The sequence below is a fragment of the Podarcis cretensis genome, assembly GCF_951804945.1.
Source record: "Podarcis cretensis genome assembly, chromosome: 7".
NCBI classification, from domain to species: domain Eukaryota; kingdom Metazoa; phylum Chordata; class Lepidosauria; order Squamata; family Lacertidae; genus Podarcis; species Podarcis cretensis.
The window spans coordinates 41,005,249-41,149,427 of record NC_137176.1 but is presented as its reverse complement, the minus strand read 5'-3'; the positions used below and the strand labels follow the sequence as shown (position 1 = coordinate 41,149,427).

Below are 144,179 nucleotides of genomic sequence, written 5' to 3'. Positions count from 1 at the left end.
TCTTCTCTTCTCATGAGGTAGCCAGAGTATTGGAGCCTCAGCTTCAGGATCTGTCCTTCCAGTAAGCACTCAGGGCTGATTTCCTTAATAATGGATAGGTTTGATCTTCTTGCAGTCCATGGGAGTCTCAAGAGTCTCCTCCAACACCATAATTCAAAAGCATCGATTCTTCGGCAATCAGCCTTCTTTATGGTCCAGCTCTCACTTCCATACATCACTACTGGGGAAACCATAGATTTAACTATACGGACCTTTGTTGGCAAGGTGATGTCTCTGCTTTTTAAGATGCTATCTAGGTTTGTCATTGCTTTTCTCCCAAGAAGCAGGTGTCTTTTAATTTTGTGACTGCTGTCACCATCTGCAGTGATCATGGAGCCCAAGAAAATAAAATCTCTCATTGCGTCTATTTCCCCCCCTTCTATTTGCCAGGAGGTGATGGGACCAGTGGCCACGATCTTTGTTTTTTTGATGTTGAGCTTCAGACCATATTTTGCGTTCTCCTCTTTCACCCTCATTAAAAGGTTCTTTAATTCCTCCTCACTTTCTGCCATCAAGGTTGTGTCATCTGCATATCTGAGGTTGTTGATATTTCTTCGGGCAATCTTAATTCCAGTTTTGGATTCATCCAGCCTGGCCTTTCGCATGATGAATTCTGCATATAAATTAAATAAGCAGGGAGACAGTATAGAGCCTTGTTGTACTCCTTTCCCAATTTTGAACCAATCAGTTGTTCTATATCCAGTTCTACCTATAGCTTCTTGTCCCACATAGAGATTTCTCAGGAGACAGATGAGGTGATCAGGCACTCCCATTTCTTTAAGAACTTGCCATAGTTTACAGTGGTTGACAGAGTCAAAAGCTTTTGCATAGTCAATGAAGCAGAAGTAGATGTTTTTCTGGAACTCTCTAGCTTTCTCCATAATCCAGCGCATGTTTGCAATTTGGTCTCTGGTTCCTCTGCCCCTTCATAATCCAGCTTGCACTTCTGGGAGTTCTCGGTCCACATACTGCCTAAGCCTGCCTTGTAGAATTTTAAGCAGAGCCTTGCTAGCGTGTGAAATGAGCACAATTGTGCTGTAGTTGGAGCATTCGTTGGCACTGCCCTTCTTTGGGATTGGGATGTAGACTGATCTTCTCCAATCCTCTGGCAACTGCTGAGTTTTCCAAACTTGCTGGCATATTGAGTGTAGCCCCTTAAGAGCAGCATCTTTTAAAATTTTAAATCAACATTACACCTGTTCAAAGTTGGCCAGTTGATCTGTTTGAGATCCTGCCAGGCCTGGTGAAACATCATCAGGTTGATCCTTCAAAGGACTGTTGTGACCCATTTGCTTTACATTTTGCAGAAAAAAATTGCTTGTCTCTGCTTTGCCTTAGGTGACCTACTTTTGACTGAATCAGAGGTGGAGGCAGCCAAGGTTCTGCTTGGTCATGTTGTTATGGATACTTTTGAGCTTCTGCAGCCTAAGGATGTAAACAAGCAGCTTGGCTGGATGAAGCCAGCCACCTGTGTTCTGCCTCCCTTGGAGGCACAGCTGGTGGGGAGAAAACAGTGGCCATTTTCATTTGCAGCACCCAGACTTTGGACTCCTACTCCAGAAACACTTTGATGGCCCCTTCCCTGATGAACATCAGGCATGCTGTTAAGATTTTTTCCCCAAGACAGTTTGTCTGTACTGATTTTCTCCTCCTGCATGGTTTTAATGTGCTGGCTCCTGTTTTACTGCTTATGTCATTCTTATGCTTTGACTACATTGGCATGCCTTTAATAGGAAGCCTCATTTGTGATGCAATGGTTTCTTGTCATGCTCAACATGGGGTGAGCTTACTTGCTCAGGTTGCATTCCACATCTTAGCTCTGCTTTCCAGGCAACACACAACAGACTGGTATCATAACAGACTCCTTTATTACTGCTGTACATAAGAAGACATTAACTGCTGAGGAGCCACTTGGCCTCAGTTCCAAGGCCTGCTCTAAGACAGGTCTCTGGGAAGAAAAAACTAAAACCTATATGATATTTTAATGCTATATATACACACTCCTAAAAATTAGGGCTGTGGTGTTGTTGTTTTTTTTTTAAAAAAAATCTTATAATGTATTAAGAAGCATCCCTTTGTAATGACAAAAGCTAAAACTGTCAAATGTTGCTGTCAAATTATAACAGTGACACCCACATTTCAACATCAAAATGTTAAAATTTGGAATGAGGATGGCATAGTGAAAGCCTGCATGGTCTTCAGGAGTTGTCTTCCATAATGATTTTCATCTGAACTTCCCTCTTTTCTTTCCCCTACCCTAGGATGTCTGTATTGTGGCTGGCAAGAGGCAAAAAAATATTCTGCCTATGTATCAACTAAAGTCAGCAACTATTTATGCAGAAATAATGGGCAATGCTTTGAACTTTCACCCCTAGGTTAGACTATCACATACTTTGTTTTTTGGGTATTCTGGGAGGGGGGGGGGAAAGGCCTGCACAGACTTCAAACTGGACAAAATGCTGTTGTCAGAATTTTACTCACACTAAGTGGCCTCAGCATGTTGCAAGTATCCTGAGGGAGCTACATTGGCTCTCTGTCAAACATAAAATTGGTTTTCAAATTGCTGTGATGGTTTATAAGGCAGGGCAGTTTGGGCACTGTGAATTTATTTGAGGCACTGCCTCAGCATGTGCTCAGTCTCTCTTTGAGATCATATGAAGCAAGTAAATTGGCCATTCCAAACACGACAGTAAGGTTAAAAATCTAAGGTTCTCACACTGAGCCAGTTTGTAGTATTGCAATACGACTCTAGTATGTGTTCAGTGACCAAGCTTTTCATTGTGTACTTCACTGACCCATCCCTATAGTACTATATAATGAAGTTCAGATACTTGTGGGAAGCAACTGATGGACATATTTTTTTCTAGACCTGTGCAGTCCATGTCTACTTGGAGGTAAGTCCCAAGTTAGTGTGCATTAGACTGAAGACTTATAACATAGAAGGCCATTATTTTTTCTGTATAAAGGTTGTTGTGACACCCATAACTCTTTACTTTCAGAAAAAGGAAGATGCCTCTCCTTTTAGTCATTCCTGTAGTGGGGTTTTCCTAGCACTCAGATTTGAATTTAACACAACTTTGTCTGTAGTTCTGTCTGCTTGCATGCTCTCTGATATCTATGGCAAGCCTGTATGTCTGCAAAGGGATTCCTGCAGGAAAGAGGATACAACCTAAATTTGTCATGAACTAATATGCCCCTCCCTTTATCCCAGATTTCCAGAATTTGTGGTTATAAATGGTGATGTCAGTTATTTCCATTTTGACTATCTGTGAGGATCTAGATGAGTGGTACCACATGATGCAGTTTTGTATCAAATCATGCCTCTCTGTCTTGCTGACATGTCTTCCTAGAATGATGTACCTAATTATGATTTTCCAAAGCCACATTTTGCTGTTGCTTTGGGAGACATTGTTTAAGGCCCTTGCTTTTCTGCACACTTGGATGCAGACATGAGATAATATATGGGATGAACAATATCCTCTGTCCCCATCTCTATCTGCAAGGTAATAACAAATAATTATCTCAGTGTAGATATTGCTCTTTAACACAATGGCTACATTTTGACTCCATCCCTATCAGCCTGAGATCAGCCCTATTTCTTGTAGGTGATCCTCTCAAGGAGCTGAGGCAACTACTGACAGCAACATTAACCTCAAGGTGTTTCATCTTTGAGGGCAATGAAACTTTCTGTGCCCCAGGGAGGTTCCCATTCCACTTCTTTCCCACCACACAGGCTTGAAGGTTGATTCTGGCATCTTCACCAGGAACAGGTCTCACCAACATTATCCTACTTACTATTTTCCTTTCTACCTCAGTCACACTGTACTTATCCAGCGCAGACATTTTATTGACTTCATCTTCAAGATGAAGAAACATTTGTCTTTAAATCCCTTTAAAATTCTCACAAATTCTTTGTTTCAAGAATGGAGAATCTGTGGCCCTAAGTATGTTGTTGGGTTCCACTCCCATAATCCAAAGCTAGCATGATCAGTGGTCAATAATGATGGGAGTTATTGTTCAGTAACCTTTTCCCCACACCACATCTTTTTAATGTACTCCCCCCCCCCTCAAAACATATTTATCCCTCTCTTCTTTAGGCAATTCAGGCCTAGTTTTACTGAAGTGGTAAACTTGGGTTGAAGATGGGAGTCCAAGAATGCTGCTTGAGACAAATATATCCTTCACACGGGGAAGCAAGCAATACTAGGAAGCTAACCAGAATATGTACAGTGGTACCTCGGGTTAAGTACTTAATTCGTTCCGGAGTTACGTACTTAACCTGAAACTGTTCTTAACCTGAAGCACCACTTTAGCTAATGGGGCCTCCTGCTGCTGCTGCTGCGCCGCTGGAGCATGATTTCTGTTCTCATCCTGAAGAAAAGTTCTTAACTTGAAGCACTATTTCTGGGTTAGCGGAGTCTGTAACCTGAAGCGTATGTAACCTGAGGTACCACTGTACTTGTAGAGTCTAGTTTTCTATGTGTGGTAGGTTTTTGAAAAACAAAGAAACCCAGCCACATTAAATCAGCTTCACTCTGAAATGAAACAGTCCAGACACAGGTTTACTACCTTTGTGAGATCAAGGCCTCCAAATACATCTTTAAAGTAATAGTTTTCATATTACCATAGCTCACTCTTGGGAGATTTCAGGTAGGTATTGCAATACTAATTGTGAACAGATTATGATAAATCACAAAAGGCTGCCACAGCATTTCAAAAAAAGGGTGTTTTGTGGGTTTTTTTTTTTTTTTTTTTTGCTTATTCAATTAAGTTCTGATTTTATTGTGCATTTTTACAACAGATATCAACAATCCTGATGACATTTTCAATATGGCTATCAATGTCTCTCATTACAATTACTTCAAGAGCTTTGAACTTTATGCTTTGACAGGGAGGAAGGAAACGCTGATGACATTAGATTTTATGTTTTCTTAACAAGCCTCTGTAGACTATGCTTTAAAAAGTAAAAGTGTTCCAGAACATAAAAATCAATTATAATTATGTGAGAAGAAAAGACGAGAAGTACAATTTCATCAACTTTCTGGAAGTTATCTTGACTGTGTGAAGAAGAGTTAAAATAAAAGTAAAGTACCTTCATGAAATTTGGTATGATCAGACACTTTTCCTGGTGCTATGGCCACTCTATGGACCGCTGCGAATATTATAAATTTTCTACCTTGAAAATGAAAATGAATGTTTTGCATTTAACTTTTTTTTAAAAAAAGAAAACTACACTGTAAGCAGTAAAGCAAGCTTATTTCTGATGAGATACCATATCTTGATGCTACTATAAGAAAAAAAAGGCCTCATCTTTACTGAGCAGGTCCTGGGGAAGATAGCTGTGGAGGTTCATATGAGAGGAGGTGGTTCTTCAGAAACCTTCTTCTAGATAATCAAGAAGAAAACTCATTTCTCAAAATAAATTAAATAACTCCAAGAAAATGTTTAGAGTTAGAAGTGGCATAAATATTTTTGATCTCCTAAAAATAAAATAGTATTTGCTATAGAATGCCCTAGCGAAATGCTAGAACTAAATCTAAGCTAATCTAAATGCAAATTCTTTGCACGTCAAGGCCCCGAGCCCTCCCCCATTCTTGAGAATAAATCACACAGGCACCAGAATTTGGGTTAATGGGCGATGCAGGAGGAGGAAGAGAGAGTTTCCCTGGCCCTGGGGCCATTTAAATTGCCCTAGCCATGCCCTCCTGGATAACTGAATTGGTCAGCCAGGGGCCATGATGCTGCCGGGGACTCCCTGTGATCTGGGGGCATCACCACGCCCCCGCCCCCACTGTACAAAGGGAGAGTGCATGGCTGGACTGCAACCCTGCCCCCCTGGGATGGGGAGCAGATTAGTGTTTTCCTTGTTAGCATGCAAGAGGGGAAGTGGTGACCCCCTCAGTATTTCCCTAGCGGATGGAAAAGATGCTCAACACAAGTTTCGAAACAGTATCCTATATGGTCTAAGGCTGTAAAAGGTAAAGGTAAAGGTACCCCTGCCCGTACGGGCCAGTCTTGACAGACTCTGGGGTTGTGCGCCCATCTCACTTAAGAGGCCAGGGGCCAGCGCTGTCCGGAGACACTTCCGGGTCACGTGGCCAGCGTGACATCGCTGCTCTGGCAAGCCAGAGCCGCACACGGAAACGCCGTTTACCTTCCCGCTGGTAAGCGGTCCTTATTTATCTACTTGCACCCGGAGGTGCTTTCGAACTGCTAGGTTGGCAGGCGCTGGGACCGAGCAGCGGGAGTGCACCCCGCCGCAGGGATTCGAACCGCCGACCTTTCGATCGGCAAGTCCTAGGCGCTGAGGCTTTAACCCACAGCGCCACCTGCGTCCCTGGTCTAAGGCTGTACTTGTAGTAAAATCCCCATGTCCGCTTTGCAGTTGTCATTTTGCAGGATGCCATTTTGAACCAAGATGGTCAGCAGAACCTTTCAAAACTAAAATGATTCGGGGGGGGGGGGGTTCTTAGAATTCCTGAGCAATGCTGGGTGTGAGGCTGCTAGTCCTTTGTAAATAATTAAAATATATATTTAGTGTTTTGAACTGTTATGTAATATCAACAAATCTGTATGTGTTTGGATATTATTGTCAAAGCTGAGCTCATTATAAGCAATCTTTTTAGTAACCTTAACCAAAATATTTTCAAACTTTTAATATTGCAGGTATTTCTTATTATTTTTTAAAGCCTACCTCTCTTTAGTTCGTCTTCTTTTGCAAAAAAAAAGTAATTCTATTTTTTTAAAATACTATGCATATTGAAAATAAAGTTGTTGGTAAATATTTCTAAGTTACATAGGTAAAATATAAAAAGTTTTGTCCCAAATGAAAACAAAATATAATAGAATTTAATATTCAATATTCCTCAGGCATTCTGAATTAATTCAGCACTGAAATATAAAAAAGACCCAAAGAAAAGAACTCATGAATGAAGTCAAATACATTGTTTTAGCATCCATTATTATTTTTCTCGCTGAAACCCAGGAGGAGGGGGAATATTGATTTACTACATTTGTAGCCGTTAGTTATCATTGATTTATTATTTCTCTTTCTGCTATTAATCTACACCATCAGACTAAAAAATAGCTTAACTACACAAATTCTCAATTTGTATTTCCCAAACTAACCCTTCTAAAATATCAGAACAATTGGCCCTTTTGACACAAGCTTGAGACAGCACTATTCAAATATCAAGAGTTTAATAGCGATTTTCAAATGTTTCAGGAACACAATTTGGCAATTAACTATTATCTGAAATAGTCATATATTTATTTCACTTGGCAAATGTTTTAGAACTTGAGCCTTGGTCAATATAACATACTTTTTTTACAGACTGCCTGAAGAAAAATGCTTAAACAAGCTATGCAATCCCATACATGTATAATTTATACTAGAGATTGATGGTTACTTTAAAGGATTTTTATGTAAGCAATGCCCTTAATTTCAGCATCAGAAATAAAGGAAAATAGTTCAGGCAAGGAAGACTGATACAGTCCTGGGAGTAAAGTTAGATAACTGGGAGATGATGGAATGGCATTGGCTGACGTGAATATAGATTTATAAATTGTTCTCTGCCCTGTGGCTACTGCAGGGTGTAAAAATGGTTTCTCACACTGTCAACATGAGATTATATTAGGTTACAAACAGAGTACTTGATTAGCCAGACCAAAGTATTAAAATGGAGGGAAGCTTATTTTGAGGAAAGTGCTGTGTTGATATGTTGTCAGAATAAGGAACATCTATATTTTTCTAATAGAAATAGTTCACCATTATACTAAACATAAGAGATCACACTCAGACAAGATCTATCAGGTCCAGCTTCCTGAGCTCACCGTGGCCAGCCAGATGACCATGGAAAGTCCCCAGTCTCAATAGCACTTTCCCACTTGTTATCACCAGCAACTGGTCTTCAGAAGCTTACTGCCACGACTACTGAAAGTAATATAACTATTGCGACTAGAAGCCATCAATTGCCTTATCTTCCATGAACCAACCCTGATAACCATCTGAGGCCCATCTCATGTGCCTTCTCTGCCAGAGGTCTGGAGGCAACACAAAAACGGGCCTTTTTCCTTGGTGGCTCCTCGCTTGTGGAATGCTCTCCCCAGGGAGGCTCACCTGGCGCCTCCATTACATATCTTTAGGTGCCAGACAAAAACATTCTTCTTATCCCAGGCCTTTAGCTAATTAAACAATCTATGGCCTTTTAAACTGTGTGTGTTGGGTGTGTGTGTGTTTTTGTTTGTTATTAAGATATGTATTATGCCCTGTGATCTTATGACCTTGATGCTTCTATCATTAAACTTTAGATTGTTAAATAAGAATTTATTTAGATTGCATGAAACTGTCATGAAAGAGATGGCATATATTGAACTATGGCTTAATGGTTTATTGGAAAAATTCTTAAATCAGTCTTAAATTTCATCTAATTCTTTCTCTTCTCTACAATAGCCTGAAACAAGTATATGATTGGCTCACTTAGCTAAGTTCATGGTTATATTTATAAATAGTCCTTTCTCCCAGGCAAGCAGAATTAGAGAGACTGGACAGAATCTCATAGGCCTTTATAATTCAGCACCTTGAATTATGGCTAAAACCAATGCACCAGAGATCTTGTAGCACATGAAATAATAAAAGCTGTCTAATGGCACAAAAAAAGCTTTGCATTTTCTTAACGACTTGTTAAATCTATTAATATCTATTAGGGAGTGGGGGGGGGGAATGTAACTCCTTAAAGCATGGTAACTGTTACTTGGAATATGCTCTATAGGTACACCAATTATCCTTACCTATGGAAGGTTATTATTCTTTCCAGTCCAGCTGGACATCATCTGCTCATTAATTCAGATTACCAAAGAGAGGTTCACAGCATTCTAGACAAGGGTGACATATCTAGGACACTGTGGAAACCCACAGCACTACCAATGGGACAGACGTATGTTAAATGTTCTTATTAAGAATACAGAAATTTCCTGAACTGTGACAATAATAGGACTATGGTTCCATGCAGTAATGAAACGGGCCATTTCCTCTTTAAATATACATGGAGTGTTGTTGTTTTTTGCTTCTGATATATTTGTTTGCCCTTGAAAAATGACATTATTTGCCCATGAACTATTCTATGTCCTTGTGTATAGCACACTTTGTCCAGTAGCAGGCTGGATAGCTCAGCTGGTTAGAGTGTGGTGCTCATAATGCCAAGGTTGCAGGTTTGAGCCACTGTATATTTGATAGGATCATAGAGGTGGAAGTGACCCTGAATATCATCTATGTGCAGGAATTATAGGTTTTCGTTTTACAAAAAACAATGAGAGAAGTGAAATAAGCTTTATTTTCTTGGCTAAAACAAGGCAGATAATACACAAATGTGGGAATGCTGGGAAGTATAGCTTGTTCCATCACAACAGGCCAGCTTCACAAGAGCTCCTCTCCTTTGACATTCACCTGGGGCAGCCATTCCATCAGGCTGCCACAGTGGGAGAGATGGGCAGCAGGGCTCATTTCTCCAAATTGGCTGGAAGCCCAACTCCATCAGGGACTTCCTGTCCCTGAACAGTGCCAGCTGGTCATTATAGTAAAAACTGTTGAAAAAAATGTGCCTGAGTTTTGATTTTGATTTTTCTCTTCCCTCCCTGTACCCTTTCCCTGGCATTTATTTATTAAGCTGTCAGATTGTAAGCCTGCGAGTAGGGACTGCTGTCTTATTTTGATTATATCTTAGCCATTGTGGAAGGCTTTTTTTTGCCTGAAGAATGGGGTACAAATGCAGGTATGGTAAGTAAATACAACGCTACCATATTCATAATCTAGTCTTACCCCCAGAAATGCAATTAATTTTGACACATCTATACTTCTTAAAAGTTTAATAAACTGCCTAGGCTCTCCTGCCACCTGCAGCCCCCCACCTGCCTTCAAAATTTTCTCCAGAGGTTTGGGGTACCCTTTGGTGCAGATATAGGGGGCACCCAAGAAGAGGAGAGAAAGAGAAAGCTACATGGTGCAAGCAGAAATCCAATTGCACAGCGCTGATACACCATAACACTCTGCAATGACTGCTTATGCACCTAGGTCAGAATGGGGTAGGGTGGGGGCTAAGGCCAGAGCACTGAGGGACTCCTGTGGGAAAAGGAGACAAGAAAATTTCTCTTGAGGAAACATTGAAACAACAATTAGTCATGCAGGAGGAGAAGTCACTACAGACAACATCACAGAGACTTAGAGTCAAAAGGGAGTCTAACAAGAGATACAAACAACTGTATCAAAGGTAGAAAGTTATATTTCATTAAAACTATCAGGGTTCACAAAGGCTAAATACTGTATTTTTCACGCCATAGGATGCACCGTCCCATAGGACGCACCTAGGTTTTTTTTTTGGGGGGGGGAACTAAAGAAAAAAAATTATCCCCCCCCCAGGCACGGGGCTGGCGCAGGGGAAGCCCGAGCTTCCTCCAACCCCAGCCCCCAGAACAGCCTGCTATCCACAAGCCTAGGGAGCCGCGCCGGTCTCCCCAGGCTTGTGGAGAGCTGCGTGAAGCCCGGGCGCGCTCTTCAGCGCGCCCCAGGCTTTGGAATGCAGGCAGCTCTGCGCAACCTTCAGGAGCCCGGCGTGACTTCGTGCCAGGCTCCCTAGGGTTGCGCAGAGCTGCGCGAAGCCTGGGAATGCAGGCAGCCCTGTGCAACCCTCGGGAGCCCGGCGCGGCTTCACGCTGGGCTCCCTAGGGTTGCGCAGAGCTTCCTGAAGCCTGGAGACTGAGAGGGGTCGGTGTGCACCCTCTCACTCTCCAGGCTTCAGCGAAAGCCTGTATTCGCCCCATAGGACGCACACACATTTCCCCTTCATTTTTGGAGGGGGAAAAGTGCGTCCTATAGGGCGAAAAATACGGTATATCATTTGGCATGCTGGAAATCGTATTTTCAAATGTTCTCACACTTTGTTTAGAAAGATAAATAAATAAATGACAAACACTGTTGATACACCTTTTAAAAACGCGGGGAGAGAAAAGAATTTCACAGCGTACCATGGCTGCTGCGTGTGGAAGGCTAGCCATCGCTGTTTAACTAAGTAATTAAAGCAATCATAAAATTCTACCACATATGCTTGGCTTTCATTAGAATAGTGCTATATAACTGGAAAGGAGTATTCCAAGTAAAAGCAGATGCAGACACTTATAAAATGTCCATAGGTATCTGGCATTCTCATCCACATTTGCCTTACTGTTATTATTCTATCCCATACTAGTTTTCTGACACATACACAAAATCAAGTTGGCATACAGAAGCATTCTTGGATGAAATTTTATAATTGACAGATTGGAGCAGTGGCCAGAGGGGGTGAGAGTTTCTGCATTTCCTGCTTTGAAATGATGCTGGTTTGTCAGCATTGGAAATTAGTGGCAATAATTGTCCCTGTCTAGCAGCTGAAAGAATGAGGTGCCAACTGGTGGCAAAGCTTCAACAAGCCGAGGAATACAGACAAACCAACCCTCCATTTTTTTTAGTGCTCCAAAGTGCTGAGAGGCAACAGTGAATGATTTCATACAACTATTCAGAAAATAAGTAAATGCAGGATTATGGGGATAGCGATCTGCTCTTATTGACTACTTCCAATTGAAGAGACAGGAGTTTGAAAATACTTATTGCTCTTATTGCTCAAACTGTGTTTTCACTGGCTGGATCAGGCCAATGGCCCATCTAGTCCAGGATCCTGTTCTCACAGGAGCCAACCAGATGCTTATCTCCTAATAATTTCTGAGAGCCAGTGTGGTGTAGTGGTTAAGAGCGGTAGACACGTAATCTGGGGAACTGGGTTCGCGTCTCCGCTCCTCCACATGCAGCTGCTGGGTGACCTTGGGCTAGTCACACTTCTCTGAAGTCTCTCAGCCCCACTCACCTCACAGAGTGTTTGTTGTGGGGGAGGAAGGGAAAGGAGAATGTTAGCCGCTTTGAGACTCCTGAAGGGGAGTGAAAGGCGGGATATCAAATCCAAACTCTTCTTCTCTTCTTCTTCTTCTTCTTCTTCTTCTTCTTCTTCTTGACAGCTCTACTGCTCTGACCTTCTGGAGAAGGACAAGTACACACAGAAAGGTTGTCATCTATTATCCTCCATTCCAGAAAAATAGCCAAATGTCCCTCTCTGTTTCATCGCCGCTCCATTCAATAGCTGATAGTTCTAGAAATTCATTTTTATATATATAAAAAATGAGATGGATCTAGGTTTCTTATTCACCTGAAAGTTAACAGTCATGGCAAAGGTCTCCCTGACTGAAATATTTTAAGGTCTTCTTTTCAAGATGAGGGGAGAAACATTAAAGGGTGTGTATTTTCATGTGTTCTAAGAGCAGACAGTACAATGTCTTCCAAGCAAGGCAAGCTAAAGAATTAGAACAGTTAATGTCATTCTTCATAGCAGGAGGTCAATAGAATTGTTATTATTATCAAGAAAAGAGTTATTTTAGGTAATTTACTGCTGTAGCTAACACAAAAGCATGCTGATAGGCATGAAAGGAAGTAGGCTCATTATCAGCCAAGAGTGGACAGGCTGGTAAGTGTTAGGTAATAAGGGTGAGGAAAGATACTGCTATATCAAATCACAGCTCAAAGTTCAGAGCCACATTATTGAATATGGTTGATGCAAGATGTGGCCTTTCATGCCAAGAGTGCAATGTGATGGGAAAGTTTCCTCTGTCTCAGATTCTCAACAGTAAGAAATTAAACACTAAAACTGACCAGACTCTTTCAAACACTGTGATGACGCTCCAGTAAAATGTCAGGCACTTATTTAATTTACAGCGCAGCGCTAAGAACTTCACTAGAAGCAAGCCCCATTGAACATAGTCACTTGCTTCCAAGTAAACTGTATTGTTAGTTAAACTACTTTTGCTAGTCTACCACTTTACACTGTCGTTAGATTATTCTTTTTCTAGTCACACCTACCACCAAAATCATGTCCTTGCAATGTGTTACTGTACCCATGGTGACAAGCTAAAAATAATTTCTCAGCACCTTCTCATAGATAAACTAATATACTTGTAGGTTATACCTGAGGTCTTCCAATAACTAGATTACTAAAATCTCTCTCTCTCTCTCTCTCTCTCTCTCTCTCTCACACACACACACACACAGCATTTCCCTATCTCCTTCTCCTTCTGTACTTTCATATTTATCCCTACCATTTTTAATTAAGATAAGTGTTTTAAACAAAAACATTAACATTATCTCACAAGAAGCTGAAGTACCTTGTATCCATTCTCCTAGCCAAGGATCTCTTCAGGAATTATTGTGGTCCAGTCGTACCTCAGAAGTCGAACGCTTTGCAAGTCAAACATTTAGGCTCCTGAATGTCACAAACCCGGAAGTGATTGTTCTGGTTTGCAAACGTTCTTTGGAACCCAAATGTCCGTTGAGGCTTCCAATTGGCTGCAGGAGCTTTTTGCAGCCAATTGGAAGCTGCACCTTGTTTCCCAAACATTTTAGAAGTCCAATGGACTTCCGGAATGGATTCCTTTTGACTTCCAAAGTACCACTGCATACTGGTCTGTGACATCCCTCTTGCGTTCTCAACACCTTTACCTTATGAGAAAATAATCTGCAAAGAATTTAATCTATTTTGCAGTCCCATTTTTCCTTGCCTTTTGAAGCTGGACAAGCTTTGGAAAGAAGAGAGAGAGATACAAAAATGTCCTCTCTAACCTGCTCCCCTGCTTTTATAATAAAGAGGATGAAGAAGATCCATCAGCCTTGGTGCCTGCCCTTCAAAGCAAGCCCTACCATTGGACATTTCTTCTCATCTGTTTTACCTTTATAGCAAAACTGAGTGATTTCACAATAACAAATGGGAAATAAGGGTGGGGTGAGGGTGGGAAGAGAAGCAACTTGTAATTAAGGCACTCCCCCCCACACACTCCCAGTGACTCTCATTAAAGAACAATTTGGAAGCTAGTCACAGGGCAATTCAAAGGTTATTCACTAGTATTATCACATTATCCTCAACTAGAAGCAATAAAAAGGAGACAAACTGGAGGAACCTTTTAATTAAAGGCTCATTAGACCTGAGAGGTCTCTATATATCTTGGCCAGTCCATACTGGATATTTTGCACTGACACTGCATTGTATTACACACACACACATGCACACAGAGAGAGCGAGAGAGCGCAAAACAGGTTTGAAATTTTTTGAAAAGCAATATAGAGACATCTAGAAAATAATGGGCTAGCAATAATATTGTATGGATCCTAGGTAAAAAGTGAGTGGCAAGTTCCAGACTAACGTTATAGTATGCAAAAGCTACCTACACAGTTCGCCTAGAAGATCTAGCTGCTCCTTTCATTTACCCAGGCAGTTGCATTATGTGATGCATGAGAGCAGCAAATAACCAGACTGTACACTGCTGATGGAATAAATTATTATTATTATTTTTTAAATAATTTTTATTAACAGGCCAATCAAATCACATTAATTCCAAATTACACAGCCAAATTTTAATTTTTTTGTTGGGGGTACCCATACTTCGAGCTCCAAGCGGGATCCAAACATCTCTCTTGCTGCTGCTTCAATATACACAGTTCTATCCAAATAGTATTCACAGTTCTATTCCATCTTCTCTTTGTTGTTTTACTCATCTTCTTGTTTTCTTTATGATCTCTGCCACAAGCAGGTTGAAAACAAACATTGCTATATCCTGTGTGGATTTTACACTCATCCAAGAGCCATATCAAAATAGACAGACATCATTTCATTTTTTTTTTTTTTTTTTTTTATAATGATTTTTATTAATTTTCCACACATAAAATGAAGAACAATGTAACACAGTATTACTTCATAATCATCAATTCATAGTCTTTTTTCTTTGACTTCCCCATACCTCCCTATCCCTGCATCCTTGTTTAAAATTCTTTAGCAACCCTTAAGTCCATTGTCTTAGTTCTTTTTCATAAATATTTCTTAAGTTTTTTTTTTTTGTTTACTGCTGCAATTCTTTACTTCTTACCCCCTGACATCTTAACATTCCTCAATTTTACAATTATTTTTAAGATATATCTTGAAGTTCTTCCAGTCCTCTTCCACTGTCTCTTTCCCCTGGTCCCGGATTCTGCCCGTCATCTCAGCCAGTCCCATAAAGTCAATCACCTTTGTTTGCCATTCTTCCAGAGTAGGTAGTTCTTGCGTCTTCCAATACTTTGCCAGTAGAATTCTTGCTGCTGTAGTGGCATACATAAAGAATGTCCTATCCTTCCTTAACACCACTTGGCCCACCATGCCCAAGAGGAAAGCCTCTGGTTTCTTAGGAAAAGTCCACTTAAGAACCTTCTTAATTTCATTATAGATCATTTCCCAGAAAGCTTTAACCTTTGGGCAGGTCCACCAAAGGTGGTAAAAAGTGCCTTCAGTCTCATTACATTTCCAACACTTATTATTAGGCAAATGATAAATTTTTGCAAGCTTGACTGGGGTCATGTACCACCGGTAGATCATTTTCATAATATTTTCTTTTAAAGCATTACATGCAGTAAATTTAATACCGGTGGTCCATAACTGTTCCCAGTCAGCAAACATAATATCATGACCTATGTCTTGTGCCCATTTAATCATAGCTGATTTCACCGTTTCATCCTGTGTATTCCATTTTAACAGCAAGTTATACATTCTTGATAAATTCTTAGTATTGGGTTCCAACAATTCTGTTTCTAATTTTGACTTCTCTTTCTGAAATCCTATTTTCCTGTCCTGTTTAAACGTCTCATTTATCTGATGGTAATGCAACCAATCTCGAACCTTAGGTTTTAGTTTCTCATAACTCTGAAGTTTCACCCTTTCACCATCGTATTCTATAATCTCATGATATTTTGGCCATTTAGAATCCATATTAAGCTTTTTTACTTCCCTAGCTTCCATTGGTGACACCCACCTAGGGGTTTTACTTTCCAACAAATCTTTGTATCTAATCCAAACGTTATACAATGCTTTCCTTACAATATGGTTTTTAAAACTTTTATACACCTTTACCTTGTCGTACCATAAATATGCATGCCAACCAAAGCTATTGTCATACCCTTCCAGATCCAAAATGTCAGTATTCTCAAGAAGTAGCCAGTGTTTCAACCAGCAGAAAGCTGCTGATTCATAGTAGAGTCTTAAGTCCGGCAGGGCAAACCCCCCTCTATCCTTTGCATCAGTTAAAATCTTAAATTTAATTCTGGGCTTTTTGCCCTGCCAGACAAATTTTGATATATCTTTCTGCCACTTCTTGAAACAATCCATCTTGTCCACAATCTGCAGCGTCTGGAATAAAAACAGCATTCTAGGCAATACATTCATCTTAATGGTAGCAATTCGGCCTAACAAGGAAAGTTTCAGCCTTGACCATATTTCCAAATCCTTTTTAACTTCTGACCAACATTTTTCATAATTATCCTTAAATAAATTCACATTCTTGGATGTTAAGTTTACCCCCAGGTATTTTACCTAGACAGACATCATTTCAGCACCTCCGTACAAAACGTTTCCCACCGTCTGTCCTGGTTTCCACAGGCCTGCCGCTCTCATAAATTTTCTCAGGGGGCCCTGCCAGCCCGATCTCACATTCCGATATAGTAACGGCCATAGTCCTCCTCCCCCTCGGTCCTCCTGTGGGCAGGCCTGCCATAACAGTCTCTTTTTATGACTGCGTCACAGAGAACTTTCTTGATGTTCCCACATGCCATATCTTTGATTAGTAATTAATTTCCACACAGTTCTTACTCATCCTGCTTGTGATCAGTAATCACAATTCTTTCTTAGGGGGAAGGGTTATTGGGTACTCACATAAGACAAAAAAAGTCCCCCCCCTTTTCAGTCTTGCTCTGACATACCAATCCTTTGATGATTCTTCTTCTTGATTTATTGTTGAATCCAGCCCGTCGCTCCACATTCCAGAGATCCCTTTAATTAGCAGTCTTTACTCCTGATCTTCACTTGAAGTATGTGCATTTGCTTCTTTTCTAATTGTTTATTTCGAGCTAATGCAGCCAGCGCGCGATCAGAGACAGTGTCCGGGAGAGCTGGACCCACACAAGGGCTTTGTGCCTAGTGCCCTCACCCCCTTCTTTCGAATCTAGGGGTGATTTATGGCCACAGCAGGCAAGGCAGTGTTCCCCATTCCCTTGGGCAACAAGGGAGGCTGCATACTCCCATATCAGCCTCTTAATTACCTCGTGTGAGCCGGAGAGATGTTATTGTCGGCCATCTTCCAATGTGCCCCTAGTGCCCCCCCCCCCGCTGATGGAATAAATTAGGCCAGATCGTTATTGACAACAACAATCGTGGTAAGGGTTGGCATGGCATTGGGACCAGGACCAGTTCATCATTCCACAACCACATATTGATAGAATGGGTCTGTTGGGTTTGGGCCATCCCAAATCTGTTCCATGGGAGTCGGCCAGTGCTGAACCTTGTTGTGGTGCAAGCCAAACAAGCAAAGGTCTCATTGGGCAATCAGGGTACAGATTCCAACCAGGCAGATACCCCAACCCAAGCTTGTGAAGTGCCATGGTCAACCTTCCCCCTTAGCTCTCCCCACATGCTATGTTGGTCCTGCCCAATGTCATTTCTGCCCTCATACAAACAATGTATTTCTGCTTCACAAAAGTAGGCCATAATTTCACTGAGGGGAAGGTGAGAAAACCCCAGAACCAAGTGCCAATCATACTGAGAGACAACATTACTTTCTGGCTTGTCAACAAGCACCCCAAAAGTGATCAGCGAAGGCTCTAACCTGAGGGTGGGTGGGAAGCACTCAAGGCAAAATACCTCTGAGCTCCTTGCCTAGTATTTTGCTGCAGTCTACGGGCCACAGCGCTTCGTCTTCTCAAAATATCTATAGCATAACAAAATCCCACCTCTTTCTCATTTCTATCAGCCTGAAATAAACATAACCTACTTTTGCACCCACCCACTGTATTTACTTATTTTGTCTTAAACGTGCATCTTGCTTTTTTGCTGGCATCAATTTGCTGCTCTTAATGACATGTATGTGACAGAGATTGGTTTCTGTCAAGAGCTGCATCTATGTCTCCCAAGCAACTTTTCCAGAACTCATTTTGAACAACAGATAATGTGTGACTGTGAATATGCTAGAGTGAATATGCCAGTTGAGCATCTGCTCAGCATTGTATAAACACCTTTTTCTCTGAAATTCCTGATTTGCTATAAAATAAATTGTCTGTTTTTATGTTCAACATCATCCACAAATTTTTGGTTCGCTTCCAACTTTTCCATGTCATCCCCTAAGAAAGCCTGCTTTTTCATTACTGGTAATTCAAAGAGACTTGTAGAAGGTGATCGTGGTAGGAGCAAGGACAAAACTCCTAGCACAGATTTGTGGGTGATGTTGTTCTGGTGTAGTTTTAAGTCAGGCTAACACTCCTTAGTCCATTAAAATTCCAGCACACTGAACAACACTGTATTTTCTCTACTGGAGAAAAATACTTTGCATGTTGGAAAGCATATATTTGATTCTTGATGAAATAAAGAACAGCATGAGAAAAGAAAGATCATTGCAAATATCTTTCCCCATCATCATTATTTTTCTCATAATAGGAGAAAAATGAATTTACCAAGAAAAATTCATTTTTTAAAAAAATTCCTAAGGCAATAATATGGATAATTGCAAATATTATTACTTTAGCTTGAATTATACAGACAAGGTATTTCACCAATTTACAGTACAACCATCTACACAGAAGCAAATCCCAATAATTTCAGTGGGGCTTACTCCTACATAAATAGACATAGGATTTCAAGTTTGGGCTGCAAGCCTAACCCCACTTAGTACTTGGGAGTAAACCCCACTGAATTAAACAGAGCTTACTTCTGAGTAGATCTCTTTAGTACTACATTGTTGCGATTGCCTTCCAGTTCTAGGTGAGAAGACAAAAATGCAATCATCCAGAGAGAGAAACGGCATAGAAAAATTGACAGTTGTGCATTTGATAAAGGAAAAATAAATACACATAAATAAGCAATGACAAAGAAGAGATTGATTATTTGGGGCTTTAATAATAAATGTCTGCAGCACAAGCTGAAAAAGAAAGTATAATAAAGAGAAAGAACATTCAAGATTAATAAGAATTATGATGAGCTGTGATGATTGCAGGATTTTGAAAATAATGGTTTTCCACTACTCTTTTCAGCCATCATTATATGGACATAAACCCTGTAATTTCTTCTTCTACTTTTCATTAGACTGGTTGTAAGCAAGAGTTTTGGCTGTGTTTGGCAGTAGGTTATGAAATGGGGAAAACACCCAACTCAGAATGATTATAGATCAGGATAAAAACTTGAATGATTATACTTCCTAGTTTTGAGGTCACTTGGCTGGGACACACAAATAAAATAGCCACTTTATCAGTGTTTGAAAACAGTTATTACTTTGCCATTCTCAGAAGCCACTGTTATGAAATGCACTTTCCTTTCCAGGGTACAAATTGCCATGAAGCATTGACTAAGAAGGGGGTGGTTTGAGGTTTGGATAGCTTTTTTCACTGCAGCTGAACATGACCTTAAGTTTGAGTCTGTGCAGTTTAAATATGAGTCTGAGCAGTTTACATAAAATAAAATTAGGAAAAAATAAAGTATTATTATTATTAATTACTACTACTACTACTACTATTAATAGCTTCCCATGAGGCATACCAAAGTGATTTAGGATCCAAGATACAAAATGCAACAATGACAACAAAACTTTTAAAAACAGATAAAACCATAGATAAAACTGAGCAGTCTTATTCAGTGTGAGGGGCAGAGGTTTGTTTCTTTATGGTTTTGATATTTTTCTTTTGAAACTTTTGAGAACTCTGTTGCTGACTTCATGGGATCTGGAACTTGATCCTTATTGTATGCCCAAAACTGTATTAGGGAAAGAGCTTGTTACTAGGAAAAGGGCCATAGCCTGTGGTAGAACATCTGCTTTTTTTCTTTTTTCTTTGCATGCAACAAGGTCCCTGGTTCTTTCACCAGTATTTCCAGGTAGGTTTGCTTAAAACCACTGTTTGAAACCCTGGAGAGCGACGGCTAGATGGATCAATGGCCTGATTCAGTAGGCAGTTTCCTATGTTCCTATATCTTTTGGGGACTGCAAATCTAATACAGTGGTACCTCGAGTTACAAATGCCTCAGGTTACAAACGCTTCAGGTTACAAACTCCGCAAACCTGGAAGAGTTACCTCAAGTTGAGAACTTTGCCCCAGGATGAGAATGGAAATCGTGTGCCGGCGGTGCAGCAGCAGCAAGAGGCCCCATTAGCGAAAGCACGCCTCTAGTGAAGAACAGTTTCAGGTTAAGAACGGACCATCAGAACGAATTAAGTTTGTAACTAGAGGTACCACTGTACCACCATACATTTGAACAATGCCACTTGACACAGCCTGAATCAAACAATAAAATAAAGACACAAATCTGACATTATTGGGTCAGTTCTCCTACAATGCCTTATCACCACTTCTGATCCAAGTGACCTGAAGATTAAGCTAAGTTTGAAATTAACCTACATGGTTTTTCTATCGGAGTCCTTTAAACAAAATAAGCTTGTTTCATTCTTCTTGAGCAGACTGGTTTTTATGGTGGCAACTTGGTTCTCCCCTTCCTCATTTAATCCTCACAACAACCTTATGAGGAAGGCTAGGCCGAGAGGCAGCAACTGGCCCAAGGTCATCCAATGAGCTTAATGGCTGACTAGGGATTCTGGTCTCCCAGTCCTACACACTAACCACACTAACCACTATGCCACACTGTCTCTCCGACTTTGTCCAAGGCTTTCAGAGGGATCTGGAGTGTTAAGAGATATATGTATCTCATACTAGGTAGGGGAAATAACAGGTAGCTGAATATTTTGTCCCGGAGTGTTAATATTATCTACACACACACACACACACACACACACACACACACACACACTTCTACTTCCACTCTCTATTTCTTTCCTTCTGAGTCTCACTTCATTCACTTTTTATGTTTTTTATGTCGCAATAAAAATACTATTAATGAACTTTATGCAGGTTTATGGACTTGAAAGCTAAGCAGGATGGCAGAAAATACATTATGGCATGTATACCACCTTTCTTGATCTAGTTACCTTGCTGTTACCATCTTTGTACTACCTTGTTCCCTGCATGACTCTGCATATCTTTGCTGGGATGTCAAATAGGGTCCCAGTATTTTAAGAAATTATTGCAGTTATAACAGAATGAGAGATTATAGATAGTTCTAGTTAGAAAGAATCCATAGCTAATCTACATTAGCTTTCAACATCACGCTTCCTCTCAAAACAGCTACACTACAGCTAGCTCTACAGATAAACATCTCTCTCTCTCTCTCTCTCTCTCACACACACACACACACAGAGAGAGAGAGAGAGAGAGAGAGAGAGAGAGAGAGAGAGAGCGCACAGTACAAAAAGTATTCCTAATTTGCCTAATTTGGGACAGGTTACAATCACAGAAATAAGGTGGGTTCTAAAAATATACAGCTCAGGTGTCAAAAGCCAGGGTAAGCAGGTGAATCTTCACCAAAAGCTGAAACTCCCTTCCAGAGGCTTCTAGGGCTTGAAGTGTAGGGCAAGACAGGTGAAGAAAGCCATCCCCCGATGGCCAATTTAAAGTCTCTCACCCCATCATATTTAGGCAGAAGTACATAAAAAGAAAAGCAATGCCTTTTTAGATCCACTTTGGATATGTTTTGTTGGTTTTTACAGAAGGCTACAACTATGAAACATGCTCGGAAGAGCAAGCAGGTTTGCATGCTCCCCCCCTTGGGAAATGTTAGCAGTGGCCACTGGCCAGTACACAAATAAGATTTGTGTCTTATAAATAGTCTTGTACATGCTAATTACCCTGCTGAAAATGTTCAGCCAAATAAACTGTTGCAGTGGGGGAAATTAGAGGAGAAATGTAGCTGTACGCAACAGATCTAGGTTATTTCAAAGACATACAAGCTGCCATTGTGGGAAATTAAGAATGAATGGGGCCCAACAATGAAACAATGTTCAAGGTTACCCATGTATGCTTACAATTAATTAACAGAAATGAGTGCATTAGTGCTACTTAAAAATATTGAACCCACAGCGCCACCTGCGTCCCATCAATATATATATATATATTTTAAGTAGCACTAATGCACTCAATTAACAGAAATGAGTGCATTAGTGCTACTTAAAAAAAAAAATTGATGGGACGCAGGTGGCGCTGTGGGTTAAAGCCTCAGCGCCTAGGACTTGCCGATCGAAAGGTTGGCGGTTCGAATCCCTGCGGCGGGGTGCGCTCCCGCTGCTCGGGCCCAGCGCCTGCCAACCTAGCAGTTCGAAAGCACCTCCGGGTGCAAGTAGATAAATAGGGACCGCTTACCAGCGGGAAGGTAAACGGCGTTTCCGTGTGCGGCTCTGGCTCGCCAGAGCAGCGATGTCACGCTGGCCACGTGACCCGGAAGTGTCTCCGGACAGCGCTGGCCCCTGGCTTCTTAAGTGAGATGGGCGCACAACCCCAGAGTCTGTCAAGACTGGCCCGTACGGGCAGGGGTACCTTTACCTTTACCTTTAACTTTAAAAATATTGATGCTGTGGCATGATGTAATGGCATGGGGGAAGCAAGAGTCAGCTACCGCTGCAAGTCAAGTAAGTATGAAATATTTGCATTCGATCTCATCTAGTCTCACCGACTCACAGGTTGCTAATACAGTTTAACTTTGAGATTGCTTTCCCACATTGCTTCTCTATATAATACAACTACTAATAATTTATTTTTCTGTGCCACCCATCTGACTGGGTTGTCCCAACCACTCTGAGCAGCAATGCGAGAATTCTAAAGCCATATAGGAAGAGCCCACAACTATGGCTCCTTCCTAATGTCAGATAGTGGGACAATACTGGTATGGGAAGGAGCCAGCAATGATTTGGGAGGTATTGACAGAACGTGTGCCTACAAATGCATGTATTAATTAAAATGAACACACAAATGCATTGTATTGGGGAAAATTGCTCTGCAAAGAAGTCTGTATTAGGCAAAGTTGCATACAAAACTTCTGTTGTCTCTGCTCTGGTAACCTCCATGCTAGATTACTGCAATATGTTATATGTGGGGCTGCCTTTGAAGATGGTGTAGAAACTGAAACTGGTGCAGAATTCAGTGGCCAAATGGCTGACCAGAGTAGGACAGTCTGAAAAATAAAACCGATTCTGGCACAACTGCACTGGCTACCAATTAGTTTCTGGGCTCAACTCAAAGTTCTGGTTTTCAGCTAAAAAGCCTTATGCAGTTCAGGACCCCAGTAGCTCAAGAACCAACTTTCCCCATGTGAACCAACTCAAAGCCTGCTTTCATCATCTGAGGCCCTTCTCTCTGTGTGTCCCCACCCAATAAGATGTGGAAGGAGGCAACACAAGGGCCTTTTCAGTGGTATACTTTCCTGAACTTGCACATGTCAAACTGTGTAAAAAACAGCCTGTCTAATTAGTCTACTTTATTTTGGCTGCCTCTTACATAACATATATAAAGATGAGCGTTGTTCTAATATTCAGCATGATTCAGTCTCATGATTTCCCCCTCCCCAATTTTCTGAGCTTTTCACTTTTAAATAAGAATTACAGTGGTACTTCTAGTTACAAACTTAATTCATTCCGGAGGTCCGTTCTTAACCTGAAACTGTTCTTAACTAGAGGTGTGCTTTTGCCTAATGGGGCCTCTTGCTGCTGCTGTGCCTCCGGCATACGATTTCCGTTGTCATCCTGGGGCAAAGTTCTCAACTCGAGGTAGTTCTTCCAGGTTAGCGGAGTTTGTAACCTGAAGCATTTGTAACTCGAGGTACCACTGTACATCAGTTCAGTCAGAGTTTTGGAGTCATAAAACATTAGAACTTTTGTTTCAATAGCCTTGTAGCACATTCTTAAACCCGGGGGGGGGGGGCGGTACAGGGTTTAGATAGATGAATCAGAAGATAAATCAGAAAAAGATAGATGAATCAGAAGATAAATCAGAAAAAGACTATTTGCTTAGTTAGTAAAGCATTCTTAGTAGGGCTCAGGTCATAAATTAATAAAAATATAAGAAGAAATTATTCTGATCCTAGTCCTCAGTGAGAAATGTATTCTTAATAGATGATACAAGTGTTTATTAAAACTAATGGATGATTAATAATAATAAGGCAGAATACAACATCCCCGGTGCCCCCCCATCTGCACCAGAGGATCCCACAGATCACTCCCCAGAGCAGATGTTGAGGGATGACATGAGGCTTCAGGGGTGGGGGGAAGAAGAAGGTGAAGTCCCATTGCATTAGCACACAGTTTTGGATACAACCCATAATCATTAAAACTGTGTGTGTTTCCTATTTAGAGTTTTAAGGGAACCAGGGGGAAATGATCACTCTGAAAACTCCTGTTTACTTTAGTGGTCCTCATAACATTCATATTGGCTCTAAACTATCTCCTTCATAAGATGTCTGATGTATTTTTGCACTATGAAATCATGGGAACTGGATTCTATTATGTGTAGGCCATTTAAGGTGCATCTAAGCAGTCACCATAACTAATGGATAAAGTCTGCTGAAAGCCAGTTCTCAAGATTTTCATTCTGCACACTTTTTAACCTTGAAAATATGTGGCTTTCTGTTTCTGGGTCCTCAGAACAAATTCTTCTTTGTACCTTATAGGTGGACATATGTGATGGATGATTTCCTTAGCTAGTCTGTGGCCCTGAAAACAGTGCAGCTAAGAAATATTCATGGTAACAGGTCTTAGTGCTATGGGCCCACCTGTGCTAAAGTTGCTTGACTTGGATCTAGTTCTGTTTATAGTATATTGGCTGCAGAACTGCCTAGTTGTAGTGTTTTTGCTGTATGGCTTTGTTTATCTGATCCCTTTGGGAAAAATCTAAAACATTAAAGCCTTGGGTTCTAATAAAATATACATATATGCCTTATATTCTATATAACAGCAGATTTTATTCTGTTTTAGCAACTAACCACCATACAATTTCAATGAAAATGTACACTCACCTTTAGCGTCACTGTGACATTAATCCAGAATCATACAGGCTGAAAGATACAGAACTACAGTGAAGTAAAATGCAAGCCTGGTTCACATTTGTAGCACTTTTATCTGGGGGAGAAGGTGAATCCCTGCTAGACATTTTACAACAGCATCCTTATGTAGATTCATTCAAATCCAAGCACTTTTTCAAAGCTACTGTTATGAATTTTCCTGTCTTTAATGTGCCGTACCTACACAAATCAGATAGTAAATCTTCTAATTTATCCTGGCTTTCTTCTGAATTTCAGAAATGGCAGTTACACATTTCTAGTTTCCCACTCCAGTAAAAGATGCGAAAGAACCTATATTCTACATAGTCTATATACAAGGCACACATATTGCGGAGCCATTGTGGTATACTTAGGGAGCAATCTTATGCACAAGAAGATGGCATAAAGCATACCGCTGTTAAGTTAAGTAGGCGTGAAGTTACACCAGATCCAAACACCACTCAGCAGCACAGCTGCTGCTGTTGCTGTTGCTGCTCTGCCTAAGCCTGGTAGAAGCAGGGGGACAACCTTTTAAAATAGTATTTGATGCTGGGTTGCTAGGTCTTGTGACAGAGCTGAACTCGGTCCTAAATCTCCCCTCTGGACCTGCCTACCCACCCACTTTGGGGGACTGAGCCCCAGCTGAGCCAGGATGAGCAAGTTATGCTAGTTCATCTTCAGCTGAGCAGGGGCTCGGCTTTAACACTGGCCAAGCCCAGCTGATCTTGCCACAATATTGCCTCCCTTAGTGACATATTTGACTAAGTGAAACTAGAATGCCACACCTGATAAAACACTTATTTTAGAAATGTGATTTGCTTACATCATATTTTGATTCCCAAACACCACATTTGCCTTGATCCCTTGGTCTATTGGGGAGGGTGATGAATGCAAGGCTATCAATGAATGCAAGGGTGACCTATCCTTGCACCTTTTGATGTAATGCCTTGAACTGTATGTCTTAAAAAACTTCTCCCATAGGTTGTGTGACACCAAATAGGAAGTAAATGCAGAAACATCCATTAATTTTCAATCTAGTCACTCAGTGGTCTTGGTTAACTCATGTTTGTTTCAAATACCCAAATAATTTAGGAATTATTTAGAAAGAAACACTGATAGCATGACATTTTTGACAGTGCCCTCACAGCTACAGGTTTCCCTCCTCAGGTAAATACCCACATACTGACTTTTAAAAGAATGTTGGCATTGATTTCTAAAAGAGCCATGAACTTTATTTTTTAAAGATCTATGTTTGTTTGATGTGCTCGTTCTTGAATTTTAATTGTTGCTGCTCATATAGGGTTATTTGGAAAGTTTGTTTTATGTGGTTTTATGTTGTTGTTTTTTTTAAAAAAAAAAATCCTTCTGAACTACCTTGGGAGAGCTGTGCTCTGAAAGGGAGGTTAGGAATAAATAAACCACAAATAAATAATACCTACACCATAGTTCGCCAGGGACAGCTACCAGGAAAAGTGGGATTTTTCTTGGGTCATTTGGCTCAGAAATCAGCATATGTAGTACTAGCAGCATCATAATGGTGACTGTGATAGAACTAGTCAGGTGAATAAAATTTAGACCTTAGGCATTTCCCTTCATTATTTTTTTAGACAGAAAAGCTTCAAATTCTTTGGATTTCTGAGAAACCTGAACGCATTATGTGAGAGAAAATCCAGAAATCGCAATCTATTCAGTTGAAGCGCTCCTCTAACAGACATAAGTTTATTAAAGCCCTTTATGAAATACTCTATCTGACTACCACTGAGAAGTTAATCACAATATGAAGCTGTGACTGGATATCAGGATTTCCTCCAATAAGCTCTGTGATCTGCACAGAAGGCTCCACTGTAGCGCTTCTGTGCTTTACATGTTCAGGCTTGGACCCACAAAAACCACTTTAAGCTGAAAAGAAAGGCAAGAAACACAGTAATCAGAATTTAACCTAATGCAGGAGCATGAAAGGATCTATATAATCATGTGCTTAGTGAAAGCTGCTTGTGCGGTAATTCTCACTAAGCACTCGTTCCTAACATCCTTAGTAAAGGCACTGCTTAAAAAGATGGCAAAACTATTCTTGTCAGCAACTAAAATTACTGCAAGGACAGCAATTCTTAAAATACTTTTTGGGGTTTTTAAAAAAAAAAACACATTTCAAAGCTCAGTGCAGTTGCTTTACACTAATCTAGCAGTTTGGAGAAAACTGCTGGAATGACGATAGAGGTATTCCACATTTAATGACATGGCTTATTAACTTCTTTCATCTTTTTCCAGAAACTGTATCTTGTGTTGTGTGGACCATAGGGTAAAATGCATCCTGCTAGATTTAGGCTGCAATTCTGTAGCCACTTTCAGGCTACAGTGGGATTTGTTACTGAGTAGACATGTGCAGGGTTGCATTGTTTGTGACTCATTGCAAGCAGAGAGGGCACATATTTCCAGCTTCAGAGAGGCAGTAGCCATAATCTCTGTGTATGGGAAATGCAGACATTTAGCAGTCTGGCCCCTATAAAACAGAAATACGCTCCTGCAGATTTTAGGGGTGGGCTGAATGAGGTGAAAAGGAACAACATACTGGATCCTTTTGTTTGTGCTCACTTTTGTTAATAAATATTGGTAAAATAGAAAAGAGAATCTACATAATATGAGGCCTAGACAGTGCTCCCCACCCCCTAGAAAAATAGGTCCTGGTACTCACCATGAAGTTGTTACAGCAAGTGCCACACTTTTTAACAACCAAAAAGAGGCATGCATACCATTGAGTAACCCCTGATATAAAAAGCACTGGGCCTGGATGATATTATATGGACCAAATATCCATATTTACCAGGGATTGTCTGGTTTTTCTGGGGCTATGCTGAACATTTCTCCTTTTCCTACTCAGCCATTCCCCTTTCACTTAACAAGATAATAAAATGTATTTGAAAATTATCAAAAGGCAGATATCATAGGTGTTTTGTCACACTTATTTTTATTTTCAAGGTGTCTGTTGGATGTTTTCAAGTGGCCTTCCTTTACTTCAACAAATCACCACTCCAGTGGTCTGCATTCTGTAGCCCTCCCAGGGGTCTTTGTTTCAATCGAAGCCCAAAGAAAGACATCATGAAGTAACTTCCTTCAGGAATTGCTGATAGCCAGGGACACTGCAGACTGCTAAAGGAAATGTTTACTGGCAAGAAAACACTGACACCCACCCACCCACCCACCCACCCACACCCACACACCCCACCCAAGGCCACCTTATAGTGATAAGGCAAAACCCAACACTGCAAGAAATTATCAAGTGCCCTGAGAATGTGAAAAATGGAAGCATGTTTCACAGGGCAAGAACACTTATGAGAAATTGGAGGTTGCATGTTGGTATTGAACTAGAATTTTCTAGTAACTGTCCTGGGAGAATGACTGTCCTTTTGCTTTTGATGCCAGAGATATTCAAGTTTCACTCTCCAGTCTCTAGAGCTTGAAGGGGAGGGAGGAATGAATCCTAACTCCCATGCAAATAGATGCAAATTTCAAAACACTAGTGCACTATTTTCCTACCACCTCCCCATAACTCTCAAACATCCTTATGCATTCCTTCTTTCCACATATACTTTTATTAGTTTAGGATATTGATAAAATACTAATGAAAGGATGGAGCAGCTCTAAAGCCTTACTATGACCTAAAGAGGGCATGGGAACTCCAACTACCTTCTGTCCCAGACATAATGGTCAAAAGTCCAGAATGATGGAAATCGTAGTTCAACATTTGCGCTTCGAGGACCTCAGGTAACCCCCCAGAAATAAATTCACACAGACTCAAATTTTAGTTTAAAATTAATGGGCAAATTTAGGCCACAACTTTATTGATTACACAATGTGAACAGTATTGGCTTAGGCACTGACAAACTAAAACTGACCCAGAACGTGTTAAAGAAGGACCGAACATTTTTTATGTACGCAACAACGGCAGCAAGGATACTTGTAGCGAGGCACTGGAAAACTCAAGATCTACCCACACTGGAAGAATGGCAGATGCAACTGATAGATTATATGGAACTGGCTGAGATGACTGGCAGAATCCGAGACCTGGGAGAAGAGACGGCGGAAGAAGATTGGAAGAAATTCAAGATTTATTTACAAAAATATTGTAAATTGTATGAATGTTAAGAAGGATGCGAGAGTATAAATAACTGGGCACCATTAAGCTAGATGAACTGAAATATGAAGATAAGCTAAATTTAAGAAAGGACAAAAAAAATTTGGAAGTTCTAGGTTATATTTAAATTTTTCATGATTTGAACATAGGATAGTTAAAAATCAGAGATATAACTTTAGAAAATTAGATAATAAGAACAGAAATAAGGGGATAAATTTGCTGGAATAAATTTCATAACAGGAATGCAGGAGCGGGAGATGTGAGGGAGTCCAAAGAAGTGAAGAGAATTATGTTAAGAGATGTTATATTGTATTGTTTATTGGCACTGTAATTTTAAACAAAATTGTTAATAAAAATTATTTAAAAAAAATAAAAATAAAACTGACCCCTTCCAGGAGGTCTGGATGGGTAGACCAAACAAGGGAGCTAAATCGATGCAAATCAGCTGTAGCTCACCCTAGCTTTCCTGTGGTCTTGGCATGCCCCTAGCCCCTCAAGCGGACTTTGGACGAGATCCAGAACCCCCAGATTCCTTTAACGGAATACCCTTTTTTAAGGAGGAGCAGGTGATGGCCACACCTCCCCTCCCCCAACCACACTAAGTCAATGCCTAACTGCCAAACCTTACAAAGTTGTGACGAATGCTGGGAGGTAGGCGAGAACCCAAATGGCCAGTGCCACAAAACAGGTGACCAACTGAAGTTCCAAGCAAGGCCAGAGCACAGAAACCAAAGAGGGCGGGTGGGCAGGTGTTTGGCAGTGTGAAGCAACTGGCTCTGACATGTCACGCTGCCGTTTATAAACCCTCACCCTCCCCAACTTCCAAAACAACCTGATTGGGTGCTGGAAATGGGGTGATCGAGAGACCACCCCAGGAATGCCCGGGCTAAGCCCTGCTTCCGGATGCCATGGGGGGCCCCAAGGTCCGGAGTGCAATTAGGGCCCTCTTTGAAGAGGATCCCATATCCAGGACTGCAACTTCCTTCCTCCAGGCAAGAGGTGGATCTAGCTAGAGCATGGAAGCTTTACCAGCTTGGGTTAGGAGCTGCATTTTTAAAGAGTGGGAAGATTTTTTGGGTGGGGGGCGGGTTGCAGTTTCTTTTTCCCAAAGGGAAAATAATATGAAAAGGATTCCCTGAAGGTATCCTTTTCTGCAGGTTGGTAAATTGACAATAGTGTCTTCAGCAACAAGGAAAAGCTCTGTATCACCCTTCATGTGTTAATAATTAGAGAGACAACAGCGACTCCCTGTGCAAATTGAAGCTTTTTATCTGCAAATATTATGAGATGCAAAAGGAAATGAAATGTATCTACAGAACACACACATCCTATTAGGGGGTGTTTTTAAATGTGTTTGTTTCTTGTCCTGCTTTGACCATTTGCTTTGTGGAGGCGCAATATTCATTCTTTGTCAGTGTTTAATGTTGCAGAAGCCATTTCACTTTGCTTTCCAGAGGCAGAGGTTTCCTATCAAAAGAATGTACCATAAATGATGTTAATGCATAATGATGAACTTTTTTTTCTAGCACACATTCGTTTTTATTGACATAGTTCTCGCTACTTTCCCTTCACATATAAAATGCATTAGAAAGGCTGTATTGCCAATCCAAATAATTAAAAAAACTCAGCCAGCAATGTAAATGAATTTCACAAAACCACTACGCAAAGACACTTGAATAAAGTGTCAGGTAGCCTACATAATATGAAATTCAAATACAGCCTTTCCTCAGGTTGGGATTCCTTTGTCAGGAGAGAGCCGCCGGACTCTTATGGTGTTATATATCATTTTAAAAAACAAAACAAAAAAACCACAAATATATAAGTAGAGTTTAGGTAGAGGAAAAATTAAAACAAAGATAAAGCACTATTTCTTTTTTCTTTGCCTGTTGAATATAGTGTTTTCCAGTTTCCTTCTCACATTTATTATGTATATATGGCAACTTGTATTTCTTCAAGAGAATCCTTCCCTCACCCCAATTCTGTCAATATTTCCAGCCTTATTTCCAGACTATCTTTTTTATTTCATTTTGTAGCTTATCTCGGCTCTCCCTAGTGTTGCAATATATCCCATTTTTATCATTGGCAAATGCCATTAAAATGCTGTTTATCTCCTCTTCCTGATCATTAATGTAGGTGTTATAAACAACGTGGATCCTGTTTTTTGCCCCAGGGAACATTTCCTTCCATTTGATGTGTTGAAGTTTATCATATTCCTTTATTTATGATCCTTCAGTTACTTTCCAATTCTCTTGACAAACTAGGTAGGTATAATTGTCAAGAATATGGAGTATCTGGCTGCTGACTTATTTGCCTTGAGGCTTTGACTGTTTACTTTCTTCTTCTTCTTCTTCTTCTTCTTCTTCTTCTTCTTCTTCTTCTTCTGTGCTAGGCTTTCTTTACGTGTCATATAAATTTGTATATTTGTACAATTTGTATATTTTCAAATACCATCAAAATTATAGGCTCCTCTTTTCTTTAGTGTAGTATTACTCTGGCTGATTCTGTGATGTCTTGAAGCACCTGTTCCTTCAAATATATGAAGCATGACTCAGTTGGTGTCAGGCAAACAATCTAGGAAAAATGAGGGACATCTGCTGCCACCTTATTGAGGATCCACTCTGTATTTATCAAGAGTTGCTTCGTCATATTTATCAAACACCAAGTGCTTACATCTTGTTGGCATGTAGTGAATCATGGGGCAACAGAAGTGTGCATGTCTGGAGCGGGTAGGAGAACAGCAACCGTCAGATGATGGTAATTGTTGTGCTACACACCCTTCAACATTTCTCCAATAAAAATAGGGACATCCAACCATACCCTTCAACATTTCTCAGATGAAAATAGGGGTGTCCTTAGGAAAAGCAGGACATTCCAGAATCAAATAGGAAACCGGGACAGCTTCTGTAAATCCCTGGAAAATAGGGACACTTTGGGGGTCTGGTGCTATACCATGTCAACTAGTGTAAATGAAATTTAGCATGCCATGATGGTATAACAGTCAAATAGCCACAGCTGTATAAGGCAATGGGTGCTGCTGTTTAAAAGGAACGTTAGCAATTGGGACAGTTTGTATCCTTTAAAATAACACAATAAACACCTGTCTGAATGCAGTCTTCATGGCTACATTGAGCTGGACTTCCTTTAAATAACATAACCACTTCAATATTAATGGCAAACAACTGGTTTGTTAATTGTGCATCCAGCACGTGCAGTTCATGAACACAGAAATACTAGAGCTTGTGTTAGAAAAGGAGTGTTTAATAGGACATCTGAAATAGGAATGTTTGTGGAACTGGATTCTTTGTGAATTCTGGTATCAAGGGAGCTGATTCGAGCCACCTGGATTAATGTATAGAATTGAATTACCGGTAGTTATCCACTGGCTTTCGCCCTTCCCGAACATTGCATTTCAATCACAGTTTTTGACACACACGCACACACACACAGTAGATACACATTTTTAAATTAAGTTTTAGATAAAACACATTTAGAAATCTATTTCTTTGAGAAAGCATATCATTGGAATACATGTTTTCATATGGACATTTTCATATGGACTTAAAAAATAATAATAATTACAATTGGCACAGAAAAAGGACTGAAAATGTATTGAAAGCAGATTTATTCATCCATTCCCTAGTCTGAAAGGGGTTAGCTATGCACATAGAGCTGTAATTGTACAGAGGCTACATGTGATCAGGAATTCTGACCGTGCTGGATTTTTTATCAACTGGAGGGCCTCAATATTTAGATTGTATGCATACATGTTGACTGTTTGCACTCAGTCTCAGCTATTTCACTGAATATGTGGAAATCAAGTGGGATGACAGATGGATCTCTTATTGTTATAAGAAATAAGAACAAAGCCTCCTTTACTTAAGAGAGAGGAATGTGGGTGGTTATCATCTGTGCTCACAGGTATCCTTGCGTGTCTCTGCCAATAAGCGCATTGAAGAACTATATTTAGTTTTCATACCCACGTTCACTCCCAGTTATGTATCTCCGAGACAAAGTTTCATTCTTCACTTTTAAGGAGATCTGTAAAATTTCAGGAACTCCTTGGTGCTACACCTCATAAAAGTAATTTAACGAAGTGTAGTGAGGAAACTCTCAAACTGTAGTATCCATTGCTTTTACTTTGACACCTCCACATAAAAGAGGACACATGCCCTGAAAACTCAAAGTACCATGTTATATGGAGTTTTGTGTGCTGTTATTCTATATCCTCCAGCTAAAGGGAGAACAGCATAGCCTGTGCTTTCAAATATCAAATCCACTGAATTTCATATTTCATCAGATCCCTAAAGGCAGAAGGTGTACACATGCTGTTATGTCCTACATTCTGGCTTTCCAAGACAGCCCAGAAAATGTCCTCAAGCCATATATATATATAATTTGTTCTATAGCTTGAGTTTCTTAGGGCCAAAATTTGTTGTTCTGTGACTGGATCTCACCAAGTAATGTTCTAGAACTTTCCTGAAGGCTGTGTAGGGTTTTGTTTTGTTTTCTCTTTCCCCGGGGGTAGAGGAGAATGAATATTCATGTGAAGGTGGAGAGAGAGAGAGAGAGAGAGAGAGAGAGAGAGAGAGAGACCTTTCCGCCCACATAATTTCTTCTCCTGTAAAGCATATGAAGGGAGCAAGAGAAATGAGCTATTATGCATCCCTCTTTTTGACTAACAACGGTGTGAGGAAGTCATTTGGATAAGGAAAGTATTCAACTCTCCTTCCCCATACTGCAGTCCTGACCTAAATCCTTTTCTCAGTAGTTCCTATTTGAATAATAGAACTGCATAGGTACAGTTAGAGGTAAAGGTAAAGGGACCCCTGACCATTAGGTCCAGTCGTGACCGACCCTGGGGTTGCGGCGCTCATCTTCCTTTATTGGCCGAGGGAGCCGGCGTACAGCTTCCGGGTCATGTGGCCAGAGCAACGCAGGGAAATGCCGTTTACCTTCCTGCCAGAGTGGTACCTATTTATCTACTTGCACTTTGATGTGCTTTCGAACTGCTAGGTTGGCAGGAGCAGGGACCAAGCAACGGGAGCTCACCCCGTCGCGGGGTTTCGAACCACCAACCTTCTAATCGGGAAGTCCTAGGCTCTGTGGTTTAACCCACAGCGCCACCCACGTCCCTATAGGTGCAGTACATCTAGTCATATGTCACCTATGTTAGGGGTGAATATCCTCTGACCCTCAGGTATGTCCAACTGATCTGATGAAGAAGAAAAAAGCTCAACAACTTTGGCTCATCCTCCCTAAAAATAGCTCATCAATTTTGATGAAGCCTCCCCCCAAAAAAGCTCAACAACTATGAAGAAGTTCCCCCCCCAAAAAAAAAAAAAAGCTTAGCAACTCTGGTCAATCCAATGGGTAGATCACTGCCAGTGTTTATTTACAGTGGGACTAGATCACAGTCTCTTGGAGGTTGGACGTGGCATAGATGATGTTTGACTACAGCTTCCATGATAACTGACCATCGGTCATGCTGGTTAGGGCTGATGGGAGTTGGAGTACAACAAAATCTGGAGAGCCTCAGTTAGCCACCTCTGCTATCCATAATATCTACTGCAGTCCCCAGACAGGACAGTTCACCAGCAACTTTAGGTCAATTCACCCAGCCTGGAGATACTAACGAGGTAAGTTTAAGTACTGGGTAGCCACAGACTGAATCTTTGCCCCACAATGAAAGTTGCTTAGTTGCTTAAAAGGTTTCAGGGATTTCTTACTCTCTCAACCTAATCTACCTCATTTGGTTGTTATAATAATGAAATGAAATTTTGTATACCGCAGTACCTTAGGTTAATAACTTAATTCGTTCTAGAGGTCCGTTCTTAATCTGAAACTGTTCTTAACCTGAGGCACTACTTTAGCCAATGGGACCTCCCACTGCCCCTGCATGATTTCTGTTCTCATCCTGAAGTAAAGTTCTTAACCTGAGGTACTACTTCTGGTTAGGCAGAGTTTGTAACCTGAAGCGTCTGTAACCTGAAGCATCTGTAACCCGAAGTACCACTGTTGAGCTTTTTTCTTCTTCATCAGATCAGTTGGACATAGTGAAGGTTATTTTGTTTTAAATAAAGAGTGAATTAAATTACCAATATTGTCTCTTACCAATTCTACTACACTATAGTTAAGATGGCAGGCAAATTGTCCCTTTACCAGCAGCTTTCCACTTAGCCTATACTCTTCAGGTTTCTGTTTCTGTCTAACAAGCAAGTATAATAAAACACTGATATTTGCAATTCCGTTTGCTTTTTGCTTCTCCATTTTTGCCTCAATGGTAATTCATTTGAGATTTCCTGTCTGGTGTTTCTTTTGCTTTTGTTCTTAAAAACAAAGTAGCTGATGGACTTGTTTTCCTTATCACAATGCCAGCTTTCGGGTATTGAAATGTTTCAATTGATTACACGACGCGGAGGCCATAAAATAAACACCTAATAGAAACATGGTAAATAAATAAGAGGCAGGGCTCTCTTTGCACCGGATGCCATTTGAATGCATTTGATGGCTTTTAGATCACTACATTTTGTGCTGATCAGCCAGATGGATAAAGTGACAGAGAATAATAGTTCTGAGCCAATTTTATACTGGCTGTAGATTGTGCAAACAAAAATACAGCAGGGGAATTTAATTTGGAAGACTGACTCTATTCCTGAAAGATGAAATGGAATGGGATCATTTTCTGAAGAGCTGGATTAACATTAAAGTGTTTTACTATCTTATTATCTAATGTTATACATAAAGTTTTATGTCCACCAGCTTAGCATTTTAAAGATCTTTAATACTGTGACAATAAAATTGAGTGCTGCAGCTAATTTTATATTCCATAATAAAAAAATAAATAAATCTGTGCTGGGAAATCAGTCATTTTTTAAGCTCTTAATAAAAAGGGAAAATGCCCAGATGTGAATAGTATTTGGTTTTTTGCAACATGCTTGATTACCATGGTTAAGTTGAATATTGATTCACACTTGAACCTGCTATATTTTTACTTTTTCAGGTTCTGCCAGTGAGAAAATTAATTAGGAATTTAACAAGAAGTCACACTTAATTATGAATAGATATCTGCTGTTACAGAGATCTATGTTTTAACGCAGATAAATTAGATTTATTTCAATTTGCTATTTCAAAATAAATACTTTTGCGGAGAGTAAAGTATATGTACAGCCACAACAAAGACAAATCACAAATTATGTGCACCTATTAATTTGTCTGAGGAAATGTAGGTGAAAGTATCAGAGAGAGAAAAATGTGAAAAATAAAATGTCTGTCACAACCAAGTTTCAGATTTCTCTAGATAATTCTAGAATTGGCAGTGAAACACATTGGTTTTTTTCTTTCTCTCCAAGATTTCAGGTGTTTCCGTATTCACTATAAACTGTACAAAATTCCATACTGTATGAAATATATATACATTTTTGATTGTGATTATTAAATTGTAGCCAGCAGAACTTTGTAAATAGCTGAAAAGCTTAAACTGCACAGAATACTGAAAGAAAATTAAGTTTTTCTGTACTTGTAATGTTGAATGTCTTTATCTGAAGAGGAAAAAAATAGCACATACTGATAATCTGAGATGATCATTATAAGCAAGGATGTCTTTTCAAATGCAATATCCCTGTGCACAGAAAATAATGTCTCAACAACAGGTGCACCAACTCACAATTTGCTTATATCAGAATCTTCCATTTTTGAAGGGAAGGTGGGTAGCCTTTATTCTAGCATCATTTCTGCAAGATGCTGCCAGTACACAAATATATTTCTAACAACCATATGCCAAAAATACAATTTAAATAATAAGACTTGTGCTGTATTTCAAAACGGCTTGGCTTTGCCATCTGTGTTGATATTTCCAACTTTCTTTGATACAATAAGAGAGTTGCAGTCTTTTGTAACTATTGCCACAGTCATGTCTGCTGGACTTTCCCATAATGTCACAATTAGCAGTGCCTATGGCTTTGCCCTCTTTGCAGAGCCCCAGGGGCTTCTTACATACTTGAAGCAAGATCCCAGTTCAGGAACATAGTCATAACTTTCATCCTGTTCAGAAGAACTTGATCCCAGGGAGCTAAGCGATCCAGCCACTGACCCAGTACCTTCAAAAGCATATATCTGAAGGGAATCATAAGGGGGAACATCGGGATCAGAGTTGGCTTCTTCTAACTTCATTGTAATGAATTCCCGGAAAACAGCACTCTCGGGGCCAACCTGCAGAGATTGCCTGTAAAGGCTCTGGATCTGTGTTGTGATATTTCTTCGAGGTTTGTGTTCTCTGAGGACAGTTTGGTTCCTCAGGGCTGAAATATCAAAAGCCTCCGTGTCCTGCTCCCCACCTCCTTCGTCGTCATACTTCACAATGTTTTCTCTGAATGCTTCTCCTTTCTTGTGAAATAGAGATTGCTTTGTCTGCTGCTTCAAGGCCACAATTGCTAGAATAAAAACTGCCAAGCAAACAAATAAAAGCATGGTGCTGGTGAAATACTTGAGAAATTCACACACACACAATTTTTACTAATCTTGATGCTACTGCAGTGTGACCAGTTTTATAGTCTCTGGTTTCATGGGTGAGATAGGAAGAGTATGGATCATGAGCATGGTAGTATTATGAGCACATATATGTGTATAGAACTGGGGTAGATAAATGGGGTCTATGAGTTATTGTAAATGGGGTTTTGTGTCTGGTGCTTTTTTAGTTTTTTAAAAAATTGAGGTGTTGGTACTTGAGGTGTTGGTATCTTGATAAAAGTGCTATAAGCACCAGCACAAAATCGTTGTCATCGTAGCAAAGGAAAGTGATGATGGCACCCTGTACCAGTGAGTACTATCACAGATACAAAAGCACAGGTTGCGTCCAGGATATAATCACCATGAAGGTGTTGAAAATTAGGGTAAGGGAAACTCAGGGCTGGGAGTCAAGTGTAGTCCTCCAGGCACGTCTATCTGGACCTTAGAACTCTCCCCAGGCTATGTGTTATCTCATCAGCCCACACCCCTCACTGGTTCTACTTTGTACACCAGCTATCTGGCTATAATGCATTCTTTAACTCTAATCATCTCTCTTCCTTATCTGGACAAGGATAGTGAGGATGTATTTCTGTGCATGTGTGTAGAAACTAGCCTATTATACAATGATAAAAGTTACATTCATTCCTCTGGGCTATTTTTGCCTCTGGCCTTGTCCACCACTGGCATCTTGCTCTAAGGAGATTGCCCAGAAGTGAATACAGTGGTACCTCGGTTTTTTAACGTAATCTGTTCCGGAAGTTTCTGAAATGTTCGAAAACCTAAAACTCAATAGCCAACAGCTAGGCCTCAGGATCTTGCACTCAGAGGAAGCTTCGTGGCACATTCAACTTCTGAGGTGTGTTCAAAAACTGAAGCATTTACTTCTGGGTATATGGCATTCAAAAACTGAAATGTTCATCAATGGAGACATTCAAAACCTGAGGTGCCACTGTATGGTCCTCTGTCTAAAAAAAGGGTGCCATTGACTCATATATGAGTTCTGTCAGGTTTTAATTTGGGTAATACAGACCATGTTCTGGGCAACAAATCCATGGAACCAAGAAGACATAATATGAAATGGAGAAAGGATTGTTTTTCTTACCTAATATTATTAGTAGGCAAGCTACAACAGCAACTAAAGCTTGTACACTGATGCCCATTGAGAAGAGCATTGCTCCATATCTGCATGACTGGAGACTAGGTTCGTGGTCACAATCGCACACAGTGACGGTCAAAGTGTTTGTGCCGGTGAGGGGTGGACTTCCATTGTCAGCAATTAGGATTGGTAAGGTAAAAATAAACTGTTCTCGACGATGAAATCCCCTTCGCATGGTGATAATTCTAGCTGTATTATCTTTAAAAAATAATAACAAAAAAGATTATTTTGTTTCATGACATTGCTTATGGGTTTCCAAGTCCAACAATTCACGTTCAGTTAGAATATCTTATTTATGAGAAACACTGTGCCATATTTTGTGCAGATAAAGAGGTGTGGGGGAAGAAAGTTGGAAATCATGATGCTAAGGGGACAACTTAGTCCCACTCAGATCAGTGAAGCTTGCCTCCTCATAAGTGTGTTTAGGATTATGCTGCACATTGGCTAAAATCTGAATAGTTCAGATGCACCGCTATCATCATCCCCCCTACATAATCTCAGCAACCCTGCAGTACTAACTCAATAAGGTAGACTCGTATTATGTGCACCTGGGTGGTGGGAGGCTGAGAGGCAGTGGTTAGTCTAAGGCCACATATTTTGTGGGCCAGGCAGCATCTGAACCAAGCAATTTCTTATTCAGAATACAGTGAACTTTCCAAAAGTTAGCTGTATTGATTTATTCACCTAGCCAGAACATTCAAATAATTAGCAAAGTCAATATGAGCAATGTATACTTTAGTTGAATTTGAAATAGCTCTTCTTCTAAGTCTCAGAAGGCTGCCTTTAAGTGGTCTCCTTTCCTGCAATTTCATCAGCTGTTGAACTTAGGTTTTCCCCTCAGATTAGTTTCGATTGGTGTCCCCCCTTTACGATTCTTTCTCAGCCTAAGGGATCAATACAAATGCTGCATAACATCGCAGCACAGAAAAGTCATTCATATGATGTCATCTGTCTATCGATGAAAACAGTGTAATGGGGGAACAAGAAACAAAGTTAAATAATTATGAACTGTGCCTTTGTCTTTAACTGTGTTTTAGCAGAACTAAATACAAAGCAGAAGCTTTTATTAATATTAAATCTTCACTTCATTTTAAAAACCTGCTCTCTCCCTTGCACGCTCTTCCCTTTTCTAATACTACCAGTGTTTGGCAGTTTAAGAAATAATGGGGAAGTTATTACTCCTACAATCTGCCATATTTAGAAAGCAATTATTAAGAGATAAAATTGGCTTTTGAGATTTTGTTCTGAGGGTTTTTTATTATTTCAGAGCACTATATCTGCAGATCTGTGAAAGAGCTGCTCGAATAAGAATCTGCCAGTGGTGCTCTACATAAGAGGGAAAGAATTTAGTATCCTACTACCTAATCCAGCTTCCTGTTTTCAGCAGTAGCCAGTCCATATTTATCAGGAACAATCAAGAAGAGCATGAAGGCACTAGGCCACCCTCAGTGATTTACTGTCCCTGAACTTGGAAGTTCTAATTACATGTCATCTACATCAGCCTCCCCAACCATGTGCCCTCCAGGTGTTGTTTGATTATAATCAGGGTGGAGGAAGGGGGTGTGGTAGGGGCTGACCACCCCAGTTGTCACCACTGAGGGGGGTGACAAAATGCCAGGCGGCACTCACTGCGGGGCCTGCAGTGTGCCTGAGCCACACATCTCTCCTGTGAGTGATGCAGTGGCTTGGGCACCCATAGGCTCTGTGCTGCCCCAAATGGTCTGCCCACCACCTCCTCCTCAGCTGTTGGGTGAGGAGGAAGGTAGATACCTTGGAGGCCCCGTGGAGTGCCCTGCTCCCACTGGCCCCACCCCTGGGTATAGGGTATGCACGCCTCCCTAGGCATTTGCTCCACTGCTGATTATAATCCCCATCATTTCTGACCAGTGGCTATGCTGGCTGGGCCTGATGGAAATTGGAGTCCAAAACATGTGGAGGGCACTGGGTTGGGCAAGGCTGAACTTTATAGAACAGGAGCTCTCCACTATGCAACAGTTTGTTGTAGAGCCCACTTGTCCTGGCTAACAGCTACTGTTCACCCTATCCTTAATTTTATCTAATATTTTGCAACGTTGTCAAAGCTAGTAGTCATAGTGCACCATTTCACCATTGATTCTGCACATTTTGTTATGTATTGTATGAAGCGGTGCGTCCTTTTGAATCAATTTTATTGGTTGACTCCTAGTACTGTGAGATCACCTCATGAGAAGAGAAGACTCCCTGGAAAAAACCCTGATGTTGGGAAAGATGGAGGGCACAAGGCGAAGGGGACAACAGAGAACGAGATGGTTGGCCAGTGTTCTTGAGGCTGCTAACATGATTTTGACCAAACTGTGGGAGGCAGTGGAAATCAGGAGTGCCTGGAGTGCTTTGGTCCATGGGGTCACGAAGAGTCGGACACGACTAAACGACTAAACAACAAACAACTATAAGATGAGGAACATCTCCTCTTTCTCCTCATGCTATCCTTACTTTCTATAAACAACCCTACCATTTCCACTGCCCCACCAGAACCAAGCTAAAGATGTTGCTACTGAACTGTGTGCAGACTCCCAGTGCCCTGGACTATTGGCATAGAAGAGGCTGCAATCTGCCTTGCTACTTCTCTATAGGCTTTCTAAGTCAGAATGCAGTTTCTTTTGCTGCAGAGAAGGACCCTTGAGGAGAAACCTCATGAAATTCAGCATCACCTTAGTCCTTAGTCATTTTCCCCACAGAAGTCAACAATTCCTAACAATCTGCTACAACTGCCCAGATAGTTGCTTATTTGAGTAAGTGCTTAACAGGCTTTTTTTTTTTACACCAAGAATAGTGACTCTGGTAGGACTTATAATTTCTATATGACTCTGGCTATAGTCCCTTACCTCCGTGAGATTACACAGACTTAGGTGACTACAGCTGGCAAGAATTAAACACAAATGTTATCAGAGACAAAATATTCTGTCCCTGGGTGGGGGCAAATATACCCACCCTTGATAGGAGACTTGCAGATGGTAAGATCAAGCAGGGTGTGGAAGGCTTAAGGTAATGGTGTGGAGAAGCAGGCCAAGAGAAGTTTTTCTAATAGTAGAACTCAGGGCCACCCATTGAAGCTGAATGTTGGAAGATTCAAGACAGACAAAAGAAAGTTGCATAGTGAAACCATTGCATTAGCTCCTCCAAGAGGTAGTGATAGCCACCAACTTTAAAAGAACTGTAGAAAAATTCATAGAGTTGGAGGCCATCAATGGTTACCGGCCATGTTGGCTGTGTTCTGTCTCCACTGTTTGAGGCAATATGCCTCTGAGTATCAGTTCCTAGGAATCACAACTGAGAAGAACACTGTTGTACTCAGGTCCTGCTTGCAGGCTTCCTATAAGCATATGGTTGCCTCCTGTGAGAAGAATGTTTCACTGGATGTGCCTTTGCTCTGATCCAGCAGAAATCTTATAATGGTCTCAAGCTACACAGTAAGAAAAAGAGGAGACTGAATATGATAGTAGAAATGCTTGTGGGGATCTATGTCCCATTCAGCAAAAAGCAGCACTATATTTTATCATTAAGATATGGAAAAGAGGTGTTATTAATTTGTCAGAAGATAAATGATAGATATGCCATAAATACAAACCCAATTTCTTCCACATTTGGTGGAGGAATTCAGGAACTGAAAAATCTTGGAAGCAATAACTTATCAACTTCCTGCACCTTAAATAGAATATTTTATTTGATCTATGAGTTATTTTATTTGCATTCTTATAATTAGATAAAAGCCAAGCATGCCAGATTAATTTTTGCTTATTAGCTGTAGCTCAATTATAAATAGCTTAATTGGGGAGGGGATGACATCATGAGATCACTGCCTAATAAAGGTTTCAGAAACAGCAGACATAGCGGAATTCTTCAAGCAATGCTTTCCTGGCCTGATGACAAGTTTTTAAGATTTGTGTCTTGTGGAATGTGTGCCTGACTGTTGAGTATGCTGTCTTCAGTATTGTGCTTTACAACAGCTCAGTAAAAACACATTTTAAAAAAGGAAATGGCTCCAACACTCTATAGTTATTCTGCTCAACACATGAAATAACCAATGATCACAAACATCCTTATTCATATATATATATATATATATATATATATATATATATATATATATGAGTGGTGTTGTTTTTAGTGTGTTTATACACCATAAAGGTAAAGGTAAAGGTACCCCTGCCCGTACGGGCCAGTCTTGACAGACTCTGGGGTTGGTGCGCCCATCTCACTCAAGAGGCCGGGGGCCAGCGCTGTCCGGAGACACTTCCGGGTCACGTGGCCAGCGTGACAAAGCTGCATCTGGCGAGCCAGCGCAGCACACGGAAACGCCGTTTACCTTCCCGCCAGTAAGCGGTCCCTATTTATCTACTTGCACCCGGGGGTGCTTTCGAACTGCAACATATAAAAGTTATAATTTCATTAAAAACCTCAAAGAGACAGCATCATCAGTTGTTTTTTTTAAAAAATAATAAAAGTGTTGCCTATTTCAAAAATTAAAAAGACTGCTAGAATAAAACTTTCTTTGATGCCTTGCAAAAAGCAGCAAGTGTGGGGTGGGACAGTATTGAACTACTCTTCATTGGTTTTTCATATTATGGGACCAGTCTGGAGAAGGCTGTATCCTCACCAACTATGCCTCTACCAGAGGAGACACTTCTTCTAATAAAAGGAAATGGGCAGGATAATAAAGGATGCAATGCTCCCTAAGTTGTCTTGGGCTAAGCTGTTTAGGACTTTAACGGTAAACACCATCTCTACGAATTGTGCCTGTAAGCAAACTGGTACATAGTACAGATGTATTGGTGCAAAGTGACCCTATTTGCTAGTATTCACCAACAGCTACAGAGGTAATACCATGTGGAGTGCATTACACAGACCAGGTTTAATTTCCTAAGGTATGTGCACTGCTGGTACAGCAGCCGCAGCTGACCAAAGGGACAGCAAAGCACAGACACCACTTGATTATCCAGGTGTAAAACCAAAACCAGGATGACTGAAAGGGACTGTTCCTGACAACTTTGACATGAGTAACTGTGAGAGTATGCTGCAGATTCATTTTAGATGAAGACACCAGCCCAGGTTCTAAACACTAGGATATAATTATGTATGTGGTATGTTTTTATTCATTGGATAACTATCTAGCCATATCAGCAAGAAATTTACAGACAGCAAGTTAATCTCATTAATATTCCTGTGAGGTAATAAAAGAGAATGACATCTTTGATGTTCATAGCTGAGCTCTGAGTTGAGCCTGGCATTCTAAATCCTGAAAATTGTGCCGTTGTGTGGCCCACAGTGGTTCTCAGCTATACACCACAATTTGTACTATTTACCGGATGAACAATAGACTTGCTCAGATGTTAGCTTTCAAGAGTTCTCAGAACATATGGAGAGAGTACCACATGCACTGCCCCCACCCCCCAGTGTCTACATGTGAAAAAAATCTCCACCCTCGATTGTAGAAGAAGAGAAGAGTTTGGATTTGATATCCCACTTTATCACTACCCGAAGGAGTCTCAAAGCGCCTAACAATCTCCTTTCCCTTCCTCCCTCACACAACAAACACTCTGTGAGGTGAGTGGGGCTGAGAGACTTCAAAGAAGTGTGACTAGCCCAAGGTCACCCAGCAGCTGCATGTAGAGGAGTGGAGACACAAACCCAGTTCACCAGATTACAAGTCTACTGCTCTTAACCACTACACCACACTGGTTCTTACTATTGCAACTGAGTGGGAAGGTCAGCAGGGAGAAACTTTGCACATTCAGCTGAACGTGTTTAGAATTTTCTGTGTGAACAGGAACCACAATTGCTCAGGGTTTCCAGCTGCATAAAGGCTTCTAAGGGCTTTCTAAGTTCATTCTAAGTTCATTCAAATGAACACATGAAAATTCCATCTTTAGATTCAAGATCTAAGGCTGCAGTCAGCACAAACAGGGTATGCACAACTAGTTCCTCCCTCCACAATTTCTGAGAACACATGAAGGTGAATGTCTGAACAGGTCTAGTGAAAGTTTCATAATTAAAGTGGCAAATTGAGCATTAATTCTTTGCAGAAATATTTCAAGGGCTGTGCACACAATACCTACTTTGATTATCTTTGATGGCAAAACCAGAGCTGTTTGTGGCCTCCTCATTCAAATAGTAGAAGAAATGATGGTCCTCCACAGAATTGTCTTTGTCCACTGCACTGATGGTCTGAATAACCTAAAAGCAAACAATGGCAAACAATATGCTTAGCACCAAATATTATTGGCTGCCTTTGAAAGCAATGCAACAAAATTGCGTGCAAGACATTCCATTCAATTAGTAAGGTTGAAATCCCCCTGCCTTGTCTCTGAAGGGCAGGAAATGTATTAGCTGCAGCAGCAAATACACATCACTTAACACAAGCCTGTTGAGCTTGTTGATTTTCTAATGTCCTACAATTATGCCACTTGATTTTGTATTGATTGGGAGGAGATAAGCACTAAAGTCGTGGGCTAATGCAAATGGCTTCTGGAATTGAAAATGCAAAGGTTAAATAAAGTTTCCATAGGGGGAAATAAAGAATAATGTATAAAGTATTCTGCCCTTCCTTTGTTCTCCAAGGTGAAAAGTATATCATTCTATATTTGAACACATCCTTCAATACAAAAACCTATTTCCTTCCAGCCCACAAACATCATAGACATCACTCAAGTGATGTATTATAGTTGCCGTGACCGCAAGATTGTGACAAGTTCATGTGCTGAATTGTTGATTCTTTGAGATAGTAACAGATTGATTATGGGAACACTTGGTTGTGTTTTCAAAGAAACAAAATAGCCTAAATTTCCAAACCTATTGAACCAGATTGTCATTTGCAGGAAAACAGAGTCAAAATTAGCGTCTTTGCATTCAGAAATCATTGATTCCATCACCTCAAATAAACAAGCCATGTTGCAGTTGTTATAATGAACAGTTGCTCTGCTTGCTAAGAGTAAATATTTGTTACCATTATTGGTTGATACCATTGGGCAAATCGTACATTATCAGTGACAACATTTTTTATCTTGCTATTTCAGCTCCACATTATCTTGCCATTTCAATGCACTACCAGTTCATTTCTTTCATTAAGAGGGTAAGTCTTCTAAAATGCTGTTTAATGGCTAATTGGGGCTTAAAAACCCAGCCTTGCCAAGTACAGGGTCAAAGAAGCCAACAGACAGCCACAGAAATTACTTTGTGATTATGGCACAACCATAGTTCAATGCAATGATGGGCTAATAGAGTTTTTTAAAGAAATGATTTTTAAATGTTTATTTTCATTGATAACAGCCTGATTCTATCATCTGCTGCTTTAGTTCTTAGGATGAGATGCAAGCTTCTGCATCAACCTGACATAAAAACAAACTGTTTCACATTACACCTATGACACCCTAAGTTACTGATCTAATCATAACAGGATTGCAACAGCAGGTCCTCTAACTCTAGCTACTACAAGTTGTCAGCTGTCTCTTCAAGCAGTAGCAGCAGCTCCTTGTAATGACTTAACTTTACATTAGATACAACTCCATGGTGGCAGAATACTCATGGACAGATTGGGTAGGCAAACTCCCCTTGCTCCCTCTTCCCCTTCAGAAACAATAGTGGGTGTGGTTTAAGAATGCACCATCTGTCAGTGTCATCCACCCCACCCAGTTTCTCATTTTTCAAGACTCAAGTTAAGTGTTCTGCATCAGTTTGCATTTTTCAAAAAAAATCCTCTCGAAAATTCACCAGCAGTTTAATGCAATTTTTTTCCTGTGCACATTTCTGTAAGCAATTTTGCCTGATAAGTACATTTTACAAGCAATATCCTCTAACATGCATGGTATATTATTTTCTGTAATATATGGGGTTTTGTGAACAATTTCCCCTGAATATGTGCATTTTTGTACACATTTATTTGGTTAGAGAATTGTCTCACAAGGTTCAGAGGAGTATAAATTTAAAACAATTAATGATCTCCCACATCGTTTCTACTTTGGTCCGAAACTACCTGATAGACAGCAGTTCACTAGTTAAACCATCATCTCCTTTAAAAAGAAAAAGAAAAGAGTGCACTAATTGTTTCTGGATCAGGGTCTAATATGACTTCATGCTTTATGTTAAAACAAAGGTAACATAGTTGGATATTACTTTGGAAAGCTTGCGTGGCTTGGTTTATTGATTGTGCTGAAATCTAATTGCCAAGAATTGTGTCATATCAAGGCTCATTAATCTGAAAACTGTAACCATCTACAAGTCAGTGGGGAAGACTACTAACTGGGGAACTTGCCTGGTCATTGTTTAAAAATGAAATTGGTTTGAGTAAAAATCCAGGCTTTAGAGAAGGGTCAGCCCTAGCATTAGACATAGTGAAGCAACTGCTTCATGCAGCTGCATTGGATATCATGATTATATTTGTACTGCCATAGAGGATGGGGAGCTTTCAGCGTAACTTGACTGGCCTTGGGTATTCTGCATGTTGACTCGGGGATGAGGACTTTAATGCTCAACCTAAGTCAGCAGAAAAGTGCCTCAGGTCAGCCTTTGAGTGGAAGCAGCTCTACCTCCTAAAAACCTTGATAGCAAACTGAATCTTTACAGCTTGAAGTCTGTCTGATACAACCAGAAGGCCTTGAAAGTATTGTGGCAGGGGATGGAGGAAATGGTCAACTACAGTTTCTTTCAGTTTCATATTTTTCCAGACTTGGGATCAGATTGCCACATTTATGCAACCAGGCATAATGTACTTCTTTTTTAAAAGGAGTTTTCATAAAAAAATTGCCAGCATTTTAGTGTGCATTTCTAATATGCACATTTTATCATGCATTTTATTTATCATGCACATTTATCATGCACATTTTATTATTTTCCAGAAATATATGCTATTTTGAGCACAGTATATATGTGTGTCTGTGCACATTTCCTGGTTGGAAAAGATCATCACAAAATTCAAAGAACTGCACATTTCAAAGTTGTTCACAAATGCAAATAAGGTATGTCTGTGTTAAAATGCAAACTCAACTGAATCTCTTTCCCATCACAATTTGTAGCTAATCTGGCATTCATTTCAGATGAGTAATCCAATTTCTTCCCCATTCCATCCTTGACACTACTAACCTTCTCTACCAGTTGGAAGGGAAGGAGAGAAGAGTATATAAACTTCATGGGTATTGAGAGAAAAATCATTCTCCAGCCTTGCACATACATTTTTCAGTGGGTGATCCTCTCACTTCCCCACTTTTCATTTCCCACTTTCTTTCTCAGCACCGGAGCCAAAGGTAAAGATAAAATCAGTAGCTACCACACAAAATGAATTTCCAAACTGGGAAGACAAGCTGTGCACTACTGCAACAGGAACTTGAACCCTTCTTAGGCATTATGTCATCTCATTGGAAGGCAAAAAATGCAGGGGAGGTTTCTGTGGGCAAGTGTGGTGCATGTGCCCCTTGTCTTCATCCTTGCATGGTCAAGCTGAATAGCTGTAGAGGGCTTTGACTTCTTATTCCTTCTGTCTCTGCCAGGGTCTGTTTTGCTGATTTGTCAGTGGCTGATTTTCACTGAAAAAAGCCCTGTTCATCTGAGCTGTCTCCTTTTCATTAGTATTACATGGGAGCTTCAAACACACTTCATTTTTCTTTTCAAGGATGGTTAGTGATGTTCAAGGATTTCATTTGACTTGAAGATTTTTACTTGATTCACATCTCAGGCTCAAACTGCCATTTTCTTGCACTTCAAATTTTGCATTATACTTCACAGCTCAAAGAACATACCAAAATGTGTACAGAATATATACTTTAGGTTAAAACAGAAACAAAATGCACACAGAAACTGATATACTCTGAAACAATACATTCATGGTTTGTTTTTGTATTTTAATGCAGATGGATGCAAAAATGGAATGGAACAGAAATATTAACACAACATGTGAAACTGACACAAATCAGAAGAAGAATGATCTATCCATCTCTTTTAATCACCCCCACATAAGAACTTCTTTAAATACAAGATGGCTGCCAATATACTGTCACAAACAATTATCAGATGCCATCCTGTGGCCCCGAGGTTCCACCAATCAGATTATTGTAGCATGTCCCTCAGACCTTGTGGGGGGCTGGACTATATGTTGCCATGATTATGGTCCGCATTTTTGGTAAAAACCCTTATTGGGACCAACCCCCACATTGCCCAAATATTATTTTTTTGGGGGGAGGGGTGCCTCATACACCCATGCTGCTTCATTTGCATTTTTCGTGTTGACAGTTATTATTTCTCTCGTAAGGTGCCATTCCTGTCAGCCCTGGAGAGCATGTGTGGATACGTGGGTGAAGAGAAAAGCCATTGGCCATGCTAAGTCAGGCTGGTGCCACTCAAGCTAAAATGTTCTTTTCTCCATGTGAGGGAAGATGAGGCAGCGGCTATTTACCTTTCCATGGCTTGCACTGTGTAGATAATGAGCAGCCTCCTCAGCAGAGCGCATAATTGTTTTGGAGTGCAGCTGCCCAGGCGCTCCCCGCTTCCTCCGGTGGGGAGCACTGCCACTACAGACACTGGCAGGTGTCGCTCCTGAGGCGCCTCCGAGCCCCTGCTGCCACAACTGCCCTTTCTGAGGTCAGTCACTGGCAGCTCCATGGTGGAAATCCGAACTGTGGCTCCTTTCCCCTCTTCCCCACCCTCCACCCGGGAAGAAAAGATTGCTGTGCGCATGCAATAGACAGAGAAGGGACTTGTCTTGAGCAACCGCCCATCTCACTTTTGACCCCCAAGCCTGGCTGAATCACAAAAACCACCGTGCATGCGCACTATGCTGGCTGCCTGGATCTAGGAGGCAATTGGGCTGATCCGACCCGAGGGGCTTAGTTTGCCAACCCATGCTTTAGATGAATACAGCTCCCACACCCTTTGGGGAACCTGTTAAGCAGGCTTCCTTATACTTGTCCCTCCAGGTGTTTTGAGACTACAGTTCCCACCATCCCTAACCACTGGTCCTGCTAGCTAGGGATCATGGGAGTTGTAGGTCAAAAACATCTGGAGGGCTGAGTTTGAGGAAGCCTGCTGTTAAGGGTTCTCAGAACTGGAGGAGTCTTCCATGTCAATTTCTGTAGGGTCCCTTCCTCACTAAACCTAAATGCACAGCCACTAGGGGCAGGACCAGAAGGTACGTTCACACTGGGGGCAGGGTGGGTGAGGAAACTTGGCCCGAAGCCATAGGACTCCATTTGCCCCTCACATATTCAAATGAGCACCCTCCTTAAATGGCTTGCTGTCTTCTGGCAAATCCTATAAAGTCTTAGTGAAGCCAGTTGCAATGTGTAGATCTTCCGATAGCCAAAGATGCAACATCCACACTCAAGAGAGTGGTATTAGCAGGTCTGGGGGAAATTCCAAACCTTGCAGAAAAACAACAGCAATAGCGATCTTTAGAAAAACACTAAGGTGTGTAGGAGGGGGAATCCCCAAAAGGGGAAGAACAGTGGAATGGCAAAAATGGTTGTGACATCCCCTACAGTGACCAAACTGGTTACACTCCCCTAAATCTATCCCTGCTCTGAATAATAGCACTTCAGTCTGCAGCATTTTGTTTCATGTACCACTTGTTCATATGGACCCTTGCTTGTTTTATAAAATATTATCTTCATTCTCATCTTCCTACATAAAAATAGGTAGGAATTTCACAATTAGGGATCAAATTTGCCATGGTCTAGAAGTGCATGTAAATAAAACAACTGGTCTCTGCTGATATTTTCCAATACTTTTCACTTATTGTTTCTTTTTTTCTTGATCCACTACATATAGATTATCAATATTGTTTTAATTTATACAGAATGCCTCCCTAGTTATATTTTTTTTAAAAATGGTTGAATTATATTCTAGCTGTTATTTTTCCTGGCATTTGTAGCATTATCTCTCTTTTATAGAGAACTAATGTCAAGTAAGTAGCTTTCACTTTGACTGTAATTGCTGACTATTTTATTTTATGCTAAGTGCTGGGTAAATATGTATTGCCTTGCTATCTCTGTTTCAAAGTGCAAAATACACATTCATCCACTTTACGAGCTAATAAGTAAATGGTCAAGTAAATTGCTGCATCAAAGTCAATTCACAGATGATACACAAATTGCAGGTATTTGTGCCAGAATAAATATGTATTAGAGAGGACAGTATTATTTCAGAAAGATACAAGTAAACATAGTATCTCACCCTCAGAAAAAAATATTATTCTTCCTTCATGCAAAGCAACTGTAATGTCCACAAGATAGCAGGGATACACTACTATTATTGTTGTTATTATTTTCTTTTGTTGGTTATTAAAAGAATTATTGAGTAGCCACTCATTTTAATGATTCTTCTGTAATACTTCTAAAGGGTTTTTTAAAGGTTTGTGTACTGATATGCACCACCCTGATATTTTTTGAGAGGATAATACATAAATGCTTTTATAAAAAACCATTTTCATGGATTTCATGCTCTCCAAGGGTGTGTGAACATTGAATACTGTCTTCAAGCTGGGTTTTTTAAAAATACACTGTACATAAAAGTTCAAGATCTGAAATAGCAGTAAGAATGATTAAAATACAGCAGCAGATAAACCAGTTATTAGATGAAACAACTACAAAATCATCCCAATGCAAACTTAATTTTTTAAAAAAGTTTTTACGAAAACCGTAAAAGGCAATGGAGAGAGTCGAGGGCACTCTGGCAAAACAGAGCCACCACGAAGAAGGCTTGATCCATGTTACTTACAAACTGAATCATTTTCACTAGTAAACTAGCAACATATGGTGATAAACAAGTTTGGTCAGGTACATATGGATGTAAGCAGTTCTTCCAATAATGACCGCTCTCCACATCAAACGGAGGGCGCCTTTTGTGTGCCTGCGCCCAGTACCCCTGATCCTATGTGACTTCTGGCAGAGCACTCCTGGACCACCTCCCCAAGTCGCACCTTGAGGTTCCCGCCAAACCTCAGTTCAAATAACCAATCACGACTGGGGAGGCAGAGCCAGGGGAGCGGACCAAGTGAGGGCAGGGTCCGCTCTTTAAGCATAAAAGAGGGTGGAGAGGGTCGGCTCCAGAGCTTCACCCACCCTATCCTCCCTTCATTTAGGCCTTTTATTGCAGGTTGGCTTCTTCTTTACAGGTATGCGAGCGCTGCTGCAGTCTTATAATGGTTGCCGTTAAAGGACCAGGAAGGAATTTCCCCTGCATTGGCAGGTTTTGCCTTCCCCGTAGCAAAATGTTTTAGGCCTTGGCCGGAATCCTTTAATCTATCTTCCCTAAATGGTGTGTGTGTGAAGCGGTGACACACACACGCCCCCCCCCCCCCGTGGCGGCAATCCCAGGGTTCCCCATTAAAGGGGTTGTGTTGAGGGGATTCACTGGCCATACGCTGAAAGGTTGTCAGTGCACTCCCCTGTGTTGAGGTGAAATGGGGGGGGGGCTCTCTGCTTAAACATACGTCTTCCAAAGCCAGCCCAATCCCCAGACAGATTGGTTAACCCTGATGTGCCCCAGATCCCCGGATGGGGCCTGGGAGGGATAAACACCCAGTGCCAAAGCCAAGGTCTTCCGACATCTGAAAGTTTTATTTTAATCCCATAACACGTTGTCACGAGTCATTATTCCACCGAGGTGTCGCATGGGGTCAGGGGGTCTCAGCCTGGGCACACAAACTGCTTACAAGCCATTGGGAGCTTTAAAGAGCAATAACATAATGCTTAAATTGGCCCTGAAATCAAACAGTTATAAAATGTGACTGGTAACAGCAACAGCAGCAGCAGCAATAACAACAACAACAGGTGTCCCTCATGTTTCTTTTTCAGCTTGAAAGCCATGGTTTGAGGACCAATGCCCCACATAATCTGTGTTCCTTTTTTATTGGCTAATCAAAACATTCACCTCAGCATTCCACTTTGCAGCTTATTTGCTGCCCATATCTTTCCCCCCCTCTATTTCATTCCAGTGTAAGTAATCCAAGCCATCTGGGATCATGTATTGAATGCCAAAATACTAGGCAGCCAACCTTTTTGGGTTATTGTCTGACATCCCTAAGGGCAAATGAAGGTCATTTAAGCAATGCTCACTGTACAAATCATTTGCACAATCCTAAACAATCAGGGATCACAAACTATCAGGGATCAAAAATGAAACTTTTTTTTTTTATCAAGAACAAATGATGAAAGTGTATTACTTCTTCCAGTTCTAGCAAAGTTGTGTGTGTGTGTGTGTGTGTGTGTGTGTGTGAGAGAGAGAGAGAGAGAGAGAGAGAGAGAGAGAGAAAGAGACTCCCTTCTGTCTCAGCCCTACATATAATACACAATAACAAATGTTGCTCAGCTTGCTTACTTACTTGTCTACAAACACATTTGAAGCAGAACGTTTCAATCTTCTTTAGGTCCGAACCAGGTTGTGGTAATTCTGACTGAGTCAGATTAATTCTGATGTAGCGTCTAAGATAAATTTGGTCCCCTTTTATATTGCTGGATATATTGCCGCCATTCTGGCACCCTTGTTTGGAAGTAAGCACAACTAAAAGCAATAGGATTTATTTGCAAACTGACAACTGCTCTGTCCTGAACGTTTATGCTTTACTGCGGCAAGTCTTATCCCAGAATGGACTAGAGAGCCAAAGACATGTGTCTCCAAATAACAGCAGACTCAAACCTACCTTGATCATGTTAAAGGAAAGGGCAAGTGATAATTTAGTCCACCCCAAAGTCATTTTTACCCTAGTTCTGGTCAGATATGAGACATTTTACTAGAAAAAAGTAACCTGGGAAAGGAAAGTACATAGTAAAATGGTGTGTTTTGTGTGTATGTTCCTTCACTCTGTCTCACCCATTTCTCCGCTTGGTACTTTAAATCACACACTCTGCCACTTAGGCAGATCCAAGTTTGTGACCCCTGCATGTAGTTTGAACCTTAGCAGCAGTTTATAAGTGATAAATACTCTACAGGTTGTTTGGATGTTAATTCAAAGTTCTGCTGCACAAGGACTTGGGAAAGACATTCTGTCAGCCTAAACCCTGCATCTATCAAATGAGAATCTTAGCAACCAGCATAATTTATAAAATGGGAGTCTTACATGTGTGTGTTGTGTAGGTGAATGGCATAATTACTTTGCACTTTAAGAACTATAGAAATGGCAGGGAATAATAAATTAGTTAAAGTACAGTGTGGAGCTAATTAAAAAAGATCTTTGTTTTGTCAGGTTTTAATCTGATCATATTGCCCAGGCTTTTATAGTTTGCTCTGAGAGCTGAAGAGAGGCAGTGTAAATTCATGTAAATGTAACACACAATTTACTGGTATTATTCTGTTACATCTGATGGCTATCAAAGGATTAGACTTTCATTTTATTGAGTTCCTTTCATGCACATCCTGTTTTGAAGTGTTTTACAGACCAATGAATCCAACTCTAGGAGTGCACTGGACTTGGTTTGTGTAAGAAAAAGTCAGCTATTGTGCAGCCGATGCCTGGGTTTGTGGAAGGTGTGGAGCACTGACATGAAAAGTATAATGGAAATCTATTTAAAGTGTCTGGTAAGCATGATGGATAGAGTTATGGAAAAATCAATCTCCTTTTACATTTAGTTTTTATTACCAAGTTATGTTTTCATATGATAGTCCCAAGGACTTACATATAGAGAGAGACCCATTGCCAGAGGGTAAATCAAAAAGTTCAAGAGCACCCAAAAGTCACAATAAAGGCAAAAAGAGGATGCAATCACTTTACTAAATGCAGCTTTCCTTCCAGAATCTTGATAAATACTAAACAAAATTTCTATGGAAGTGATTTTTATTGGGAATTTTACAAATGGACTCTCCTACATTGGATTGAACAGATGTAAGCCACATTAACAAAGAATATTTTTTTACTTTTAAGGTAAGTTGGATCCTCCTAACAGAGGGTCCATGTTGTGCTCGGCCCTGAAACTCTTCCCTAACCAGCTTGTGGGCGGGGCTTGCCCCGCTCCAAGCCAGTGGTGCCACAGTTATGCCAATGACCTTTATCCAATTAGCAGCGTGGCAAGGTTGGGAGTTGGGGGTATCTATTTGGCAGCACGACATAGGGACCTCCTTTTGCTTTGCGCTGCTGAACACCCACCCACCCGTTAATTAGGTCGTGTTCGGCCTTGCTTTGGACTTCGGCTGGTTGCCTGTTTTTGGAATGGGGGCCAGGTAGGAATTTTTTCCAATGTGGCAGATTGGCTGTGGCCACTTGGTTTTTGCCTACCTCTTTGCAATCGTCACAACTTTGTAAGGTTTGGCAGTTAGGCATTGGTTTAGGGGAATGTGGGGAGGGGAGGTGTGGCCATCACCTGCCCCTCCAATGAATAGGGTATTCCATTAAAGGAATCTGGGGGTCTGGATCTCATCCGAAGCCCGGAGAGGGGCTAGGGCCATGCCAGGACCCCCAGAAACCCCAGGGGTGAGCACCAGTGAATATACACTGACGGAGATCCCCCTGCTGGTTGTTTACCCTTCCAGACTTCCTGCAGGGTGGGGCAGGAGCCAGATATAGTTTGATACCAATGCCTAAGCCAATGCCAGTCACATTTGTGTATTTTAATAAAGTTCTGGCCAAAATTTGCCCATTAACATTTAAACTAAATTCTCTCTCTACTGTGTCTTTATTTCCATTTGGGATGGGTTTTGGGGCTCGAAACACAACTATGTAGAGGGCTTTATGAAATCTTAGCCCTGGTTCATATATTTGGTCAGGATCAGTGCTGAGATATTGTTGGAGAAATGTCAGTAGATGCTGTTCCATTAGGTAGGGCAACCAGGGCTTAGTCTGACCAAACTAAATTTCCAAAACCTCCTGACTCAACCAGACATCCACTGAATCTTAACCCTGCTTATCCCTATACAACTGCTCATTTAGGTGCTAAGTATTGATGAAATAGGTGGCGCTGTGGGTTAAAGCCTCAGCGCCTAGGGCTTGCCGATCGAAAGGGTCGGCGGTTCGAATCCCTGCGGCGGGGTGCGCTCCCGCTGCTCGGTCCCAGCGCCTGCCAACCTAGCAGTTCGAAAGCACCTCCGGGTGCAAGTAGATAAATAGGGACCGCTTACCAGCGGGAAGGTAAACGGCGTTTCCGTGTGCGACTCTGGCTCGCCAGAGCAGCGATGTCACGCTGGCCACGTGACCCGGAAGTGTCTCCGGACAGCGCTGGCCCCTGGCCTCTTAAGTGAGATGGGCGCACAACCCCAGAGTCTGTCAAGACTGGCCCGTACGGGCAGGGGTACCTTTACCTTTACCTTATTGATGAAATGACAATGTTTTAAGTCTCTACGGTTTCTCTGCAAAGAAGAAGGAAAGAAGAAGAACCGGAGCAGGTGGAGGTTACACAACGTTCTTTCCCAGCATAGAACAATTCTGAAAAATATATATGACATTTTTCTGTTTGGTTAGGTGCTGCCTATTTATCAACAGCAATGCTTAAGTGTCTGGAATATATTTGCAAGGGAGGAAAGCTGAGGACCTGGCTATGCCACACCACATGACCTCTTAGAAGTCCCAACAGGTCTAGTGCACATCAGTTGCCACTGGGCGTGAGTCTATCCCCTTCACTAGGCAATTAGTCTTCTTTTTTTTTTATATAATAATTTTTATTAATTTTCCACACAAATAATAAAGCACAATATAAAGCAGTACAACTTCAAACTCATCAGTTCATACCCTTCTTTCTTTGACTTCCCCATACCTCCCCATCCCTGCATCCTTGTTTATTGGTTCTTTAGCAACCCTTAGGTCGGCAATTAGTCTTCAGTGTGAAACAAACCCTCTATTTGAGCACACAGCCTATGAAGGCCCAGTTCACATTATTTCTCCTCTTCAGAAATTGGTCAGGAAGAGCATACATGAAATGGGACATGCTCCTGGCTGTTCATAAGGCCCAATTTCACATTATTTAGACACCAGGAGAGGATTTACTTGAAAGAAACTGGCACAGTGACTGAAAATATACGTGCTACCCTTTTAAAAGGGAGAACGCTAGACAGTCTAAAACCTGCAGTTTTCTGACCCACCTGCTGCGTGTCTGGCAATGTTGATGTATTGTGTGGTGACCTTGGCATTTATGATTCACCTGAATAGCATTGTTATTGGTTTCTAGGGCCCCCACAATTCTTGTTTTCATCACGATGGCACTCGTATGAGGTTTGTGCCCTTATAGAGTGATCAATACACATTCCCTGCTCATTGTACATCAGCTTTCAATACCATGGGTTATTATGAGATGCTGGTGATGTTTCTGCGGAAGCTAACAGGCATTTGAGAGATCTTATCATGTCCCTCTTTGCAGACAAGATAAACATGAGGCTGCTAAGTGGTATGTCTTTAATATACTGCTCTTACTTCTTTCTTTAAAAAGTCTGACCCAGATGTAGTCTGGATACAGCTGGTGAACCAATAGAAGCTGGAGTACAGGATTAGTACACAGGACATTATATGTTTAAATCAAAATATTTATATACCACGTTTCATTAAAAAAATCCCAAGGTGGCATGCACCAGGATTAACAAAAGGAGGTAAATAACTGGTATAGAATGATCATAAAAGTGACTGGCTCATTTTAAAAGTTTAAACCACTGAATAGTGGACTCCCCCCCCCCCCCCAGGATTCTGGTCAAAATAGAAGGGTTAAACCTCCCCTTTCTATGTACTGTGGTCTCAATCCTGATTCCAATTCCAATTTTTTTTAAAAAAACCCCTGACATTCCTGCAAGCCACCCCTTTAGCATCCTGAGTAGCTAGTCCTAAGTTTGAGTGAATCATAAGCAGGAGATATACAGAAGATAGGAGGATTCATGTTAGTGATTAGATTCAACCTCCTCTAGATATCTGGTGAGTAGTCTAGGGTACTCTTGGATTCAGTGACAGTAATTGGAATGGTAGCCGGTGATGGTGGACGTGAACTATTCTCATCAACTGTATCTGATTAAAATGAGCTATGACATTATATTTCAGTTTCACAGCTGATGAATGTCAACCACAACTTTGAACCTGCACAGTAATATTGTGCTTGCAGGAGAGAATACGAGAGAAGGGAAGCAGGCAGACACACAGAAAGAAAAGGACTACAGCTCTTATTAACAACACAAACAAGCATTATGGAAACCTGGCACTGAGAGGACAGGGAATGAAGCAGGTAGAAGGTAAGAAGACAATGCAGATCAATTACAGTCAGTTGTTTCTGTTTTTGTCTCATTTCACAGTTTTACCAGTTCCATTTCTTCTTCAAAATTTGTATACCTGCCCCAATATATCAGTTCCAGTTTCAACGGTGGACAATGAAACACCTGTCCAGAGCAATGACCCATCTAAAGGGATGCCAAGCACTGATGAAAAACCCAGGATCATATGACTGATTTTTTACCTCATGGCCATCCAAAGAAGCAGTCATCAATCACCCACAGTGATAACAAAAGTGAAACAGAAAGCAATGCAGATGAGGAGATGCAACAAGACTGAGGTCAAAGCAAGGCTTCACGCTCCATTTACCTCCTGTGGTGGACTGGAAAAGGAGAAGTACTCCAATGATATGAACCACTAAAATCAGCTGCCACTGAAAGAAATAATTCATCCCAGAGTACCTGTCCAAATAAGAAAATCTTACACGATTTCAGGCAGCCAAGAAAGGATAAGCACTGGCAGATCTCAGCAGGGAGGAAAAGAGATCAACAAGACTTTTTCATCTTACCTGTCCAGAACCTGCATTCTCACACACATATGTCTCATAGTAATCCGAAAATTCTGGCGCATGTTCGTTAACATCACGAACTTGTATATAAACATTCACTTTCGATATTTGTTTGGGGTTCACTGAAGCAAAGGAAACAAAAGTAAGTATAAATAAAAGGCAAAAATGGCAGCTCATAGTCTATTTTGCGACCCTGTAGTATGATATATAATTTTGTCATTAAAATGCTTTGTTCAGCTCTAGAAGACGTGACTATTGTAAAAAAGAGAACACCTCTCCTGTGAGACATACTGTGCCTTTGATTTCAGGAACAAATAGTATGACTGTTACATATTATATGTCACAATGAAAGAATAATAAAAATAATAGTCATTTTGCATAACATTATTCACTGTGCTGATACAATGTCTTCAGTAGGGGTAACTGCTTAGCATTCCATGACTACCTGTGACTGAGTCACATACAGTACAACATTCTAGAGCATGTGACGAGTTCATTTAGGCAACTTCCTCCTTTGATCAGCGCATGCAGCAAATTGCCTATTTGAAAGAGCCACGAAAGAATAAACACCCCAAACAAATATTCCCTGATGTGACTTAAGACAAATGTAGGTAAGTGAACTGAGTAAGCAATAGCTGAGATATGGACAAATGTGAAAATAACTGAAAACCCGAACCACTGAAGGAAGGAATTTACTGTCTTACTTTCCTTCTTTCTAGCAATTCTTTTACAGAAGATATGATAATGTTAAATGTTTTTGAACAAATGAATCTTTTGCTTAAGACAGGTATGACAGAGTATTCGCAGTCCTACACTTAAATAAGCTTAATTTTCAAGAAGTACTTGATAAAGCCATTTTTTGTCTTTACTTGTACAAGTAAATGAAATCTAAAATTCTCTCCATTGGCTATCTTCAACAGTTTTATTTATTCATGGGATTTTCTTAGTCTTTGGATATTGTTCCACAAGTCAACATATCATTGCTTAGAAAAAGCAGAAAAGGTTAATTTTCCCTTATGTTGAAAAGAGGAAAGGGATTGCAGGAACTGGTTGTAAAACTTGGACATGTTAACAAGGTCAGTCATGCCAATGGAAATCTGCTATAATGAATAAATGAATAAAATTTATAATGAATAAAATTAAAAGCAAAAATAAAACCCATATTTTGAATAAAGGCCTTTGTGACATTTTTTGACAAACAAATAATGCCAAATAGTTCTGTTTTGTTGTTTTGAACAAAATGTTTTATCATAACACCTGCTGTTCCAAAGAGGAATTTTCTTCTTCTCCCCAATTAGCTGTGCCAGTGTTTGATAACAACTAACGTGACTTGCTTTTAAGAAATGAGGGTAGGATTACAGAAATTAATTCAATATTTTTTGAAAAACCTCTGGAGAACAAAAATGTCAAACTAGATTTTCTGTCTTATGTAATCCATTTTTTTATATTGACCAAATTAATATGGCAACTATCACTTCCCAGCTGAACAACAAAATAAAAGCTAGCATACAGGTATAGAACTTCTTACTGGATAGTTTATCTCTAGATAGTTTCAGACAACCAGGCTTTTCTCAGTAATCTGTAGCTTTCCTGGTCAGCAAGAGATGAAAATTGTATGCATGCTGCACAACCAACTTTCCTAATATCCTAATTCTGCCACAGGTATCGGGAAACTGTCCTTATTAAAGATGTCTGTCACTAATGGGCAATCCTGTATCAAGATCCTCTGGGATGAGCAGTTTAGCATGCAGTGGTTAAGTCCCCAACCCTGGTTTAGCCAAAGATACACCACTGTAACTTGCTCATCCTATTCAGGACTCAGTAAGTCCTCCAAAAGGGATGTTCCAGGGGCATGGTGGGGTGGGACCAGAAAGGGAGGATTTAGGCTGCAACCTAAGCACGTTCAGCTCAGTCACAAGACCGAGCAACCCAGCACAGAATGCTATCTGGAAGTCTCTCACCTCTGCTAGGCTTAGGCAGAGCAGCAGCAGCAGCAGCCCCACTGCTGAATGGGGTCTGAATCTGGTGTAAATTTCCGCTGGCTCACTTTTCTTGTCCATAGGATTGCTCCCTAAATCTATTCTGAATTTCAGTTCCTATAAATCATTGCATACAGCAATCCGAGATTTTCTAAAATTGGAATTTTGTGAGAATTTATGATTTCAGAAAAAAGATGAGAGATATGTAGAGACAAATAACAGACTACTGAATACTATTTGGGATATTGCACAAAGAAGATCTCTTTATTGTCATTCTGTGTTGTTGTTTTAAAAGAAACAGAACAAAAGTGAAAATGAAGATTCAAAATTTCATGTGATATATTGAAATGTTGCAAGGTGGAAGAGAAAAAACGAGCCATACTATTTTGAGTTAAACTGAACTCAGTTTAAAATCTATTAGGATTCTATTTAAAAAATCTGTATAGTTTTTCCATGCTGTAAGTAATTTTTATTTTGGTATAATTTAATTTGTGTGTGCATTATCCTTTATAATGAAAAGCCCACAGCTCATCTTTTTGACAAGACAATCTCAAGTTATCTGAAATTGTTCCCTTGTGGTTTTCATTTACTCTTTTTATTGCTAGGCACTAAGTTTCTGGCACACTGTTCCAGATTTACATTTTTGATTTTTTGGAATTACCTCCCTAAGGCAAGGTGACCTGTAAGTGAGAGCACAAACGAGGCAATTTGCATTTGATTTTGAGACAAAACTGACAGGTGATATCTATATAAGGTATGCTTTCCTGATTTAATTGCAACTGTATGGAAGTCTACCTGATTAAAGCCCTGCTTTCACAATTAATTTGAGACATAGGTTTCTGACTGGTGTTAAATTAAACCCTGGCTAATTTCATACCAGTCAAAAAATCTGCTGTGAAATTAACTGGGGTCCAATTTAACATAAGATCTTGTACCAGGAGAGCAGTTTTATATGCTTCGGTGTAACTTAAAACTGTTTTAGTTTCCATTATTTTATTTTTTAAAAAATGGTATAATATTTTATTAGAATCCAAGACTTGGGAGATCAAATATTATTTGGCTTCCAACTCACCATTTTAGTAATGCTACATAATGTTAGCTAGCAATGGTGAAATAATAAAAAAGTAGCTTATTTTCTCAGTTCAGAAAGAAGATATACTGAAGATAATTGCAAGGAATTCATGCCATCGCTCAAGCATAGGGTTCCTTAAAGTCTTACTCACTTGATTCTGTGGCTGAGACGGTTATGTTGTGCCAAGCCGCTATCTCTCGGTCCAGAGGTTTGGTTATACTGATTGTTCCATTGTGTGCATTGATGCTGAAAAATCCCTTTAAATGCTTGCTGTGGACAATAGAATACCTGCACATCAAAGTAGGGAAGGGGGAGATGGAGACTTTCTTAAGAACTGAACAAAAATGGTACTTCTGAAACAAGGCTATATAAGCTATTGTCAGTGAAGAAAGGAGAGTGGTGTAGATATGAATATGGATGTGTTCTCCAGCTGCTCAGAAATCATGAAAAATGTACACTGATAAACATTTAAAATTCACTGCTACCAAGATCAAAGCGCTTCTTTCTATGAAACTAAATATGCCTCAGACCTATATTAATGTGAACCAAATCTAAAATGCATTATTCATTCTCATTGCGCAGGCAGACTCACAGCAGGTGAGTGACTCAATTCAAAAGAAACAGCGAAGTGCCACTTGTGAAATGAGTAACACTGGCAACTTAGTTGGGATATAACCGTACATTTATTTCATCATGGTTGGCTTGATGCCGTGTCAAAGAAGCAGAGCAGAGGAGGAAGAGCTGAAAAGAGCCCCTTTGATAGTATGTATCCCACTTCCATTAAATAAAAAGAAAAGGTCAGAAAATGGTGTTGCCGGAAAGTGGGGGGAAAGACCTTTGGGCTTGCTTTTCACAAACTGTTTTGTAGGGCAGAATAAGGTTTTCCTACTTAAAAGAACTCCTTCTTAGCTTCCCTACAGTCTTCCAGCACCCCCTCCCAAAAAACAAAAAACTGGATATTTTATAGATGGAATTTATATATATATATTTTTAATATATACTTATTCTGTACCCTTGGAAAGGGGGCACTCAAAGATCATTTTTTAAAAAATGGCTTACTTTAAAGCAGGCGTCACCAAACATGGGGTCATTTGACATTTTGAGAAAGTGCTGTTGTTTGCAGAGAGGTGCAAAGCGTAACACAAAATGGCTGCCATGGGGATATGGCATAATGCTTGCCACAACTAAAACAACAGAAAAAAACGGAACAAGACCATAAAATGGTGTGGGCATGCACCTCATCAATGAAAAAAGGCACCTACACCAGCCACCACAATTCATCTCAGTCACTGAGATAAATTATTGGGACTTCTCTGTTCAGATGACATGTTCATTGGCACAGAGGCTGGGCCAGTGCAAACAGGAGCTGAGCAGGAACAGCAAACAATCTCATATTTTGTGGATTTCTGAGGAAATATTTACTGAGATCTCTTGCAGATACTATTGGAAATGCTGACAGGTCCCATGATAGGGACCCCTACAATGAGATTTTGCAGAGTGCATGAGATCTCATGAAATTTTGGCAAGATCTTTTCAAAATCAGTGCCGCTGCTGCTGGTGCTTCTCTGCCAGTGGGGTGGGCAGGGCAGCAGCAGGGCAGCACTTCCCATTTTACCTAAATTAGATGGCAAAATGGAATGTGCCACTCCTGATTAGATAACCCATTAAAAGCAGCTGCTATTGAAATAAATCATACATCCCAGAATACCTGTCCAAATAAGTAATTCTTACCAGATTTGAGGCAGCCAAGAAAACATGAGAAGTAACTCAGTTTCAAAATGTTTGTATTGTTTAATAACCCCATTTTCTTTCCCAGGATTCACTTTACTTCACAAACTATAAAACAGTTATATTTATAAATCAGCAGTTCTTTCCAAACAGCAAATGTGCAACTAAACACTGAATGTGCAGAGTCTGGATATGCACACAGAGGTCCCCCTATTGCAAGGTTTTGCCATTGTATTTAAGGGAAACAAAGCTCCATAAATGTACCATTTTAAACACAAACAGGAGAGCCTCAACTGAATTAATGGAGAAGTGCCATACACCTCTCAGACGGAACATACAGGTCTAGATTTGAGCTGTTGTCTTCCGTGTTATTCAAGAATCTATGACAATCTCAGCTGTAGAAGGATCTCTTGAAGCTGCACCTGATTGAACTGTTGACACTGTCTGGATCTCTGGAACTCACAACTCCTACAAATGAATCATTCAGATCCCCTTCATCAATCTCCATCACAAATTCATCTAACGTGAAAATGGGAGGCTCATCAACATCCTTCACTCTGATCCTAAGAGAAGTTGTGTCTTCAAATGGCCCATCTTTCAGGAAGCGCTCATCTATGTGCCTGTTGAAACCTTTCACTTTCATATTATATATGCTTTGATTCTCATAATCCAATATCTGTATGTAAGAAAAGGAAGGGGGGAAGTAGAATATTTTCCATTCAGCATTAGGAAACCAATAATAAGTGTAGAATTAAAGACAATAAACATATTAATGGTTCATCTTTGCCCTGCCTCTCTTTGCTTTTACTATTAAGTTTATTCCTTTAGTTTCCTGGTGTTTTTGATGATCAATCATTGGGCTGGAGCCTGGCTTTAGGAGTCTGCTCCTCCCCTGAGTTCTTCCTCTTGGCATTTTGCTGTATGCTCCCTCCCTATATGCAGTGTGGGCTTTGGCTAGGTGCCTTTTAGAAGAGGCTGAGCAGCCTCTTCTAAAAGGGGCTTTTTTTGGGGGGGGGTCCTTCATTGCCCATTAAGGTACCTCCTTGTTTGCCTATTCCACACTGGGAACAAGTTGGCTGGCATTCTGGGGAGTGGCATAGATTAGCTGCTCATGGAGCATTGAGCCTGGGCATGTGAGGAAGCTGAGAGGAAAAACCTTAGGTATATTGAGGCATTACCAAGTTAAGGGCCCACTTTATGGATCCACCCGTGTTTTAGGTGTGGTGGCATTGGGGAGGTGCCCTGTATACCTGACATACATATTATGTATGGACACTGGGCGACAGGGCCTGGGTACGCATGGGGAGCTCATACTCAAGGCTCATCCAGCAAAAAAGGCATTGTTTCCTCCTCATCCTTTGCTGGGGAACCACAACCTGCAGCTGTATCACATGCCCAGGAGTCTGGAGGGATGCTTCCCTACCATAGACAAAACTCTCAGCTGACCACAGTTTCTGAATGTGGTTAATTTGGTTTGTCATTCCTGCAAGATGTTGTATTAATTAAAATGCCATTGTCCCATGTTTGGTCTCATGAATTTGTGTGGGTCTAGGGCCATACTTTTCTGCATACAGCCAATCTATCCTGGATCATGCCGGAGTTTGGCATACGTCTGAGAGAAGATTTTATTCTTCAAAACAGCCCTTCATATTGCATTGATATTTTATCATGACCAACAACACAAGGCTATAACAAGCAAACGTACTTAATCTTGTCTGTTTCAATGATTTCTGTGATATTTCTTTGTCAAGTAATGGCTGATGTCTCACCTTGTTTAATATGACAGTTCCTTCTTGAGTCTCATTGTTAGTAACGATGCGAACAATGTGAGGAGTGTCTCCTTCTATTACATAGTCCATGGCAGCATTCTCTCCCAGGTCACTGTCATCTGCCTTGATTTTGCCTAGGATGCTGCCCACAGGTGCTGTCTCAGATGCATACATTTCATAACGCTCTTAAAGAAACAACCAAATATCAGAGAAAGTTGCCAACACAATCTTGATCACCGACATAACAACTAAATGTAGACCACTTTTTCTTCTGAAAATTGCCCAGTTACACAAGATGTATGGCTTGGGGGTGGGGGAGCTTATGTCATAAGCTCATTTTCTTTTGTTAAGCTTGGCAGCCTTGACTTGGATCATCCATTCATGAGTTTCAACATTCATGAGCCAATTCAACATTCCAGTTGTTTATAAGTTCACTTGCTTGCTTGTGTGCAATACAAAAACTCAATTGAACAATGAGATATCAGTTGTCCAACCACCAATTTCAAAGAGGGGAGATGAAAAATACAACTAATTGTGACTGAAACATCCAAGACTGACTTCATTTTTAAGGGAGACTGGAAATATGTATGATGCTTTTCAACACAATACCTCAATATATTTCATTAGCTAAGCATCCAGAAACTGTCCCTAAGCAGTTGTAGGTTGTTTTGTATTGAAAGCCATGCATTCTACATCCTCGAATGATGTGTTCAGTGTAAACTCTACAGGAAAACACTGGGAGAGGTCATTAGGTCACTTTATGATGCTCATGTCTAGCAAGTTTTTCCTTGTGCTTTCATTGCACAGTAGCAACCTAGTGCCCACTAAAATTAAAGTTTTCCCCTAAAGCAATGGGGGTTTCAAACATTCCACCTTCTGAGGCTCATTCCAGATCACTTTGTCTTTTGAGGAACCTGTGGAGAAGGTTTGAAGAAAATGTCATTACATGTGCACACAATTCACTGTACTGATCAGGACTGCTGGACCTCACCATTGCTCTACTTGAACTGAAAGTGCACCCAAAATTATACCCAGCACCACCCGGCACATGAGAAAAGTGTTTGCAGCATTGTAGGAGAGGAGAGAAAATTGCAGGCTGTCTGTCTTTTAGGGAAACACATTTGCCATGACTGCTTTTTTTAACTGAGGAACATCTGATAAGCTTTTAGAGAATCCAAGTAGTGAAAATCACTACCATAAATTACAGATTTTCTGTTATTAAAAATCCAAGGTGTACTATGCCTTGCCTGCTAGATTGCACTGAGATGTGTTGGTCCCCAGTTACTCAGTTTATATTTATCACTTAATTAGTTGGTCCTCAGAGGATTTTTGTCCTTAGCAAAACCTCATTTTATCCTTGTCAGTATAACAACAGTAGTTACAAAAATATAGGCTGCTATCCCCAAGAGAGGTGGAAATTGTATTAGGTGTTCAAAGGAAGAGTTTCTTTCTATTTTAAATATCTGTATAGAAAGTGATAAGGCTGGGATATTTGTAGCATGGTTCTCTCTCTAACACCCATTCAAGATAAAAGTGATGCTCCTGGACCTTATTCTGAATTGCCTTTGTGATGCAGTAAAATCTAAGTGGCTCTGTGGTATTTTTACATAATCAGATGTATTAGGCCAGTGTTTTTCAACCTTTTTTGGGCAAAGGCACACTTGTTTCATGAAAAAAATCACGAGGCACACCACCATTAGAAAATGTTTAATATTTTTTTCTTTAATGGCAAACAAAAACGTTGTGGACCATTCTCTGCTCAGCGGGGATTGATCCACTGATCCCCGCTAAGCAGGTGGATGACAGCTCCATCTCCGCACTGTGTGTCAGAGATGTTAGAGCCCCGCTGCTCTCTATGGGGAATCGGATGAGAGCAGACCGCCTGTCCGCTCTCATCCGATCCCATCCGATCTGATCCCCACCCAGGACGGATGTAAAATAGGGTGGACACAGTCTGGCGCCCGCCTAGTGGGCAAAAATTTGTCATTTTTTTAAAAAAATCTTTCGAATTTTTCAATTTTTCCTACCGCACACCAGGCAACATCTCGCGGCACACTAGTGTGCCATGGAACAGTGGTTGAAAAACATTGTATTAGGCGATCCCTGTTTGGTTAGGATCATTCAAGTAAGGGGAAGACATAGTGGAGAGGTACATGGCACTAAAGCAACAGGGAAGAAAAATATTTTTTCAGGATTCTCCATGTACACTAAACATTTTCACAGGGTGACTATTGGGAGAACTGTTTGTTCAAATGAAGAAGCTGCTTGCATTGGTGATGGACATGCAGCTAAAAGAAGAAACAGTTGCATTTTTCTGACTCTGTTTTCTTTACAGGTTGCTCTATGCTTTTATTTTTTATAGCTATTTAAACATAGTGACTACATCTATATCACCAAGACAAAATTGACAGTACAAATTTAAAGTAGTGAGAAAAGACTGAATTTGTAGCAGTAGTAGAGTTCTAGATGCCTCAGTTAAGAATTCACAGAAGTACATTTCTCAAAGTTCCTTTATCTAAATTATAAACGTTCCAACGAAATGGCTTATGGAGTCTGGACACACTGGGTTTACCTTCCATTGGCATTAATTATACTATCAATGCAATGTTTCTTTGAATGGGTTATAAAGAGACAATGACATTTAATCAAGGAACATATGCAATATAAAAGCATTAATTTTTAAGTTTTGTACAAAAGTATTTCACATATAACATATGTTTTATTTATCAGAATTAGTTGGTCTGAATTTGCTCCCAACATTTTTTAAAAAAATGAACCAGGAGACATTTTACTCACTCTGCTGAAATCGAGGAGGATTGTCATTAACATCAGAGAGGTTGATAGTTACAGTTGTGGTAGCTGTAGGAACACCTGCTTCACCAACTCTGGCTTGAATGACAACAAAGCACTGATCCTGTGTTTCTCTGTCCATTGGGTAAGCTGTTCTTACTACCCCTGAAAAATATACAATATTTACAGCATAGTTAGATATCAATGAGACCTGCAGCCCGGCAAGCATGTACAGCACTGGAGTCTTAAAGTTCAAACTATTTTTCTCACACCAACACATGAGAATATTTTATCATACCATTGCCCCAGTCTAGAAAGGACACTTTCCATGCACAGAGGGTTTCCATGATTGGATAGCCTCTGGCCCTGCCTTTGTATGGACAAAAAGAAAAGGAAGCCTACAGGATGGCCCCAGCTGATGGCCCCAGCTGTTTTGAAATCGGAAGGTACTTCTGAATTAGTACTGTGACCTGTAAGGTAAGGCTAAGGAACTTGTGACACACCCACCCACCCCTGGGATTATTGAACTACAACTCCCATCATCCCCAAACACATAGACTTGTGTTGATGGGACCTGGAATCCAATAACATCTGGAGGACCACAAGTTCCCCTTCCCTGTTCTAAGAGCCCAGTTGCCTGTTTGGGAAAGACAGTCACTCTCTGCCTGCAGCTGGTGAGAAGTGCAGTCAAAGCAATCTGGGTCAGTGTCTGTTGATTTAGAAGCTGTGCACCACACACAGCTGGGTACATTTTGAAGAGCAATTTATATATGGAAGCTGATGTGGGTTGAAAACGACCACAACTTTACTTGTTACAGCTGGGATCACTGGGTGGGCTGCTCCTATGGGCCCTGTAAACAAACACATAAAGTCCCAGAATGGAGGAACCAGTACGAAGAAGAAGAAGAAGAAGAGTCATTCTTCTTCCCACCTTCATTTTCATCAATGGAGCATGGGAGCGGGGGCCACCATGGGGAAAAGGCAGCATCTTCCTGCAGCACCATTATGTGCAGTTAATCTTAGATGAAATCTGGATTCAACCCAGTTCTTTTAATTTAATTATAATACAGATATAACATCAAAGGGAAATTATTGGTTATACAGGTTTTTCACACTCATGTTGTGCATTACTGATACTCAAGAGTCTTATATCCCATAACCAGCAATACCTGTTGTTGGCTCCACAGAAAAATAGGGTTGTTCGGAAGGGATACTGTAAAGCAGACGGGCATCTGTTGGAGCTGTAGCTGTAACCTGAATCACCGAAGTACCTGTGGAAGTGTTGAGTGAAAAGCACAGTTCTTATGGGAGCATTTACTATAGCTAGCCATGTAAAAAAGTTACTCAATGTTTGTTAATGTTTCTATATGTATATAGACATATAGGCAACATAAAGATACTTTCTTATCAAGATCCTGTTAGAGAAAGTGAGGGTTAGGGTTAGTTTACATGCTTTATTCAATATATAAATAAATACCATATTCCTTTAAAGTGTAGATGAAATCCTCTTTTGTGTGTGACCCTTTATTTACCGAAGTATAGTGAATCTCTTTACAGAGACACCCAGCTTTTGGAAATATTCATCTGAAAAGCTACCTGTCTCATTTTTTATGAGATTGCAAAGCCTAGCAGAATCTAAATCTTGTCCTCCTTTTTACTGAATTTCACTGTGAATGCCTCCCATATCACTGCAAGGACAGCTACTTTTGGATTACATTTTACCCATGGTAACAATGTGTAAACTAAGCATTTTATGTATTGCATTTTTAGATTTCCACTATGGCCTTTAGACAAAATGGAAATAAAACTCAACTGACAGCACAATCCTATGCATTTCTGTGGAATTTAAGTAAGGTAAGTAACAATGTAATCCAGACCCATGATCTGGTTGGGTTAGAGTTTGGATCTGATGGATCTTGGGCTTTCCTGGCTGAGCCTCGCCTCAGCCAGGGCTCAGCAGCTTTAAGACCCTCTCAAAATATACATCTCAAAACCCAGTCTAAAGAGACACATCCACCAAAAGCTATGTAATGAAGATGCACCTGTTTGGGAAGGGAGTTCCACATTATAGGGGCTGCCACAGGAAATGCCCTCCCCAGGGCCACCCCCCAAGCTTCAGAGGGTGGTTGGGCAGCCAAGAGTACTCCCTATGCCAGGCTTCCTCAAACTCAGCCCTCCAGATATTTTTGGCCTACAACTCCCATAATCCCTACCTAGCAAGACCAGTGGTCAGGGATGATGGGAATTATAGACTCAAAACATCGGGAAGGCCGAGTTTGAGGAAGCCTGCCTATGCTGATCTGAACACCAAGGGGTCTGTAGGAAATGACATGGTCTTCAGCTATTCAGGGCCTGAGTCATTTAGGGATTTAAACACTAATTTGAGCACCTTAAATTCAGTCCAGAAATGAACTGGCAACCAGTGCAGTTGTTTTTAATTGGCCATACTTTAAAAACAGGAGTATGGGGCCTGTGGCGCTCTAGATATGGCTCAGCTACAACTCCCATCATTCCTGGCCTTTGACTATGCTGGCTGTTGTTGAAGGGAGCTGAAGTCCAGCAACATATTGAGAGCCACAGTTCCCCCATTCCTGTTTTACACTTTGTTTTTCACACACATGTGTACATATGTGAGATGCTCTCTTAATTTTACACTGGCTACAGGTTTAAGAGATAATAAAAGACTCCATATTAAAAAACACACACACAAAAACCCACCAAACCAGGAGCACTGCATCAGTCCTTAATTTAATGCCTGTGGTGCGGCTTAAAAGAAATAAACTCAAAACAAGCAATGCAGGCAAGACACACAACAGGATTCTGATAGCTTTTTATATCCTTGAGGTTAGTAATGAGCATTTTCCACTGAATAACAGATAGTGCAATCCATCTAGAGAAGACAATTTTGTCTCTGGTTGGGAGCTGGCTATATCCTAGATCTAAATCTGACACCATCCCCATGGGCCTTTCATAAGATTATACCCATGAAGGAAATATTCGTCAGAGCTTCTCATTTTATAATGCAGTGTTTATGTCTAACTCATTTCTTTCCTAACTCCTAAATACAAATACAAATCGACCTCTCTTGGGGCACGCAAGACCTCCAGCCACTTTCTATCATAGAATCACATTATCGCATCTTATCCCAAGACATTCCACTACAACAGCATGTTTCTCTGATAAATTAGTCAGCAGCACCCTGAGGACTTTTAGGTGCCTATATAAAGCTGTAACATTATCTGTAAATATGTTGATAGGGAATCTGGCTGCTTTCATGGCATCAAAAGAAATGGCTTTTGTGTTGTATCTCACCTGCAAACTTATCTGTATACTATTACTTAAGAAAGCAGCACAGAGTATTAAATTTATCTGCTTGGAAGCTATTTTGGGACCACATCATTTAAGTCAATTATGTCTACCCTGTGGGCCTTCAGAGGTTGTTGGACTACAACTTTCATCATCACTGACCAATGGCCATGCTGGTTGGGGCTGATGGGAATTGGAGTCCAATAATTTCAGGAAGGCTGCAGTTTTCCCATCCCTAGTATATTTTGGCTGTGACTTGGTTTAAGTAAAAAGGAAGTCACTACTAAGAAGATAATCCTTAGGTAACACCCACTACTATAATCTTCTTATTGTGTGGCTTCAATCATGTGATTTTTTTTTGAATGGCCCATGAGACACTGAATAGCTCATGAGGCTAGACATATGGCACATAAATTGGATTGCTACATACATATGTTTATATGCTCCTGAGGTAATACGAGAATAACAACTCTGAAATCTGCATTACAATGACCAGATGAATATTCAGCTTTTTGCAGACTCATAAGGCCATTCAGGAAAATGTTAGAAATGTGGCAACATAATAATTTCAAAAAGTTGGCAAAGATGAATCAGTTGTGCCATGGAATTTGTTCCTTCAGTAGCTTCCACATATTACATGTAATAGTTTCCAAATACTATAGGACTTCAAGATTGTGTACTCAAAAATGATTTCAACTAATTAAATATGATTTCACTTGTGACTATTAGGCTACAGTGTTTAAACTGAAATGTCACTCTCACAAGTACAACAACTTGTCAGAGTTGATGGAAGGCGAGAACCATGGAAGCAATGAATGGAATAAGAATGCAATAATAATACAATATGCCCTGAATTTGCTACTAGACAGTGGTATAAATAATAATACCATGGAAATTGCAGAAAAACTATATGGATAGAGTTTTAAATCAGATCTCAAACCCACTGAAATATAAAGTATGACGACTGCACTCAAATCTTGCTCATTTTTATAAATGTATTGTGTCTATAGACATTTAAACTATATGACAGAGATCATAGCATTGTATTTGCGGAAGAGTCTACAGTGGTACCTCGGTTTTCGAAAGTCTTAGTTGATAAACATTTCGGTTTTTGAACGCCATAAACTTGGAAGTAAATGCTTCGGTTTTCGAACACACCTTGGAAATCGAACATGCCACGCAGCTTCTACTGAGTGCAAGATCCTGAGGCCTAGCTGTCGGCTATTGAGTTTTTGGTTTTCAAACATTTTAGAACTCCAACGGTCTTCCAGAATGGAATATGTTCGAAAACCGAGGTACCACTGCATTTCATGTTACACTTTAATTTAGTATAACACTTGTATTTAAAACCTGAAGAAAATGTAGATGCTGTCTTTAGTGGGTAAGTAAGAAAGTGTACTAAATAATAAATTTATGTGCATTCATGTTAATACAGATATTGATTCTTGAATCTCACTTAGAGCTAAATATTCTGCTGAAGAAACTATATAATTTGAAGAGCCCTGAAGAGACTGTGCGAATGTGAGATAGCAACTGAATGCTAGGAAGGAAGTGTTTTAAAAAGAAGTTAAAACTTAATTTAACCAGTTAAACCAGATTTAAATTGGTATATCTCCTATCCTTTTGCAGAACCCCCCAAAAGAAGGATGTGATCTAGACAAGCTACAATTTAGATCTCAGGAAGCAAGCTAGTCCAAAAGAGATGTTCAGATGGAGAAAACAGAAAAATAAAACCAAATCAGAGATTAAAGACTCGTGCAGACAATGTGTTTATTGTGCATTCATACTGATTTGCTTACTCAAGGATTATACAATGTCCACTCTTCTTGAGCATTGGTTCTGATTTGGTTGTGGGAAGTTTATGTGGCAAAGAGCCTTTTCTGCAGTGGCTCCCCATTTGTGGAATGCTCTTCTGGCACTTTCATTACATATTGTTTCTCTATAACCTTGCCTTTGGTTGATCAAATATTGTATGGCCTTTTAAATATGTTTGGGGGAGGAGGGTAATTGTTTTTTGTTTTTTTTTGTTATTGTGTGTTTTGTGTTCTCATAACTTTGCCTAGCATTTTGCTGCAATCTATAGGCCACAGCATCACTGGGCAAAGGCATCCCATGATTATTGGGCATGATATGAGGTTTATAGGAATGAGAGGGATGTGATGATTAGAAATGCTGGTTTAGAGAAATCCTGAATCTTTTCAAATTTTGATTCTTTAGGAAAATGAAATAATCTAGCTGCAACAGCCTACTTCATAAACACAAACATATAGAATCAATACAAGGTCAAAGTATAACACACAGTACCTCTCATAGACATTTCGGGAACAGTGGCTTCATAGGGCTCATCCAAGAAATGTGGTCCATTATCAGGCAGGGAATTGTGTTGTTTATCTACATCAGATTTCAGCTGAGAGAATAATGAATAACAAGCTGATTTCAAGATAGGATTCAAACAAACAAACCTTATCAAATTTAATGTCAAGTCGGTTTCTCCCCAATAAGGTCAGCAATCCCTTTCATGTATTGATTTATACCAAATTGAATGAGATTGTAGTATGTCATTCTGATTGCAAAGCAAATGGAGTCAATTTATTTTTGTAATTAGCAGAATTTTCTCCTTGTAATAGAAACAAACAGTTGCGGAATTTCACGAATGCCCCATGATTCAGCAGTTGAGATACAAAAGGTGCCCAATATCTGGAAACAACTAAAGGCATTTTTGATCTGACAGACTTTGACAGCTGAATAAATGGGTCTTTGCCATTAATGTCTATTTTGTACGATTTTAGTTTTGTTTTAAATGTATTTGCTGTTTTGGTTGTCTTTATTGTAAATCATCTAGAAATGCTTGTTTGGAGTGTGATTAATTAATTAATTAATTGATAGTTCTTGCAAGGACTAAATGACAAATATTTGGATCTGGCATCCATCATTATCTATACTAGCATGGTGAAATCTTCGCCTTAGTATGGCATTAGTGAAAAAATATGAGGTGCTAATGAAAATTCAAATAGTTATCAAACAATCTTGATATATTCAACTCCAGTTCCCAAAGGTGAGAAACACCAGCCATCTTGATTAATAATCAATCACTCTTCCCAGGGAATTCTAGGAACTGTAAAAGGAACAGTGGTCTCCTAACAACTCTCAGCACCGTTAGCAAACTACAGTTCCCATGAATCTTTGGAGGAAGCTATATCTGTTTAAAGTGCTACAATACTGCTTTAAATCTATAGTGCACATGAGGCCTCAATAAGCAGTTTCTAAATGCATTGATGACAAAAGGATGGGCAAAGGTACCCAGGAAATGCTTCCTGTAAACATAATGCATCACATTACATTGTGCAAATTAATTCAGTATTTGCTTTTGGTGTTTTGTTTTGTTTTTAAAAAGCAAACTTTCTGAAAGCTGATCACATTTTTGTGACCTTTCTGTTAAAAAAAAAATGAACCATATTTGCAGATTCACAAAATATAAAGGGATTGTCTTGTTGTATCCTTTTGAAATGAGACATCATATTTCCAGAGTTTTTGCTTTGAAAGGCTGTAAAAAGTAATTAATGAATTTTGAGCACTTCACCCTTTGGGCCCAATTAAATTTTAGTGCTAGTTAATTAGTGGTTAAACTTTTTTTTGCCATTCATTCAGCTCAAAAGTTGCCTTACAGGAAAAGGATGCAAGATGGAGAGATTAAAAATGGCTTTAGCATTGCGTGTGTTTTTTCTTATCTTGTTTTGATTTGGTGTTGTTGTTTTTTAAGTAACTAAATAACAGCAATAAAGAAGAAGGGGGAAGAATCATTAAGAAAATTACTGGGCATCGTATGCATTTTCAAACAGGGTGGAAAATAATTGCTTATTGTGCCCAAGTCACGTTAACGTAATGAACTGTGCCGGTTCCTGGTGCTTTCTTACTGGTAAAAAGGATTTAGTATTAATCTGCTTCATTAAAAATTAATGAGGGGTAAATCAAATGCCACTTAACGTAACAGAATATCAATCTAAATAGTGTTGGTAAACTGCATTGCTGCTCAGTGTGTCTGTTCTGATGCAATGCCAAAAAAAGAAAAAGCCTAAGCAAGTTGCCAGATGTTGATAAATGAGTCCTTTCTTTCTTTTCGGAAGATGGAAGGGAATTTCAAAACACTTTTGTCAATACAGCATGATACTATTTTTTAATTGCACAGTGCCTTTCCCTGTGCTGTAACCCAGATAAAAGTCCAGAAATATGTACATACCAATCCTCAAGTTAAACTACTATGATTGGATACCTCAGCCCATAGGGAATTTGATTCTGAATTTGTAAGTTCCTTCGAGGAGCCAGGGAACTGCTGAGAAGTGGCCTAAACCAAATACGGTTTTAAGTTTATGATAGCAACTTTAGTGTCAAACAAGTACTTGCGGTTGAAGGACAGGCTGGAGGATGAAGAGTGGTGGGAGGTGCCAATCCAAGAACTCCTTAGAGATGACACAGAGGAAGAAGATTTAGACCAGGACAGTGGTGGTGGGACACTGAGGAAGAAAGCTGGGAGGTGGTAGAAACAGGAGGCTTGAGTGAACACAGAGAGTCAGAAGAAGGAAGCTGTCCACAGACAAGGTGGGATGCCAAGTATGTCAGTTTGAGTGCAGACTCTGACAGAGAGGAGCCAGACGCTGCCTCAGTTTCATATCAGTAGGCAAGTCCTCCTACAGTGGCCTGTCCTCCTCCACTGACACCAAGATCATGAAGAGCCTTGCACATTGCTGAGCAACAGGCCAGACAGGCCCAGAGGAGGGGTCCCTCCTCCTCACCATAGTTTATCTTCTTGGGAGGAGTCCAGAGGCAATGGGCTAAAGAGGGATGCCAGCCACAACAACGTCTTCAACTAGGGCAGTTGAGCTTGAGTGAACTCTGCTGTGTTTTCCTTTTCTGAATGAAAAAGCTGACTGCACATTGAGTCTTGAGAAGTCATTCTGACCTGTGGATGATCCTGCCTGTCTGACAGTCCTAACACAGAATCTTACATGGCTCTCTGACCAAGTCCTCCAGTCCCAAGTAAAACCTGGACAGGAGATCTTTCAGATTCTTTGATGCTAAAGCAGCTTTGAAAACATGGAACAGATTGTTAAACAGTGCAAGAAAGGCAAAGATAGTGCTTATTCTTCGGGCATTGCTGTATATTGCTGCACATCTCAGAAGAAAGGCTTCAAGGAGACTGTTCTTTCACAAGGCCAGATTGAGGGAAGATTTAGAAAAGCAAGCAGGTACTAATCAACACCTCAACGAGATGTTAAACCTCCCACAGAAAGAGTTACTGTACCTGGCCTGATTTCAAAGGATGTGTTAACATCAGTTCTTCCTGTACAACCAGCAGGTTCCGAACCCCGCCATGTTTCACTCTCTGACGTCTCACAAATGCTTGCTCCAAGTCATCGGGGTTACACTTGTGCGTACAGGGAAAACAGGGCCCAAGCTGAGCCAGGGTCAGTGCGAGTGAGAGCCATTTGTAACAATGCATGCTGAAATTTCCTTTTCAATCAATATGCATCTGTGGGAAGACAAAAAGTAACTCTTACAAAGCAGAACAAATATTGATTCTCCGTCAAACTGAAGGCTCAATTTTCGCCATTAGAAAGACTTTTTACTCTTGAAAGAAAGGAAGTAGAATAAAGCCACAGGTTTTTGATTAGAAACACAAAACGCATAAAGTCAACCTCCCCCTGCCTTTCTTTGTTTGGGAAATGTGTAAACGCCACACAGACACATTTGCCACATAAAGGAAAATAATCTTACGTATTAAGCTTGGTAATGCCTATTGTGCAACCAAGCCATTATGCTTTAAGTAGATTCCATTGTCACATTCTACCTACCCAAAATTCATTTTGAGATGCAGGTGCCTAGGACATGAATGATTTGCTGATTCTAATGAGTGCAACAAGAAACAGGAATCCTAAAAATTGTGGTTGGAATGCACATTCTCTGTTCTGAAAAGAAATACTTCAGAAGTCTCATTTATGTGTTGCACGTGGGAAAAGACTAAACATGAAGCCAGGAGCTGTGGAGTCCTGTCTCCACATCCACATGCCTCCCACTGCTCCTGATTTCTCAGTCACTGTATTCACCATAACTTATTCAGCAGAACTACTACATGATTTAGAACCTTGATCCTTTAGGGTTCAACAATGGGCAAGGAGACTTCATGCAAAGAGCAGGCTCCCTATTGGCAGAGGTTATGATGGGCAGTCATGTAGTCCCTGGCACCATGATTATATCAGAAACATGTGAAGAATATTACCCACATGTTTGAGTAAAGATGGATGTACCTTCCAATTTCAGGTCCTCATTTTTCTGATATTCAATTCAGTTCTCCACATTTCCATCGAAATTTTTGATCTGTTTTCGGGAAAGAAAGAAAAAAACCAACCTACAGCATTAGTGAATTTCTCCTAATAAATAGTTTTGTATTTGGTTTTGACAAATACACATATTTTTGCAAGTATCGTAATTTTTACCCAGACGCATTTCTGTTTTGGTTTTTTCATCAATGCATGCATTTATCAGACCCTTCCCCAGCTCTTTCCCAGGGCAAAACCATTCTGAGTCTTCTTCTCAGGGGAGTTGGGTTGTGGCAAATTCACCTCCACTCTAAGGTGGTAGTAGCTGTTTCTCATTAAAGTGCAACCAGAATGAGATCCTCCCCACAGCCCTATGTGTGAGTCACATGGTTTCCAGGATCTTTTTGCCTCCTCAGAAACAGAGTATCATAGAATTAGGATGAACTTCATTTTCACATGTCTTCCCTCAAAAAATCATGGGAACTATAGCTTACCTCTCACAGTGCTACAATAGCATCCTTAACAAGTAATAATTCCTGGGATTCTTTGGGGAAAGTCATGTGCTTTATATGTGTGTATATGTATCCCAAGTTTCAGGAACATGATAGAATCTCAGCAAGTCTTTTTTCTGAAAAAATAACAGCATCTCGTGTGATTTTAGAGGAAGAGACTAGCATGTGGAAGAGACTAGCTCCCTAACAAATGATACAGTACTTCTCTCTCTGTTTTTCTTTTTAACCTTTTTATGTCCTTTCATGCTATCAGTTCGTCTGACAAAAGGAAAATGTGACCCGCAAGTTCCTGGTTTAAAATGCATGAATGATAAATTGATGATGCAAACGATGCACTTGGTGAGCCAAGCATTTTTGGAAGATGTACACAATCAGCATTTGTTCTGAGTGGTTTCTTTACAGACAAGGTTAATAAACCTGAGTATCAGAGGCAAAGCTTCAAATGACTGAGCATGGCTTCCCACCTTCCATGATGTAAATAAAATATTTCATAATACCCAGCCACTCACACATTTTTATTTTATTACGAGAAACAGCTAAATCTAATAGTGGTAGGCATTTAGAGTTTTACAGTTCTTAGAAGGAAAGAGCTGCCTTGTATACATGTGGCAAACCTGTCTGCTCCCCATTTACAAAGTGTGTTTGTGGGCTGCATGCGTGTTTGTTGCAGGAGAGCCTCTCCTCCTCCAGGAGGGGGGGGTTGTGAGCGGGAGACGATTTCCGTGTCATGCAGGGGGCGCTCTGCCCCCTGCTTCAACTCCAGGGCTGGCGTACCACACCCCTGCCCAGTTGGGCACCCAATAGGGAAGCTCAGCGGGGGCGTGGCTTGCCAACCAAATGCGGCCGCGCCAGCCATCCCCACCATTGCACTCACATTTTCTTCGAGTCACCCACCCTCCACTCCCTTTAGATTAGCTTTCCTGCGACTTTGCTATGGACCTCTGGTTGGTCGCCCTGTTTAACCAGGGGGCCTGGTAGGAGTTTTTTTCCAATTGGCTAAATTGGCCCAGCCTCTTGGTTTTTTTCGCCTACCTCGTAGCAACCGTCACAACTTTCGTGGTATTTGACAGTTAGGCATTGGAATGTATTGTTGGTGTTTCGGAGGGCAAGGTGTGGCCATCGCCTTCCCCGACAATTTTGGGTATTCCACTAAAGGAATCCGGCGGTCATGGATCCTGTCCGATGCCCGTTTGGTGGGGGGCCATGGCACAACCCTCGGTGACATCAGGAGAGAGACTATAGTTGTATTAGCATCAAAAGGCTCCCTCTACTGGTGGTTAACCCCTCTGTGGTCCAATGCCTAAGCCAATACCTTCTCACATGCTGTAATCAATAAAGTTGTGGCCTTTTCCTTACCCATTAACCTTACATACTGTGTCCACATGTCTTTATTCCCCAAGCGGGGATTGGGTCCTCGAATCACAACTACAAGCTTGCATGAATATAGGCCTCCCTAGGCCAGACCTGATAGAGCCCTTCTAAAGGCACCCTCTGAAATCCTCAGAGCTTGAAATCCCAGGGCCTAAAAAAGGCAAATGGTTGCATTGCCCCTCAACTGGCAGATAGAACATTCAGGGTTTGAGGTCTTTAGTCAATGGAGAACTAGTCTAGGCTATAAAGCTCAGTTGCTTCAGGACACAATTGAGGCAACTTGTATGTTTTGCTGCCAGTGATAGTATAATCCACACCTAAAGTCCACACCTAGGCCACTTTCCAAGGTGTTGATCTTCCTTCCGCGATGGAACCCCACCAGGATTGTGCTGCCGGGGGCGGTGCGCTCCCCCCCACCCCCTCTTTCTCCGCCAGTGGGTCCCCAGGTTCAATTCCTAGAATCTGCATGTAGGACAAGGGATTTCCTTGCCTGAAATTGTAGCCAGTACTGAGTGACATGGTCTGACTCAATATAAGACAGCTTCTTGTGTTTCTACATACATGTCTTGCCATGGACAATTATGTAGGGGTCACCAACTTCAGACTGGAGAAAAACAACATCAATGAACTGGGGAGGGGGAGGATTTCTCATTCATAAATACAGAGCACCCCCATCACAAAACACCACTCCATCAACAATAAATCCAATGTATCAACTAAAATAGCACAGACATTTGGATTACACTTCGTACATTTTCTAGCAATTTTTAAAAACTTAATGGAACAGCATTAAGTCTCATTTTTTAAAAAAGCTTTCGCACTGCAGGGGGGAACTCACCTATTATCTAGCAACACCTGCAGATGATTTAAGATGCTTATATTTATGCTTTAAATGTCATATTCATTATCTCAATAATACCCAAGGGGAGACACCAGCATAAATCAAAGCATGTCATTAATGCATTTGTTAGGTGGGTTTTCTTTGCAACATGCTTAGGAGAAGCTACAGATCAATGAGGAAATCTGGAACTGCATGCCAGGCAGTGACTATAACATTATTCTTACTAAAATTGTATGGTGAATTCCACAAGGATAGTACACACCAATTACTGAATTTGTGGTGCTGATTAATTATCCATCTGATTGCTTTTCAAACACACTGTTTGTTTTTTGCAGTCACTGTGAAGGAAAGACTGATGTACCATTGTCTTCTCAGTTTAGATTAAGAATATTATGCACAGTGAGCTGGATAAATGCATATTAGAAAGTAGTGTCATTTTGAATGAGTTTCTTTATTCATGTCATGCTGGTAAGTCACTCTGCTGTTGTTGTTTGTTAGGGAAGCAAATTTAGGGCAAAGCTATCAGTATGAGCCCTAGAAATAGTTTTCTTTTACATGATATTACTTGTACTTTTTCCTAGGCTATGGGGCTTATACTTAAAAATGGTTCAACCGATTGATTTGAAACATCATGAGAAGAAAGCTTATACATGGAGCATGCTGCATTTGAGGTATAAAGGATAAGAAACAGCTTACTTTGAATGAGTTAACTTGTTTGACAAGACACTGGCACTAAACAGTTTTGAGAAAAAATGGGGAATATAAAATACTCAGGCAAAAATTCTACACGTGCTGCTTTTCCAAATACTTGCTGTCTAAGTAAACTAAGAATTTCTGCCTGATAATCCATAAAATGCAAGGTTCTCTCACCACAGCAATGTGTACTGGATATCCAGTAACTAATCCTACAGGTTCAGCCTCCTCAAACACTTGCTGTATATGCATCTGATGGTCACATTTCTCACTCTCACACATGTACACCTACACCCACCCACCCATGTTGAGTGGAAAATCAGCATGAATGACATTTGGCTGGATCATAGAATCACAGAGTTGGAAGGAACCCCCATAGTAATCTAGTCCAACTCCCTGCAATGCAGGAAATCTCAACACACGGTCCCCCATCCAATTTGAAACCATACCAGACCCTGCTTAGCTTTGAAAATGTGCTAGCCGTTTTATTGCCAATTTCATACCGACACAAAACATGGTTTCAATTTTATTGAAAATACAGTTTATAAAGAGGGCCAATATGGTATAGTGGTTGGTTAAGAGTGTTGGAGTAGGACCTGAGATAACAGGGTTCGAATCCCCATTCAGCCACATATGTCACTGGGTGATCCTGGACCAGTCACCATCTCTTAGCCTAACCGACCTCATCATTAAATTGCAGAAGATGGTTGCACAAATCATTAATATCATCAGAAGAAAGTGGTTTTTAGACTACTGGTTTTGTGACCAAGCTCTATTTTTTAAATCCTCTTTTTTTAAGAGAAGGAAGATGCTTCATCACAGCAGGGGGAAATATATTTATTTCATAAAATTTATATGCCACTTAATCGTAAAACACAAAAACAAAACTCAAAGTAGTTTACAAAAAAAGTAAGGTATTTTTATGTTGATGCGATTCTTTTGCTTTGCTCTGTAACCACAAGACCCTACAGCTAGTTCCAAGAGAGATGAGAGACATCACACTACAAAGTGCTTCAATTCAGCTGAAGATTTCACAAGACTATTGAGCAATTTAGTATTAAAATGGGGATTGGCAGCAGAAAACCTGCCGACTGCAATTCTGTAAGGGTTTATCTGCCATATTGCACTACACCGGCAGTGGGAAATCTTGGGCCTTCCATATATTGATGAACTCCCATCAGCTCTAACAAACCTGGTCAATGGCCAGAGATTATGGGTGTTGTGTAGGCTCCCCATACCTGCACCACATTGAATTACCTGGTTCCGTTATGCTCATTCTTGTGTCATTCTGGGTAATCTCTAGTGCTTCTGCTCATTTGATTGAGGCACATTGCATGACCCCAACACACGGCTGACACTTGCCTGGAATACATAACCCTGTACCTCAGTAATCTCAGCTCCAGAGATGTGCTGATCAGAAATAAAGGCCTTTCAGTGGTGGTGTTTCAGTTCTGGAATGAGGAAGATACAGCATTCATTCATGCTGTGCACCTTTTCGCTCTAGGGCTGTGCACAAACTACACATTTAAAGCACATCGAAGCACATTCTTTCTCTCACAGAATGCTGGGCACTCTCATTTGTTAAGGTTTGCTGAGGTTTGTAACTTTGTGAATGGTGAACTACAGTGCCCAGAATTCTTTGAGGGAAAGAATAATGTGTTTTGAATGTGCTTTAATGTTGTAGTGTGTACACAGCCTAGCTTCCCACAGAGAGATGCTAAAACAGGGATGGGCAGCCTATGGCCTTCTATTAACCCTGACCATTGGCCATGTGGGCTTGGGCTACTGCAGTCTAACAAGATGCCATTGTTCTCTGCACCATGATATTGGTTGAACGAACTTCAACCTGGAAACCAGGTGAGGTGGGTAAGATCTCAGAGATGTCCTTCTTTGCTGTGGCGCCTGTTCTGTCTCTGCACCGCCTCGCCCCCTTTCAACACCAAAAATGGCACGCGTGTCAGCGGTCACATGTGTGCTGATTGCGTACAAGTGGGGAGGTATTAAGTTCAGTGAAAACAAATCACAGACAAGAGAGTAAGGACAAATCCATACCATACATCCGCAGTGCATTCAATACACATGTAAAGCACTTGGCTTCTCCTAAAGAATCTTGAGAACTGTGGCTGTAGCTACTATTACCAGCATCGGTATGAAACTACAGTTCCCAGGATTTGGGGAGGGGAAGTCGTTATAAAAGTGTGTTGGATACACTTTACTTGTATAATGTGCATCTGTCCCAAGAGTAAAAATGGGAGTACAGTGGTACCTCAGGTTAAGAACTTAATTTGTTCTGGAGATCCATTCTTAACCTGAAACTGTTCTTAACCTGAAGCACCACTTTAGCTAATGGGGCCTCCCGCTGCACTGCTGCATGATTTCTGTTCTCATCCTGAAGCAAAGTTCTTAACCAGAGGTACTATTTCTGTGTTAGCGGAGTCTGTAAACTGAAGTGTCTGTAACCTGAAGCATCTGTAACCTGAGGTAAAGGTAAAGGGACCTCTGACCATTAGGTCCAGTCGTGGCTGACTCTGGGGTTGCGGCGCTCATCTCGCTTTATTGGCCGAGGGAGCCAGCGTACAGCTTCCGGGTCATGTGGCCAGCATAACTAAGCTGCTTCTGGCAAACCAGAGCAGCGCATGGAAATGCCGTTTACCTTCCTGCCGGAGTGGTACCTATTTATCTACTTGCACTTTTTGATGTGCTTTCGAACTGCTAGGTTGTCAGGAGCAGGGACCGAGCAACGGGAGCTCACCCCGGCGCAGGGATTTGAACCACCAACCTTCTGATCGGCAAGTCCTAGGCTCTGTGGTTTAACATACAGCACCACCAGCGTCCCGTAACCTGAGTAGCACTGTACTAATGCTGTTGTTGGGGGACTGGCACTCAGCTTAGTCATAATCATTATTTTCAACAGAACTGCTATGAGTTGAATGCCATCCTTAATGTTTAAACACCAGTTTTGAAGAAATGGGATGCTTACAACATTTGCTTGCCAAGTCAGCACTGTGACTGATGCAGCGCCTCACAAAAGCTACACAAAAGAGCTTATGCACAGACCTTATAACTGCAGCTTTATACCTAGAAAAGTGCTCAGGGCCAAATCCCTCCTGGTTTACACTTCTCTTGTCAGCAGCCATTCAAATCTGGGGGGAAAAGAAGCAGCTTAATGTATTTGATTATGCTTCTGATTTAGAAGTGTGCTTGTTTGATTCATGAATAATTATCACTTTCTCTTGCATGCAGATTATGCTTGAACACAGCAAAATTCTTTTCCAGTCAAATTGCATCTGAATGCAACCACTAAGCTAAGCAGGGAAAGGGTATAGGGGTGGAATATTTATCTGAAAATTGGATATTATGCCAAATTGCATTCATTTTGTAGGTATTTAATAACTGTGGCAAATGTGTTTTATTTATGTGTCTCAGTCCTTGTACTCAATTGAACAAATATATCTACAGAGTCATTGTGCTGAAACTTATAAAAAGGGAGTGCATGCCAATCTTTGCTTCTGTTGCCCTTACTATTTTTTTATAATGAGTTAATATTGAGACTCAGGTGTTCCTACTATGGGAATTTGCTCTTCTTAAGCATATTTGTCTCAATAATATGAGATAAAAAGAACTCTGGCAGACATAGTTGTTCCAAGTAACTAGAATGTGAGTCACACCCATATTTATGAAAGGCATACAGAGTAAGGACTCCATCCAATGAGCTGTTCACACAGCATTCATGCTGATTTGCTTGCAGAAAGCTGATGCAGTGCTTTGACTATGTCCTGTCTTTACTGAGCATTCATACTTATCGGTTGATGGGGTGGTTATATGGCAATAATCATTCATCCTGATTTGCTTGCAAGGTCTTGACCTGACTTCCAGCTAATCATTTGTCCATCCCACATTTTTCAAAACATTTCCCTGTCATTTTTCAAACTGCAAAAAAAAAAAAAAAAATCCATTTTATTTTTTAAGTGAATTTGTTGCATGAGTGCAAGAGGAAGTGTTGGGTGTGCTACACGGCCTGTTTTGCAATCAGCAGGCTTTCCGCAGCTACAGCAGAGGACACTCTCTTTGCTAGTGCTGGAAAAATATTTAGTTGCTAGTCCAGTCAACTTCTGTGCATGAGAATTAGGGGAGAGGGGGCTGTCTTGTCCATTGCTTCCAGCAACCACATGGCTTAACCCAGCCCTAGCAGTCAGGTGGTTTCATCATGACACTCCTTTTTGTCACAACATTCAAAGTGTTGGTGCTGACCTTTAAAGCCCTAAATGGCCTCAGCCCAGTATACCTGAAGAAGCGTCTCCACCCCCATCTTTCAGCCCAGACACTGAGGTCCATCGCTGAGGGCCTTCTGGCGGTTCCCTCACTGCGAGAAGCCATGTTACAGGGAACCAGGCAGAGGGCCTTCTTGGTGGTGGCACCCACCCTGTGAAACACCCTCCCACCAGATGTCAAAGAGAATAGCAACTACCAGACTTTTAGAAGACATCTGAAGGCAGCCCTCTTTAGGGAAGCTTTTAATGTTTGATGGATTACTGTATTTTTAATATTTTGTTGGAAGCCACCCAAAGTGTTGTTGTTCTTGTTGTTGTTACTCACAGCTGTTAACAAGGTAAAGGTAAAGGGACCCCTGACCGTTAGGTCCAGCCGTGACCAACTCTGGGATTGCAGCGCTCATCTTGCTTTATTGGCTGAGGGAGCCGGCGTACAGCTTCCAGGTTATGTGGCCAGCATGACTAAACTGCTTCTGGCGAACCAGAGCAGCACACGGAAACGCCGTTTACCTTCCCGCCGGAGTGGCACCTATTTATCTACTTGCACTTTGACATGCTTCGAACTGCTAGGTTGGCAGGAGCAGGGACCGAGCAACGGGAGCTCACCCCGTCACGGGGATTCGAACCACCGACCTTCCGATTGGCAAGTCCTAAGAGTAAGTTGTTAATAGGCAAACCCTGCTGAGCACCCACATGCAGAACCTCATTTAACATTCCAAGTCAGGAAACAACGTCCCGGGGGCGGGGGTGGGGTGGAATAGAAACCTGCAATTCCTAATACAGCTGAGCACTTTGAGCTGGACAGATTTGTGCAGCAAACCAGGCAATTATGAATTTTGTCAACATCACTAATCATTTTCTTAGTTCCAAGTCAAGGCATTTGACTCTCGGAGACTAGAGCAATACTATTTCTGACTGCTTCTGAATGGCAATGTGGTTATTAACTGCTGGAAGAATGCCAAGATTCCACTGTCCCTTGGTACTTCCTCATCACTATTCATGATTTAATCAGGATGCTGAATATGGTTTGCATCCTTATGCAGATTTATTTACATGGGCATTATTTTCTTAGCTGATTTGAATTGCTTCTTCCCTTTGAAAAGATATTCAGCCATGGTTGTTCAGAAGTGCCAGAGCCATTTGGCTGTATTTGCTATCACTTAGCATTGTCTATGTGTCAGTGATTATCAATCCATAGTCCACATAATTACAGTAAGAGGTGTAGGGTGGGCAGGATACAATTCCACCCTATATTTGGTTTAGGATGGATTTTCCTTTCCTTCTGTGAATTCAGTTTATTGGCAAATATTAAAAATTAAAAAAATGGTAGGGAGCAGATGGCAATAAAAGGGTAGTCATAGTTTTGGGGTCAGGTACCTTAAATTCCCTCAAATTTCAACTTAGCCCCTTATCCCTGACGCCCTGCTAGCACTCTTTCCAGTGGATAGTTCAACAAACCCCACAATCCATCACAAATGCCATTCCTCTCAAACACTGAAAACCCAAAATGGGCCTTCAGTGGTGCTGAGTGTGGGACATAGCACTTTATGAACACTTAAGCTGTCATCATAGAGTAAAAGGAGTGGTAAAACATGAGAAGTTTGACAAAATTTGGTTTCCATTTATCAACTCTGTTTACATAATGTAAAACCATCACCCTCCAAACACTTCCACTTCATGCCAGAGAGGTTGTCTTATGTTCCAACAGTCATGAATGAGAATGAGCTTTCCTCCCCTTGGCTACTTCAATATGATATTGTGCTTGCCTGTTTATGAACTGTGGTAACCGCGATACGTTTACATGTTTTCTTGCACTATTATATACAGTGGTACCTTGGTTTAAGAACAGTCCGGTTTAAGAACGATTCGGTTTACAAACTCCACAATACCGGAAATAGTGTCCCAGTTTGAGAACTTTACCTTGGTCTAAGAACGGAATTCAGACGGTGGAAGGGAACTGGCGGTGGGAGGCCTCATTAGGGAAAGCACACCTTGGTTTAGGAATGGTTTCGGTTTAAGAACGGACTTCTGGAATGGATTAAGTTTGTAAACCAAGGTACCACTGTATAAATATATGAGTGGCAAAGAGACAGAGATGGGGAAATACTAGGCATTGCATCACACCCATATTTCATTGGCTTCCAATATCACATCTTACCATGCTTATTCAGGGTACATATCTCAATACAGGCCCTTGGGAACAGCAGATGTCTGGGGCTTTCACTCTGGGGTCCTCTTCCTTCTGCAACCCAGAAGGAAAAGGAAAGAGAGATGTTTCTACTTCTCTATAAATCTGCTGAGCTGGCCAGAGTCCATATGCAATGGAATAACAACAATGAGAGTCCTTGAAAGTTTCCACAAGAGACACGGAGAGAGTCTATGGGGGTCACGATACTAATATCGCTTTAAAAATTCATGCTGCCTCTGCATTTGCTTCCCTGCCCCCTTGATAACTCCCTCATTCTGTATATGCATATATAACATATTTTTATGAAACAGTGCTAAGTGTTTCTGCCTTCTTTCTCTCAGTGATAAAATCCAGTTGAGATAAAGTCCCTGTGGAGCAGTCTGCATTCTTAGTATGTGGTAAAGAATATATTGATTGCCCTGTGCCACTGGATATACAATATATACCCATGACAAGGATGAATAGATGTAGAGACACTCTGGATATGCATAAAGAAATACACACACACACACACACACACATACGATGAAATGGGCATGGAGTGAAAAAGTTAGTATTAGTAAATGAACTCTTGTATGAACTTGATTAATACTGTACTGGCCCGTATATATAAGCCGCACTTGTTTTCCAAACTACAACAGTGAAAAGTTAAAAAGTGTGGCTTAAATTTGCGACCTTACAAAAATTGCTGTGGTCAAACCATAGCAGCCCGTGAGGTAGAGGGTGGCAGGGAAGAAGTGGGGCCACAAGTAAGTGGGGCAGGGCGGGTGTTGTATGAGAGGGGAGAGAGAAACTTCCCCTCACGAGCGGCCCAAGTTTGTTCTCCTCTTTGGGGAGCGCTCCCGCTTCTCCCATTAACGGCGGGCTCCTCCATTTCCCCGTCCTTCAGTCTTTCTCTCCAGTGATGCCTGGATGCCTTGAGCTGATAGGGAAGACAAGAAGCCAAGGCAGGAGCAGGAGCGTTGGTGGTGGGAGAGTGTGTGCCTGTGCCGCTTGCTAGGAGGAACCGGCCTGGAAGGGATGTGAAGAGCATGCGTGAGAAAGCACCTCAGACAGACACACACGGCGAGTGGCTTATATTCAGGTATTTTCTTTTTTTCCTTTTCCCCCCTTGATTTTTAAAGGTGCAACTTATTTGCGGGTGCGGCTTGTATTTGGGCCAATATGGTACACGGAGACAGATTTCATCAGGTGCTTTGTTCGCAAGATCTTCATGACAAAAACAAGACTACTGACTGTTCTTTCCCCCGCACACTCTCTCTCACTTTTCAAAAACATGCATAATGAAGGTGACTTGTTCACTGAAGCCAGATCCCTTGACTCATAGATCCCAGCCCGGCAGGCCAAAGGTTTACCATTGTAAGTATTATGATTTATTTCACTGGGTTGCTTCCATATTGGGTGGTATTAAACTAAATAACTGCAGAAGTGGAACGGCATCCCCTTGTGCAACAGGACTTCTCCCATCCTCCCCCTGCACATGTCCTGCACCATCCTTAGATCTCCTTTGGAAGGCAGTGGGAACCCAAAGAACATATTTAAGAGGAATGGGAGGGGGTAGAGCAGGCATAGGCAAACTCGGCCCTCCAAATGTTTTGGGACTAAAACTCCCATCATCCCTAGCTAACAGGACCAGTGGTCAGGGATGATGGGAGCTGTAGCCCCCAAACATCTGGAGGGCTGAGTTTGCCTATGCCCGGGGTAGAGGCAGAAGTCCCATTGCACAAGGGGAAGTTTTTCCACTCACACAATTACTTGGTTGACTACCAGCCAGTGTTCTTGATTCCAGAGATTATAGCAACTTTAAAACAAATTTGATGCTAATGGAGCCACTGCATTTGCAGGATTAAAATATTAATAAATCCTAAATAGATTTCTGTTCTTTAAAAGGGTTAACATTTTGATTGCTCTGTGCTGGCTGGGATAGAGGTTGGAGTTTGACAGGCAATCAAGAAGTCATGATAGATGAACCGGAAAAAAACAATTCAGAACTCTCTCTTTTCTATCTGGCAGAGTTGGAGAACACAGTGCATTTTTCATTCATTATGGCTTTATGTTTATAATTAACCAACCCCTTCCACAAACCCCTTTCACACAGTAGACATGCTCACTTTGAAACTCTGCACACAGAAAAAAAGGTTGGAAAGGGCAATAACAGCAAGGCTATTGCTGGTGCTTCCAGTTTTTAATGCTAATGAGGCTATGTAACCTGATTCTCTCTGCTTCAGTTCACAAGTACAATTTTTGGAGACCAAATAAATGAAAAAGTGGTATGACAGAGAGGAAAATTTGCTTGAAAAATATTCGATGCATCACATTTGTGTGTCATGAAATGTCCCATTTATTTTGATGCATTTTATTCTCTTATGTTGAAATGTGCATGATGTGAAACAGTCTGAATTATACAATGTGATATCTGGAAGGGAAAGTGTCAGAACTAAATAACAGAAAATAATGGTATTTTCTTGGCTCAGACAAACAGCTAACCTTGGACTTGGCTTCTGGAAACAAGGAAAGTGGAAATAGAGCCTGATGACCAAGTTCTCGCCTAGGTGAGGGATTGTGATAAGCACTGTATGGTAATTCTTGCAAGTAAGGCTGATTTTGATAGTAAAATAAATATAATGAGCTCGAGTTGAGCACATATCACTTTACACATGATGATAAAACTAGAAAGGGAAAGGGAAGAGTAACAATACTCTTGCAGAAAGAAAGAAAGAAAGAAAGAAAGAAAGAAAGGAAGGAAGGAAGGAAGGAAGGAAGGAAGGAAGGAAAGATCCCCTAGGCACAGATGTAAAAGGACTAGGAAAAAGAAAAAGTACAATTCATCATTTGGCAGAATGTTAATACATCTAAATAGAAATATTCTCAAATAACTTTAAAGAATTGGAATGCCCATAAAATGGGACTAATTTTCTATAATATAAAGTGTTTATGGTTAGTCACACTTTTGTAGTGACTGATCATTCTCCTATCCATAACAATAATATTACAGGGATTGTTGTTGTTGTTGTTGTTTAGTCGTTTAGTCGTGTCCGACTCTTCGTGACCCCATGGACCAGAGCACGCCAGGCCCTCCTGTCTTCCACTGCCTCCCGCAGTTTGGTCAGACTCATGTTTGTAGCTTCGAAGACACTATCCAACCATCTCGTCCTCTGTCGTCCCCTTCTCCTTGTGCCCTCCATCTTTCCCAACATCAGGGTCTTTTCCAGGGAGTCTTCTCTTCTCATGAGGTGGCCAAAGTATTGGAGCCTCAGCTTCACGATCTGTCCTTCCAGTGAGCACTCAGGGCTGATTTCCTTAAGAATGGATCGGTTTGTTCTTCTTGCAGTCCATGGGACTCTCAAGAGTCTCCTCCAGCACCATAATTCAAAGGAATCAATTCTTCGGCGATCTGCCTTCTTTATGGTCCAGCTCTCGCTTCCATACATCACTACTGGGGAAACCATAGCTTTTACTATACGGACCTTTGTTGGCAAGGTGATGTCTCTACTTTTTAAGATGCTGTCTAGGTTTGTGATTATAGGGATCAGGCCATCAGATTCCTTATGATAAAGTAAGCTTATCCCCACCCCACATGGAAATTATTAAGGAACTCCCAAGTGCGTTGCAAACAATGCAGAGAAATGGAAGCCTCTTTTGCAACAAAAGAAAGCTTCTGAGAAATGTAGAACAAGTTTCAGCCCATGGCTAATATAATCAATAAAGTCAGTAGATGTGGTGGTGTCCCCATGACAAAAGTATGATGTATCTCCAATAGTGTTCTTCAGCCTTGGTTTCCTAATGCTGTTAGACTACAACTCCTATAATCTCTCACTATTGACTAAACTGGTCAGGGATGATGGGCAACATCTGGAGACAACTGTTGAAGAACCCTGCAGTCCAACTCATATTCCTGCTCATGGATGTCATTCATTTATTTCATGCTCTCCAACATTTCTCCAATGAACATAGGGACATCCCATTCCATAACAATAATTTTACTGTTCATACCCACACATCTTACTAAATTGTCCTATCCACTCTGGGCAGCTTCCAACATATATATATATATATATTTTATAAAACATTAAACATTTAAAAAAATCTTTCTATACAGGGCTGCTTTCAGACAGCTCAGGGATCAGATAACCCTCCAACATTTCTCCAATGAAAATAGGGATGTCCTATGGAAAAGTGGGACATTCTGGGATCAATCAGAAACTAGGACAGCTTCTCTAAATCAGGGATGTCCCTGGAAAATAGGGACACTTGGAGGGTCTGTTATTTTAAATTTAGATCTCTGACTCTATTTGGCTTGTAATAATAAATCATAATCACTAGAATAAGCAGAATAAAATAGCTCAAAGCTTGGTCACAATCAGCCCATTGATTCTCCCTAGTAGGATCAGGCAAGCTCCCATGGATTCAGATTGTAATGGGCCTAACTCCAAACATGCAATTTAGACTGAATTAGACTTGATCCTTGGTCCTCAATTCAGAATTGGCCTGGAGAAGCTTATTTCTGTTTCTGTTGGACCATTCTGTAAGACCTCCCCACAAACATCTCCTGTCAAAGGTTATGGCAATTGAGACTTCAGATTAAATCTAGGTGCACCTGTGAACATTGTCATTCTAAGTCTTTAATGGAAGATGCTGTTTGCCTATGAGCACACCTGTGTGAATTCATCTTTGGTTCAGAGGTAGACAGAGGAGATTTCTTGCCTGCCTGAACAGATTGTATCTGCCTACATTGGTTTGGTTTGGTTTTATTTATTTATATAGCAAATAATAATTTCTGACAATGTGTTACCCAAATGCTTGATTTTCCAATTCTTCATTCCTGGTGTGAGGTATGTACTGGACTGTTTCACATAAGTCAAGTGGAACTAACCCAAGATAAGTAGCTTTGTGATTGCTATGTAACACATAAAAACACTGCACATTGCAGTGCATACTCTAAATGCTATTTGCTCATGGTGAATTTTAGGAGACATTGTCTTTTATGCATTTTGTTATATTGTTTTATGTTTTAAGTATGGCTCACAGTTAAATAGCTTTGTAATAGTTTTATGCTATTTTATGCAGAAGAGAACAAAGAAGGATAGAAAAAAATAAAATATTATTAGTGGAAACCAATAATACTTGCATTCAGATTAGCCTTAAATTGAGTTGAATGCCAAGGTAGTTTGGAACAATGTAGATTTAACCCTGAGTTTATGAAAGAAGGCAGTGCTTTATACAGACTTATAGTTTAGGTAAGAGCAATCTGTTGTGACCATTTTATTGCATGAACAAAAGGGGAAATTAGTTCATGCATATGAGCTTCAAAATTAAAATTACAAATTAAAAAGCAGTCATTAATTAGATAAATAGATAAAAGACAGATGATATAGATGTCTAAAAATTAAGATAAAAGGTTGATTGAAATATTCATTCTATTTCATTCAGCATTTTATTTATTTATTTTTACAAGAAAGAAAATACAATGACATTCATCTCAATCTGAAACTTGAAATTTTATGTTGGGGTGGAACTAAACTTTTCTCTGGCAGAAGCTGTTGTTCTCACATTTTCTACATGCATTATCTTCTGTCATTTGACTGGAAAGCAAATGAGAATAGTTTTGTCTGTCATTATTGAAGTCATTAAGGGTCCCAGGCCAATTCTTAAATAATACAGATACATAGGTTTCTATATGATATGGCAAGATGCCATTTGGAAAATGAAAAAAGAAAAGAAAAGATGGTAAGCAAATATAAATAGAGGCACTAGCGGAGGAAGGGGTGTGTGCGGACCGACCTGGATGTCATCCCAGAGGGGGGTGACATCACCGTGCCTCCCCCCCAGGACGTTCACCATGGGCGGTGCCCCCTTGGATGCTCATCCCGCCCCCGTGGGCGGCAAGGTGGGTGCACAGCTAGCTCCACCTCTGAATAGAGGGGAATCCTTAACAGACCACTTCACGGTTCCTTACAACACATTTAACATATAAATTGAATTGGATTCAAATGCTACATCATTAGATAGCTGGAATACCTGATCATTTTCCTAAAAAAAGTGACTCCTGAAATCCATGAGGAGCTTTTGGAAATGCTAGGCAGATGTAAACTGTGTCGATTGCTCAGCTTTCTGTGTCTACACACGCAAATATGTTAATGACAGAAAATAAGATGCTTTTGAACTATCTAATTGATGATGAATGTATATATTGCAGTCCTCAGAAAGATGAAGATGCAAAACCTTACATTTGATTCTATTGAAATTCATTTTCTTAGTTTAGGGGCAGTTCTCTAATCTGCTAAATTCATCTTGTATCCTGGTTCTGTTTTCTGTGGCATTGGCTACCCTCTACCAGTTGTGTCATCTGCAAATTTGATTAACATCCCCTCAGTTCCTTTATCCAAGTTGCTTATAATTATATTAAACAACAGTGGGCCCAGGACAGAATCCTGTGGCACCCCACTTGTCACTTATTTCCGGGATGACGAGGAACCACTGGTAAACACACTTTGTATTCAGTTCTCTGAGTATGATTTTTGCTTCCTGTACAACAGCATTGGTCAGTTTTTGGCTTGTTTTCTGATGCTGTTATTCTAAGTCTTGTTGGGTTTTCCACATAATTTTATCAGCTATTCTCTGCTTGAGGAGTATCATCTATCTGATTAATTACAAGATGGCTTTCTCTAACTCAGTGGCAGCAGCAATAGTGTCAGCTGAAGAGCACTTGGCACAAAAACCTTGCTAATGCATAACATTAGGGAATTTACAATGGCATAAATTCTGTCGGCTTAAGTTCCACCAGCATAGCTCCAGTTCAGCCAAGATGACTTGAGCCAGGACAGACCAAGATCTGCTTATTCCAAACTTTCTCATTGAAGCAGATCTTAAATTTGGATTGCACTGTTAATCTCACAACTCTCAAAATTCATACCTAGATTCCTTATCTCACAATTACCTAGATTCCTTAATCTCACATACCTATGTCACATCCTTATCTCACATACCTAGATTCCTTAATCTCGCAATTCACGCCTAGATTCCTTACCTATCGCACAGAGTAAGCTATCAAAGATGTGTTTGCTTGCACTTCAATTGTCTCTTGCTTTCCAGCAAAAGCTCCATGTTGGCCTTTAGTATATCAATGTATGGAACTAAGTAAAGGGGTTAGGACAGCAAACAGGTTATGTAAGGACTTCTTCTAATTGGTGTGACACAGGGAACTCTCAAAAAACTGGTTGACTGATGGCAATGCCACCATAATCCAGATAGCAACTCACTCACCATTCTGTAGCTAAAGTGAATTTAGAAAGACAGCTAAACAAAGAAAATAAACCAGTCATACACTCTGTGGCCTTGTGGATTGGCCCTAATTTAAGACATGACTACCTGTAGCCAACGGAAAGAATGTAAAAATGTCCTGTCTGAGGACCGATTCATACAAACACATTGATCACTTGATGCCTGAAAAGCCATTGCATACATGTGTGGCTGATGCAGAATGCCTGCCCACAATATTCCGCCTGGTCACATGTTTGTCCCCAATGCCATATCCTGGCCACATGCCCTGTGGAAGAGTGAAGAGTACAGATGTACACTCAGAAACCTCCTCTAACACAGCTACCATTGGATTAGTAAAGGCCTGCACATCTACATATGTACAGTACATATATAGGAGCCCTTCACACTTCGGCTGAAGGGATGGCTGTCAATGAATGGCCATGTCAAACATGGCAGGACAGAGTCTCAAAACAAAGATGTACTCTCCCAAGTGCACATTCCCAGCATGTGCTCTCCAGGGAGCTGGCTTCAGGCACCAGGCCCATTGACAGACCAGCTCTCTGCATTACAAAGCTGTCTATGTGAAATGAATGCTGACAACATTATCCTTGCCATGTGGGAATTCCTTGTGGATGATCGCAGTGCCTGGAGACAGACAGGTCATGTATCAACAGCAGTGAGAAGAAGAGGAATGACTGCTGGGAGAAGCACAGAGAGAAGAAACACCATGGCACACCTATAGCAGCAAAATCAGACAGCTTCATCTGCCCCGCCTGCAATAAAACATGTCTCCCCCATATCAGTCTCTACAGCCACAGCAGCTGCTGTAACTCACCAGCAGTTTGAGTTTACCCTAAAGGCGCACTCTTACATTGTCCACTGAGACAGATGGATGACAACAGCAGCAATGGATGTAGCAGGAAGGCCTATTTGTGCTTAAGGGTGTGGCCAATATGTGCATTTTCACTCCTTCCTCATTTGTCTGGTAAATGCAAGAGAAGTACAATGGAATATTCTTACACTGACATCTGATCATTTTGAGCTAGTTCACACATATAGGTCCATATATTCATTTATGGACAGCAAGATTTGGTACAACAGCTTAATTTCTTGACATTTCATTGCTATATACCAGATTGATGGTGTGTGGCTGATTGTGAGAACTGACGCCATTGTAAGACACTGCATTCAGCATTATGTGAAGCAATATTATTCTGTCCTTGGCTTTATATTTTCAGTGGGCCATTCATAATTCCTATTCAGGAGCTAAGGATCCAAGTTTACTGAAATAATGTTAGGTTCTGCTCTCAGTTTATGCATGATAATTTGAACATTTATCAATGTCTCCCACTCATACAGCTACGTATGTGGGAGCTATGGGACAGATATAATAATATATGCAAGCAATACAGAGCTTTCCCTCCCTTGATCAATGTGCATTGAGAATAGAGGTATTTGGGCATGTCAATATGTGATGTTGTAGTAATTAAGAAGCAAACATGCATATGTGAACCTGCTTCAATAACTGAGCATTCAAGTGATGAGAAAAACAAGCTATGTTCATGAATGTGTGAACTAGTCTTCAGAGACACACAAGAGCTACAATTCTTTTCTTTCTCTCTTTCATCGGTATTGGTAAAATTAGGACACAATTCAGCTCCAGATTGGTTCTCTCAAACGGTACGAATATTGTATGCTTTACTTGAAGTTTTTAAATACAGAAACTGTCGGTATCTTTTTAAAATAAAACACAGCATCCACCATGCCTTAAAATGTAGAAGAGTTTTCAAACAGAAAAGAAGTTTCAAGAGAGGAAAAGTTGGTTTTTTAACTGCTGGTGTTTTCATCTTTCTCAACATAAAAGTAATTTTGTTTGATGGAGCTATGACCATTTCTTCTGCTTTAGACACCTTGAGAAACAGGAATCTATTTTCAACCTACCTAAAAACATACTGTAGCTGAAATAATCTCACAGTGTCAAAGAGATAAAATAAAAACCCTTCATCTTTCAAAATTTAAAGGAAAACTATTTGTGTGTGGGTGTAGAGTAAAGAGCTAGCATTTTACAGTGAAACATTCTGTTTGTATGGCCAGGGTTAAGCTGAATTTTGGCCTATAACTCCATTCATAGTGTCTTCCTGCCTCTTATTTTGAAGAGTTTCAGTTATTTGTGCTTTTTGGGTTAACTAAAATCCATCAAAATGACCACTTGCTTAGTTCTCTCCCTCATTGAAATAAATGGAACACATTGAACTTTGGCTGAATTATGTCTTTGTCTTCAAGGTTTTAATGTTCCACTTGTCTTCAGTATAAGGTTAGTCTTTTCTTGAACTTTTCAGTCTATTCAATTTATCTACAAGTTCAAGAAAAGACAGTAAAAGGCATATTTGAAAACAACAACAACTGCTCCTTGTTAAACTATTTAAAATATACAATGAACTTCAAACTTCTGAGTAACTATAGCTACAGTTTTCCCATCACAATTTTTAAAAATTAAATTATTAAAACAGGTTCTTTGCTCATAAGCAAAACATTTTGAACCTGTGAATTATAATGCTGTAGATGAAAAAAAAAACATTTTTTTAAAAACTGAACAGCATATTCAGCATGATCAAAAATTGATTTTCATAAAAAAAAAATCCAAGATGCATATATTTCTTTACTCTAGAGCAAGCCATATTTACATTAATTTATAGACTTCTGGTCATTGTGTATACACACAGAACTTTTTCTCTTGTTACATTTCTGCCTCCTCCCATGCAAAATACCAACTTTTGCATATAAATAAATCCAGAACTATCCCTGCAGCTTCAAATTGGTTAGGATTTTCAATAGTTCTTTCCTAAAGGAAAGTGTTAGTGGTAATATTTTCATGGCATACTACAATTTCAAATCTGCAGTTCAATAAACTCATAGCAATTTGTCTCAGAGGTCTTGGCTATCTGAGCACGTTGTTTGAAACTATAAACCAAAATGAAAGAGAAATATGAATTGCTGAGGTTGACCGCTGTTGTAGTAAGGTGCTGAATTATGGAACAAATTAGTTATGAAACTGTTTCTGAAGGAATCAGGGAACTGTACACTCTGCAGTACCACAAAATCAAATGAAGATACTCTGAATGAAAACAAATCTATTGTTTCTATGTATTTTTTGATCAAATTTTGGTGCCTTCTATGACCAGAGATAGATAACTGCTTTAACAAATCTTTGGCATAAAAGTAGAAACTTTTCCCTTATGAAACAGCTTAATGGAATGGACTTCTGAGTTGATTTGCTTAGGACTGCAGCTTTAGTTAAAGAAAACTAATCCTAAACACATACTCAGTGACTAAAAACTAATTCCCACTGAAATCAATTGGACTTCTTTGGACTAAATATGCTTAGGATTGCATTGTTGGTGATATATTCAACATTTACCAAACTTTTAAAATAATATCTGAACAAGTTTGCACAAAATAATATATTTATATTGGAGAAATTACAGAAAAGTCCCATTCTCTATCTCTCCTGAGCAGGAAAGAAACCATTTGTTTTATTGCGGTGATAATGATGATATGATCATGAAATGTGGTTATTTTTTTTTATCCCATTACTGTATTTGCTTCAAAGATGTTTCACAGATTTTTTTATGCTGCTTCCAAAACCTAAAAACACTTCATAGATTTCAAATGACAATGAGGCCAAAGAAATATATGTACAACTTTATCACATCGGCTCCACCTTGATGGATCCCTTTAGACAAAGCACTACTTCTATGTATAACCGAGTTTACCAGGTTGCTTAGAGAGAAAATAAATAGCAGTATGATTGTAAGCTACTATTGTTGTAAACAACAAGAAGATTTGCTCTCTGATCCAAAACACATTTCTTGAAGTGTAAGGTGTCCACCTCAATCAAAAGATGTCAATTCCAAGTACTGGAAATGTATTCAGAACTAGAGTGTTGGTCTTTCCAAAACTCCCATTTGAAGTCGTTTTAGATTTTATTCTTTTATTAAAACCAGTACAAATATTTCTTTTTTTAAAAAAAAGGTATTGAAAACTTACCTGTGCGGCACCAAGCCCTCCTAGCTTTTGAAGAATGAATAATACAAAAAAATTGGCTTAAACGTCTGATGAAAGAAAGGAGAAGTTCTTTTGACTTCTGAGCCTTCTGAAAGCTTTGGGAAGAAACAATTTCCTGCCAGTAAAAGGCACTTATGCTTTGGGATTTGAAAACTCACAGTATGTCACTGCTTACTGCTTGCTATTTTGGGTGTTCCTAGTAAAACATAGACTCTTTTGTGCAAAACATCATAATGCTTCTCTGAAGTTCAGGCTGAACCCAGCATTGAAATGAAGCAAGACGGATGTAGTGAGCAAAATGAAAACGGATTTTCTTTCTTTTTCTTTCTCTCTCTCTTCTGGAAAAAGGACTTACTGGCAAGTACCAGATGTGTTAAAGAGAAGAGTCATTTTCTGTGTGAGTGTTTTGCAAATGAAATAGACATGCCCTCCACTTAGATGTTAAGAAAACAATCGATCATTTTACAGGAGCTACAAAGTAAAATGAAGTAAAGGACTGGTTTTGCAGCACTCCCCTTTTGCTTCCTTAAATATATTTTTCTATAAATTCTTAAATAATCCTTCCTGTTCTCAGTCTCTGAGTGGATCATGCCTACCTTATTCTTTTCATAGAGCTCTGTACCCTAATTTCTGCCAGCTTTTGACATTTGTAATGTATATTTTAAGGACCCATCTTATTTTTATGGTTCTACGTTGTAATAAGCTGTTTTCAATATTGTGTTGTAATTGTTCAAAAGCACACCAGTGTAAGTAAATAAATAGGTACCGCTGCAGCGGGAAGGTAAATGGCATTTCCATGTGCTCTGACTTCCATCACGGTGTTCTGTTGCACCAGAAGCAGTTTAGTCATGCTGACCACATGACCCGGAAAGCTGTCTGTGGACAGCTCCCTTGGCCTAAAAGTGAGATGAGCGCCGCACCCCATAGTCGCCTTTGACTGGATATAACTGTCCAGGGGTCCTTTACCTTAACCCTTTTACCTGTAATTGTTGTAACCTGCCCTGGAACATTAGTAGTATTGTTACTATCATTACTATCTCTATTTCCAATTTCCTGAAATTATTCTCCCACTGTGACAACAAAGGCAGATTTTCTGCTACTTTCTGGCATGTGGAAAGAGAAATTCTTTCAACATGTTGGGAAGGCAATTTCCACTTACCTTCCAGAAGTGTCGTCCATGGGAAGCTATGAAATGAGCCCAAACTACATCAGCTGGCTATGCTTCCTGGAACAAATTGGGATTGATGCAATGCAACCTGCGGGGGTGGGAGGAAGGTTTGCAGATGGTTAGATTATTTGACCCTTCATGTCACTTCCAACTCTACAGTTTTATGATACTATGATGTGGCATTGCTTTCAAGGCATTCCAGGAAGTGTGGCTCATAGCAAGCTGGGGTTGGGGGAGTCTTGCAACACAGTAAGTGGCATGGTTGGTTTTTTTGTTTTGTTTTTGTTTTAAGTTACTAAAGCAATAAAAATGGAAAGTCATTGGCTTCTTCCTAAGATAAGCATCTACCGCCCAAATTGGAGAAATTTATTCCCCTTATAGTTCTTTGGGGAGGGTTTCATTTTGTCCCACCCATCCCATGAACTTTTAATGAATTTAGGATCATGGATCACATAACAGTTTGAGAAGAGGATATCCAAAGCTATAGACCAGAGGTTGGCAACCTTAATTGGAGGATGGGCTGGTCAATGCTCCGTCTGTCGGAGAATGGGCCAGAGCATGTGGGCATGCACATTCTTCCAGGTTGGAGGAGTGCCTGTGCACGTGCGCACACACTATTTCTGGTGCTCCTCCGACCCGGAAGTGCACTAGAAATAGTGTGTGTGCATGCGCTTCTCTGTCCCGTATGCATGCGCACATGCTATTTCCGGTGCACATCCAGGTCAGAGGAGCGCCCATGCGCATGGGCTGGTTAGACAAGCCTTGTGGGACACTACTGGCTCATGAGCCTTAGGTTGCTGACCCCTGCTATAGGCGATCAGTTGTGCAGTACATTTTTCTTCCTTTATATTTTATTGGATTTCAGTGACATGCTCATTGTAGTTTCCTAAATAAAATGAAGATGCAAGTGTGGTACATATACAAGGTTTTACTAGTAGCACAAAACACATGGACAACCACAAATATTTTAAAAACAACAAAGATCCTTGTGGCACCTTAAAGAGAAATAAATTCACTATGGCATAAGCTTTGTGAGCTCAAATCTGCTTCATCAGAGGCATTGCCTATGTCAGGTGCACAAATGTCTTATTTTAAGGTTGTACAAGTTTTTTTTGCTGTTTCTTCTTCAGCAGACTACCATGGCTACCTCTTTGGAAAATATCACAGTGGAATCTTGTTGCTAGATGTGGAGTATGACAAGGAACTGCTTGACCTTTCAGTGGACTGCCGAAATTAGTTATTTCTGATACACTTTTGGTCTTTACTCCTTCATCTATTATTTCAATTTAGTTTTCTTGGAAAAGATCATTGTGACCAAAGTTCACTCAATGGTGCAATACTGGCCATGAGAAAAGGGGAAGGAGAAAGGCAATTGACACCGGCGGGCAGCCTGATAGCTTTTAGCAAAATTTTGTAACATAAAAACTGTATAGAATGCAGTGTGCAAGGAAATTTAGCTCTTGTACTTTACAGTACAAGATGCATTCAAGAGCTTGGATCAGCACAAAACTGCTTCAAGCAATCACCATGAAAGCCCTTTGCCAGTTTCCTCATAAAACAAGGCCAAATTTATGTTTGTGACCTTAATCACAGATACTTGTGGCAAAGATGCCGTGCTGTATCAGGATGAAATTTATTGTGACATGGGAAGTCAGTGGTGATATCTCCCAATGTTTTGTTTGTTTGTTTGTTTGTTTTTGGTTAAAAACAGCTGGGCAGGGTGTCCCATTTGGATTTTAGCTGTGGGACAGGAGAAAGGAGCAATGCAAAAGAAGGACATTCCACACACCAGGACAGTCACCTCATTGTGTCTTATCACTGATGCACAAAAACGCTAAGGCAGCTCTTCACAACATGGGAACGTATGCCCAAATAGTGCATCAGCATTCACTAAAGTTATCATTATAAGAGCTATGTTTCAAATTAGGCTTCAGAAGTTAACATTTGCTCTTGGCACCTGACATGAGAAATAGGGGCTTTTACATGGTAGTGCTGATCCTCATGAAATGTTCCCCCAATCAAGATTTGTCAGGGTCCCTCTTTTTATTTCTTTTGCTAGGCAACACTTTAATTTCAATGGGCTTTTAATGTGTTAGCACCTCATATTATTGCTCCCAATTTTAATGTGTAATACCATTTACCCTGGCTGCTGTTAAGCTTTTGCTTTGTTTCATTTGTAAGCGTTGATTGTGCTATGTTCTTTGTTATTGCTTTTCAAAATTGGTTGTTGCATTTGAATTTTTTATTTCGTAATTATGTTGCACATGGTTCTGTGGACCTTTAGTGTAAGAGTGGGGTGTATACTAATGATGATGATAATAATGAAAAATCACACCTATTCAAGGATGTGTGTTTCAGCGTAACTGATCTTTCATCGCAACTCACAAAATATGGACCATTGCAAACTTTTTATTGCTGGATTTCCCCCCCCCCCCATAAAATTTCTCCTTCAGCAACTATCATAATCACATTTGACAGATTGCACTCTCTGAAAAGTTAACCCAGAATGTTTGGCTATTTAAGGAGCTTCCTAAACCAGACTCATTTGAGGCCATATGGTTTTCCTTTCTGTTTATTAACTCTTCTGTTGAAGGTAAAAAACAACAACAAAAACCCCTCCTGGGTCTCAAGCCTAATTCCAGGAGAACTTATTAAGTATAATTGTTTAATTGCACATTGAAATGGAGAATGACTTTGTGTATGTTGCTAAGGGTTCAGCACTGGAAAATTTCATTAGAGTATTCTAAGTTAGAAAGAGGTCTCTGAGCTTCCAGCTAAGTTGATAATTAACTGTTAATGTTGTCTGCTAGCCTTCACATGGGTGTTTAACCTTAGATCACATGATTAAGGTATTCAATTGCAAATTTTCCATTTGAAAGGGAATTGCCCCTTTTGGTCTTTTGATTCCCCAGTCAATGAGAAAAGGATGTGAAAATTATTCTCTCCGGGAGCTGCTAATGTAAGCTGTGGAACAGACAGAGCTTGATTTTAGCCTGGATCATAATTATGTTATACATTTAAGAAGAAGAACCTATACCTGGTTATGCTTATACTTTATACAACTTTCTGGGTGTATCACTGATTGTTTTGTACTTGTTTTGATGATGTTCTGGTTAGTAAAGTTCTGAATCATATTTATGGTCTGGACAATTTTATTCCAAAAGGAGTCAACTTTTGTGCATGCATTTGCTTCATGTTGCACAATATTTGCAATAGGACTCTATGCTCTAATAGTTGCTCTTACTTTTCCCTTTGCCCCTCCCCCTCTTCCCACTCCCCCAGTTCTGAATGTGTACGGCTGCAATGAATAGTCACATCCACACCATACATTTAAAAGTCATTCAATGCACATGGCTCCATAATAATAATAATAATAATAATAATAATAATAATTGTGGTAACTGTTATTTGTTAAGGGTGCTGGGAATTATAGCTCTGTGAGGGACAAATTACAGTTCATGGGACCCCACATGTTTTATATGTGCATTAAATGGTATTTAATTATATGGTGTGGATTTGACCATATATTCTTTAAGCTTGGGTTTCCTTTTACAAAGAGAAACAAAGTTTATATTTCATCACTTGCTCTGTTAATGTAAATCTTTGTTATTCATATTGAAAACCACATTAAATACAAATTAAAAATTATCAGCATATAGAATGTACACAAACATTACAAACTATCACATCAATTCAGTTGTTTGTTGCCAAAGACTTTATCACTATCCCACAGTATTTCTTAATGCATTACAGTATAGAACTAGCTGCCTCTGTACTCTAAGTAGGTCTGTTATGGAATGCAAAGGAATAAAAATGATGTGCACAGCACAAGGAAAGTGTGGCAATGAAGATAAAGAAAGCAGAACATTACTGAGAGCTACAGGTGTGGAGCACAGGAGGTTATATCACAAGACTCAGGCTCTGCATTTAGGAAGGGATTAAGGCAGTGCACAGTAGACGGAGGATATATGTAAAAAGAGCTGAGAATGAAAGAGTTATAATTGAGAAGCAACATCAGTTGATGTTTCCAAGAATAAACCAGATGGAAAAGCTGCAACTGGGTTAGTTTGGCGAGACGCCAGCTGAAGAACTAGCTTACCCAGCAGACAAGAGGAAAAGAAATTATCCTAGAGGCAAAACAGCAAAGTCCCAGTTAGATCAAGTGTTGGCAAGCCCAGCAGCAAGGTCAATCATTTCTGGAACCAGCTACCCACTGGCCAGATGGAGACACCATTTGGGTGTCAGCCTGGGCCAGGCAATTGCTAGAACAGCTTGACCACTGAGCAAAATAACAAGCAAAATGGTAGAATTTCAAACTCCAAAGGTGCCTAAAGGTACAGTAGGTTATAATTATGATTTAATGAGCAAATTAAGACATTTTGGAAGGTATTAGCAGTGCAAGCAGATTGTTAGAACAGAAGCAGTCATTTGCAAATATAGTACCTGCTAGCTTATATATCTTACCCAACTAGTGTTAATAAGTGATGGCATTGGCTGCATCCTGCATTGTGACTCAGAGAGGAGGCATGCAAACTGGTTAACCAACCCAACCCCTCTTTCTTTCCTTTACTTATGATCCTTAGCTTGGAATTTGCCTTTTCCCACAACTGGCACTCACTCTCAACACAAGGAAGGTTTCATCACCAAAAGTGCAAGTCAGTGTGCATGAGAACTCGGAGAGAGGGCTTGTATGCACACAGCTGTTTCCCATTCACAAATACAGTTTAAGAGTGTTCAGGTAAACACCTGCAAATGCCACACTAAGGAGTGTATCTGGTCATGGTTCCAGCTATTCAGCCATGCCATCTTTCAGGAAATTCAGTTCTGTTGTTTTGAGGGAAGGGGAAGGATTGCTTCCAACCAGCAAATAAATAAACAAACGTTCAGACATCACTGTCAAAACAGTCTCTTCAGTGACAATAATGCATTTGCTGTGAAATATCTTATAGGAACCTCTGAAGGAGAGTGTCTGATGAGTGCTGAAATAGCTTAGTTTGTTTAAAATAAGAGGATGTGAAAAGTAGCTCAGCCCCAGAAGACTATTTCTAGAATGGCTGTAAAAACGTCATTTACAATGTATGGCTTTGAACGGCTAAATTCAGTTCACACAGCAAAGAATAGAAAAAAGGTCACTATTGCCCCCCTTCATTCATACACTATCACATCTTCTCATTACTTGAGCTAAAAGGAGCCTTCTGACTCAATTCTGGGGCATTAAATTCCTCGACATTCCTAAAATTCATTTAGCATTTAACTTCCTAGTGAAATCAGCTGGACATAATTCCACAAAATGTGCTTAGGATAAAAATTCCCCTTAGCTTATATATAAGTATTACAGTTTAATTAAATTGTAGATTGTACAATTAAGACTAGATAGAGTTGCACCGAAGTGTGGTGCAATAAATAAAATGCAAGAATGGAAGAAAACATGTCTCTACATTTTAATTATCTTTGTTCATAGTGATGTTTCCTGGAAGAGCCAGCTCAGAAATCAAAATGAGGAATGGCAGTTTGTGATTTCAAAACCAGAAACTCGTCAAAAACAGCTTACGTTTTAACTGAGGAAGTAATTCTGTGCCTGGGCTGGGCCACTTTTGACTGCAGCTGAAGGGTCATGTGGCAATAGACTCTATTGTGTAGCACCCTTCTTGCAATGTTGTGGTGCTGGTTGCCATCTTAACTTAACTGTTATTTGTATTATTTTAAAACTGTATTGTGGAACTGTACTTGCCGTTTCCTGGGACTTTGTGATGAAAAGCAGGTTATAAATTCAAAGAAATAAAAAATAAATTGTGTTTATTCATTTAAAACTTTAACTTATTTAATCTTATTTATATTGGACTGTATCTAATGTGGCATGAGCAGTGCTCCACTCATGCTACAAGACTTCCTTTCCCTTCCCTTTCCTCTCCTCGTGGAACCCCAAAATTTACTCTAGTCTCCCAACCCTCTGGAACAGATTTTGAGATTGCCTGGGAGGTTCCATGAGAAACAAGGGGAAAGTACCATTATGCAAGTGGAAGTCTGCTGTGAAGCTGACCTGCAGCACTAGATACAACCCATTATTTATTCCACGATTTGTAAGCCATTTTTCACCACTGGGTGATCAAAGTGGTTTCTAATAGCACTCAATAAAGCAAACCATCAATCAAAGCAATGCCATATTTCAAACCGCTAGGCTGGCTGAGTTATAATGCTGCCCTTTGCCTCCTGCCTTCAAGGAGGAAGGTGAGTCTGGAGCTCCAATCCACTTCATCGTTGGCGGGAGCTGCTGCAGCAGAAGCTACGGGTGCATGGACTCTGGGGCATCCATGGGTGCTTTGCAAAGCTTTCGGTTTTCATCACCCAATGTCAATCAACTCATGCTATTGGAACTCACATTACTAGGTCAAATGGACCATTACAGCAATTTGCTCTATCTTTCTAGTGGTTAAATAATTGCAAAGGGTTACAGTCATTCACATCTCAATAAGGTAACAATCATAACCCAGAAATAAGTTCTGATATAGAACTTTTGTTGCCATCCATCTGTCTCAAGAGGATGAAATCAAACTGCTGGAGCTGCAGAGATTGGTAACTCATAGCTGCTGCCTCCCATATTGTTTTTGCTACATTGCTAGCACTCTAGTAACCACTACAGGGCACAAACCTGGGCAGTGTGTATGGAGGTCCTGGGCTGCTCAGATGACAAGACCTCACACTCAGCTTCACTGGTGTAGTCCAAAGGAAAGGAAAGCAATACATTTGGCACCATCTTGGCCTACAAGACACCATTCAACAATCTTAGGGTCCCCACTCTGAATTTGTTTAGGTTTTACTCCTTAGCCTTTTCTTCTCCCAAAGATGTCCTGCAAGACAGAGGGTACAGATTTTTCCTCAGAGTTTATACCTGAAGGCTTTCCAACAAATGATTATAGCCATAAGACAGTGGAGGTTTAGCATCAGAGTTTTCCTTTTCCTTATAGAACTTCCTAATAAATAGATTAAAGGGTGTGCAGCAATCAACAGGATCTGCCTTGCATCTGCAACATTTGGAAGAAGCCCAATTTGTTCAGTTTATTTTTTTTGTGCTGCTTCTGATGTGCTGCAGTCCCACCAGACGGGACGTGGGTGGCGCTGTGGGTTAAACCACAGAGCCTAGGACTTGCCGATCAGAAGGTCGGCGGTTCGAATCCCCATGACAGGGTGAGCTCCCGTTGCTCGGTCCCTGCTCCTGCCAACCTAGCATTACGAAAGCATGTCAAAGTGCAAGCAGATAAATAGGTGCCGCTCCGGTGGGAAGGTAAACGGTGTTTCCATGCACTGCTCTGGTTCGCCAGAAGTGGCTTAGTCATGCTGGCCACATGACCCGGAAGCTGTACGCCGGCTCCCTCGGCCAATAAAGTGAGATGAGTGCCGCAACCCCAGAGTCGGTCACGACTGGACCTAATGGTCAGCGGTCCCTTTACCTTTACCTTAGTCCCTGCAGACAGCAATAATTTTGTAGCACTAAAGAAGCATCACAGAAACTAAAGCAGAATAAATCCACCACTGGTGCACTATTAATGTATTAACAACATTTTGCCCTCAAACACCTATCTGGAGAGGCCCTTAGAACAAGCTGCGTTTAGGAGTGGCATATCCCATTAGCCATAGTAATCTGTCTGTGGATCAGGACATTTTCCTATACATAAACTGCACTCTTGGTGGCATTGCAAGGACTGGTACCTTGATTATTATTTTTATTTTATACATTGTTCCTTTTTATTCATATGTTGGATATTTTGAAGAGTTTGCATATAAGCCACTGTCTTCTCAGCTGAATAAAGGAGATACCAATTGTCATTGGTATCAGCACTTCGGCTTGAGTGGGTTGTGGTGAGGAGTCTGAAGTACTATACTGGCTCAATCAAGTGCATTTTTGATGTATGGACTAAATTAACTTTCTAAATAGTACAATTCATCTTTTAATTCAAAAGAAACTGTGGAAATGAGAACTCTATTAACGGGAAGGAAATATACAGACGACATTCTGAAAGCGCTGTCAATGGCCCAATAAAATAGCCTGACGAATTAGTAGATAACAGCTCTTGTAAATCAGTGTCATGTTCCTCTTAACTATGACTGCATGGGCACACACCAAATCACACTCCAGCCTTTTGCATTGTTGCTAAAGTTGTTGGCATAAAATGAGTGGTGAGTCAGTGTTCGTGATGTCAATTAGAAGGTTGAGTTTTCTTCCCCTTTTTTCTTTGAAAATGGGAAAATTAAGAGAATATCAGTACCATACTGCAGAAATGGTGATTCCTTTCAGTTTTGCAAAAGCACGCCTCCGTGCCTCTCTCCCACTGAAATGGCTGGCAGCCATTCATCAGAATAAATCCTGTACAGTGAGCTGGCATTGCCCCCTCCTGCTATAAAGGCTGACTGCCTCTCAATTTAAAGCTAGTGAAAGAGGCGTCTGCTGGTGGACAGCTGAACAATTGTCAAACCAGACAGCTGAACAGTGGGGTGGTGAAGGCCACAGTGGAGAGGGAAAGAGGGTCGGTTTCTGTCAAAAAAGGAACAATGACAATTTGACAAATTTCATAGTGGCACTTTTTCTTCTCCCACAATTAGTGGTGCTTTAATTCAAAGGTAGCAAGATTGCATAATTAATGATCTGTTTAAGCACAAATGTTAAAAGAATATTAGAAGCATCAGCCTTACCTTTAAGCCTCTGCTCCACCTTATCACTTCAGCTGTCTATTTTGTCCCCTGGTAATTGTAGCTGAATTAAAAGGGAAACATAGTAAAGGGAAGGGAACCCTGACCATTAGGTCCAGTCGTGGCCGACTCTGGGGTTGCGGCGCTCATCTCGCTTTATTGGCCGAGGGAGCCGGCAAACAGCTTCCAGGTCATGTGGCCAGCATGACTAAGCTGCTTCTGGTGAACCAGAGCTGCACACGGAAACGCCGTTTACCTTCCCGCCGGAGCAGTACCTATTTATCTACTTGCACTTTGACGTGCTTTAGAACTGCTAGGTTGGCAGGAGCAGGGACCGAGCAACGGGAGCTCACCCCGGTGCGGGGATTCGAACTGCTGACCTTCTGATCAGCAAGTCCTAGGCTCTGTGGTTTAACCCGCAGCACCACCCACGTCCCTAAAAGGGAAACATAGTAAGTTTTAATAGGTAATCTTACCATTGAACTTAATGTTATCACAACATGTCACTGGGCAACTTAATCTTACCTCTGGCTGTAAGATGCTTTGTATTCCAGGTGTGATTCCAGCATACATTTTGCTCCGGAACAAAAATAAATGACATTTCAGCTGTTGTCCAAATTATAGAAGAAGAAGAAGAGTTTGGATTTGATATGCCGCTTTATCACTACCCAAGGGAGTCTCAAAGCGGCTAACATTCTCCTTTCCCTTCCTCCCCCACAACAAACACTCTGTGAGGTGAGTGGGGCTGAGAGATTTCAAAGAAGTGTGACTAGCCCAAGGTCACCCAGCAGCTGCATGTGGAGGAGTGGAGACGCGAACCCAGTTCCCCAGATTACGAGACTACCGCTCTTAACCACTACACCACACTGGCTCCCAATATACTCCCAATATTAATTTTACTGGGCATTTCAGCCTCAAAACAAATCCTCCATTAAACATGTTTCACTAGGGCACTTTCCACATTAATGACTGAAGATGTTATACTAAGCAAATCACTATTAAATTAAGCGTTTTATTATAAATATGGTTCTGGTCCATTTAAGTTACTTGTAAATGGCAACTGTTTTCATTGGCAGAACCAACATAATTGCTCAAAGATATTCAGCTGTAGTAGTCAAAGAAGAGCCTGGAAATATATTACATTTGGCAATAGGCATTTGTAGTTGTGTCTCCTTCCCAAGGGGTGGCTTTCCTACTGAAGATAAAGGTTCAGAGTTTACTGAGATGACGCTAGCTACCCTTCACTTCCCCAAAAGCTTATAATTACATCAACAGAATCCCTGTCATGTGGATTCACAGGATTTTTTTTTCCAAGGGAGGAGGCAATGTAAAACACTGAAAGGCAAACATGTTAGCTCCTAACAACAATATAAGGAGAATATAAATGTATATTTCACCTTTCATCCAAGGATCACAGGATCATTTACAGCATAAAAAGAAGAAGAATACCAGATGGGGAGGGAAGGAGATCTTGAAATTATGGTTTGGGGGTGTCAACTGCCCCCAGCCGCCCGTGGATTACTATGACCCCAGTATACACATGGTTTGTATACATCCAGCTTCCACAGGTTCAAACATACCCAGAGAGGTGGTCAATATTCTTGCATAATAAACCCAGTTAAGGATTTCAAAAGCTCTCTCTATATGCATTGTGTGTGTCTATTAATGAAGGCTGGCTCTGTTGATAGCTGCTAGCCATGGTACCTAGAATTAAAACGCCCGTGATCAAAACCAGCACATTTCTCATTCTCAGATACCGAGGCCAGACGATCACAGACTGGTCTGCTCATTTTTGCGCTGCCTTGCAATCATATTTCGGACATCTGGCTGACCATTGTCTGAGAACAAGAGTACTTGACTGTTCTTTGATCTCACCCGTTGTATTATTATATTCTGATGATGCTCTACATAAAAACAATAACTGACAACGACTTCATTGGACCTCATTTTTCAACTGCCAGAATGAAAATGGTATCCAAATGTGTCGACTGTTTACGTGATCTGTCAGACAGCGATGAGCTGCCATCATTTATGTACAGATTCCACCGTATATCAAGTTGGAAATAGAAAGATTTATTTGCTCTTAAGCATTCCCTTAAATGTGCAAATGTGTAAACATGGATGCATTTGCATGAAATACTTCTGGGTGAAAAACAAATTGAATGCTCAGGAGCTCGATGTAATCTAAAGTACAGGTTCATTGGATTTAAATGAGAAATGTGCCCTACGTCCCCCACCTTTTACATATTTTGGCTTGAAGATAAATAGCCTAGTGCCACTTATTGAATATCCTAAAGTGCTATGCATCAAGAAAAATTACTATCAGAGATATCAGAGCAAATTTGCGCATCACATTAGATTATTTTTTATGTCATCCCTAAAGATGTATGACTCCTCCACAACATATCTTCATGAAGATTTAATGGGTTATTTTTAATGAGTAAGCTTTTCTCCTCCTTCTGGTATTTCTCTGTCATGTTAATTGTTACAAGATAAAGCTGATAAAGCTCTTTCCCTCCCTCCCCAGTGTTTGGTTAAAAGTTGCAATAATTTCTTTGATTCTTTGGGAAACTACAGTTCTTCGGAAGTATCTTTTGAAGTTGGGCGTTCTCTTTTGTTTGCTGGTAGGGCTAGATATAGAGTCTTGAAGAAATGAACATGAACATATTTTCTGTGGTATTTTCAATAATACATTCTCTTAAATGACACTTTCCCCTTCATGTAAACATTAGTTGGTTGGAGAACTGCATCACAATATTTGTGCAATTGTGAATTTTGAAAGACAGCTGTGTTTTGGTTCAGGTACTGTTTTGGAAAGTTGTGATAGATTCACCTTCAAGTGAAAACAAATGAATTTCTGCCCCCATCCCTACTTGCAATATTAAGAGAGTGGGGAATTGGGATGATATCTCTCTCCATCTGTGCTACCATTCTTCCTGGCTCTGCTTTTGTCTCTTCCCCACTCTATGTCACAGATCCCCCAAATCTGGAGATGGTTGCAGTATCAAAACCTCATCTAAAATATGCAGCAACATCCTATTGACCAAAAAAGCTAACCAGGAAATTCATATCCCTTCTCTTACTTTTGGAATATTTTATGGTATTTATATCAGGGTTGGGCATCTCAAACCCAGGAGCCAAATGAAGTCATCCAGGCCTTTCTGTTCAGTCCTTGGGACTCTTCCCAGGACACAACCCACACTAGCCCTGCTTCACACAATCCTTGAGTGTTTTTGCCTGGTTGGAATGTGACCTAGAACTGTGATACTGTCTGCTGCTTGTCTGGAGGGAGGTCATAAGAACCTCTGGCTTTTGTGTGGCTGGAGCATGGCATATTGCCAACAGGCTTTATCAGCAGTTTAAATTTATTACCCAGTCACTTTACTGATTATCTCTGTTGGTTTTAGTGGTGTTTTATGCTTTAAGGTTGTACACTGCCCTGATATTTTATGATATGGTGGCACTGAAATATTTTTATACAAATAAATGAATAAATATCACATCCCTTCCCCTGTCTACTTTTGCCTCTGGCTACACTGGTATGTGATCCTAAGAAGGTTGCCTCACAAGGGAATTGTTATGTACTAAGCTTGGATCCTAGAACAATAGGCAGGTAAGATCCTAGAATGCAACAACCTGATTGACCTGCAGGAGCAGCCCATTCAGGCCCCAGGAGGAAGTTAATCAGCCTGTTAGGCAGGTAGGATCCTAGAATGCAACAACTGATTCGCCTGCAGGAGCAGCCCAATCAGGCTCCAGGAGGGAAGCAGAATCAGCCAATCAGATGGGACCCATTGTGTAAATAATGTATATAAAGCCAGAGGGTTGGGCGGGGTGGGGGGGATTCATTCACCGTTTTATGAGTTGCAATAAAGAGCTATGTGACTCTGAGTATATTTCAGGAATACTGCCCTTTGTTTGCAAAAAGTTTCCTATAGGAGGCTGCACAACAAAGTGGGATAAATACCGTTACCACACAATGGCCTTTGATCTGCACAGACAGTGGAGTTTGCCAGACAGTTATCTGATGACCCCCTTGTGCTGCACATAGAAGTGTCAACCATACCTATGATGGTTACATATGAAGCCACTCTTCCCTCTTTGACAACACAGAAGAAAAGAAAACAGACAAATCATTTCAATATACTGTAGACTGATACAGATAAGCAAATTGTAACAGAAGCGCAAGCCTTCCAATTCTCATCACTGGATGTGCAAGTGCAGTCACAATTCCTGTGTGAAATGTCCATACAGTAAACTATTCTTCTTAAATTGCTAAAAAGGAACATGGCACAATTGTCTTTAATTTAAACCTTGGCTTCCTGTGTTGTTTTTCATTCTCCTTAACAGGAGGCAGAAAAATCAATATTTTATTTATACAGAAGGAACTAAAGACTTCTTTTCACTTTGAGTTCTGTGCATGAAAGAGCATCAGTTACCCACTCCCCTCCCTGCCCCGAAAGTCTTCTTTTTGACCTATCAGCGATCCTACTTTGGAATCCCTGATTGCCTGTTCAAACCAATAATGACTAGCCAATGAGACTTGAGGGCAAACAACTGGTAGGAGGTTATGCAGCAAATACTTTTTGACATGCTGCATAATTAACATGAAATCTATTACTGCAATGCGTGGTGGCCTCTAGGCCTTCTTAAGGAGGGCTTGGGGAAGTTTAAAGCAGTAGATTCTCTGCCATGTCCAAAGCTTTGCCAGTTTGTGCTGGACAGGGTGGAAGGTGGGATTACTTTTTTCTGTCATTTTCATGAGAACAGCTCTAGAAAACCATAGTTGATGGGAACCATGGGACTTTAGATCCATCTATTCCAAAGCCTTTGGTGTCTCACTCCCACCCAAAGTGCCCTCTTGCCATGTCTACCACAGGCAACTGTCACTGAGAGAAGCAGCCATGGCTGCATTCCAGTTGCTAGGGTGAAACTGAAACCCAGTGGTGCACCTCTCTGTCAATGGAGACTGACTAACATAAACCTATGTGCCATCCTAACCCTGCTCCATACCCAGGGGCTGGGTATGGATTGCACTCTGGATTGCTTTTAAAAAGGAAACAAACCTTATTTCTAGAAAACCGATCTACAAATGGCTATTAACTATCACATCAAAAACAAAACTTCTACATAATGATTGCTGGATTTTTGCACAAGTAACAGGAGAGTGATTAATAGAAAATCCTCCCTCTATTGTGTGGGCAGGTAATCCCTCCCCTACCTGGCCTGGTCTCCTTGGCAACGCTTCCCCCAGGTGGGATTGGACAACTGACTGAGGTAGGCGGAGACCTCCAGGTATCCCACCTGAGGGAAGGCAAAGCCAAGCCTATGCTGTTGGAGCCGCTCCAGATCTAGGGGCTGCGCGCGTCCACGCAAAGGGTGCCCCCCGTTTTAGGCGGGGAGCGGTCATTCTTTTTGGTTAAGCCACTATCTATCATTGCTATTTCGGTTGAACTGCTGCCCATTGCCACATTCTTTGGTCAGATGACCCTGATACATTGCAAAATACAACCTAATAACATGAAAACTCATTGTCAGTCTACTTTTATTTCATGCAGCTGCTGAAGACGACAACTACCTAGCATGGGCTCAATTAACCAGGTACTAACTATCCAAAGGGTCACAACACTTTCTGTTTTCAAACTTTTTCTACTATTCTACTATTTTCTACTATTATTCTCCTATTTAAACTCTACAGTGAGGTGTTGTAATGGAAACAATGTGAAAAGCAACTGAGAAATAATCATAATAATAAAATCCTTCTATTCTAAACCTTATCTCTATCCACAAACAGAAATATATAGTCCTGCATAGATTTCCTTGCACACATCAGAGATCTATTATCCCAAAAATGTGGTGAAAAGGCTAAAAGATATAAATTGTGTGGGAGCTGATTGACTTTATCATGAGGCAGGGTTGTTATCAATGCTAGCAGGCATCTGGCTGTACTCACTTTGATTTACTCTGCTGAGCGTTTTTACAGATGTAAACCTGCTTTGCCAAGACAAATGGAGTGGTAAATAAACTAAATGCTCATTGTATAAGAAGAGGAATTGTGTCAAGGCTCTAGCCATAGCAGAAGGGAGGTTAGAGGCGGGGGAACCAGGTTCCTAAGACACAGCCTTCATCTTTCCTAAAGGATAGACTGAAGCCAAAATAAAAACCATTCCAGAGAGGGATAAAACAGCTCTAAAGGCAAAGGGGGAAAAACAGGCCTGCTGAGGTTAATCTTTTTATTTATCTGCCCACCCCCCCCACCCGCCCACAAAAGACATCTCAGCAAACAGTGGCAGATGTCACCCTGACAGGGAAAGTGGCAAATGGCCATCTCTTTGTGACTTCTTTCACCAAAGTCAAGCTGTTTTTTCCACTCCATTCAGCATGTTTGTGCATGCTTGATTTGGTTGGAAGAAACAGGGGAGAAAAAAACCCAAAAAATAAAAAGGGCAAGAGTTCTGGAATTCAATAGAAGGTCAAAATGGCAATCTTTTTGCCGGGTCCAGCTTCCTTTTATGCTTTGACATCTGGTGCCCATTACCAGGACAAACTGGAGCAATTCAAATAGTTGGAGTGAGGAGGGGGAATTAGGGTTTCTCTCCTTTTTATATACCGCACCAGCTACAAATTTGAGGACAGGAACTGGGGCTCTGCGTGATGCAGCACAGCAATAAATTGGCCACACTTGTTTCACAGGCATGGGTGACTACAAATGTAATCAGTGATCACACTAGAGATGGCCACCCTGCAGGACACTCCTCTCACACAAAGAAAAGAAATAATTATCCTGATGAGTTTGCGCTGAATTTTCAGCCTGTTATAGCATGAAGCTCAAGCATGAAGTTGATTCACATCATGAGCCGCCTATTACATGGTATCTCTCTCCTCACCAGTTGAGCAATTGAATAAAGTGGCGCTGTGGGTAAAAGCCTCAGCGCCTAGGGCTTACCGATCGAAAGGTCGGCGGTTCGAATCCCTGCGGCGGGGTGCGCTCCCGTCCCTCGGTCCCAGCGCCTGCCAACCTAGCAGTTCGAAAGCACCCCCAGGTGCAAGTAGATAAATAGGGACCGCTTACTAGCGGGAAGGTAAACGGCGTTTCCGTGTGCAGCTCTGGCTCTGGCCAGAGCAGCGATGTCACGCTGGCCACATGACCCGGAAGTGTCTCCGGACAGCGCTGGCCCCTGGCCTCTTAAGTGAGATGGGCGCACAACCCCAGAGTCTGTCAAGACTGGCCCGTACGGGCAGGGGTACCTTTACCTTTACCTTTAGCAATGCAACATTTTCTACAATGTTCCGACTTTGGGGCATCACATAACATCATAGAATTTGTAAATGTATCTTCTGCCTTAAACAACACACCAAAACAAAACAGCTTCACAGAATCTCTCTCATTTATTTGCATTCTAATGGGCTTCACTTTCATATTTGGCATCAATTCACAAAGAGGAGGAAACATACTGTACTTCTGAAGGCCCATGGTACACAGTTAACTCACGGCTACAGGCAAAAACAGGTCTTGAACATGGAATCTATAAGTGTGATTTGCTTCAGAGAAAAGGCAATACATTATGTCCAATTGAGTTGCACCAGGGAGGTGATAACTTATCCATTTAGAGTCTTTCCATTGAAACACATACGCTGTATCTGGGGCTGAGATTTGCTTTTCAGTTAAGATAGGTCTTTCTTATAAATATCTTGCCCCCATGGCTCTTTATTCCACTGACAAAGTCAAGTCTTGAGTATAAATAAGGGAGGGGAAATCAGAGTCTAAAAAAAGAAGCCCTCCTGTTCCAAAGGAGATAAAGGGCTTTTCACACAAAGTTGGTTGAGTCCCAGCTGCACAGCATGACTGATGTAATACTTAGCAAGATATCAGGCATATAACTGACACTATTTATGGCATCATAATATATATATTGAAGATCCTTAACTTACTAGGGAGCATGGAAGGTCTCTGCACAATAGTCAAAGAGTTCCTCCCTTCACAGCATTTTTGTAATGATGTTTGACAAAGTTTAATATAGTCTTACTGATGCAAGGACACTGCTGCAAAGGCAAATTAATGGCTGGCTTTCGATACACATTGTCATGCTTTAAACCTGACCACTACCCTCTGACTTCTGATTATTACTATAAAGAACTGCAAGAAGATCAACCCTATCCATTCTTAAGGAAATTAGCCCTGAGTGCTCACTGGAAGGACAGATCGTGAAACTGAGGCTCCACTACTTTGGCCACCTCATGAGAAGAGAAGACTCCCTGGAAAAGACCCTGATGTTGGGAAAGATGGAGGGCACAAGGAGAAGGGGACGACAGAGAACGAGATGGTTGGATAGTGTTCTCGAAGCTACCAGCATAAGTTTGACCAAACTGCGGGAAGTTGTGGAAGACAGGAGTGCCTGGCGTGCTCTGGTCCATGGGGTCATGAAGAGTCGGACATGACTAAACGTCTAAATAACAACAACAAATAAAGAAAAAATAATGCTGCCCTTTGCATTATTAGGGCAGATAGTATTGCAAACAAAGAACAGATGCTGCAGCCACGGAAAAGTTATAAAGCAAAATGAATGAACCAAATTGTGGACCAGAATGAAACACACACACATTAAATCTCCCTTTGGACATTCTTAATGTGGCTTAAAAACAAAATGGAGAACACTGGAGATGAGCATGCTATCTACACACACACACCATACTATTTGCCCACAAACTTGGAAGGGCATCTTGTAGTTGTTGAAAATTGAGGCCTTAAAAGATGTGGGGAGGCTGCACAAGTACAGGAAGCTCCCTGCTTCACAAATGCACCTTTCAACTTGTGGGGGTGGGGGTGTGACAAAATCAGTAAACGTGTGTGGGGTACTTTCATTGAAGGGGTTGAACTAGATGACGCTCGTGGTCCCTTCCAACTCTACAATTCTATGAAACACAGCTACTGTTCAAAAGTCACACTTTGCTGAAATTTGTGATAGTTCTCCAACCAATGCAAGCAAAATGTGCAAGTTAGTGGGGAGAATAAAATAAAATGCACTATATTAGGGAAACTTACCTGCAAAAGACATGTATATGAGGCAAAAATGCAAACTAATATGTTAAAATTAGGAGATACGTGCACTAAAATGCTGACAAATTTTCCTGATTAAAACAATAAATAACTCGCCATCTGATGCAGAAATGTAGGGAACTGAACTTCTTTAAAAAATGAGAAACAGAAACCAAAATTGACAGATTCATGCAGCCCGTCCCCTTTTAGAAAGTGTTAGGTGAAGACAAGGGAAGAGGGGGTTCTTCTATCCGAGGATTTGGTTCTTATCATCTTATGACATTCTCATCTTATGACATTCTCATAATCATCTTATGACATTCTCAGAGGAGATCTGTCTCTCTCTCTCTCTCTCTCTCTCTCTCTCTCTCTCTCTCTCACACACACACACACACACACACACATGCATTTTCCAATGGGGGGGGGGGGAAGAGATCTAAAACACTTCTGCCCAAACTGACAATCACCCTGTCCTAGTTGAAGGCATCTGATACAAAAAGCTTTGCTGTGGGCTGGAAGCCAAGCACTTTATGATGCAGGCTAACAATAGCAAATGATTTCATTAGCATGGGCCCCGCTCTTGAGTTCTGCCAGTGGCCTTGACTCATTTACCCCATCATTTCCCTTCCCACTCAGCCCCTTCCCTGTTGTCCCTCCTCAGCTGGGATCACAACATTGCCTTGCTTTGCTGAATTCTATTTTTGTCCAAACCAATCAGAGTCTTCCACATAATGTATTCCCAAGCATTTTTCCCCCCTGAAAAACATCTCAAGTGCCAAATACCAGACTTCATTAACTCTCCAGGACCCCCCTATCCCCACCCCCAGCTGCTTCTTAGGACACAGATATCTAATGACTGCAGAAACCTACCATCCCTAGATTAGTCTTCACCCAACCAAACATACTTCCTCCCATTATGGTAACCATTTCTATCAGCAGCAATAGCAAAATGTAACAGCTATGTTCAGAGGCATTATTTGTCTGAAGAGAAGATCTTGGAGACAAGCAACAAAGGGACACATTTGTTCATTCTTTACTGCTTGTCAGCTTCCCAGAAGTTTTTTGTGTTGCCACTGTTGAAAGCGGTGGGCTAAACAAAGACAAGTGATTTCCCCAAGAAACCCACAAACTGATTTCAAGGCAGGGGTAGGGTCTAAGCTGAATCACGTCTTTCATCCCAAATTTGCTGGTACACAGAATGCAAAACAGTGAAGTTGAGTGATAAGAGATTTGCCTGTTAGCAGAGAAGGAGGATAGGAAAATGCCCTGATCCAGTATTTAAGCATCTATGCACCCTGAATTCCAAGATTTCAATTTATTCCTCCAAATCCAGAGAACAGCTTATCCCCTTGTGGCAATGTCAAACTCCTGATTTGATTGAACAAAGCTTGCATGGAGGATGAACTATGCTCGGTCTGTATTGAGCATTTCTTCGGATTTCCTTATGGTGAGGTTGAGGTTATTTGGCAATCAACACTCATACTGATTTGCTTCTATGGTGTTTACACTTCTTCCCATTAATCAGTTGTTCCTCCCACATTTTTCAGTTCATTTCCCTATCACATTCTTAACAGGAAAAAGTCAGATCCTTTCTTAAAGTGAATTTGTTGTGCAAGGGCACAAGTGAATTTGTTGTGCAAGGTAAAGGTAAAGGGACCCCTGACCATTAGGTCCAGTCATGCCCGACTCTGGGGTTGCGGCGCTCATCTTGCTTTATTGGCCGAGGGAGCCGGCGTACAGCTTCCGGGTCATGTGGCCAGCATAACTAAGCCGCTTCTGGTGAACCAGAGCAGCGCACGGAAACACCGTTTACCTTCCTGCTGGAGCGGTTCCTATTTATCTACGTGCACTTTGACGTGCTTTTGAACTGCTAGGTTGGCAGGAGCAGGAACCGAGCAACGGGAGCTCACCCTGTCGCGGGGATTCAAACCGCCAACCTTCTGATCAGCAAGTCCTAGGCTCTGTGGTTTAACCCACAGCGCCATCCGTAACCCTCTAACTTTTAGTGTAGAATATGCTTATTGTTGCTATTATTATTATTTTACAGAATTCAGAATTCTGTAAATAATGCAGGATTCAGAGAAGTGCAAATTTCAAGACACAGTTGTTTCAGTACATATATTGTTTTGGAAAATGACTGGTAACTTTGCCTTTAAATGCAAATTGAATTTCTCCCTCCTGTCCCTAGAGTGATGGCATGTCATCAGGCCACAGCTCTCCTGGAGCAATTGCATCTGCATTTCAGCAAGAGCGAAAGACAACAGAGTATGTTGACATGAGACTCGATTTTAGTGTCAAACCATGGTTTGGTGCTGTATCTAAATCAACTAAGAAACAAAACGTGTTTGATTTGATATTAATTCTGCCAGGAAAGAAGTTGCAGTAAAACATCAGGAAGGAACTATGGATGAAATGTTACGTCTAGGAAGCAGAATAGCAGTTATTAAATCCGGCGATGACAATGATTTGTCAAAATATGTCAAAACTAAAATCTGCCTATAAATTGTAATATTCCATTTTTTGTGACATTAACTACAAAATGAAATGGGACTGCTGACACACTGGATGTTTCAATAGCTGTTCAGTGTTTCCAGCTTTTGGGCCATTGCAATGCAAATTAAAACCCACATAGTAACATGTTGCTTTAGGCATATAGCACACGGTTTTACAAAAGCTTAGTGCTATGTAAATGAATTAATGTCATTGCTGATTTCACCCTATGGATGCTATATACCAAGAGTGCTGGAATGGGGCCTTACTGTCCTGAGCAGCCTGTATAGGCCGTAGGAATGCATATGTTTCTGTGTATATATATTGTATGCATTGCTGCATCTGGAAAAAGCATGGATATTTTTGAGGAGCATAGAGTTAACTTGAAGAAAGGCAAACGAAGGAAGAAAGTAGATCAAGGGATCTCAGCATGAAAATAGAAGTTTGGAAGACTGAGAAGGCTTCAAGGGACCAAGTAGGGATTTTGCTAAGAGACCAGTGAGTTTTAGAGTCTGTGTAGACCAGGCATAGAGGGTTGTGCTTATCTATCTTTGGATGACTTTAAAGATGACTAAGACAAATTCATGGAAAATAAGGCTATCAATGTCTATTAGCCATGATGGCTTATTCTGCTTCCACTGCCGGAGGCAGTATGCCTCAGACTACTAGTTATGGGGTGTACAAGTGGGGAGAGTTCTGTTGCACTCAGGTCCTGCTTGTGGTTTCCTACAGGAAACTGGCTTGCCATTGTGAATAAAAGATGTTGGACTGGATGCGCCTTTGATCTGATCTTCTTCTTGTGTTCTTATAGAAGCATACCCTTGAAATGTCAGAAATGGCTACAAAACCGAACAAAACATAGTTGGAAAAGTGGAGGAAGGAGCTCAGTAATAGTGAGAGTAACACAAGTCGATAACTGGTAAAACATAAGACTGTACCTCTGTCTTTTACACAATCCCTTAAGAAGCTAGCACATATTACAACATGCAATATGCCTCATTTTTTTCACAGTGAGAGCCAGCTGGTGAGAGCCAACGTTCAAATCCGTTTTGGTAGTGAGAGAAAAGTGACAGAAAAGCATTCTGCATATGCTCAAAGTCTCTCTGCCTCCCTCCCTCTTGATTTCAGATACTTTTCTATAGAGCATCATGACAACTGACAATTACTCAGGGCATAATTAGGATCCTGCTTTAGAGGAAGTCCTATATAGGTTACACTTTTGCAGAAATCCATAAATTCGGCCATTTTTTTCTGTCCTAGCATGGATTCTGGAACTGTACAATCTTAAGAAATCTATTTTTACTGAACGTCCACCTGGAAAGACATTTCCCTGTACGCTGTGTACATGTCAAAATTGTGGATATTTGCCAGGTCAGTAAAGAATACATGTTGCCACCATCAAGTATGTGGGGGAACGATTCATGCACCTGCCAAAGAGAACTACAGGAAGCAAAGTCCCTTTCAAGCTAGCCTGTCAATGCTCACATCTAAAAGGCATCTAACAAATCCCTTCCTCTGAGCTTTTTCTATCTTTCTCCATTCTACTTGCTCAAATAAAACTGACTTCATTTGAAGTGTAACACTTCCCTGCAACTTAAAATGCAGTAGCATTCCTGCTGATTCTGGTGCCAGCAATCTGCCATCTCTGAGCTGAGCAAGGTTGTTTCAGATCTAAGTGGGATGACATTGTCCCTTTAAGGGATCATTTTTTCCCCTCCCATAGCTTTCAACCTCCTAGAGACACTCTTTCAACAGATAAGGACATCATAAAATATTTTCCAGGTTTCTCAATTTTATTTTCTTTGACAGCATCTGGGGTTTTTTATTTAAAGAGATTATCTGGAAAAAAATATTGTTCTTCACTGTGTCACCTGTATCTCCTTTGCTTGCTTTTTAAAAAAAGTGAAGATTAAAATGGGCAACATCATGATCAGATATGTAGTTCTACTATGTTATTAGAAGATTAGAATTTCATCTTTAAAAGTAAATACATTTTAGAGTCTTTTTACATGAGCACCTTGGTAGACTGTAGGTGTAGCATGGTGAAATCTAGTTTCCAGAACCATTGCAAATAGTTGTTCATCTCTGTATAATGGTCTCACTTTCAAGTGTTGAAACACCTACTGTCGCACAGCTGCCAGTTAAGGGATATTTTATTCTACCTGCCAGCCAGCAAACATTTATGTGCAGGGCTGATTTGTGATAACCAGCCATTGTGAGAGGTTCTCTTTTTTGAAGTCCTCATATCATCTTAATTTTAAGTCCTCCATTGTTTTCTCACCTTATATTTGATTTGGGGACTGGATATCTTGGCTATCAGTTAAGAGGAGGTTTCAATGGAAAAATTAACATCTCCTCTTGTGTTCAACCTTGGTGAAATTACAGACAATGGCTTTAAGGAGGGTAGGGAAAGATTTGTTACCTGAAGGCAGTGTCTCCACATTACAATGAAATTAAGCCGCATTCTGATACTGTCAGAACTGGAGTTCAGTAATTCATGTATGGCTTATGGACTAGTCCTACTTTCCAACAGCATGCCTCCCGGCTACATCTCTGACCTTTATGCCTTCAGTTGGGATGTCTTAAGGGGCCTTTTATCTGTGTTGAGCTACAGGTGGTCAAATGTCTCCCTGTGATCAGGAACCATGGTTACCAAAGGCTTCCATTTGCTGTATGTTCAGCTGAGCATGGTTAGAAGACCTTTCCTTACCTTTGCACTAAACACCTGAAGGTCAGAAGTGGAGCCCAGTGTGGGTGTAAATGTTGGTGGCAGCCAATTTTTATTAAGTCTGAAACAAGCTACAGGTAGGGTGACATTCTGTTTATTTAGAACAATAGGAAATACTAGAACGTGGTGGGAAGGATAGGTTTTTGTTATTGTGTGTGCATGTAAAATCTATCATTTCCTTTGCGTATTCTTTCCCCCCACTTTTGGTCTAGTCTATTGACAGATATAGTTTTTATTCATTTCATGACCACTTCCAGCCATATCCACTGAAAGTTCACCCAGTACAAGGTTGTGCATATGCTCCTTTGTGACCACCAATGACCAATAATGTAACTTTTAAAGAAGACTACAAAGTCTCATTTGTTGTGGCATGTTAAAAACTAATGGTCTCAAATCAACAGATTGAATTCACCTAATAAACCTGTGAGTAGAGGCCTTATGCAAGGAATTCCACTTATGAAAAGGGGCTTTCTTCCTTTTTCCCCCTGCACCCCCTACAATTGGCTTGGAGGGTTTCAGGAGAGCACTAGAACAGCATGCAGCAGGGAAGAGCTTCCATCTGGGAAGCTGCTATGCTTGCAAAGCTGAAACATTTGTAACAATGCAATTTTGAATTCCACTCAACATGTTGAGCTGTTGATTCCTTCAGATTGATTAACTATGACCAAATCACCTGCATGTCAATAGTATGTCCCCCAGGGTCCACTTTAGGAACTAAGTAATGGACATTCAGCATGGTATAATTTGATGGACCCTGGCTGCAGCTGCTACCTTAGATGCTCCAGGATGTATTGTCCTAGCTGTTCTGTAACCACACAACCTTGTGAGGGTGGTGAGGTCTCCACCAGAAAGAAATAGTGGGGACCACCAGGTAGCACAGAAGTATAGGATGTTTGGGGCCACTGCATGTTGGGAAAATTAAGATGGTGGCTTCCCAGAGCTTCATTAGCAGGCATCATCATTGCTTGTGGGTCTTGACAGATGTCCAGGAATGTTAGGTGGTGATGTTGGGTCTGAGCTGTCAGATATTTGGAGCAACTTTCTTAGTGTGGCATTTGGCCCTGAATGTCATTACAACCATTGATGGCAATGCCCCATTTTTCTGACCCAACTGCCAGTTTAAGAAAGGAATCCCATTTTTCCTATACAGCATTAACATACAAATACTATAAAAATCTGGCTGTTAATCATTATCTTTCAGCAGTTATTTTCTTATTTTTTTAAATATAAAGTTCTTTTTCCATGCTGATGATAAAAACTTGTTTTACTGCCTGCAGTGTACCCTGTGCTTTAGATTTTTATGCCTTCATATTTTGTATCCTTATCTGTTCTTCCATTTTCTGCAAAAGACTTTAGTACTCAAAGAGCAGAGGGATGCTAACTGCCATGATTTCTGCCAGTACAGTGATGTATTTGCAGTATGAGACACAGACCATTTTCTCCCTCTGGAATTACAGTGAGGAGAAGTGTTGGGTACGCGTGCCTGTGTAGTATTATTATTTTCCATTGAACTGGGGCACTTTAAACTGTTCTGAGAGACTATGTCCCTAGTCCCTGACTTAATGCAGAAAAATAATAATGTAAGAATAGCAGTGAATCGTATACAGGAAGGCTCCAGCTGTGATTGCTGGCTTTTAGTCTACAAAGCAGCACTAGGAGACTCAACTCAATTTAAGGGCTATGGCAGGCTCTATTTCCCAAATGAGAAGTTTAGGCCACAAGGGAAGGGAAGAACAAGAATTGTATGCATGTGTTCATCATTAGAGTTGAGTGAACCATTCACTACATAGTTTAGCTTTAAGCAAATGGGTATAAGAAATCTTTATATACACTGATTCATTATTAGACTGATCAGTAACAATAGAACCCTTGGGAAAGAACTGGACTCATTGGGTCAGTCAATTGTTCTTTCTTACCTCACAGAGGGTATAATCACACCAGGGCTGACTCTACCATAGAGCAGTGCTGTACCATTCACAAAGCCTCTCCAGAAGCAGGCTACATCACAACATAACATCATCCAAGAGGCACAACTGGGGAAAAGGAACACAGAACAGTCATACAAATGTTCATCTCTCCCAATAGAGCTCTGTGTGATGAAGTCACCACCCCAAGGCCTATTCACACTGCAGGCAAATGGGATGTATCATGTGGCCAGGATATATCCATGTATTAATAGAAGTGTTAATTGCATGGTATTATCTTCATAGTGACATGTATGAAGCCGACTTCCACATCCCACTCATTTATGGCAACTTATTTTTTGTGTATTGTACTGCTGGTTTGTATACTGCTTTTGTGTATTTCAGTAAAAAAAAATGTGGTGGTAACAACAACAACAGCCCATATAAATGATTCTGCTATATGAAACCATTATTGCTGATGTGACTCTAGGAAAATTGCATTGCCACTATAAGCCATATGAAAGCTATCCAGAATTTTATCCAGAGGGGTTACTCAAAATGCATGGGCCAGCTTCATCATACAGATACTAATGCATATGCCACCCATGTCCCCCAGCCTACTTGTGACCAACATCAGTTTGAAGGAGGACTATGTGCAGGAATACACAAGTATGAACACCGACTTTGTTGATCTCACATCGGCCAGCAGGATGCAGACAGTGGAGGTTACTCTATCAAGGCAAATGGGGTATTTCCTCACCATTCTCAGTTCTTCCAATTCCAATTATGCCCACCTTCCTATTTAAAAGTGGCCAGCTTCTAGTGTGGGCACTAGCTTCTGTGTTATGGATAGCCTCTTCATACTTGAATATATGTTATGGGAGAGGTTTGTAAGGTTGTGTGAGAAATCCCATTGAATCCTGAGCGAATGCTACAAATGTGAACACTATAACATGAAAAGACCATATTTTCAGTCTATAAGACGCCCCCTATTTTGGGGGACTCTGATTTAAGAAAATGGGGGGAGATGGCCCTGTGTATAAGATGCCCCCTAATTTTGGACATAATTTTTAAGGGAAAAAAACCTAGACTTAAACACAGAAAAATACAGTGAATGATGTACTCCAAAGCTGATGAAAAATCTCAGGGCAGGTGAGGAGGCGTAAGTGAGCAGAAAAAGCACACAGGCTAACTTCCAGTGTTACTAACACTTTAGTTATACAGACAAGCAGCTTTTATTCCTCAGATGTTTGTTATAGACCTTGACCTGTAGTGAGCCACAGATGATTTATTTTGTATTAGTGGTAGTTCTTCCTTGCTCTCAACAAGCCTGACTGATATGTAGGATTAGCCGTTGTGCACTCATGTTTTCTGCCTCATTTTCCAGGGTAAGGGTTTGTTTGTTGGTAATCCTCTTTATAGCTCTCTTTCTTCCATCGCCCTTATTCAGCAAAAAGCATTGGACAAGGTATACTGTTTCTTGCTCCTGGGTTTGGTAGATATTGACAAATCTCTGTGGAGAGGAACATAAGGCCCAGGGTTACAAGTGAAGAGGTGTATCCAGGCAAACTTAGTTGTGCTTACTTCCAGTTGAAATCAATGGGACTTAAATCATTACTAGCATGTCCCACTGATTTCAGTGGGCAGGAGAAACAAATGGTAAGGCACAGATTCCATATATTACAACACCAATCACAGTAAGAAAAAGCAAGATGACCTTAAAGAGCTCAGGAAGAGGTTTATTAGGCCCAACACATTTCATAATAAATCCTACGTCATTGATGTAGAGATAAATAATATAAAACTATGAAATACTAATGGACTTCCGGGTTAGCGTCATCGGCAATGGCGGAGCTCCTCTGACTGAGAGGAACCCACTCCGCGAAAATCGGGTCTTGCTGCCATGGCGAAGGCGGAGACCCTTCAAAAATCCCAGGCGGGGGAAGCCTGGGAACGTGGGATTCGGGTGACACCAGGAGCACCCCCCCACCCGCAGGGAAACCCCTTTTGGGGGGCTCTGAAGCGACGTGGGGTGAGCGGCGCGGTGTTTTGAATCGACCGCTATTTTTACGGAGTGAAGCCGCACAGCCGTTGCCAGAGAGCGCTGACTTTTTCTTGTGGACAATTGGATTTCAAACAACAACCCGTGAGTAGAACGGGAAATTAGGTTTTCAAAATAATTTAATTTGGCAAGGAACAGGGGAAGGTCTAAACAGAAAGTCCACCTCCCCCTTCTGTAAATAGACTGAAGCAAAGAGTTTGTTAACTAAGGTCTTGGAAAGTTCTATGTAAAGGATTAAAACTTCACTGATTGAAACTATTACTTACACTCCCTTTGGAAGCAGGGGAAACCTGCTGGAGAAGGTAAAATTTAGGAACTGAAGCATCACGCCTCCAAACCCAGGAGAGGTCCGCGAGGAGCCCATCGACGGTGAATAGAAAGGTTTGACAGCTGTCACCTTTGACAGCTGTCAAATTTGACAGCTAGCTGTTAAGATACAAAGAAAGACTTTGTTTCTATTGTCCATTTCTGCGTTTAAAAAGAAGGAAAGGTAACTGGAATTGTTATTAATTTACTTTTAAGACTTTTGGGACTGTGCTGGAAGGATTGATAGACTGCTTTCCTCTAGAGGGAGTTTTGGGACATTGTCACAAGAATGCAGCTGGGAGCCTAAAGATAAAAATTCTGAGAAATTAACTTTGACCTTGGACACTTCAAGGATGTCAGTGGAGAAAAAAGTTACGCTTGAATTGAATTTATCTGTTGGGAAAGCTGCATGAACAAATAGATACCATGGCTACCAGCGTTGATATTTTGGGAACAAACGTGGGCATTAGTAAAGAAGTCGACAAGAATCCGGCACAAGAATCTTTCTCAATTGAACAAATTGAAGAACCAGAGAAGGAGAAAGTTGTTGTTAAAGTGATGCAAGGGGGAGCTTTAACCCTACAGAGACAATTGGAGGATTACATGTCGAGGCCTTACATGACTGTAATTAGGAGAAGCCAGTTTTTGGAGATGGGAGCCTGGCTTGATTTGGAAAATGAAAAGTGGAGAGATTACCCCATGTGGGGATCAAATGACTTTTGGGATATGAATTTGAGCCAGAAGGGGACCGAAGTTTCTGGGGCCTTTGGACTTGGAAGAAGTGTGAAACAAGATCGGGAATACTTTATGGGCCCTATCTTTAATTATGGAAATCTGGCAGACTTGATAAGGAGGAATATGACCATCGTTGGGTTGGAGCTCCCCCAAGAACTGCTTCTTAATATTAAAGATTATCAAGAAGATCGGCAGATGGGACATGAAAAAGACTTAAGAGCCTCGGATTTGAGATCTCCAGGTTGATGGACTGTTGTAAGCCGATGGAACTGTTGGCAGGGGCCGAGACCGGGGAGGGGAGACGGTGAAAGAAAATTGGGAATTTAAAGTGTATATATTGAGATTTTATTTTTTTTAAATGTTTTTAATGAGAGATGGAGAAATTGTGGAATGGAATTTTTATGACCCTAGGGGAAATGTCTTAAGAGAATAGGTTTAAATATATCAGTTTTAATGAGAAATAAGATTAAATAAAGTAATAGTGGATGGCTAATTGGTGAAAGAGAGAATGGAAAATTACAGTATATTAAGATAAATTATTAGGGTAAAAATAAAGATGAAGGATTTGCTGAAATATCTATTTGAACTAGAAAACAAAGAGGGGAGGTGTGAGGAGGTCAAGGAAAGAAATTATGTAAAGGTTTAACTTGTTTTTTCTTTTTTTCTGTTTTGATTGTATGTATTTTCTAATTATTTTTCTTCCTTTTTATCTGTTTTTGGGTTTTTTTGCTTTTTTTATTTCTTTTGCATTTTTTCTTGGAACTGTCTTGTGTGTTTTTTTGTACGTATTGTGTTTTCTGTTTTTTTTTTGTAATGTTTTAAAACCTGAATAAATATTATTCTAATAATAATAATAAAAAAAACTATGAAATATATAAACCAGTACTTAATGGTAAGACTTTACACGGTCTCAAAATATCAACAACAACCAGGAACAGGACAAACAACTAATCCATTGTTTAGAAAGTTCTGACTGGATTAAACTGGATTCAGCCCAATTTCTTTCTTTCTCATCAGCAGATGAAGCACACCACAGTGAGATCTGATTGAGATAGACGTGGTTTAACTTCATGATATTTTGCATGTAGCTTGTACACAGTTTTCTTTGGGATCTGAACATATGGAAGAGCAGTCAGTGCTTTCCTTGCTCATTGCAAGCACACTCTGTGCCCTATTTGCCATACACACCATCTGTTGTTAGGGCATATGGATTGGGCCGTTGTCATGTGCTGAGCAGATAGTTGTACCACCAGAGATTAAGCAAGTAAAGGAGGAGAAAAGCAGCAATGACTGGATGCAGTCAGGGGTGAATGATGCGCTACTTCTAATACTGCTAATTTATTTAGTATTCAGACATCACTGAAGAACCTTTTGTCACATCATCCATCACAGAATGGCACTGGAGAGATGGAGTTTAGAAAAATTAAAAACCTGTTTGTTACTGTAAACCAAAGAGCATGAACAACATCCATCAAACACAGACAGAGGTGGAAGATAAACAAGAGTTGGTTGGAACCAATTGATGTGCACTGATTTTTTCGTAACTCCAATTTATTAAAATGCTTCTGCTAGAGATTAACTATCTGTAGTGCAATATTTATCTTCTCTCCCCTTCCATCTGCATGGCTGCACATAGCAATTTCAAACACTTAAAAAAAATTAATTGGGGGAAAAAAACATGTTTCTTCTTATTTTTTATAGTTTTACAGCTTGTGCTAACGCATGTATTTAGAAGACACACCACAGCTACATTTTTCAGTATGTTATAGCACATGGCAGGCATAAAAGGTATGCCTCCTACAGTAATGCTAAAAGCTGCTTGGCTTAATTCCCCCTAGTGAGTGCACATGTATATGAGCTCATCCAGTGAATGGAACAGGCAGCCTTGGGCAGGTTCTATCTATCTCAGCTTCCATTTTATTTTATTTAAACATTTTATATACTGCTTAACACAGTAGTCTCTAAGAGGTATACAGTAAGATTTAAACAAGCACAATAATGATAAAATCAGTCCAAACCATAAATAAAAGAAGTCTTTGCTCCAATACTTCCTGTTGTGAAACCTGTTGCATGATAAACTTACACTAGTGCAGCTGTTGGATTTCATATGGCACAGCCATTATTCTTGCTCTTATGCTAGCACAACAGTCCTTGCATTGGCGATCAGCGAACATTGAATCTGGATTCATGGCTAGTACCAGATGGTTCCAGGCTGGTGTGCAATGGGTGTTGCACAACCTAGGAAGGTATGATCCTACCTTGGGAAAAATTGCCACTCTTTTCAAAATTATTTTGATTTCCTTTGGAGGTTCTCAAATGTTTTAACTGTTTAAGAACCTTAAAATTTGCTTTTGATTCTACACTAGATAAAGATTTTGCTGCTGCTTGAAGGATTCTTAAAAATTGGATGCTTAGATGACACTAAGCCACCTTATGCACTTTTGAAAAAATAAAAGGAATAATAATAATAATATGCAGTGATTATGACAAATGGTGATTCATTCTTTCCTGTTTGGCATCTTTAGTATCCTGCAGAACAACTTTTAGATTTACTGGAAATGACTCTGAGCTTCACTTCAGTTTGAACACCTCTAAACTTCAACCATTCCCATGTATCATCCAGACTCTGTACTCATAACACTGGGAAGTAGATGCAATTTTCTTTTAAGGCAAACTTAATTATATTTATGCCTTTTCAAAATGACTGCTGCCAAATTTATATCTGAAGTCATCATATCAGTGGATTAGACATTCCGTATCATTCCCTGCTGCTGACTTCTGAGCATTATTTACTTGATTATAAAGCCTGGTTTGATGGGACACAATCACATTTCTGTTCTCAATTATCAGCCCAAACTGTGTTAGTCAGAGATCCCTTTGAATAAAGAAAATGACCTAATGGGTTAGTTCTCTGCCATGGAATTCAAATGTCTCTATTCAAATGTCAAGCCAAACTCACTTTCGCTCCCCCTAACCTTTTTAAGTTAGCTAAAAGTATGGAAGCAACAAGCAATTTGATTTGCAACTTAGGGGCAGTTCAAGCATTATTGAAACTGGCATTCCTGTATATGCAGTGGAGCACAGGCTACATGTCTGCTGCCTATTACATATCAATTATAATGTGATTCATATATCTGCACAAGTACACATAACCTCTGCAATCCATCTTCCTTGAAGAAGAAGGAATGGACGCTTTAGAAATTATGAACCGTATATCACAGCACCCAAATCCATGCTGTGTGTGCACCAGTAATCACTACTATCCCAAACATGCTTCTTCTTCTTTTTAATTCACAAGCTATATATATATAACTGTCACTATAAATAGCATTTATAAGTGGCACCAGGATGACTGTGAACCTCTTGTAGTATTTTGAATGTGAGTGCATTATACTGTACAGAGTCAAACGAAAGCCAAACTGTTTAATTATTGCTTTTTGCATTCATATTCCTTGGACATGATTCTCTTGTTTCCAGTCTTCCTTTTCTTTTCTCTCTGTTAAATGTGAAATGGGAGTAATTAATTTTAGACTCCCTAGAGCCTATTGCAACAACCTTGGGAATTGGATAACAGTCTGCATGAGGCAAACCATGTTGTCAAGATAATTTTTACTGCAGCTTGATGTTTCTTGTGCTGTTCTAATAAAGACCACTCCATTTCACGCACATAAAACTATATTGACAATCAATCCTCCACACTCTGGCTATTCCAACCATTTGTGCTCTTCCTTCAATGCCCTAGGACACCTCTGTGTTAACTTAAAGTGTGGTAACGTCAGCTGCTTGCATGCATGAGAACTTAGACGGCTGCAAATTTTATTGCAGCTGTTTATCAATTGAGGGAAGGGCAAGTAAGCATTCTTCCCCCATCCCTTTAAATTGCACAGCAGAAAACACTTGGTAAATTTTCAGCCTATGTTTTCATTGACTCCCACGTAGCACCAGATCCATTTACTCAGATTACTACCCATTGGTAGAACCAGGTTATCACCACAAAGATAGGAAGACACATGGGAAATAGGAAGCTGAATCAGACAACTCATCCATCTGCCTTTGTATTACCTGCACTGACTGGCAGTGGCTCTCCAAAGTTTCAGACTTGGGACTTTCTTGGCCCTAACTGGAGATGCCAAAGAATGAACCTGCATCTCACATTAATTTCTCATTCTAATTCCAGGTGCTCAGCTTGTGGAGTCCTTGAGTTTCTATTCTTCTCTAGCTGAGCTTCTAGTTAAGCACTTTCACATCAGCTGGCTAACAGCTCTAAGATGGCTAATTAACCTAATTGGCTTATCTTAATGATTTAGGACTATCTACAAAGGATCCATACAATGACCAAAACATGGAAATACACAAAAAAAATTCCTTCCAGTAGCACCTTAAAGACCAACTAAGTTAGTTCTTGGTATGAGCTTTCGTGTGCATGCACACTTCTTCAGATACACTTCTTCAGATACTTCTTCAGTGTGTATCTGAAGAAGTGTGCATGCACACGAAAGCTCATACCAAGAACTAACTTAGTTGGTCTTTAAGGTGCTACTGGAAGGAATTTTTTTTGTTTTGACTATGGCAGACCAACACGGCTACCTATCTGTAAATGGAAATACACGTCAGCTTCCATTTTATCATGATGGTGATTAGAAGAAAACAAAGCTGATTTTACAGAAGTGACCTGCTTGCTAAACAGAGCTCTTTAATATCAGCTGCAAAAGGTCTGAAAACTTCCAGTTTGGAATAATGAAGCTTGCCCTTAAACACCGTTATCCAGTGGTCTTGCTGCCGGCCGAACAGAGAGCATGTGAGAAACATAGCAGGGTTCTGCAGTCTGTTTTGTACTGTTTCTGCATCTTGTCTTGCACCTTCAGGGATGAGGTTGTATGCCCAGCTCTGGAAGCTCAGAGCAAGTGGTTCAGAACAACAGATGATCTCAACAACTACTTAAAAAAGAACAGATGGCCTAGGTGAGGCAGGTATCACTGAGATCTTGACCCTCAAGAGGCTGGATGTGGGGAAAGCCTTCATGCCTCAAGGGGCATAAAATGGCTTTGGCTATAACTAGCTCTCTGTGGAAGGGCTCTTGATCCAGCAGATGTTCCCACATGAGTTGAGGTGACATTTCCTCTGATCTGCCCTTCCCACTATAGGCCCCTGCACTGCCTCTCGTGATGCTCTGGAGGGTCCACCAACCTTCTAGAACAGTTCAGGGAGCAACAAGGCTGCAGAGAAGAAGTACCTTGTGAATGTCCCTATATTCATCAGACCCAAGCAGATATTTTCCTTCTGTTGCATCATTTAGACAGCATTGGGATATTTTTTCACCCAGGTATTTGTAACTTGAAAGGTGGCAGGTTTCAGCAGAAAGTGTTACAAGGTTCAAAATGGTTTATTTAATTGCTTAACTTTTTTGTAATCGTTTAGTTATTTCCTTGTAGAACTACTAAAAATATAAACTCTGTTATGTTGTTTGTTTAATATTTTGTATTTTGGGCAACATTTAATTACCGGCATACATATTTATTTATTTATTTTTAAAAAAGAAAATTACTTATTTAATTGGAAGCAGAATGATGATTAGAACAGACCATTGGCCTGATCCAGTCATCCTTCTTATGCCTTCAGAGGCAGAAGTAGTCTCCTGACTGCTACTTGTTACCTGTAGGGCAGGTGTGGGCAACTTTGGGCCTGCCATAAGTCAGACCCTCCAAGTGTTGCTATTTTCCAGAGACAGTCCCTGATTTACACAAACCATCCTGGTTTCTGATTTGATCTGAAAATGTCCCACTTTTCCTTAGGGTGCCCCTATTTTCATCAGAGAAATATTGGAAGGTATGGTAGGAAGTCCCTATTTTCATTGGAGGATGTTGGAGGGTATGGAGTTCTCTGACCCCAGAGCTGTCTGAAGGCAGCCCTGTATAGGGAAGTTTTTTATGTTTTTATATATGTTGGAAGCTACCCAGAGTGGCTGAAATAACCCAGTCAGATGGGTGGGGTATAAATGGTAAAATTATTAATATGGAATGGGACTTCCCTATTTTCATCAAAGAAATGTTGGAGGGTATGCATAAGTTGTCAAACTACAGCTCCCATGATCCCTGGCCATTGGCTATGGTTGCTGGAGCTGATGGTGTGGCAACATCATGAGGGCTAAACATTTCTCATACCTGTTGTAAGGAATACTTCTGTTCCTAGAAGCATCTAACTGACCACTGTTGAAAACAGAATGCTGAACTAGGTCAGTCCCTGGATTGGAGCAACTTTCTTCTTATAACCCTTCTTTAATAAGGGTTTTTTATTCAAATGTTCATAGAGTTTCCATTGCTTGCTAAATATAAAAAATTAGACCATGTCACAGTAACTTTCTGGTGCATTTTATCCTTTAGATGTCCTTTGAGAAATCTTGATGTACAACCTAGTCACTTTCAAGTGCTTTTATTCATTGAGCAAAATGGGACAAAGGCCTTCATCAACTGAAATACTGACAGGGACTAGCCTGAGAATGTGATTTTAAATGCCTGTTATTATTTTTCAGAGAGACCAGGGTGTGTGTGGGGAAGTCTGCATAACATCAGCACTTCAGTAAAGTGTAAAGCAGAGTGCATTATGTAATAGCCAAGGTTGTATCTGATTTTTTTTTTTTTTTTTTTTTTTTTGCAGAGCTGCTAATTGGAAGATGAAACAAGCAGAGCAAAATGCACAGGCGGTGTTTTCCGCCATGTACCATATGATTAAAAGATCACCTTTTTTGCTTCATACCCGCCATCTGACTCAGTTTTTTTTCTGATGGATTCAGCATCTTCCTGAACTGTATCCAACAGAGAGAGAAGGAGAGGGAGAGAGATAAAGTAAAATAAAAAAAGTAGAGCTTGTTAAGTTTTGGGGGCAAAAAGCAAGCAAGCAAACCCACAAACAAAAACCCTCTATCACGAATTGTTTATGTCACCCACAGTTCACCAAAGAGATTTTCCAGAGAACTACACTACGTAGTTTTGACCATTGAAGTGAAAATCTTTGCGGAGCTTACATTTTCAGGAATAGTTTGTCGCTTTCCAATTGCTTTAGGATTTTCAAAGTTCACTGTTCATTTTGGCTCCTGGTTGCTTTTAAAATTTATGTTACCAGATGAAGGAGCTAATCTCTTTTGATTCAGATCCATTCATTCTGTGAGTTCAATTTAAAAAGTTAGTATGTCCTCAGAAATAAATGGGGGGGGGGGAGCCCTAGCAACATGAAATTGGATTACTTTCTTTGGGAGAAAAAGGTGACTGGCAGCCCCATCTGTAACTAGTTATGCTGATTTAGCTCTATTGATTCCAGAAGGAGAAGGGACCAAACAACTTAAATCTATGCATTTAATTGTGTTATTTCTTCCTGACCATTAGAGAGGATAAAAGAGAAGAACAAGATAAGGAAAACAAAAAGTGGCATTAAGCTATGAAATTGACACCCAAATCTTATGGATTGCCTCAGTCTGCAGTTGCGGCAGAAACCTAATCACATATTGTGGCAAAACCTCCCTCTTGCTTTTCTGCCTGGCCCATTTCCACCTGTGCTGGCTGGCTGAGCCCTGCCTGACTACATTTACCAAGGCTGCTTCATTTACTAAGGGTGACTAGAGATCATGGATCCATTCAGAGCATGTTATGGAAAGAATCATGGTCATGTAGGTTTTTCTGGCCCCTTGTGGGAGACAGAGGAATTGTTGGTGGATGATGCCTTAGAGCTTAGATCTAAAGGGTGACATGAGACAAACTGCTCAGCTGTTGTTTGGAATGCTGTTGACATGTTTTCTGCTACTTTTCATTATTGATTGTTAATACTGCACTTTTCAACTGCTTCATTGTAATGAAGTGAATTGGTTTGAAACCTTCTGAGACACCTTACTGATTTAGCATAGCTGGGTAAAGATTTATTAGCTAAAAGTGGTTACAGTGGTACCTCGGGTTAAGAACTTAATTCTTTCTAGAGGTCCGTTCTTAACCTGAAACTGTTCTTAACCTGAGGTACCACTTTAGCTAATGGGGCCTTCCACTGCCGCCGTGCGATTTCTGTTCTTATCCGGAAGCAAAGTTCTTAACCTGAGGTACTATTTCTGGGTTAGTGGAGTCTGTAACCTGAAGCGTCTGTAACCTGAAGCGTCTGTAACCCGAGGTACCACTTTATTAATTTTGTGCTAATTGGGACATACCCAACTAAGTCATGTGCAGAGCAGTCCCAGACTTAAGCCTGTTGATTTCAGTGGGTCTGTTCCCTGTTGGATACATATTGTTTGCGTTCTTTTCCTTTGGATATAAATATTGTTTGTTCCCACAAGTTCACAGAGGAAGGTGGTCCATTATGCAGCATGACTCTGAATACAAGCTGCTGAGAATTAGAGGTGCGTAGGATGGTGTTGCACTCATGCCATGTTTGCGGGCTTCCCATGGGCATCTGGTAAGAAAAGGATGATGAACTAGATGGACCTCTGGCCTGATTCCATAGGTTATTCATATGTTCATTAGGGGGAATGCCACCAGCATCAAAATGCCAACTCCCACCTGCTTACCTTCTTACTTATCTCCAGTCCAGGAGATGGAGCTACCCATAAACTCCTTTCCCCGCTTAGAAAAAGGGCTGTTCTTGAATAATGTTGTAGAGAGGATGAGGAGGACAAAACTAGACTTAGTTCGCTCTGCTTGTTATTGGGTCTGGTTTCACCTACTCCCTGATTTCTGCCCTGCCAGTGCCAATGGGTACTAACCACCAATAAGCATGTATAGACCAAAATATCACCAGTTTATTACAGCAACAGACGAAGCCAAAATATAGCTGGTACAGGATGCAAGAAAAAACTGGGAGGTCACACCACCATGCATAACTGTCATTCTGTAGATAGAAGATGCTGCAAAGGTTTTAGTAAAACACAGCTCTTTACAGTTCAACCATAGATTGCAGCCAAGTAGACTAATCCTGTGAATGTTTATTCAGGAGTCTTAAACTTTAAAGGAGACTTTCCCCCCAATTTGCATAGATATGCAAACTTAATCAAATATAAATTCTGATTTTGAAATTCAGATGGTTTTTATTCAAAAAATTTAAGACTTATTCTGAGATCTTTTTATGACTCTTGGGTTTTACTTTCAGCTTATTTCCATTCACAGTCATTTTTATTTATATTATCCATTTTTTGTTTTTGTTTTTTTCCTGTTAACTTTTGCATTTTGATACTTTTCTTCAGCTACCTATGCCTTAATGGTAAATGACAAGTCTGGGGCAGTCCATCATCTGGTGACCTGTTTATAATCTATCTTCCTCATTTCTTGATTTTAAAATGGCATTTTTTAAACAAATAAACAGCAGCTCCTTTTCTCACTGCAATGACTAATGGTGCTATGCTTAATATGATGCAATGTTTAATATTCAGGGCTAGTTTTACTGCAGTGCTTTTGGTACAGTAAACCTTTATGCTTTTATGTTTCTCTTTTTTCCTTCAGATTTATTTTATATCAAACATTTTTGTACCCAGCTTTGTTCTTTCCGGATTTCAAGAAGTGTAAAATCAATAGCCATAGCAAGAATACAATGATAAAACTAGAAATAAGATTCCTAAATTAACTTCCAACACTTTGAAGGACCCAGGATGCCTAACAGCAATTAAAAAAATTATACAAATGTCATAACAACATACAAATATCATAAAAATACATTTAAATGACAACAAATTTATAACCACTTTTAAAGATACAGTAGCAAAAACAATAAATTCTTCCTGTTGATCTTGACCAGCATCACCAAGTGCTGGCAAGATTAATGTGTTTTTAAGCAACATCAAAACTTCAGCAGTAGGGAGGGCAATCCTATCTCAGCGATGGAGAAGTTCCATAAAGAGAGGCCCTGCCCCCATGCCACCACCCTATGGGTCTCAACCAGGGCTGATCCATCCATGTGGCAAGGTGAGGCAACCACCTTGGGGGCAGCAGATTCTGCCTCCAACAAATACATCACCCACTGCTGCTGCTATGGTGAAAGCAGTGGCTGTGGTGCCCTCCTTGGAAGTCAGATCTGCCATCTCCTTGGCTGTCTCCCCATGCCTCCTCTGCAACATCCACCCCTAGGGAGGAAATGGCAGAAGTTGCCTTCTCCTGGGTTCTGTGCCTGCCCAGTATGATTCAGAATGTGACCTCCCCTGTGTTAAAATTAAAAGCAACAACCTTTTAATTCCCACTTCAGTTGTCAGGTAAGGTTGATTTGACACCCACCCCCTGTTCCCTAAACAGCCGTACCTTGGAAGTCAAAAGGAATCTGTTCCAGAAGTCTGTTCAACTTCCAAAATGTTCGGAAACCAAAGTGTGGCTTCTGATTGGCTGCAGGAAGTTCCTGCAGCCAATTGGAAGCAGCAGGAGCCCCGTCAGATGTTCGGCTTCCAAAAGAATGTTCGAAAACCAGAACATTTACTTCCAGATTTCGATCTTTCAGGAGCCGATTTGTTTGGGAGCCAAGGCATTTGAGATCCAAGGTATGACTGTATAGATTTTCATTCACTCCTCCTTCCCTGGTGGGGGCATTTTGTGGTTTACCTTGGGTGCCAAAATGTCTTGGGCCAGCCCTGCTCTCACCTCTTGGTTTCTGTTGCCCTGTAAACAATGGCAACAGAAACATCACATTGAGCATGTGTCACTCCCCTCTGGAACTAAAGGGCAATTCCCCAGGTTTGCACACGCTCATTGACTAAGAACATTGTTCAGTAACTTGGTCCTGATGAGAAAAAAAGCGCAAATTATAGGTAATATTTTAAACTTGGAAATAATAAAATTAAACAAAAAAGAAATACTTCAGGGCAAGTTGACTTATCAAGCAAAAACAGCTAAGAACAACAGAGCACTGGAAATTAATTCAGTACATGTAGGTTGGCTCCATATCATTCTGACAGGTCTCGCACCTACCAGTCCTTGAAACAAATAATAAAAATTCTTCCTCACCTCTCCCCATCTTCTCCCATATCTATATATACTTAAAAGTCGTTTTCCCAAGAGAACAATTTACTGTTTCCTTGAATTGGGCATCACAGTTGTAGACAGAAGGAATGCAATGACCCCAATAAAGCAAGTTGCCTTGCCCCCAAAAAACTGTCAAAGCTTTCTTCCTTATTGTTTTCTAGGTTAAGGAGTTAGCAAAGTGGGAAACTTACTTATTATACAGAATCTGTCTAACTCCTCGCAAACTTTAAACAGACACACTAAGCAATGATGACAACTTTGGCCAAGATTTCTGTTTGTGTTTGTAAAGAAATGTACTGCTTTAGGAAGAATGTTCCTTCTGTGTTTGTGCGCGCTCTCTCTCTCTCTCTCTCCTGCTTTCTCCTTTTAAATGTACATTAAAATACACATAACTCTTGCAAATGTGATTCTTCTAAATGGTAGTGTGGGAGAAATCAAGGTACCATAGCATAATCTAAACTTTCCAGGATAGTTTCCTGTGGGTTTAAGTGGTGTGCAGATAAGAATGTGACAGTTCACAGAAAATAGCGGAGCCATATATAATGATATATTGATTTTGTAAAAGTTCAGCATGGATGCATGTTACCCAGCTACAAGTGGGACCTATAACAAAATGTTACCGAATGGAGTGTTGAAAGCTAGTTGTGCCAGCCACTCAGCCATACCCTTTTCAAGAATGCTCCATTCCACCACTACTCCTCAAACAACAGTCAAAATTCGATGAGCTCTGAGCATGCTCAGGCATCATTGTGCAGTTTGGACGTTTCCCCTTTATTTTTATTTTATTTTTGTTCTGCAAACTTCAAGGTTCATGACAGCCTGCTGATTCCTTTCCATGTGTGTGTGGTGACATTTTGGCTACATAAGTATCTTCATTCAGATAATGAGTCTGGTAATGGTATACAGGATAATAAATCTATAGCATTTTTCATTCATAAAAAAAATAAGATTCTGATCTCCTTAAGAATTAATTTGCATAACCAGCTTTCCCATTAGAGGATATATTCAGTGCTGAACAGAACTTTTACAGTTGAACTTTTTAAGAGCTTTTTTGGGTTTGGTTTGTTCTGGGTAGTGCTACCAGCTTTGCTGAATGCCTTTCCCAGAGAGTTGTGCTAATTGCTACACTGTGTTCCTTTAGGTGTTTCTGAGGTACGAGGCTGCCTTTAAATTTTGTAATTGTGCTTTTGCATTTTCTATTTGCATTTCAACTTGTGATTTGATTGTTAAAAGTTGTTTTGGTTCCATCTTTTATGGCAAAGAGCAGGAGATAAATGATGAAACTGAACTTACTACCAATGTTTATCAGTAGTTCAGGTCCATTAAAAATAAGTAACAAATGGATGAGGGAGGCATTTATATACCTCAAGCTAAACTCCAGTGTATCTCATGATAGTAAAATGTCTCAATACCAAACCAAGAGTATGATATCAGAAGATATCTGCTTCCCTGGGTCACTTTTGTTATGAGGAAGAAGGAATAAAAACAATATCCTGTGGCATTTTATCTCACTTTATATGTCAACATTGGCTGGGACAAAAAAAAGGGTAAAATCTGTATACAGTGGTACCTCTAGTTGTGGACACAATCCATTCTGGGGTGCCATTCGCATCCTGAAAAGTCCGCAACTAGAGCGGCACTTCTGTGCAAGCGCGGAGTGCAATAGAGTGCTTCTGCGCATGTGTGAAGCACGCAGAACGCTTCTGCGTACACGCACGTGGCGAAACCTGGAAGTATACACGCGTTTGCAAGCCAAAAAGGCACAACATGAACCTAACGCAACACAGGGTATGACTATAGTATAAAATACCTAAAATGTCCATTCAATAGCATAATAATTACATCACTAACTTAAGTCTAATTGAGTTCATTGAGGCCTTAGTATACCTAGAATCTGGTTTAGAACCATACACATACACAAACACACACAGACACACACACACACACCTTGTAAAAATATGCAGGAGTGCACCATTCTTGGTTGTGATCTTTCTGTAAGAAAACCATACCCTTAATTTAAGAAATGGCATTATTGCCTAAAACTGTGCTGATTTTTTCACCGAACTAAATTACTTTAATTCTAGATTTTGAAAGATCCTTGTTGAAGGGCGCTGCGTCCATGATTCATGTTCTTAGCATTATTATTCCATGCTTTATCCTGCCTAATAGTCTACCAAAATATCTGAAATCTGAAACTGCCAGCTTTTCAAGGACTGTTTGGGCTTGGATCGTATGTAAAACAGTTTGGGTGCGTGTTTTTTTCTGAGTCAGGTGTGCTATTTTTGCTTATATTACTCATTTGAATTTCTAAAGGATCAGCAGCCTGCTTGTCATTGTATAATCCAGGAACGTTAATTAAATAGATCAGCACATAAAAGCAACAATTTTAACCTCAAAAACCAGCATTACACTGAGTAGGTCATGTTTCTTATCTTTAGAGATTGCCAAGAACTCTTAAGATGACTATAATTGGGGAGGGGAGGGGAAGGATGTAAGAATCTTTAAAGTTCATCTTAGTGTTCAGCTTTCCATGATTTATCCGTTCCCTCATTGTGTTATGCATTCTTTTTCAGTATCTCGTCTTTTAATCACATTTCCTCCAGTTGGAGAAAAAAGAAGATAAAAGCATCCTGAAAGAAGAACGTAAGCAAAGGGTTGATTTTTGCCCTCAGTCATATTTAATATTTGTTTGCTCGCTAGTGATCAGAGGTTTATTTTCAGTTGGCCACAGATTTCTCTTCACAGTCTGGACAGAAAGAAGGTAGAGTAGCAACATGGACTGATTCTGTAAACCACTGCCATGGAATTCAGGGAGACTTCTTCCCCAATGCATTTTCCTGAGTTTTTCAGCCAGTGTCTGATCCCTGCATGCATATCACTAAATATCTTGACCCTGCTCCACTGAATTGAACTTTCAGCCTTCACGACGTAGGAAAATGGTCAAGTACATAGCCCCTTTTTGTGGAGGAGGGTCAAGATATTAACTGATATGCATGAAATTTCATATATAGCTATATAATCCCTATGGATTATATAGGGAGCAGGCATTTTCAAAAAAAGTGTTTTTTATGAACCACCCTAGTAGGGCAGTAATTGTTCCTTGATAATTTGTCACCCCCCTCCATGATGGTACCTGGGGCGACCCGCCCCTCTTTCCTATGCCCCTGGCCTGGAGTTGCCTGTGAGGCTCTGATTGATTGCCTGTGTGTAGGTGCTAATTTCAATCATTTGTAATACAGTCAAAGGCCTATTAAAGGGTGCTGATTTTGATCCATTCCAAGTTTGCTAGTATAGTGTCAGTTTTTGTATCTGACTCACCTTAAAACAAACTGCCCGATTTTGACAAACATTTGAAAAATAACCGTTCATAATAACAGTGCCAAATATTAGTGATCAAAACCACAAGAGGACTGATTGACTGACATTTAGAATTCTGCTATTGCTAGCTAGCATATGGAGGAAGAAAAACTAGCTCAAACCAAAGCGTTTATGAATAAAACTGTCATTTGGACATATGTTGCTTCTATTTAAAACTGCTTTTTCCATGTTTATATACAGTCTGGAAAGAGAGAGAGTGAGAGGATCAGGAAGAAGTCAGGCGTTTTTGAGTGTTTTAAAAACAAGTTAAATTTCACTTCATCTACAGAACACTTCAGATTCTTCTGTTTCTGCATTATGCTTTTTGTATGTTTCTGCAATGGATAAAAGCAGGAGTCTCTCTTTTTTTTGTTCACTGAAAATGCCATTAGTCATAAATATCAAGATAAGCTTCTGAATTGAGCTTTGTACCATTTAACATGTCAAATCTGAAGATAAGATTGGAGTACACAGACAATTAGGGGTGCCAGTTATCTTCCATATATTCAAAGCCATAAAAGTAAAGTAATATGATTTTTTTTTATGTAATACATCAAAGAGAATTATACAGCAAAGACATGAAACAGTGGTTAACTCTTCCTCCTTTGGAAATTAGTGGCAAGAAACTCTTCAGGTTTTTCTATAATATCGACTTTATTCAATCAGTTTAAGAAAAAAACAAGCTACAGTGCAATACAGATTCCTATACCCCAAATATACCTAGCCCCCCCAAGGAGGACATGCAATTAAAATCTTAGTCTATATTGGCAAGGCACTCAATGACATCAGCTCCTAAGGTGCAAGAGTCACATGCACTGCTCTTGCTAAATTGCTATGCATCTCCTTCTGCAGTATTCTTCGACTCAACAGTTGGAGCAACAGCTTGACCATGCCTCCATCAGCACAATTAAACCCCCTCTTCTGACGCAGTGTGTTCAAGCCACCAGCAACTTTTCCTGTGTGTCATCTCCAGCTACTCCTGTTGCTTTAAGCCCCTTGGAAACGGTGAGGGACTGTCTCTTCCACCTCTGTACCTTCCTGCAGCTCTTCTGCACCTACTCTTCTTCTCCTGTCTCTGACTGCCCAGCCTCTTTCTCTTTTCCCACCTCAGAAGCCCATAAATCACTGGCCCCTTCCCACTGCTGCCTGCCCCTGACACACTAGCATGACAAATACACCAGTGGAGATTCTGCCAGTGAAGCTATTACATAGCAAGGATGTACAGAGGACCGTCTGAAATGGGGTGGAAATGAGGGCAGCATAGGGAAGAAATGGACTTATGCTGCATCCTATACTCTTTTCATTGTCACTATCCAATCTTTCCAAAAGAAGCATGCAAGCCATGGGCATGGCCGAAAAGCATGTGTGCTTTTTCCATCAGGGGAATTACCGTAATTCTTAATTCTAGAATTTCTCATTGCTAAATTCAACAGCATAATGGAAAAGGGAACCAACTGAAAAATTAAAGCTGCAAGCAGAAATTGATCTTTTTTTTCCATTTTAAATATATATATATGTATAAGATGGGTCGCCAACCTGTATAAATCAAGCTCTAAGAGGATTGAGCCTTCCTTCTCTTAGAAATGTCTCATCTTCTCCACTTGTGTGGTGCAATCCATTTACACCAAATAGTATACCATAGAAGATATCAATAGACTGCTGTGGAATAAATGGCTTTATAATCTGGTGAATTTAAGAAGGTTCCCCAGCAGGATTCATATCACTATCATTTTGAAGTCCAGATCCAAACCTCATTGGTTATGATTGATGAACTATGATTGCACTGATGTTGTATCATATAAATATTTGTCACTCTATTTTTGATGTAAACATATACTGACTAACATGCTCTGCTTTCCAAAGTGCCCACTGGAGAAAAGTAATAATGCTATCACCAGTCATATTCTAGGGGGAATGCACATGGTACAAAGTTTAGAATATTATTATATATCTAGTTAAAAGTGCTTAGTCCAAAGCCCAGAAGAATTCTGTCATTGTCA

At 40.5% G+C, this 144,179-nt stretch overlaps 1 protein-coding gene and 1 long non-coding RNA gene across 7 annotated transcripts in view; both read right to left on the bottom strand.

The window, feature by feature from the left end:
* Nucleotides 1–30,360: 30,360 nt before the first annotated feature.
* LOC307219610 (cadherin-19-like) lies at nt 30,361–98,953 on the bottom strand. 6 transcript variants are annotated; one of them, XM_079982934.1, is made up of 14 exons: nt 98,717–98,952; nt 87,380–87,463; nt 77,522–77,591; nt 76,519–76,746; nt 73,524–73,626; nt 69,083–69,184; nt 67,920–68,078; nt 65,124–65,308; nt 63,777–64,030; nt 61,778–61,914; nt 58,576–58,697; nt 44,971–45,088; nt 38,822–39,073; nt 35,975–37,655 (listed from the first exon to the last, which is right to left on the bottom strand). In XM_079982934.1, the coding sequence occupies exons 4-14, from the start codon at nt 76,714–76,716 to the stop codon at nt 37,165–37,167; spliced, it is 2,121 nt and encodes a 706-aa protein (XP_079839060.1). In that variant the 5' UTR covers nt 76,717–76,746; nt 77,522–77,591; nt 87,380–87,463; nt 98,717–98,952; the 3' UTR covers nt 35,975–37,164. The 6 variants fall into 6 exon arrangements, with proteins under 6 accessions (XP_079839064.1, XP_079839060.1, XP_079839061.1 ...); XM_079982935.1 differs by lacking the exon at nt 87,380–87,463 and adding an exon at nt 78,028–78,161; XM_079982938.1 differs by lacking the exons at nt 35,975–37,655; nt 87,380–87,463 and adding an exon at nt 30,361–30,681 and having other exon boundaries at nt 98,717–98,953.
* A 26,986-nt stretch (nt 98,954–125,939) lies between these two features.
* The window catches only part of LOC307219663, a 24,973-nt gene continuing 6,733 nt past the window's right edge, over nt 125,940–144,179 (bottom strand). Inside the window, exon 3 of the long non-coding RNA XR_013840498.1 lies at nt 125,940–126,259. This is a non-coding gene — a long non-coding RNA (uncharacterized lncRNA). The remainder of the gene's footprint in view (nt 126,260–144,179) is intronic.

Excerpts from the sequence above, each read along its gene's own strand:
- LOC307219610 (XM_079982936.1), bottom strand. The coding sequence starts at position 76,716 with ATGCATTGTTACAAATGGCTCTCACTCGCACTGACCCTGGCTCAGCTT. Across the intron at positions 65,309-67,919 it reads TCCTCCTCGATTTCAGCAGA|AGCGTTATGAAATGTATGCA; the intron begins GTGAGTAAAATG and ends TGTTTCTTTAAG. Across the intron at positions 61,915-63,776 it reads AGTGTCAACAGTTCAATCAG|GTATTCTATTGTCCACAGCA; the intron begins GTGCAGCTTCAA and ends TTTGATGTGCAG.